The sequence below is a fragment of the Varroa jacobsoni genome, unplaced genomic scaffold (genome assembly GCF_002532875.2).
Source record: "Varroa jacobsoni isolate VJ856 unplaced genomic scaffold, vjacob_1.0 contig01016, whole genome shotgun sequence".
NCBI lineage: Eukaryota > Metazoa > Arthropoda > Arachnida > Mesostigmata > Varroidae > Varroa > Varroa jacobsoni.
The window spans coordinates 1-103,927 of record NW_019214569.1 but is presented as its reverse complement, the minus strand read 5'-3'; the positions used below and the strand labels follow the sequence as shown (position 1 = coordinate 103,927).

The window sequence follows — 103,927 nt, the reverse complement described above, 5'->3', positions numbered from 1 at the left end:
TATATATAAAGCGAGTCATTATTTATTATTTACTATTATCTATTCCATTTAGCGCTCCACAGATTTATCTACGGCCTTACGTTTGCGTTGCTTGCGGACCATCATCAATAACTTAATCTTTTCAAAGATAACAAAGGTGAACCGCATGTTCCGCTTCAAGATCTTACCGTTGGGCCTCACTAATGTACTCCTACGTGTACTAAATATAGTGTAAGAAATTAACAGCTTCGTTGAGGAAGCCATCGAGTGTTGAAGTTAAGTGAAAAGTTGTAATAAAAGCAAAGCATAGTCCATTTAAATATCTTGTTTCGATCTAATATTTCACCTGTGTAACAGAAGGAGAAGACTACAGAAATTAAAATGGACACCAGAAGTCACTGTTCGACGGCCTTAGTGGTCTGAAAATGGTTCAGAGAGTTCCGCACGAGAGCATTGTCATAAACAGGCAAATGTTATCGCTTTGAATAAATATATATGTATCTGAGTACCACATGCGCATGGCTTGTTTGCAGGGCAAAACTGACTAAATCCCGTGAGTAAATTGAAAAGATATATAATATCATCCACTTCCTCATAGATATGAGTAACAGATATGACATCGTAGGAATGACCCGATTGCAGGTGCGTATCGCCAATCGGAAAAATAAAGTCGTCGCGCTTTGTAGCGCGACAACTCTACCCAGATACATTCCTGAATGGCGCGTAGTAGAAGACTTCCAATGCGAAAAAGAAAGCCAGTTATACACTCATCTAGAAAAAAGAAAAAAAAGAAAAGGAATATTTTATATAATGCACTCGACATAATTCATTAAGACTGTTTACTACCGCGCTATCACCGAAGTGTATACTTATATTTCTTTTTTGAAATCAATATTCATCATCAAGCATTGCTTTTATGTTAATGTTATGGTTCAACTTTTATTTTTGAATTCGGATTAACGAAAAATTCGTTTTCTCATTAGAGTGAACTTTATGGTATGCTCTTCTTTACATTAATTTTTTAGGCATTCATACAGGAAATTCAATAACGATCAAACATGACTGCTGATATATATGAGCAACAATATCGAAATGCAAAGTTTCTTTATTTTGCATGTAACATGTTAGCCGATGTTGAAATCCATGGGCGTTGTAAACATACTGGGTAACATGACCGATACTACGCTATTTCATTATTTATCTTTGTTAGTAATAGTCAAACACTTTAGATAAATTGTACGTAGGTCTACAACACAATATCCCAGGATCATAGTGAGTATATAGGACCATTAAAAACCCTACAGTGAATCTATAAAACTAATTAAGAGATTTCCCAAATATCCTAAAACTGATAACAGGGGGCAGCAAGCAGCATGACATTTATCGCAAGCTCCCCCGCACCTTTCAGGATCATAAAAACCCGATTTCTGCAGAGTCTATGGTGACACTTATGTACGGCAAAGCTAGTGACGACATGTCAGCTTAGCCGGTGCGCCACTTCCCACTCATTGTTCCTGACCGCACCCAAATTAAAGAAATACCCATCTATCTCTACTAGATTTTGCTACTCGTCTGTGACACTGGTCCTAAAGGTCTCCATTGCTTAAATTTTGAGGTTTTCGAACAAAAGTGGCGAGTCGGCTATGAGACATATGAAGTGGTTTGAGTCGTCATGAGTGCTTTCAGTGCCCTTTGAACAAGAAGGCTTTGATGCAATTTAAGTGTTGAAGATTCTTCGTTGAAAGTCCTTTCCAAGTTATGCATATTTCATACGCTGCGATCGTAGCTACTTTGAGGTCGAACTGGCTGAGAGAGATAAGGCGATTTGATCTCCCATGTAGCTTCATGTATCTTTCGGTAACGTGCACAAAAACATCCCCATGTATGGAATCCAATTAACATAGGTGAAAGACAATTTGGCGGCGTACATGGTGTTAGTGGCCGCCGTCCTCTTTTTTCTTTTAAACCTCATCACCTCCGTTTATGCCAGGTTAAGAACAATCTCAAACCTGTGACGCAGCCATCCGTATGCAGCCGAGTTAGATCTTATTCCACTTGAGACCTGTTTGGCCTGTAGATCACTAGGTCGTCTGTATGGAAGATGTCTTCGTCCTTCTTATTTGGTTAGAAAAACCCTTCAGGAAGACAAGGAATAAGAGAGGGCTTAGCTTGTACTTCTGACTTAGGACAGTTATCTGCGTGAAAGGCGGTGGTACAGTCGCTCTGTTGACTGTGGTTATTGTGTTGTCCTGCAGAATCGCAACCAGAAGCTTGAGCACGTTTATAAGGAGATTTACCTCAGCCAGAGTGAGAATAACCCATTCCCTGGGCGCCGAGTGGAAGGCTGCCCTGAAATAGATACTAACTGAAGTCACTGGCGACCTAAAATTGCACACTCCACAAAAATTATTAGCACTATCTAAAATCTAAGAAAAAAACTTGGCAGCTAATACAGGTTTTGTAATCAGCTTTTACTTTGAATGAATTGAAATGATTTTAATGTATACGGTTGAGCCTAAATTTCAGGTTTAGCATGTAAAAGATGATAGAACCGTAACGTTTACTAACATAACTTGTCTCTGATATTTTCATTAAAGTACCGAAGATCCATCATGAAGCATGGAAGTCACAGGTGTTTAGTAGAATTTAAACCAATCTAGCACATGTCTATAATCAATAGGTATTTTGTGACATCTTCAGTTTACGATGATACTGGGGTATCATAAAGCTAAAGGAATCTAGTTAATAATGACGCCTTTATGAACGCAGGGTGTGTACTGGAAGGTATTCGATTAGTGGAAACTATTAACTGTAGGACAGATAGACTGATGGCTTAGAAACAAACAAAAATGGAGAAGTGTTTTTAATGAAGCCTCTGCTTCCGCCAGCTTTTGTTCTTTAAGGTGACAAAAGCTGCGGACGTTTTGGTGAATTGCCTTTATATACAGCGTATACGATGACCGAGATTTGCTAAATATCTCTAAAGCACTAAATATCCCAATAATAATTCGATAAGTATACGTATTAATACATTTTGATCCTGGCAAATTTAAAAAACACTCAACTCGTTTATTTCAAATAATAACCCAAACGAAACAAAATATATCGCCTGAACCGTCTTCATTATAGACCAGACTAGCCAACCCCGTGAAGTCTAACAGGTGCGCGGAAGTGTCTATTGTGCTTGCTTGTATTTCAAAAAAAAAAAAGCATCAGTATTTGCGTTTTATTAACCTGAATGCATCATGATATTGTCAAAGCCAGCCTTTTAAAAGCAACACTGGTGGCAATTAGAAACATTAAAACCGATTTGTCTTCGATTCCAGGAATCTTTAAGATCCTTTGTGATGCTGAGCAGTATGGTGGTAGTGTTTATGATCTCACCGATTCTGGAGTTAGTACGCCGGTGCTGGGAACTCTTTAGTTACTTCAAAAAGAGAGGATCCTTAGGATAAAGCCGCACCTTCTTTGGGGCCGCTGCCACCTTATTCAATCAGATTATGTGTTCTGGTTTGATAAATGAACCAAAGAATATGGGGACACATCTGGCATATTTTGAGTGATAAACCCAGGCTAATCACGACTGACTTCGATCTCCACTGCATAGTACTGATTAAGAAGTTCTCGAACCATACTCCAATAATAGTTTTTGAGATGGCGCAGTCAATGATGCGTGCCATAGCAACACTGGGGAGAAGTGCATTAAAAAGGAATGTTCGCAACGTGTTTACGCCATAATTTTCATCAGCACAAATGACATCGCTCGTTGTAAAAAGCATTAAAGATTTCAAGCCGAATTTGTGAAAATGGAAATCCAAACAGTTCGACATTTACCCTTTTCTAAAAAGGTTCACAACGAGTGACAGTGGGTATTCAGCGTTCGGAACTGATACGAACACTCAAGATGATGCATCTCCACTGGTTGGAGATGCTGTTGTAGGATCCTCTTTAAGTTCATCGATGCAATAATTAGTTATAAGGTGGACTTAACTACCGATAGTTAACGATCTTTCCCTTCCTTGTTTAGTTTTAATAGAATTTCTCGTGTATTTCTCAGTTTGTGTGTAGAAGCAACGAAGGTTGTTGAAGTTCGACGGCATGAACAGCAAAAGAACAATTCGTTGCAAGCCTTCATTGACAAAAATGGTAAGCACTCTTTCTACTCATAGGAAATAAAAATAGTTCTTGGTATCTACAAGACCCACTAATACACAATGAGAACCAAACAATTCAATTTACTGTTAATGAAAATTGCTATTATTTTATACAATCTATCCACTACAGTGGTGAACACAGATTTGCAACTGCTGGCAACGTCTGGTGCAGATGACGATAAACACGAGAAAGGCGAAACGATGGCAGGACTCATTGATGAACAAATTGTAAGAAATGCAGCACTAATGTTTCTCGCTGATTAGCAGCCATCCTGAAATTCAGAGTTGGCTTTGCCACGAGATTATAGACACAATCGGCGAAGAAGGCACCCAGATAAGGGACACTGACAAGTTACATTCGAGAATGGTAGGTATCAAGTATTTCGATGGCTACGTTCACGAAGCTTCACATCTACTCCCACCAATGACAAATTAGGCTATTTTTTTGTCTCTTTATTAAATGACAACGTCATTTTGTTTAATAATTTAGAATATACAATGTTCCACAATAAAAGCGGACGTAAGAAGGTCTGCAAAATAATCTACAAAATATTAAGTTCATTCCCATTTCTTGTTTCTCTTAGAACATAATTATCCCTAGCCCAACGATCCACTATTCCTTTCAATATTATTGGCTCTTTATAATTACCTTTTAACTGCCCTTCTTGAAAACCTATAATCGTTTTCCTTCTTCGAGATACAAACAGACGTTGATAAAAGAAAAAACGTTATTATAATGTTTTATATTATCTTTTCATTATATTTCATTTTCGCCATAAACTAATAATCTAGATCCGATTCGGGCATTTTGCCGCAAACCGACACGTAATCGAAACTAATTAAAAGGGTATTCTCACGAATTAAATACTTAAATTAAAAGCTCCCGTTGTGATTCTCATGTGTATGCAGCTGCGGGTACGATCTGTTATGGAATAGCTATGTTATCTAATTAACATATTCCATGCAATGGATTAAGTTAAAGTCGGACGGTAGCATATCACGAAATTCTACTGTAGAAAGAAAGTAGGGTCAAATGGAATAGGAGCTCCGTAGAGAAACGCTTATTGTTTACAGAGGACTGTTTTTTTTAGAAATCGATCTTATTGAGGCGAAAGCTTTATCGAGGCAGGTGTTTGTCTGAAACATTGTGCCAAGAAGTTTGTCTATAATCTTTTAATATACGAAGAATCATGAGACTAGGAAGTATGTTATACTTGCTTGAACGATATTAGAAGAACAGGAAGGGAAGTAATTACTTGTTTTTTTCTCCTGGTCTTATCTTTTCCTGCATATACTCCAAGACAAAATTTTGCAAAACAAAATTAGGGTAAACATGGCGTTTATGAACGTCACAACGCTGAGGTAAACTATGTTAATAAATATAGGACACAAGGCATGAGGCAGGAGTTCTGATACTACTGTCAGCAAGAGTTGTTCATGAAACATCAACTGCTCGAATCGATATCACAGTTGCGTTTTGAATAAAAATTCTCAGTTTTCCTCATTGAACCCGATTCTCGAAACAAAACGGTTTTTTGTCAGAAAAAATCCTGTATTATTATAAATCGTATCAAGAAGATATTATTTTATGTAGCTTAGTGAGTCTAGTACGCAGTCTAATATTAATTAACAACAACGCTCACTCTTATCCTCTACCTTTTGTCTAGATTTAAGTATCATTAATTGTAATAACTTCTCTCTCTCTCTCTCTCTCTCTCTCTCTCTCTATATATATATATATATATATATATATATATATATATATATATATATGGTTTGTGTTAAGCGATCTCAACCGATGGCGTTAGGTTTACAATAAAGTTTGTGCTCAAGCAGCTGACTGTCTAGCAGATAAACACCCGCAAAGACTACCTTAGGGAAGGCTTTTGGCACCTCTAGAAGTGCTAAACCTGCTTGAAAACGTCATTAGGTGAATGTGGACAGGAGTAACAATGCGCAACGTTCGGTTTAAAAACGAACCTCGAAATCCATCCAAAAAGCCGGATGGCTCAAGTCCAATGTCAAGACGCTCCTCACGGTTTTCTTCAATCGTCCGAGAATCGTTCAATAGGGGGTTCGTTCGACACAAGAGATTAAAACCCTGGCACAACAAGTCCTGCATCTTCCATCATGACAGTATGTCGACCCACATTTCACTATTCATACAACACCTTTTTCAAAAAAAATTGATGCCTGCGTCCCCCCAACACCTGTATTTACAAGACCTAGTCTCTTCAACTGAAGCAAATAACTCATTCATGTTGTATAAATGCATGTTGCAAGATTTTTTCTTTCAGAATTTCTCTCGTTTAATTTGAACAGCTACTTCACTTTTTAGTAACCTGGTAATTTGCATTATTAACGATATTTATATAAGAATTATCGTTGAATCTCAATATTATCACGTCCTGTATTTTTAATAGCATCAAAGCCGAGAACAGCTATTTCGTAAAATTGTGTTTTTGTTTTCACGGCTCCCATCATCTACCATAAATGGTAAAAAATATTTTATCTTTAGATATTTATAGAGCATGATTCATTCGAGTCAATAGTTGCCCCAGCGTATACGATTTTATTGATTTTCTACGTGCATAAGGTAAACAATTTAAATATTGAAAGATATCTAATTAAATACATGGTGCGTTTGCTGTCTACGTGAGACAAGTATGTTTATTTGGATTCAGCCGCATTATTAGAAAGCGCTGAGCAAGTAGAGAGAGCATTTACGTTACAGTAATTGAAAACGTAAACAAGTACAGGGACAACTATTACACGTGTGTTTAGCGATTGCTGAAGCTGAAATGACACTATAAGCCATTTGGGCATATGTCGCGCCTTCGCATCTACAAGTCCGTCGTCATCAATCACTCGTCTATTACAATTTTTAGGCAATAGGCGAAATTATATGAACGCACCTGGATATAAATGCACACTGGTTTCACCAAGTATCGACCTCCAGCGATAGCTAAATAATAAAATAAAGTTTTCGAACTGTTTAGTCAAGTCTTTTTATTCGTGCTGGAGCGTATAGTACTCCATAAAAAATGTATGCCTGAAAGCGACAATCGTACTGCCTTCCTTTTTTGATTGCAAATGAAATCTATGAAACTTATGGTCTTGTATCTAGTAACTGGAATTTGTTGAATGGTTCTCTTAGAAGAATCGTAGAAAAGCTCGTGAAAATATTTGCTGTTCGACGTTAGAAAACCAGCACGAACAATTCGCAACTTCCAAGGCTCGGATGCGAAAGTGCGGAATAAGAACAAAGATTGCTGGAGTTATCCATTATAGAAGCGCTACGATGCATAATAGAGATTAGCTCTCTACGGAGAATATTGGCTATATTGATCAACACGCTCACAGAGCTTTCCAGCTGACTGTTCTCGCCAATGACAATGTAAGCCTTCAACTCGAATCGTCGGTCTCTCTGTTGAAAGTCTTCGATAGTCATAAGCTGTTTGCTAACGGGAATACTAATGTTACCTTAGTATCATACCAGTTTAGTATTTGGCAGACCTAGTTCTCAGAAACTAATCCAGTGTTCAATAAATAATTTAAAAGACAGGTTTATGATACTTCTTGTGTATATTCGTGATAGCTATAATAATAATATACGTTGCTTAAGATACGTTGTTCTCTGTAGAATAATAGCGCTTGAGGTTTGGAGTCCTCCTGAGCCGGATGTAGCTTCCCTAGCCTTATATTTCTAACCTACAAATTAACCAATTATCGTACAAGCTGGTCAGTTTTTGCATATTGATTTTTTATGATGTTGAGTTACAATTATGTAGAACTGAATTTAGCGTAAAGCTTTTACTCGCATTCGATACCTTTTGCAAAAATCAGTGGTAGTGCATGTTTAAAGGTGCACCTGTTTTTGGTTTTCTAATAGCTTTCTTTTTAATTTCTATCCACATACTAAACATTCCAAAAAACCGAAGCTTCAAAAGGAACTACTCTTCTATCTATCTATCTCGCACATCACGATTCGCGCTACTGGCAGACCCCATGGCTGGATCGTTTTGCAGTAGGTGCTGAGACGTTTCGAGATCAATCGTGAGGAACGCGCTTATCATCTGGGTCAATCAAACGTGCCTACTTAAGATATTTGTCCTTTATGAAAATCGCCGTACAAAAGAAACGTTTTGTGCAAAAACGTCCTTCACCCTAATGACAAGGATTTAGCGAAATTGAAAAATGGTCAAACGATTCATGGTCACCAAATCAATAACAACAATTAGGCAGGTAAATACACATGACCGAACCGAACTAGTTTCCGGCATCATTTTTAGGAAACATGTAGGAGAGTGCAGGAGCGTGCGGACCGCAATAAGTGGATAGCTGAACTGTGCATTACTGGACATGCAATCATGCTTAATTTGTAGCATTCGTGCTTTCTCCATCTGAAAACGTAAATACAGCGCTAAAAATCGAGTACTATACGTAAAATAGAAGTTCTACATCGCCTGATGTTCTAACATGTGTATTCGGTATAAATGGGTATACGCGCATAAACAAGTAGTGGAGCCGCTACCCAATATGAACGTCCTTGTTTGCTGGCGACTAAGCAGGCACGCCTATAGAGATACAGTATATAGTCGTCATCTCTATTTGGGTAGAGGTAAAAACATAGACTTCTGCCTAAAAATAGTACAATCAAACAGGACAATGTTAGGTATTAGTTGGGTTTAGCAAATCTGATAAGCGACGCTGAACATCAATATAGAAACTTTTCTCGAAAGATTGGTAGTATGAACATTTGCCTGGATCAACCAATAAAGACTTTATTAGACATAAGGGCATGTGCAACGCTTTATTAATAGCATTATTTTTATTATTACGTTGTTTTTTTATCATTATCGTTACGGTTATCATTATGACTCACCTGCATTGTATACTTCATGCCATTCGGTAGCCACATATGTAATGCCACGTTTGTCAGCTTGCGGTATTCTAATAGCTCTTATCATTTTTATTTCATCCGGAATGATATTAATGTATTATGTGTATGCAATGCCATCGGGTAATGAGGTTGTACGAACGTCCCTCTTTTCGTTTCGCTAATCTTCCTTTGTTGGGGGCTTTTTCCTTTGCGACATTGGGATATGGTGTGGCCCGGATGTTTCTTTACTCTCTGTGTCGAACCTGCCGAAGAAAAGGAAATTATAATGCTACGAGCAACTGGAGTATCTTTAAACTGATAATGGAGAGAATAAGAAATAATAATATAATAACGAGAATCGCTCTCGTTTGAAGATTCCCTTTGTTTCGCCGCTTTTATTCGAGGTCATAGGTACAATAATTAGTAGTTCTTATCGCTTTCCTGTCTTCCTCCTCGTCAATCAATATGCGTCGCTGTCCTGTTTATGACTGGCCTATGTTTGTTAGTTTTTGTGATCTCATTTTTCGATATCCACCGCTTTTTTCGATAAGGTTAGCGTTACTACTTGGTTATCGCCAATCTAACAATATTCACGGTTAACAATACTACTATTATTTGTTTTCACCATTATGAGTACGACTATGATGGAATCATCACTAATAAAGCATAGAGTGGTAATGCTAATTACGTGTGGTTGGACATTTTTTCTTTTATAATAAGCCTTCATAGCTATTGCTATGATAGTCGTTCTCCCTTACTGGTTCCTGTGTCTCCCGTGCCACCATTGAGGTCTGTTTTAGCACGCGTGTCTAGAATTGGTGAAGGCATACATTTTGGAATAGTTTTTTTTTCTTTTTTTTGCTAATGTCAGGGACGATAGCTTCGGCAACATTTCATAAATTGGTAAGTGTACAAAAAGAGCTACGCTGCCAATGTGGCTAACAAACGCCAGTGTTTTTATGTTGCATGACTACGCGATGCTTCTAGTTGGAATACAAAATTAACTATACGCAACAAATCGGATAGATTCCGTTTCCATTTTGTTTGCTGTGAACACATACAGAGCTTGCTCTGGCCATTATACCTTGTAGCTCGCTGTGTATTTTATGGATGCGCTGTGTTATCACCGGACGAAGCAAACAAGCAGGGGCGCGTAACATCAACGGAAAGCACGCAGAATAACCTATACATAGCACATAGTATATACAGAATACGAAACCCAATACGGAAACTGTTTCTATCGTCAGCAGCTTGCCAAATACCTAATGGTACACAGGACTCTTGTCATTCATTCTTCGAACCATATCCTTTCTTCCTTTCGACCTAGTTATATAGCTCTATCATGCCTTCGCGAAGCCGTTACCGAAGAAAGGCATGTTCTTCTCACAGCATATATAATCTTACTTTTAGTCATCGTTGCTATTATGCTCACTATCGTCATCTTCTTTTAATCGTTGGTTATTTATTATTTCCTTCTGTCTCCCATTCTATGGCTGGCTCACCGAATAGTTCAGGCAGCCAGTCACAAGTATCATAGATTTACTGTCATTTCGCTGTCAGCCTTTACATGTAATCACTACCCAATGTCCTAGCGGAAATAATCAAAGCAGCCATCGATCCTCAAATGACCCGATTGTATCGATTAAATAATCAATCGGTCATATTTTCATGTCCAGTCAATAAAAAATCGATAACGCAACAATGATAGTTCATGATTAGCATCGTCAGGTTCGTCATTGTTTCGGCAGGCGAGAGCAACTTCGACCCATGAAGCACATTTTCCTGGCCGCATTAAGTGGTAGAAGTTAGTGACTGCTAACAGCATTGAAATTATGAAGATTCGTGGATTCGCTGTTATTTTCTCTGGCAAAGCTGAACTTTCCGTCTACGTATTTTCATCTAATCATCAGCGGCTCTGCTTACCGATGTATTTCTGTGTTAGTTACGTTTCATTGTGAGTCTATTAGGTTCCTTTACTTGTATGTCTAAGAACTCCCATGCTGCCTTGTTTTCTATACAAAGGCTTCTGTGTGTCTATATGATAAGTTATACGTTTGAAAATCCTCATCGAACCGTAATTGAAATGAGATGGCTACTAGGGGACAGAGCGGCGCTATATTGTCCTGTTTCATTCTAAACAACAAACAAGATCCTAGAAGCAAGTTGGTAATAAAGTATCTGTCTTTGGGTATACGTTCCAAAGGAATAGCTGATGACAGGAGACCATAGTGGGCTTTGCTTTTAAAGGACACTATTCTATCAGCCGTGCTTCTCTTGATAATTCTGGTCGTATTGTATTGTGGTTCTCTGTCTTTCCTTGTATATATCCTGTGGTTTCGCTTAGTCGCAGTAGCCGCATTCTCGTCCATTTATCATTATTATTGAATAAGTATACAATCTACCGAAAGAACTGTTAAATACACATACACGACTGTCTCTTTTTCAACTTTCATATGATTTTGGGTTGTAAGAATCCCGCCGGAAAAATGTTTCGGCGAGAAATAGACTTGGCTAGATTGAGGTTTAAACAAAGCGTGTTCCACGCCATTCATAAGCCTTTTAATCCTCATTGGAAAGCAGTAGCTGAAGCATTCAACAATAGGTGGATAATCTATTGAAGTCATAACATTATCATCATAGTCGTTTGCATTGGAGCAGACGGAGGCGAGTGGGTCACTCGTCCCAGCTACCATTTTGACCGTCATTGTACAATCCACGAAGTTTTTAGTATGAATTCTGCATTAGGCACATGAACTAGATCAGTCAGATGTACCATATACAGTCAGCGGTATCGTGATACAATTAGCAGAAAAATGAGGAAAGTTTTTCTGTTTTCGTACTTTTCGTGTAACAGTAGCTGATGGTGTTGTTTGCGAGCCATATTTGAAACAGGCAACTAACTAGGCCGTTGCACCTGATGAATGAATAGTCCTCATATGTATATATATAATACGGTATGTGTAGATTAATCTGCGTGTAGTAATGATATATTTTCATCAGCATCATTGTCGGCACTGCAGTCATCATTATTGCGTCATCCTAATTGTATCATCCATTATATGACAGGAACAATCATTCTATTGTTCATATCATTACGGTCAGCTTGTCTAGCTCGTAGACATATTGGTAATATTAATAGTGACGTTCCAATCTCGTTAACCATTTACACACTATTCGAATCCGGAAAAAAAATGCTGTTTGTCCCTATTTTACCATTCTTTTTTCTCTACCGCTGTCGACACTCGATACTTCGCTTTGTAAAAATCCGCTGGACCTCCGCTGCCCACAGCAGACAGCTTCTGTGGTGACTGATTCATCACTTAAAACCTTCGCATCCTTCTGTGATGCGTATAATTGCTGCGTCGCCTTCAGTCTGATCAAATGTTCATTTATTATATGGTCCTCCATCGTGCCTAGTGTAAGATAAATAGAGCGCTTCGTGTTACCATCATTTTCAGTCTTCGTTATTCTTCTGTACGGCTTTCTCAGTGTATACTGTGCCTGTCACGTCTATATGCATGCACGAGCCTGCCACAAGTGCTTGGTTCACCTTTTTTTAATCTATATATATATATATATATATATAAACCTAGGCCGGCACCTAAAGAGATAATAGAACAATTATTCTGTAATATCATTAATGTAACGACCACTTTATCTCGTGTTGTCCATAGTTAGTAACGTAGAGACTTATCATGACTATAATCCGTGCGAAACTTTTTTTTACCCTAAGCCTCATTGTTACAACATACCTTTGTTATTGTCTGTCTTTGCGCGATAAACTATAGCTAAACATTGTTACTTAATATTGGTATTACTAGCATTTTATTGTTCACAACGCTGCTGCATTGATATCTCTTTATCAATTCTGCTGTTGTCATGATCAATTGTATTGTTATGTTTTAGTCACCATCGTCGTCGTTAGCAGATGGGCGCCGTTACTCAGATCCGCGCCATCGAATTTACAAAGTTAGAAAGCAACTAACTAGTTAGTATAGGCTCGTTTGTAGCTCTTGAAGGACTCGTTAGTTCTGAAGCAGAGTAGAGGGTCTCCAGAGGTGCTGGTTTCCAAAAAGTGGTAGAGAACGCCACACCGCTTCCCATTTTGCATTTAAAAGCATTGATTTCTACAGACATTAGAATGATTGAACAGGGACGGCCCGTGGTCTTCGTATCAATTACATACTTATTGATGCATCGTTGTGTCCGTTGGCGTGTTCCTTTTCTCGCTGCAGGCTTCTCCTTAACAGTTAGCCTTCACTCGCAATGAATTTCCGCGGAAAGTTTCATAATAATGACGAGTTGATCAAACTAGAGATAGTTGTTATTGTTGAAGATCTGCGCGCTTCGCGAGGGCACAAGGGACATGATTGGATGTTCGAGATCGAATAGGAGCGATGCAGCTTGCCAATTCGGTTCTAAGAGCTGTCGTTGTCGTTGCTGCTCATCTACAGAGATACACAGACGTCAGTCCTGGCCGAGAAAGCGATTGTAACCATGCGCTCCTGAGAAAATCACGTCGACCCATACGCGCATGGCTTCCGGAGAGGTTGACGATAAGTGATAGATTCGATCGAGAGTCTTGACACAGAAAGCGGCCATCTTCTTATTTCCATGATCAACATAGACATCGTCGATGGACTCGAAATGGATCACTCCTGTGTAATGAAAGCACAAAATTATACCAAAAACGTTTTTGTTACATGCTTTTAGCATTCTAATGAATACTACTCTTCAAACAGAAAACAAGTAGTATCTTAGATAACATGTGATGCACGTTTTGATAGCTAAACTAGACAAAATGACAGTTACGACATATCAACGAAACTCATCTGTTGCCTCCCCGGGACCCCTAACGCTATTGATGGTCAAAAAAAAACAATAAGAAATCGATCCAAACCTATATTCTTCTACTGATGCATAACACGTACCTTTCAACTTTCTCTCGCTCTTATCCATAAAATACATTAGCGCACGGCTTGCTCGGTCAAAGACGAACCATCTTTTTTTCCACCATCTACTGGCGCTGCCTAATTTGTAGAGGTATCCACGGCAGCTGTTACTGTCGACGGTTACGTCTTGCGCGCAAATCTCTAGCTGATGTCCGCAGCTGATGATATGGGCACGCAGATCAAAGTGTCCCTGATCGGGAAACACGGGTAGGTAACATGTTAGCGGCCTTTGACTTAACCGGCGGTTGTTATTCCGTAGCGAGACAGAAACGGTGCCCATCTGACCGAGCGCGGCGGTGGTTTTGGGTGAGAAAAGCTCCTCGGATTCCGTTGATGAGGACACCATCTCTGACCCGCAGTTAGACTGCAATATGCCCAGTGGAACAGCAGACACCGATGTGGACGCACACGTTAGGATCCAGCAGGCGTTTCTATTGTCTTGATCTTTTTAACAGTGTTTTTACTATGAAGTTTAATTGGCACTTACTACTGATAGGTAACCTGCTTCTACTACCAACGGCTTACTTGTGACTATTAGCTGATACATCCGAAGGATTCACTTTTGTTGGTAATTTATATCACACATGATGACCTACAGTAGCCACATTCAGCCTTCATAGAATTGAATTTGTTCATCCCTCATCTGATCATTGATGGCAAGCAGAACGATATTTTCTACTCTATCTTTATTTGGTCTTCTCGACGCCTAAACTCCTTGAGGAATACTAGCATTATATTACTACTACGGTTGTCCTTGTCAAGGGTTAGTCTGTTCACTATGTGACGCCTTACTCGTGGAGTTTGGTTCTTGTATCTGATATGGGTCGTGTTTCTGGCACTCACATGCTGGTACTCGGATTCAGTGTCGGATTCGCTGCCTGAAAGGCTCTCGGAGTCAAGACTGGACTGTTGCTGTGCCTGTTGAACTATACGCAGACTATTTTGATGGCTACGCTGCTGTTCGGCCCACTCACGCTTCTTAGCTTCGAGTTCGTCTGCAATCGTTCGCTGCTGCATTTGTAGCTCCTGGATACGAGCTTCTTTTTGCTCGATCAAACGGCTCATCATTAAGATGCGTTGATTTACCTAAACATCATTATAGTGACGGTTCAAGCATTTGCGCCGCAAAGACGATCCGCTAATAAAAGTTTTACCGATCGAGGAGGGAATACGTTTACCTAAAATTGCTTAATTTTCAGCTAAAACAATAACTTCATACATAATGATATTTCCCAGATTGACACGCTCCTACACGTTATGGGCAATAACGAAGGTTACGAATCAACAGGCCTTCTAAGGTACTTGTGAGACGATATACCAGCTTCCATCGAGCACGGACTCGTGGCTGCAAAGCGCGCTACGTACCTCTTCAATGCGTTCATCTCTACGGGCCGTACTTTCCATAATCTGGAACTCGAGATCTTCGTAGGCACGCTTCTCAGCTTCTAGGCACTCGACCTCGTTCTCTAGTCTCTCCGAGATCTCCCGTTCAAGTGCGGGTGACACTGGGTCATCGAGTGTTTCGGCCATTTTTACTGTTAATTCCTGACGACAATTGTGGAGAATGCGAAATAGGTCGGTCTTAGCAAAGCGAAAACCCCAGTGGCTTAATATTCCAAATTATTTGCATCACTGTACACATTGTTACTAAATACAGGAGGCCGTCAAGGATTGATTTGATAATAGTCTTTCCTATTGATTATAGGCGTCAATAAAAAGCTCTTAATGCACGCATATATCTGTATACAGCCCACATTAGGCCAGTATCTTTGACCAGTACATATCCAATTGCCAGCATCGCTACCGTAACTTATTCACACGATTTCTCTGCATCACATAGCAGTCAGCAAAACGCGAAGTGCCGTTTTTAGCTTGCCTTCGTTTATCTCTCTCTATATTTATTTCGTTCCCTTTTACTTCGTTCTCCCTCATGCCACCTATTCCCTTTTCTTTTGTAAGAACATGCAGCGAGAGCGTACAACGCTCAGATACGTACGGCTATAATTGTGACCGGCACCAGCGGTCGTCTTTTCACATATCCTCATGGTTACGCTAGTGAGAAACTCCTGTTTAAGGTGAGACTTTTATCAGAACGAGGCAACTAAGCGAGGGCTGACCGACAGTACACTTCTTTTTGTGGCGATTGCCACACCCCCAGCACCTGTTCCCTAATTATCGATGGTCTTGCTTGTTTGACTCAACAACGTAAAATCATCATCTACTTATCTTTATTATAAATGTAAAAGGTATGCAAGAATTAGCCGCATGGAGCAGTGTCAGCAAATGGTTCTAGCAAAAACCACATACACAGTGGACACATTTAGACTAAATGTTCGCAAAAAATACGACATTTTTTGTTGAAATTCGTGTTTTACTCTGAGCAGCCTGCATTTATGGTCTGCTGTCCTCTGTTTATGACTACTGATATGTACCGGATATTGATCGACATACATTTTACAGGTTCAAATTAATGAATTACTTATAGAACGGGCTCGCTTATTGTCGGCAGCAGTTCGGGAAAATTCTCGTCCTTTAAACAACGACAGAGCTATTTGTCTGTTTTTGACAGTTCGCTCTCGATCTACACAAGCGTATGTCCTTGTTCGGTAACGTATTTTTCAATACTGGCTGCGAACGCCGTCATAGTACCAACTCCAATATACTCTGACTAACCTGCCACTTGAGTATTCGTTCGCCAGCGAGGTGAAGTCTTCGTTCCTCATCCTCTTTCTCGCGCAGGGTTTCTCCTACGAGAATTTCCTGTTCGGCCTCGATCTTACCGTATTGGATGAGGTCTTCTTTGAGTGAGAACTGCTCATCGCACAGCTCGCCTGTGACAAGTGCCAACTCCATTTGCAGCTCGTCCAACTGCTCCTTGAATGCGGCCTCCAGCTGCACAAACTGTGATCGCAGAAGCGACGCCTGTGCGGCATGAATATGAGCGGCCATTTTCTGTAATGACGAAGATCGCGCCGGCACTTTATCACTAATGCTTGCGGCGGCGCCGGCAGCAGCAGTAGTAACTCCGGCGACAGTAGTGGTCAATTTATCCTTGCCTTTCCCTCCGCCGCATGTAACAACCGTTGTTATCGATGTGGTAGCGCCCGATGACGTCGAGATGCCATTCGTCAGCGGTCGATAGTTAGGCGACGGTGCTCCCAATGTATCCTATCAAAGTAGAACTCATCGTATGTTAACAGGAGTAGCAATGCAATTGGTTTGGTCACTTTTTTTAGTTTTTGATTAATTATTGCTTGGTCCGATATGGCTGGAAGTTCGGACCAAGACGTATCGACTCAAGTATTATAACGCTAAACGGAGTTGGTCGATCAAAACAACACTGCATCACGGCTCGGAGCCTACGATTCCTGTGTAGTAAGTATCAGACTAAATGTTGCAAATCAATGATATTTTTGGCTGTTTCCATTATAAGAAGTTCAAAGGGCCAATTTAATAATGTTACTATAGCAGGGATTGAGTATTGTATTTATTTTTTGGCGGCCACCAAGGTCATAGGAAGATTCTTATTTCAATGTCCGCTAGTTTATTCCTATACTCGTTCGTCGCTATCGAGGACGTAGTCAACTTAAGCTTTTTGCAGGTGAAACAGTTCTACACGTATATTGAATCAAATCGTGAACAACCCTTTTTATGGTTAACGAGTCGTCGTTATGTTACACAGAGTTGTGGCGGGTAGGAATACTGCAAGGTTCGTCTGCAAACTCTACCTCAGGGAATACATTTGAGAGAACGAAAGGAAAGCGATTCTATAGAAAAGTATCGTTTACGCAAACCCCATTGCTTGAAGTAGTTCAGTACTCTGTTCTTTATATATAATGGTAAAGAAGGGAGAGCTCGAGCGATGCCTGACAACGAATTGTACTTCACTAAGTAATAGAAGCTCAGATAGAATGAATTGCGGTGTCGGTCTGTTGTGATCAGATCTGTTAGAACAACAGTATAATATGTCTCGTTAAAATCTCCGCACTATAATAAATAGTGTAGCTGCCCTAATAGTACTAGTCGCAGAACGATAATTACGCGACGGCAGTCACATTACAGACGTCTGACTCATACCTGATAACGGCACAGAGCTGCTCACTCTATTAAAATGACAAGGGAACGACAGGCAACCAATATTGGCAAATTATGATTGCAACTAGCTTACGGCAGGACAAGGCTTTGGCGTGAAACGACTTGCGATACGTGGGGCGCAAATTTTAATCGGCCATCGCAGAAACCAATTCTTGCCCTAAAATAGAACTAGCCTTGAAAGCAGTGTCCGTCCCTATTGTTCCCTCCCGCTGTATGGAAGAATCGGCTGCAGTTTACAGATATGTTCGGTCCAACACATTTCATTCGAATGATTCATCAAGATTCTCACAGACCTTGGGTGAAGGTATTCCCGGAACTGTTTTGATGCGATTGCGTGGACTCTGCGGGGGACTGGTCGGCGAAGCTGGGGTTCGCGCAGCTGAGTCAGCAACGTTATTGATTGCCGCAAGCTCATCTTCGGACGAGGGCGTTGTCGCCTTTAGTGATCCGTTGGTTTTAATGCCAATTGTTGACGGAGGCGACTTTCGACTACCAGGTGGCGATTTTAGCTGGGACGATCGATTAGATGGGGAGTGACCGTTGGTCGTTGCAGGTGTCGCCACGGAGCCAGAGACAAAATTGGCGCACATATTTATAATGTCTTCGAGTCGCTGTCGAGCATCGCGCTCTTCTTCTTGTTCCGCCAGTCGCTCTTGAACCACCTGCAGAGTAAATGAAACGGCATCATATACTTAGTTCTATGCAGCCTAACTGCGTCAATGCTCCGCAACAGTGGATAGCATTACTGGTAACACGGTGGAACATGACTTCTAATGCATAAACGTATATTGTGCATATTTACGGATGAACTTAAATGTTCAGCTAGAATAATGTTTTGTCCGCGCACTTCTGACGCTGGCTCAATGGTTCACTACCGGCGATGACGGAAGCTTCAAAAAGCCTCCAAACCGAATTAGTATTTGATATTCACACGCAAACTGCGTAATCACACATTATCAGCAATTACACAGATCCTAGTTTTTCCAACTTCATTTTAACTTGCTTAACATGAGCTACACAAAGAACTAACTTGTCGACATTTGCTAAGCTGTTTGCTGTAAGTGTTGTGATGACCTAGGTCTGATCTGTTCACCGTCCATGTTTTTTAACTGTTGGCAATACGTGCTATAGCAATTAGTCAACCAAAACCATAAGAGGCCACGTTCCTGCTGCGCCATTGCCGAAAACAAACATCAAGCTCGAATCATAGGAATACTTGCAGCACAACCCGAATTTCACCAAGCAGAAACGGAAAATTAGAGTAGTTCGCTTTTGATCGCATGCGACACTCGAAGTCGACCTGTTTAGAAGGCGAGGGTGAAATTTATGTTCCACCCAACAATTCTCTCTGTCCTGTTCCTTCGGTTTCCACAAAATATTTGAAAATAGAGGCCGCAATAGCGTGTACGAGTACACCTGCGACTTATCGTCATGACCGATCCATCGAGCACAGTCGAGCGTAAGCCTAGCCACATACTTCACAAACCCCAGCTGATTTCACAGTTATGTAATAGACCCTCGAAACGGCCTTTCGATCGAAGCCAGAGGCAACCCTTGACGTCAGCTGGCAGAACAGTGAACAGCCGTACGAGCGACATTCATCTGTCAAAATTCATCAGATGTGAATAGGTTCGTTCCATTGTGCATGTTTCAGAGATGCGTCACAAATTTCTAAATAGCTGGCGTTTCAATGAACTACATAAAACTGTAGAATGGCAGTATAAGTTACACTGAGCAATTAGAACGAATCTGTGTTCGGACAGAGTTGCAATGGAGGCGGCTAGACGGAACCCGTCGAGCTAGCCAGTAGCTTACCAGCTTAAAGAATCGGAGAGTTTTAACTTGGTGCTGATTTAAAAACAAAACAGAAAGACATTTTCAGTTAAGCTTGAACCTCGATTACTGACTATGCGGTATATACTAACAGATAAAAGAATTTAACCACTCCTAATTAAAAGTTTCTGAACGAAATATTGCCGTATAGTGAACATTACTCAGATTTTAAGCTTTTTACATATATTATGTATATTTATAATCTATATAGGAAAACTTTTGCAACCCTAAATAACGATAAAGGGCATCAATAGGTGCCTCGTATCATCTCAGTGCGTTGCGTGGTCGCCGTTTATATCTTCACATTTGAAGATATCTTCAAATGTAAGATCAGTTTAAGGCAATTTGAAACACTAGTACCGATAACGATGGCATCAGTTATTCCATGCTAGCCGAGGTATTTATATTAACTAAATAACAAACCCCATCTATTCTAGGAAGACCACAGAACATCAGACAACAGTTCCACTAGCCTGCCGGTAGGCTAGGGCAACAAAACACCGCCTAAGACCAGCCATGGATAGTTCGGATTATTTTCCAGAAGATAGTTGTTGATGATATCATGCGAGTCTGGTATGGACTCGTCGATTTTTATAGGCAACAACTGAAATCCCGCTGGGAACCTATCCAGTGGTATTATTATTTAATCCTCTTCATATTCGATTTCGGAAACAAACAACAGAAACTAAATATTTCTGTGTTTCCTCAATTCTCTGAAGACAAACGACGAACATCCGTGAGTCGTCGGCCTCGTCCATTCGCTAACCACGTTTGCTGCTATCAGCTAATACTTCATACATTTCCTGTCTTCGTTCGAAATACGTCAGACACGGCGATTTCGTGATGGTACGCTGCTCCATTGCAATGGTATGCTGCTTACTCTCGTACGCGATTTTTGACCAGCAGAAACTGGTTGTTTCTCGTTTACAACCACGGACCGAATCCACAAACGGCCAATGCACGACGCCGTAGGTGATACCGCAACAGTATTTTGTGCGCAGTGACGTTGGCCGGCGACAACGGCTCCCTTCACAGCAACCCCGATCGCACACAAACACACAGGCGCTTAATCATGGCGAGATGTAGTGACCCGCGTCATAATGTCTTTCTCGTCATTTCCACCTTTTCAGTTCAACTAGAACTATTATAGGATCTAGAGTATCCGTTTGCTTTCCGTCGTTCAGGGACATCACGTATCCAGAGAAGAACTGTTCATCCACGAGCTACAATATATAAGGCCTGCGGCAGAATAGGAATAAGACGATTAATCGTATCACACTGTTACTTAAATAACAACCAACATGAGAACAGCAATTACGTTATTGCCGCACAATATTATTATAGTAGCGGCAGTGGTAGCAAGCTCGCTGTGTTTGTTCGAGGATTGTGGCTGAATCGCTTGCTAGCATAGAGAGGCTGTTCGAGACTGCTGGTGCCACAGTAAGGGAGAAGGTGTGGGAGTAGACACAGCCGTCGCCGTCATCGAACGAACGAGCAAGCGTGCCTTACAGCTCCTTTGCCCAGTAGCATTAGTAGGGCCCCTTGCCGATCGGCCTGCTTGGGACCAATGGCGACAAGAAGGATCTTGTTGAAATTGGCCAATGGCTTGCTAGGAGCGTTTGCTTCCAAGACGAGGGCGTCAGGTATGCAAGCAGCACTCACGTGCTCGCTTGTTACAGCGAGGTCGTACATCAACTACCCAGCCAGAGAGCAGATAGTCGTTCAAACAAGGAAGCCAGTTAGGCAAAGAGGCGCCGCCATCGCGGATGTCAGCATGTCACCATTCGTGCTGATACTGGTCTATTCGACAATCTATCGCTAGGTCGAGTGTCTGTGACAGGGTGGGGGGTGCGGGTGCGCGAACGGGCGAACAAAAGGCTTATAGTGATGATAATAGTAGTGGCACTAAGGAAACTGTAAAGGCTCAGAAGCAGAGAGAGAATTCAACCTGGCATTTTTAACTGAGCCTTTTTATCTTGAGTTGCGAGCGGTAAATAACCAGTGCTGGCGTGTCCACTTCTTCCACCGAGAACGCTCGCTGCTACCGCCGAAACTATTGCAGCAGGGAAAAAGAGTTGGCGAGCGGCCGGCGCACGGTATAACTCGCAAAGTATCTACCTGTCAGCTTATCACATAGATATGAGCATGTATAACGAACTAGAGTAGCTATAACGCGTGGAAGGAACTAGAGCATTCAAATCATCATGTGATACACGGTGGAATCACGGTTTGAACGTATTTGGGACTGCGTCTGTTCAAAAATATGTCTGTGATAGATATCATACGCCACAATGCCCTATAGGGTGACGGAGATTCGTTGTGAGATCGTTTGCAAAAAATCAACACAGTCTTACGAACTCTATGTACTCTACACTTACAGATTACATAATCTACAAGTATGCATATAATATACTCGTAGTTGTTCTACGTGTATTTGTACGTTGTAGAGGACTGCCTAACAAAAATTAGCAAAGTTCATATGTATTTGTACATTATTTATTATGTACTGTGCTGTTTAGCTAAATCAAGATCTAGACTAAAACGCTCACGGCCGCAATTTTGTCTCGGTATACGATATACGATATTATACGAGTATGACTGTTTGCATGCTATTAGAGAATTGTGGTCTCCGTTCGTTCGTTCGTTTTTTCGTTGAAAAATACATTAACATACGTATTCTGTTGGATACAACGAGTGATGGGCATCAGCTAGCATCATATATATGTGGATCTATAAATACCTTCCGATGCTGCTCCGTGAGCTCCTCCTCCCTCTGTCGGAGATGCTCGCTGGATGCGCTGCCGACGAGCCCCATAAGATCATGTGCTGATAGCGAGCTCAGTGGCGCGGGTTCCGGAATGGGCAACTTGTCAAAGCGCGGAAGCGAGAAGCACCTGTGTACGTTTATACGGTATCAACAAAAAACACACACATTATTTAGCGCATACATACATAACAAGTGCTCGCCTTTGCTCTTCTCAAGACTACTACTAGCAAGTAACCAAATATCGCTCCATTCTGGCACCTGGAGACAGCAAAGTTCATTAATATACTAAGTTACCTAAATTTAATTCCTGCGCGTTTGAGCTTCATTGTCAACGATTTAGCTGCTGCGATACAACCTGCTTCTTAAGCATTACACTGCTGCTACTAGAATCTCATGTTGCGTGCTTGGGAACAAATAGACAAATGTACGTATGACTAGACGTATATTCTGATCGCAACATTTTTTCACTCAACAATGTGTTCCCTGAAAGTGAGAGCAATTTAGTTCTCGTTCACAGTGCCGACACGGAACACAACGAGGGAAAGCACGAGAAAATCAAAAATGTTTTTTGCCACTGAACGAATCGAGTAGAAGACCTTCAGGCGTTACTATTCATTCAATATAAAGTTCATGATTTTCCATGACACCGCCGTGAAGATTATTCGTCTACCATTGCTAGTTTTAATCTCTATAACTACAACACCACTTAGAAAGGCACTGTATACGTGGATGGGTACTTGGGTCTAGTTTTCTTTCTGAGCTTTCTAAGTACGGCTTTACCTCTAAAGGAGCCAAACATTAAATGGGAATAGACGGTCACTTTCAGTCTGCTTCGTTAGCCTCAATAGTATATCATCGCAACAATATTGCCTTTCTTGAAATCACTAATTTCTCGAGGGTAGGATATATTCAGTGAGCGATAGAAGCTACAGAAATCATTTGAACCAGGAACACGAGCTCAACAAGGTTTACAAGGCTACTCGTTCGGAGGTCCTACTCTTAGAGTAAAGTGCGTGCAAGAACGCTTGAGCGATGGAAAGGTTAGTGAGAATACTTTCAATCTACCCAATTTAATTGAGCTGCCTTTTATCGGTAAAGGGTACAATTTCCTCATTGAGTTAACTTCCCATTCCCTTAATCAAAACTCTATCTTACTCATTAACTGACCAATCATCTTCTTCTGTCCTAGTTTGCCACCGGCGTGGCAGCAGACGGGATAGGGAAAAAGCAACCAACTATCAGATACCAGTAGCGACATCTTTGATCGATTTCTGAAGACCGTCCTCAATAAGAAGGAAACGTTCAAGGTGATGCGGACCAAGTGGACAGCGGGTATCGTACGTTAGTCGATAGATGAATAATCGAAAACATGTAGTAAAATTAAAAACTAGGTAAGACGAATCAATGTTCTTATATAATTAATCGCAGGGACAAAAATACGAAAGAATCTGAAAGGTAAAATTAAACGCTTATACCTCACGCGTATTAGGACAGTCCGATATGCATCGTAATCGTCGTAGTTTCGTATTTGCCATCTACGCCTGCAGCGTCTGACCATCAGGCACGGCATCATTTATGCCGTTAATGGACTTTTAAAAAAGTAACAAAGACATGCCCTCACGGAGTTGGCGCCACACCAGCGTTTCCAAAGATAGACTGAGGGGATTTCCGATTCTTCTAGTGTTATACAACATCAGCCTTATAAATTGCACAACGACTAACAGCAAAAGAAACAGGAAAAGAAGAATGGTCCTATTCTTTTTTTGTCTAGTTTTATATACTTTCCACTTTTGTGGGCAGTCGCCAAACGCGTTCAGAGGCTGTTGGCCTCGTTCTCAATGACCTTAATCTTTCGACAGTCTCCCCGGTTTCAACCTAACATCAAGCCTCTCACGTTCCAACGTTCTGTCACGCACCATTCAATGTGCACTTCAAAGATAGAATAGTTCGCTTATTTGCTATGGCGATAGACACTGTGGCCATACTGCCTCAGATATGCCACTGCTAGGTGCGTAAATACTTTTATGATACCACTTGTGCGTCGTATCACGTACAGGCGCACAGGCATACGGGCACAGGTTTACATTTGACAGAAAATCAGCAGATAAAGTCATCGTCCGACGCTTCCTGAATACGAAAGCAATGAAGAGAGCGGTAAAAGTTGCCCTTATTCGTTAGTATTATTCTATTCATACGTGCACTTACCTTAAGATATAACTTTGAGTCTAGATCATCCTGTACAATAGGCGCATAAGAGATCCCAACATATATTGACTGAATGTATTAAATGCATTAATGCTTACTATATCCAGATACCTTTAATTCTCGGCTCCAACTAATCGCTCCTTAGCTTCAACCAAGCAGTCCGGCTACCTTGAGGCCTCTCATCACCTTTCGTCGTTTCTTTTTCAAAACCACACTAAGGTATACGAATCCAAATATAGAAAATCGATACTACAAATGTATAATATATTGAATTTAATTGATAATAACCTTACCGACCTTGCACTACTTTAGGCCGCCTAAAGCATTACCGAAGATGCGCCACGTCAAACACGTGCCGTATAGACTGCCGATTTATGGTTAGAGGCCGCGTGTATATCCTGCTCTTCTAAATTGCCAAGCGGTTGTCCGAACCGAATAGTCAAGATGGTACGAACTTGCAGGTACCGCGCTGACAGCGGCCGACTTGCGTTTCAGGTTATCAACTATGGTAAACCAAGATCAAAGCAGTTACTCCCGATTTCTCTTTCATGGTGTCTTTTTTCTCTTATCCTTTCTCCCTAACCCATTGTATCTAATAAACATTTTTTTTCATTCCGTACGAAAGCCAAAAACCGACCACTTATTTAAACACACACCAGCGAAGAAACGTACACATGACCCTTGTGACAATTCCTACTATAGCCGTATTTGGCACCATCGACCTGTTTCCGAATAATGTAGACACGTCTCCTCTACGCCTTATTTTATTTCTATGCCTACGTAGTTTCAACTTTAGGCATAAACATACACACTTCAAAGGCGGTTGCTACAGACTAAAAAAAAATGGTCGATATTATTCTTGGACGCGTGCTGCTCATCCGAGGACAGAGAGGAAAAAATAAGCAGGAAGATAATGATTGTTCGAAAAAAAAACCAGTTGTTTCCAGGCATTTATACAGATAATGGTAGGGATCTACGTGAAATGAATTTATGACTAACAAGCTTCTATGTTTCGAGTTTTACGTCCGGTATCGTGGTTAAGCATTCCATCAGAAGGTCTAAGATGCTCACCTTTAGCGACAGCTTCTGCTCCTGGGACGGGATCAACAATTGCTTTTATCTTTCTGGGCTTCCACCTTATAAAACGTGTTCTACAGTCGGTTGAATAGCCGGGAATACCTGCATTCTTTCACAAACCTATCTTATCATATATGTGCCCTCTGCGATGCCGTTTGAATCCCCAAGGATTACTTTGAGCATCATTCCATATTCGGCCTGCTGTTCTGTTGGCTTCCAATCGTTGCATCTACTCCACATGAGTTCCATATCCCATATCCCTCATCAAACATCTCTTTGCAGGAATATTTGGATTGCAAGAATCGGAGCGATACATGCGTAGCTCTTTTCGGCTTGAGCCGCATGATTGTACTTCTAGACCTTTTCAAGTGTCTTTCCAATACATCTTGTACGCATGGCGTATGCAAACATATAGTAGCTATTAGGCAATTGGTAGGTGAGTCGTTCTAACAGCAAGACCCCAAAAAGTAAAACAGAGTGCCCATTAAGCCCAACCACGCAGAAATAGGGAAGACCCCATTATAAGCGTTAAAGCCATGCTGTAGAAAGTCAGGAGTACGATAGATTTTTTGGCGGCTATGGGGAAGAAGGGCGATGAAATGTGACGAGATAACGTGGCCGACGATTAACTCGTTGTAATCACGTGTTCCCTATGCCAGTAAAACATATGCACTTAATAAGAGGGGTCTGAATGCATAAGTGTACGCTACATAGTTCCGTTATTTAGTCCCTTTTACGTGTTCTAAATACCGCTTTGCGTACAGTCCAGCTTGGGCCAAGTTAGCTAAGTACAAATGACTCGGCTGTCGCCTCTACTGACTAGGTTTGCATTAAATCGGCAGTTGACTGTGACACGCTATTACTTGATGACATTTACCTAGCAAAATACTAAGCCAGCCAGGTGGTAACGAAGCACATCTGCCTAATGTGTTCGTTAGTTCCCTCTCATTTTGATATGGTTCATCTTCCAATGATTTTCATTCAAGTCCTTAGCTTCCACAGTTCCCACTTACGAAGAAGCCCCTTTCGTACGGTTGCTGGAAGCCTCCTACGAATCTTAATGATTCTAGCCCAGAACGAATTTCGAACCAAATTTTTCTCAAGACGTTGTGACATTAGCATTGCTGTATACAAGTCCAGCCAAAATCGGTCGTTGCTTCTGTGTTCATACGCGGATAACGTTGCGGGGCCGTGTGACAATCAGGGAGCAGTCTCATGCAACGAGGGCTTGGGTTTACACTAACACGAATTTTGGTATCCTTTAATGATTTGTATGTTCCTTTACTCTAACACGTGTCAATAAAGTAGAGGAAGACTAATAGCGAAGTGATGATCGACAACAAGTAAGCTATAAACAGCTTGTGTTGGTCTAGAAGCCACTAAAACTGTAGGGCGATTCCAATGAGGGCCGACCTTTGCCGCGTGCTCGAGGACACCATGCAGCAGCACACAGGTGCAGCGGTAAAGGCTAGCACAGGGGGGTGAAATACCTCCATATCTGTCGCTGTTGCACGTAGATGCCGACAGTCCGCCATCACTAAACCGAATTATTTTGCAGGAGCATCAGCACCAGCAATACTCGAATAGGAACCCGGCCGCAAGACGGGGATGTTTTGCTCTCCAAATGTTGTTTGAAATCAAGAATAGGGACAAAAATAGGCGAAGCCACAGCAGTCATGTCTCTGACATATTGGTCTCTTGTTTAACAAAGTGACGAGACACTCAACAAGATGCAAGTTTCGACAAAATGGTCTTGAGAGAGGCGGATTATACGCGTAGGGAGCGAAAAATTCAGAAGGATGTGGCTAGTTACCCATAGTGCGACCCATTCATTCTTGCACAGTCTTGCATTTACCAACACCAAGTAGCACGTTTCATCAAGAGGTAATCATTTGGGGGTGATGCTCCTGCAGCCAGCCCAACCATGGAAAGATGGACTGGTCAGATGCTTTGGAATCGTCAAAGGTAAAGGACGGCTGGCTTCATTTAGAGCGCGACTACCAATCAACCTTAGTCCCCTAAATTAAATATTAGAATCCGCGTCGAATTAAGACACGATACTAGCAACGGGATTAAAAGCTCCCTTGTTGTGTTATAACTTCATTTGTCCTTCATTGACCCGGTGGATTTATTCATATTTTGCTGTATTCCATAGAAAATAAGTGGTGGCCAGTCATACCTTTTGTTTTTACTTTTCCTTTAACTTTGTTTCAAAATTATATTCTTATTATAGGTCAACGTTACACATGGTGGAAAAAATTACTTTTAAATTAGGCCAATTTACATTCTGAAGAACAAACTCCTTATTGCCCCCGTATATTTCATATAGCACTACTAATCCATGCTTCGCCTTGTCTCGTTGACAAGGGTTACTAAAGTTAGCGTATTTTGCTTTTGGCATCTCCGGAAAATATGTTGATGGTATTCGCAGACTCTTGAGACTATGCCTGTAAATACGTAGTTTGTGTACAAATAATGGCGACTTCAGCCAGATATCGAATTCTGTTAGGTAGTACATAGGTTTGTTATTTTCAGAGAAGTTCATCAATATCAAATAATCGTATCCAGCGGATGAAACAAAGTGTGCAATCGTCCGTGAGCATTGGGTGTCCATTTTCATTCTGTCTTAGCAGAGTACCCTCAGCTTCCGCATTACCAACTTCGGTAATGCGGAAGCTGAGGGTACTCTGAACGGTAGCATAACACAGAGAGTCTGGAACGAACTGGAAGCCGGAATGAACTGGGTTGGTGAAGTAAATGAGGAGATAACGTAACAATATACAAACGCATACGGACGAAGTCGAGGTCCGCCGCCGTTGCCTGAGTTAAACTCTGATCAGATTGAGATCAGGGAATAGAAAACAACGAGGGGAGACAAGTCGAAAAAGGAATGAGGCAAGCGACAGAAAAGAATAAGGAACAGGCGGACTAGGAAATAAACAGGAAAAAAGTCCACAGCCCAGAAGCTGCGTGAAAGAAACGACAGAAAATAGCTTTTTTTTTCATTCTTTTTTTGCTACTTTAGCTCAACTATTTTGAGTAAAAGGCAATGCCAGAGATCAAGCACTCTTCATTCCCTAGGTTTTTCTCTTCCTCCGAAAACTACCCATAGTTATATATCTCTAGAAGTGCGTGCAGTTGTACGTGAAACAGTACAAAGAAGAACCAAGTATGACTAAAATCGCTTCGAGTCCTCGACGGTTTTTCTTTTTTACCCCCCTGTATTTGAAGGACGATAGTGTAGCTCAATAATTCGAAACTGGAATATATAAGCATAGATAGGCCCTGATTAATGTTTTCTCATTGGACTCTTCGCAATGTTAGCGTTCAACCAAGACGAAGACGTGACCTATGATTGACATAACAAATGGCTCAGTAATTTCGTATTTACTATAGCCGAATTAGATCAGCTGAGAACAAAAGCTCGTTTTATGATCGACAGGCCCGATGATTTCCGTTCTTTAGCTTCATTTTTATGTGCTTGTCAAGAACCTTTCCCACCCAGCTTTGCGCGCTAGTGTTAGAAACTAAACGTTATAGAACTATCCGCTTTAAATAGTTGTCGGGAAATCAATGATACAGTTCGCGAATATCGGGGAAGAGCACGGAAAGTAAAACCGAAAGACGGAACTGAAGTATCGTAACTTCGCGCCTCTGTAATGCCTTCGGCGAAATCTATTTCTTAAGGGAAAAACAAAGATTTATACGGATACAATAGATACCCAAAAATAGGCATAGTGACACTATATTATAACACGCTTTGTCTAAACAATGACATAGGAACTATGGAAACAGCCAGCTGTGTCAAAATATAGAACCTTTATTTAATTACCTACAGGAAAATATTACCATCAACAATTTGTTGGTTGTGCGTGTTCAGAAAACGCTGAAATCTTTCTATGGCGATATTCATAACAGAACGTGCCGGTCTATGCAGTCAACAGAAACGGACCACGATTCAAAATGTTGAAATGTTATTGATTGAACTTACGCTATGCGATACTACACTAGTACGTTGTTATACGGTTCCTTTAGCCGTGGTAATTTCTAGTAATAATATGCAAACAATAGGATTGGCTAATAACGAAATCGAATGTTTCTTGCGAATATTATATTGGAGACGTAACAACATCAAACCTGCTGTCCTGTCTCTAAATACGAACAACTCCGCCGGTAAGCAGCAACCCATCTTACCTTTAGTCCAACTAAGGTCACAATGTACGCGCAAACGTGGCCGCCCGTACTACGTCTCATTAGCAATAAATCTGTTTATATAGTTATACAAAGCAAGGAAACACAAACTGCCTTTTATCGTAATGCTCCCAGAGACCCTACTGCCAGTTGATCCTAGCTTGAACGTGGTTTCCAATACCTGCGTGGCATGTTGAAGTGCGGAAGTTATTTTTGAAATTTGAAAACTTCAACATATTACAGTTATTCAAAAACAATATTAACAATACAGGCTACAATAGCTGCGTTCCATAGATAGATAACCGGGTTCTCAATAAAATTATTAAAGTGCATTTTGAATGGGTGCAATGCGACTCAGGTCGAATATTGGAAACAATCAAGCCATAACACCTGCTAAAGGTTAACATCATAAAGAATTCACCACATAAAATCTAAGTTTTATCTTTTTTTTTCTTTATCAAATTCAAGTACAAGGTTTAATTTACATTATTTCGATCTCTGTTCGTAAAGGAAAATATATCTGTGAAGGATGGCACCTTGGCTAGGATGGCACCTGGCCTTGGCTAGACACTTGACAAAACCTCAGGGGGATGAAATTTGAAGTGAGTTCCCTTCTGCACATGCAGGCATAATTGATACCGAAGGAAAAAGCTTGTTTACATGTTTATAGCAACAAATGGCTCCAGCTTCTATAAAACCATATAGACTTCACAAAAATCTCGTAGGATAGCAATTTGTGATTGCACGGTTTCAGAGTTCCGTCGGGCATTCAAGAGGGAGCATCAGGCCGGAAACGATTCGATTATGGCTAGACAATGGGTATTTCGTTTAGTGCTTGGCACCGGCCGTCTGATGGAACGCCTGATAGCGGTACGGAACATAACATCCGAAGCATTAGTTTGAAAAATACATGAAAACGATGTTTCAATTCCATACTACTCTCCAATACCCACCTTTGTTGACAATAAATAAATATGAACGGAATCGATGCAGCAGCGGTTAACAACTAAAATGAAAAAACAAAGCAAGGCTATTTCCTCATGATTATCAAAAACAAGATAAAAAGGCTCCGAGATTCTAGCGCTATATTTACATAAATCCTTTAGAAATACCATCGAAAAACAATAGGACGGGCCATGCTCGACGGACCCTATTTCCCAGCCGTTTACAGTGATGAGGACACAAGATACTACCGTCAATCGGGTAACCGGCGAAGCAGTAGGAACTGTTTTAGAAAACAATGGGTACTCCAAAAGTAAAATGTTGAATTCATCGAAGAAGCCAATAAATACGTCCATCGAATCAGTCTCTTTTTCCAGCCTTAGTAAAAAGTGTTTCTTGATTGTAAGAAACAATATTTCGGTTTAGACGAAGGGACAAAGATGAAGAAATATGCAAGAGGCTAGCACTAACTGATAAAATCGAACTGCTTGAAGTTCAACTTGAATATCATTGACGCTACCGGAGTTAGAAGCAAAGAGACTTTATCTTTGCAGCTTTTGATTCTTTTGTTGAGAGCATCGATGAACAACTAGTTAATATAGTCAATACGTGCAAGCTAGAACGTTTCATCTCACTAGACAACTCCCGCCTCTGATATGTATAACATTCAAATTCAAAAAATGGTGCTTACTTGATATAAAAAGTCCATTATTGTCCATATAAATATCTGATAGATTTAGTTGTTAAAATAATAATTATTATTATCTGTATATCAATATCGGATAGAAGCACATGTGGTGAGTTTTATATGATAACTACAACGTCTAATTATTTGGCGAACTTCATGTTGGCAGAGAACTATGTTAATGGTAACCTTCAAGTTATTTTGCTGTTGCAACATAGCACTCATTTTAACTATACACTGAAGCATTAGCCGTTTGAAGCTGACCGGGACGATATTTAAGACCATAAAGCCCTAATCGAAACTCTGTTCCAACCTGTGTCTATAAATGATTCAAAAGAAACAGGCATTCAGCAACCGCTATCCGCTTTGCTGTACAGCTATTTAGAGATCGAGCTGCTTATTTCACCATGAATATATAAAGACCGCAAAAAGATATAGATTCATCCACAATGCTCACGTGAACTTCTTCGTTAATTGAAACCACTCTCCATATCGGCAGCAGTCCCATATTTTCTCATATATGTCACAACTCTTACATTGCTTCTGCTGCTGCTGCTTCTATCTCAGATTGTGCAGTCATAAAAGCATAGGATTTGCCACTGGATCACAGCCCCTGCACAGTTCATTTTTCTTACTATATTTTTACTGTACATGTGTACTATAGGAACTCAAGGAAATTTCCTTTATGTTTGCCCTATACTGTGATATATGCTATACAGACACCATTTTAGGTTCGATCCAAATACTTCCATAGAGACGCTTCGTCGGTGCCAGAAGGATGCAGGTACACAATGAGCGAAGGAGCTAGGCTGCACCACATAATACGAAGTTGAGATTGTTTGCTGGTATTGCTGATAGCGCAAGTGACGAAGGTTATTGCTGGTCCGTACCATACAGGTCAAACTCCAGCTACGATAGTCCGAGTAGTTCAAGGAAAAGGCTACGCGTGGCGTGACTTTCGGCATTGTATAGGATCTAGCTAAACAGGATAACGATTCGAGTACACAGTTATTTAACTATTGTTCTTTTTTACTTTTCATGACAACGGTAAATTCGCATGCCTGGTCAAACACCACAGACGCATTATGTTTAAACCCAGAAACGCACACGAAGCGCACGTCAGGTCCTGCCCAGCAGTGGGCCGTGCTCTCCTCCCCCAGAGGGACAAAGTCTACGAACATGGTCAGTCACCAGCGCTGCCGCTAATACCATCACCGGAGCTTTGAGCAAAGGACAATGCCTACAAGAACGCTGGCAGGTAGGAGAAGCGAACATGATTACTGCTCCTCACTCGGAAACGAAAAAACAAAGGCGACAAGAAAAAATCGGCTGTCTTATTCTTATGTCCACTTTCACATGACCATAAGCCTAAGACCATAGCCGGATATAAACACTATATATATAAATACATATATGTTTGATCAACGATTCAATATTCGATGCATATGCAGTGCAACAGACAACTATGGAGCGGAAGCAATCGTCCAAGTATCACACAGTGCAAACCTTGCTTCTGGCAGTTTGTGTGCGATTGTAACCGCGACAGGTATACGCTGCTGTAGAAAGTGAACTCCATTTTTTAAGGCTCACACGTATTGTTGTTGGAAGCCGTCGTTCTTTGTGATGCTTTGACAACTTTTCCAGCTAATAATATTACACAGATCATCATATTCATTTTGTATGTAGTACGTTAACGTAGCTGAAATAAGTCAGGTCTTCAGTCATTGCGATCCAAGCAGCTTTATTTTCATTCATGGAAATACATTCATTCATAAGGAATTACGTAAGCAAATGTATCGAATAATAGTATACATACCTGTATTCTTCTTCATTGGGATCGGGGATGGCCTGCAGTGGTGAGAGGATACTCTTGGGCAGCAGTTGCTGCGGAGAAGGGTAGCTCTGCAAGCGACCTCTTTGCGGGGTGACCTCATAAGCGCTGGGATTCATCAGGAAGTCGACAACTGGCGACTCACATGCGCTCATTTTGTCGTTCAATGCCGTACAGCAACCTATCACAACACCGTACGCTCAGACGCGCTAAAATAATGACATCGAAAAAGAATAAGGAAGATTTATGTAACAATGTCTTGCATTCCGTACGTTTACAGATATAACGATAAACCACATGCAACATATCGAAACTCCCACGACAAGCTTGCCCAGTCTTTCTAGCTGATAACCTTCAGATGGATCTTTTCACATTGAATCGGATGGCACAAGACTTGCTTTTTGCCGCTCGGGTCTCTGATGTGGGCCCGGTTTTTGCAGGATCGTGATGCTGCGGAAGTGCCTCTCTGTCTGTCTGTCTGTCTGTGTGTGTGTTTAGGCCTGCGATGATCCGTAAACTCAGACTACAATGATATTAATTCTATCAAAGATGAACGCGAAAAAGGGAATAATAGGAACATTAGCGCACTGGCTAGCACAAAAAGACTTGTAATCCATATGGTAGTCGTTAGCCTCGAAAAGCGGATCGACGCAGATGGTGGCAGCTCGAAACGAGAACTCAAAATAAACAACGATTCCGGCGCTGTGGAGAGCAGCAATAATGGCGTTCTATATAGCGTTGTTCAACGAACTAAGTAAGGACCAAACATTCGCATAGAGTTGATGTTGTCAGCAATGGACAGTAAAAAGAAGGCAGAGATTTACCGCACGATCATCTTTTCGTTGTCGGCTCGTTCTTTGGCTAGCTAGAGCATTTTACCCGCCCCCCAACGCTAACACTTTTGGCCGCACATTCGCTCGTTATTGAACGCGGCGGCCATCACAGTGAATAGCCAGCGATTAGCATGGTGCTAAGCGCCTGACAGCTAGGTTAAGGTAAACCCATCAATAGGCCAGCTATTGCATTCACCGACATCGAATCGGCGGCGAACGAAACGGTAGAAAATGAGAATCGACCTCGTATTACAAAAAGCGCGTGCGAAGAGAGCAGGCCTAGCTGCTGTCCTCGTTCGATTGTTTTCGCGCCTCGCCCTGGCTGGGCGATCAAGATGTAATGAAACGGTCGCCGGTGTTTACCTGGCGGTACACCACTGCACCCATCAACTTTTAGGTCAGAATGTAATTTCCAACTTCTGACCTATAGTGACAATTTCTGACAGACAGTGTGGCGGATCCACTTACACATGTATAGATAGAACAATCTGAAGGTAGGCGACGACGTGGACCGTGACAAATCGTTTTTACTTGTGATAGCAGACTATAGAAATTCAGAGATTCGACAGCTTAAACTTTTGCCTCATGCGCTAGTCCATTGATGCCGTCAAAATGTCGCAATAGTGCGTTGAGAAAAAATGGTAAGTTGCACGAGGAATATGGACGGGCATTGTTGCATCCAGTACCTACAGGCCTTAAAGCAATTATTCGCTATGGATGTAGTGACTATAGCGATCCTCATACCATGTTCATTTCGGCACTGGTTCAATCTACGGTGGAAACCGAAGAGCAGCCGCGATACTGTAGTAGAATCTTACGGAATGATCTGTTTCAGTACATCCGCAGAATATACAGAGGCCTGAGTAGAAGTAATGGGTTGCCCTTCCAACGTAAATTTCCATATCTGGCCTTATTTCAGTGATGGTTATCAGAACAGTCATGATGATTGTAACAGTCATCATTCCAATGGCGTTAGGCAGACGTGTACGTAGAGAACTACTTTCTAACGATTACAAACCACAGTACGGTGCTTTTAGCTTGGCAAGCAAAGCAGTCTGCTTGGACAGCATTTTTATTGTTCGCTCCGCACCGTTCGCGCGGATGCCGCCTTAACGCTTTAAGCACCCACACATCGTAAAACACCAATCCGAAAGCGTGGAAGTGGTAAAATGACTCGTCTGAGATCAGCCGCTACCATGAGAGAGTACGCGCTATCGTTTCAGAGAACGAACCCCGTAGCGTATACTTGCTTTGATCAGTGTGTGATATGTGTGACTGAAACATATGCATATAACAATTAACAACGATCGTGACAAACAGGAACAAACTTCTAGCAAAAGTAAAAATAACGGTAATCACAAAAGGTACAAATATAAGGTTAATAACAACATGCATTGCTAACAGAATGTGATTATAAATACAGTGAATTTTAGCATGTTGGGTTACCTTTGTACGAACACAAAAAACGTATTGTACGCTAGAGACCAACTAATTAAAAAGAGATCAGTACCTATCTCCTCTATTTGATTCAATGATGGTGACAGTCTTTGCACTCTCATGCACCGCATTTAGCTTCGGGAAAGAGCATACACTAAGCTCTCGGTTTAACGTACCGATTTGCTAAGACACACACATATACGCTCTTTATTCTGCTTACTAACGATTAGTCGGATCGGCTGCTAACCTACCGCCCTACTATGAGTTAGGTCGAGAGCGATTTCAAGCAGGCCGAGCGCTTTTTGTCTGCTTTACCCACTTACAGGAACCAGTTATTGTTCGCTTATTATCTAGAATGAATGTGCCACTTCCACGTGAACATCAGCTCAAGACCTATACAGTACTTTTACGTACTAGCGCAAGAATGAGACAGGGCTGGAAGCACAGCTACACCTTCAGCAATAGTTACTAAGGATGTTGACTGTTACAATGACAGTGAGTGAATAGGGCAAGGTTCATCAGCCCACCCGGTTGGGTCTCGCACAGCTGAGCTGGAGACCGCCATCACCGTCACCATCATAAAGTCCGTTCAGCCTAGCGTCGTTAAGCCCGGTTAACGTCAATCCGTGCAAACCATCAACAAGATGACCACCAGAGCTAGTCCGTTGTCAGTCGCTCTATATAGCCTATAGCATCCTATCATATGTTCTTGTAACTAGCAGTATCAGATGGCACTGCGGTCGTCGCTTAACGGCCTTTGTATAGACTCCTGATGCAACGGTAGCCAAAAGTTTTCTAGCCATGCGCGTACCATAAGACCTTGACCGTCAAATAGCAGGCGCACACACTACATCAAAGTTAGCGAGAACAGAAGAGTGGCACTTCGTTGACGTCCATATATTACATACATTCGTGCGAGCATACTCGTTTATGTTCAGCGCGAAAACGATTGTACGACAATGATACATCGGTAGACGGCTGCTCGAGATACTACCGCACACTAAAAAAAGAGGCCGTACGCTCACTCGAGTACAGGCTCTGGTACGAAGCTGTGCCTAGCTGCCGATGGGCTTGCTCTACTATTATTTTCTCGTCGTCTAATGACAGAGGCCAATGAAATAGCTATCGATACACTGACTGCATCAGCAGGCCGTTAGCAAACCAGCCAGGTAATTCGCTCTCAACCAGGACTAGCAAACTGAGTGGGGAGAGAACGAAACTCTGAAAACTCTGGCTACCGGCATTGGCGTTGTAGACCTACTATCAGCTAATTCTTAAGAGAATCGATAAACTAAATGCTAGACGATGAAAAAAAATTATAAAAACTTACTGATACAGCACCACCAAATGTGAAACGCTTACTCCAGTTAAAGAATAGAATTGTCTGAGAGTCGCGCGTGCGACCGATGCGCGCAACAAGCAAATTAGTTCACTTTTAAGGAACGCGCACCTCTTGGTCTAAAGCGAGCACTTCGCTGAAAGCGATGCATGTTAATAGATACGTCGGCACCGCATTCTGAGACGTTACACGGAAGCGTACTTTTTCGTGGACCTACGGCAGGTATGGGCTCATAAACTTCACGACCATTAACGCATCCTCTGACGGGAAATTTTGCTAATTGTTTTTTACTCAATTGATGAAACTGACGCAATGAACATGACAATACAACAATGGAGAGTATTTGCTGCCAGTAGAAAGTAAGAAAATGCTAAAAAGAAATGAAAATACTCGATAAGCACTTGTTTTCATAAGGTTTTTTAGATATATCGATCAAACAAACTGGCATCATACTCTTCACGCTTTTCACCAAATAGCAAATCACTTACATTTTATGCGGACATACACAGTAAACACGGTAATAAACACACGCAGTAAAGCTCAAAACAAACAGTTGACTTAGATGCAGAGCTAAATGTGGGCATTCGTCCTCCTTCCGGTCTCAATACGGCAGCGTCCGAAGTCGCATGAACTAAATTTGGGTTATATAGGTTGTTCAACGGAAATAATTATATAATAATAATAATAACACAGAATGCTGAGTGCAAGAATAGCTGGTGATCCACGATAACAGAATATAACGAGACGCACAGTTCCCTCATTAAACTTACATACCGTTACAGCTGAACCAGTTGCTCACGTTGTTGTCCATGACTGCTTCTTTCCAACAAGTTCTGAGTACTTGTTAGAAATGAGTTCATATATTCCGCCGATTAGCTGTGAACTTAATAATAGATAACAGGCATCATTAATAGAACAGCCAGCATATCTTTTAAAAAAAAATCGCTTAATGAAAGCGTGGCAGTGATCCTCTTCATCGAAGACTTTCAATATCTTGTCATTACACTATTTACTCAGACTTCGTAAGAGTTCCCTCTTGTGCGGTTGGATCATTTGTAGTGAAAGAGTCTAATGTAATAGATCTATTGAATGAACCGGACGACCGGGCGGACGCGCAAACAGAAGGTCACCGTGAATGAATTTGCCACACGAATGGCGTACAAATAGAGTGGCGTTCCACCGTAGTCACTGCTGCTGCTGTTGCCGCCACTGCAGGCTCGACACCAATGCTGTCTCCTTTCTTCTGCCAAATGCTCCTCTCAGACATATTCTGTACTATAGAGAGGGAATTGCATCGAAGAACGAATGTTTGTTAGTCCATGAAAGAAAACGCGAGCGCCGGAGAGAACACAAGACCCATTTGGCGACGAAGCGCTCTAGAACAGTGCTTTTTGCATGTATCGGTCTGGATGTGCATGCATCTATCAATGTACGAGGGCCCATCGAGAAGTGGCGAGCCTACCATACGAGAAGCCTCTGCTCACCGTGCTTTCTGCGCGGCGCGGTCAGCCAGACAGCAAATAACAGCCAGCAAAAAGCAAGGGAAACTCGGCCACGCGTCTATATTGTTGGTGCGCGACCGCGCCACTACATGTGTGTATGTTTATATGTAAGCGTGATGCCCGGTGTAACGGTTTTACCGAGGGCGACGTTTAACATACACTTTGTCAAGCGAACAAGCGGGACAAATGAGCGTACAGCGATAACACCACAGCTACCAGCACCATGGCGAGGAGCTAGTAAATAGAAGAGCAAGTGATCGGCGGACCACGGATTGCCAGACGTAGGGATCCGGAATAGAACGCTTTGTCACATCGTCATCAGTAGCGGCACCTACAGAAATAACAATGCTGGTGGTAAAACGTTGCAGCAGCAGCAGCAGCAGCACGCGCGGTGCAGTGATAGAGGAAGCGCGGCGTAAAGCAGCAACAGAATGCTCACCCGCTGCAGAACAGGGCTTCAGTTCAGTCTGACAACGCCGATAAAACGGCGAAAGGGTCAACATTTGGCGGTGCCACCCATTGCTGTTGCTTAGCCCCGCTGATGTCGCAGCTTCTAAGCGGAACACTATACACCGTATGTATGAGCTCGTTCCGAAGCGACCCGCCGTCGAGTACCCACCGTAATGAGGGTAAGCAGTTCAAGTAAAGCCCCAGGGGAGCAAGTGGGCTCGTTAATTGCTTATTCTTGTCCATGCGGTTGTTGTCCCTGACGAACTTCTTGCTTTAGTTCGTTCGCGTCTGTGTGTGTGTGTCTGTCTTCGTAATTGTAAACTTACTGCATATTATTCAGAAGCAGGATCACATGCCCTACATAATAAGGAGCAATACAACGCCTTTTGCACTGCAAATATCATAAGACAGAAAAAAGCAGCGCGAACTGCATGGCATGCCCACTTACGCACACACTCATGTACAATACAAAGGTGGTCATAACGCCGAAAGGTACGTGCACGTAGGCATTTTTTTTTCTTATAAAAAAAAACGCACCCACTTATTTTAATGGTAACGCATAGTGTGGTGTTCTGTTTTGGTTCGTACGAACTACATAGGTTATGCTCGTAGGCCTCAATAATAGCAGTTATAATATAGCCAGAAATAGACAACCGTCGGGTTTCCAGTAAGCTGAAGAACGTTTGCTATTGCTGTTCGCGGGAGCGGTGAACAATTACAACGTCTCTTCAGTGATTGTTTCATTATGAGATCAATACGTGGGCAGAGTGTTATTGTACTCTGACAGTTACTGTTGTAGCTCGTTTAGCGTCACAGTTGAAAGTAACGATAGGCCCATCATTAAAGCAAAGTACTAATAGAGATGGTTTAATATCGTTATGCTCAAGAACGGCTAGGGTAAAAGAAGACATTTAAAAAACAAAGTCTGACTCTTTGGTTGCACCGGTATAGCTACTTGTTGCTATCACAGATATGAAATAGTTGGATCGGTCTATTCTGTCAGCGTTAGTACGTACGGTATACTTAATGCAACATGGAACTGCACATCATGCCACAACCGAACGTCTGCTCCAAATGTAACATGTACTCAACGACCATAATAGTTAGTGCAACTAGTCCTTCGATTGTTGCTTATCATATTGTTCTGGCTGTCGTTATCGCCTTCATCGTCCGATCAGATGCTTCTGGTCGGATCCAATCGCTGTACAAGTATGTTTGTGTCGCTCTAATAAGCTCATATAAGACCCTATGATGGAATGATGTCGATGCGCTTGTCAGCTTGCTTCATTGCGACGCGTCAGTTTCGTCTATCAGACGGCACGCCATGATGATACCCCACGTATGAGTATTGCTCGATGTTTGCAAGGGAAAGCGAAATTGTTTGACTCTGGTATAATCAGTCGTTTCTGATATTGTCACCAAGGCTCAGCAGTACTGGCTTCTACGTTAGGGGGTATGCTGTTACTACCACGGCCACGCCTACTTGCAATATAGAGGTTTTTTTCACATAGAACCACCGATCTCGCCCTCTGTTTTTCTTCCCCTAAGGCTGACGGCCTGTTGGGTTAATCCCCTAACACTCGCTAGAAATTCTATAAATTAGAGGTGTAGTTCGAGTTTGGCTTCGACGCCCACGTACGTGCAAATGAATTTTTCGTAGCTGTCACAACCCTCAGCTATTGCAAAAGGGGAACAGAAAAATCACTCATGGTTCAGACTCGTTCCTGGTTCTTATCAAATAGATATTTTCCTTTTTTAGGTATCTGTTGAAGATCATATAGATCATTTTTATGATCGAAACATGAACCTAGATGAACAAGTTCACGAAAACGTAAAAGCTCTTGAGCAGCACTCTTCTTAATACGATGCATAGCTATAGCATTAGAAAACAATAATAATTAATGACAACTGTAATGACTATGAAAATTATTATAAATGATAGTAAAAATGATATACTTGAGCATAATAGCTTTGAGGAACACAACATAAAGCCTTCTTTTTTACATGGGCAGCTAATCGTCTGCTTGGGACTTACATTGCCAGAGCAACTAGTCTCCGAGGTTTATCGCAGCGAGCTTCACCATCTGCGCTAAAATTACATGGCGCTCGCTTCGCTGTCGTACGGAAAAAACAGCCACTCGGCGGGGTACTTTAAATTTTAAAGAGTCAACAACAATAATAAGGTGAATTATAATCAAACTTGATGACGAAATGCTTATATAATCGCACGTACCGTCAAAAATAGCTGTCCATTTTTAAACAGAAAACTGTAATGGGCAGATGTCAATAGTCCTGCATTTAATCACAAGAAAACGCACTTTCTAAGTTTTGATTATTCCGTATTTTCTGCTCTTATCGGATTGACTTTCACGTAATTAATAACTGCTCACAATTTCATATGTGTATTACTGAACGAAGCTTCACTCACGCCTGAACGTCTCCTTTACTTCCATTGCCAACTTCCATTGTTAACAGTCTTAAGTGCAGGTTCTATTTGCGCACGTCAATACCGTAATATCTAGGATGCTTTGATCGAAGCAGCGTTCTCCGTTTCTAGCGTACCGCATGCTACAAAATGCCACATTACATATATAATGCTTCTTTTAAGTAATGTCCAAACCTTTCATGTTTTTAAGCGTCTCATCGGATGGCTGGCTCGCAGTACGAAACGAACCATGTGTTGAAAGTAGTGCTTAATTCCATATCTATTGTCATCTTCGTATATCTTTTCCACCTTTATGAGACATGTATTCTCTGTTAGAAAAGATAGCTACACATTAGAACAACAACGTTTATATTCATACGGATATGGAAGGTGTTTATTTCATCAAATAGTAACGAAGAGTGAGCTTTGACATCGAATATTTTATTGTCCTAGTTGTAACTTCGTAACACGATGTTATCACTATGCACCGTATGGCACTGTGTGCCTGCCATAAGACCGTGACCGCATCGGGGTCGTGGTCACGCCATGGCTCTATGTATAGCTTTTAGCACGAATAGCAAAGTTGCTGCTATTATCGCAAATTGTAGAGAATGATATGGTGAGTGGCTGGTCAGCGAAGAACCGCTGCATCACCACCTCTCGACCCCGATCGCTCGACAGCCACTGTCTCTTGCACGCGCTCCTCCCACGCCATTCTGCCGCTATACTGTCCCGTAACGCCATGAAACGATTTCTCAGTGAATCTCGAATTTGTTGCCTTATTCGCTAATGTTTATCGGGAGTGTTTACGGCTAAAGTGGCTGTGCCAGTGGCACTGCTGTTGTCGTTGTTGTTCGCGACAATAGTGATTATAACGATACGGATGAAATTTGGAAACAGCACCGCCGTCGCTGTGGAAATAACGATGAAGACACGCTGTTTAAGTGTGTCGTGATGTTGGTGACGGCTACAGTGGCTAAACATCGCGGCCTACAGTATACCATGCTACCATGAACGTTATAATAATGCTAATAATATAACATATGGGTTGCAGCACTCTATAATATTGGCGTTATTTTTGTTGTTATCATCGGAAGTGTCGCATCCGTCACTGTTATCAAATGAAGCAAAGATGCGCCTCTGGCCTAATATAAATCCAGCATCCTTTATAGGAGACGGTGTTTCCTATACCAAGAACAAAGGGCAACTTGCGGCCACTGTCGGGATTGTACTAACGCTCGATTCAATCACGCAGCATTTGTAGAAACTGGATTGAACACCATATACATTTTACGTGTACAGACACAGGCACATGATTTCGTTCTCCCCACGGACGTTATCAAACGGATTAAGTAGAACAGTGCCGGTTTTAGTGAGACATTAACATAGAAGTATGCGCGTTTTGCCATATTGTCCAGGGCATGACTAACATTTATGTGCAGCAGTTATGTTGCGTACCGCACGACGTTTTCGCTTCGTGTATGTTCGCATACACTTCACATACTCCGACCGTTAATTCATCGAATATGTAAAATATTCACTTCACTGTTTACTAGCACTAACTGTAATTGAGTTGTTATGCTGTTATTATTAGCGCCTCGAAGTATCGAACAACTTGTTTCTTTTTTACAAGACTAAAGGCGGAGCCATAATGAAAGGTACATTCGTTATTTCGCACACGTAGTAATTCGTCGACTGGCGAAAGCGAAATACTGACACATTAGGGTTACTTCCCATCTAATTTTCATTGAATTTTTCTAATTATTAAGTGTGCAAAATGTCCAAGCTCGACATTTTGCACACATCTAATAAAACGTGATCATTTTCTATGCAGTATGGATTAACGAATTCGTTTATTTACATTTAACATTTGCGCAAGATGTCTTTAATATTGATATTAATTTAATGCTTATAAATGATGCTTCCATTTTTTTGGGGCAAAAAGGTCATCAATTCGATAATTATACAGCAAACGCCATGCACTAGCTTCATTGTCTCGTAAAGATGCAAAACTGGAAATGCGAAGAATCATTTGGATTTTTCTACATTCATATACATATCAGTAACCTTTTATAAATGAACAACCCTAGCGTTATTTTGATCCTGCATCTTGAACGTCTTCATCATTCAAACATTGCGTATGGCGTACAATTAGCGGGTATAGGACGCGTAACGTTGCTATAGTCACATTGAATCAGACATGAACGTCATTACGCACTGTAGACAAATCAGATTACTTTATATTCTCATACATATATGTATATATTTTCCGATGACAAATCGTACCACGTTCAGAAACAGACAATGAAAACTAACCACCTAAGGTCATACCCTTTTCCGCAGGCCTCTTCCCCGCTATCGTATTTTGAATTAGACTTCGCATGTCAATATTATTGGCTATATTACTGTACTAATTATTAACAATTGTTGTTGTTTTACATTGTATCGAGCCCCTTCACGAACGAACCCGTGTACGGGCTAAAAAAAAAATTATGGAAATAAGGGATCGCCATTATTCCAGTGCATTAATACCACGAATGTCGAAAACAAGAACGTGTAAATGGCATAGTACTGCGTATGCTTGTCAGTGTGTCTGTGTGAATGAAGAATAGGCAACGCATAGCAGATAAACACATAATAGATCATTCCAAGCGATCGATTGAGCAATAAAGCAGCATAAAAACACCAAGAGATTGTTTACAGGTACCACTGTATACAGCCAGCATCACCATTGCTAGCTGCGCTTCTTTATCTTTCCAGCTGATAGCGACAATATGAGATAATTACAGTAATGGTAATGATAACAACACCCCAGATTAAGGCGAGTTATCTATGTTAGTGCTGTCCGTTTGTTCCTGCTACTACCGTTGACACCTACCCGAGGTAACCGGTACGGCATGTACTTGTTGATGCTAACTTACGCACAGGCTATGTATGTATAATGCTAGTTAATAACAACAGTAGTCAAATATAATAACAGAAAGATAAATCTACCCACATACAGACCGCGGTCACAGATATTATGGATGAGTATAATACTTATAACCCGTTTGTAGTAACCAGTTTCAATTGTATATTTGATTCATAAGAGATTTATATGTGCATCCCAGCTTATTTATTATGAGTCTCTTGGACAAATGCATCTATTTTTTGTGGCTTGTGTATGATTTTGGAGGTTAAAAACACAAAAAGAGAAAATATAGCTAGCATATTAACAGATACACAAATCCAGTTTATTATTATCCTTACCTTTAATACATATAGTGATTTAAACTGTGCATTGTTTATTAGTACCGCTATTAGCAATGCGTTTCGCGACACATTAATCGTAATATGATAAATAAAAACACAAACAATTTCATCTCGTTTGTAGCATGAGCTCGCGCATAGGTATTTAAAACGGTTGTTGCTGACTGATTTTTGCTATCTGATCTATGAACGCCAGATACGCAATACAGAACTGACGCAGTTTGGCGCCAGGTGATCGATTACAGTCACGTGCAGATCGCGCACGCACCACTTGCATATGGCGGGTTATCAGTGTTATGCTAAATAGATCAAATTAAAGAATGATATTATTCTTACACATGGTGCGATATGAACATCATTTTTGTATGAACGCTGTCATCCTAGTATCAGTTAACATGCTAAATGGTGATCTTCGGCGTCCATTCCATCAGTGCCGCCAAGTCTATAACGGAGCTATAATAGACGCTTCAGTATACCTTTACAAGAAACAATAATAGTAAATAACTAAAATGCCTCGTATGGAGGTACCTGTATGTCCAGGTGCTGCATTAAGCGTTCATATGGTACTACAGGTTTGCAAGCGTACGAGACAATTTGTTTCCCAGTTAGCAAGAATCAACGCGCTGGTATTTCAAAATCAGGGAAGTGTACCAGCTACTTGTAATCTATTATATATCGCAGACTATCGGAAAGTCTCGCAGTGTTTCAGTTCTCTTCGTTGGTATAGTTTTATACCTTTAAATATCCGAACGTCCAAAAGGTAGTGGCCGTGCTCAACATGTTTGATTTAGAAAAAATATCATTCATTAGCAGCTGATTGGCCGTTTCGGTTTGTTCACAAACATCAGAGTAGGTCAGGCTGGTACTTTGTTTGCATTCGAGTTGTAGTTATTGCAAGTTTGGCACGCCTCATCGGGTAACTTTTCACCGTTGGATAACAGTAGCAGAGGTAAGAGCACACTTATTATTACACGACGATCTCCGTCGATTTGAAAACTGTTGATCGATGAATGTCGGCGCACGATGCAAATGACGATTGGAGTCCAATTGAGTGCAGATTGTTGACTGCTTGGTTGCTGCAGATTTATGTATCCTTGGTTCCTGTCAGAGTTTTACCGGTGAGCTTTGAAAAGTAAGATGCTATGAGCACGCTCTTTCTTTCATCTATTTGCCAGGTAGCCGAGATTTCAGCCGAGAAATCGCTGTCAATCGTTTGCGCACGTCTTTGGTGTTCTACGGCTAGCGGTGACGACTGATTGCAACCACAGGATAATTTTTTTGCCCCTATAAACTCCTTAGACGATATCGACGCAGCCTTGAAGCTCTCTCCTCTATGAATGAAGTAAGTTCGGTACGAAGGTTTCCATGCACGTTATTTATACTTTGCTTAAACTCCCGTGAAAAACAATAGTAAACTGAATGACGCACATGCTGAAATTTTGAATTTCACTAGGATGGCTGACTAGACGGAAGCCCAAAGCTTGTTTCTAATAATAGCCACAGATTTGGCTTAAACACAGAAGAGAAAAAGAGACAAAATTGAATATCGGTCAACAACATATAACCAGTACTTATTGAGGTTATAGCACTGCGAAACTTTTTTGGAAAATAACACCAGCGTACCAAGCGCCAGATCCGATAAGGAGAATGTATTACTACTTATGAAAAAACCTCCAATTTGTTGTCTGTTATTTGTATTATTATTTGCGCTCTGATGTAGAATGCTTCTATTGATCGCATAGAGCACAAACTTTTAAACGAATGTGTTTGTACATAGAGTTCACATAGTACGTACAGTAATAAGTAGTTATTGAACCTTTGTAACAAACTGTTTAGGAACTATTTAGGATGATGCTGAAAACTACCAAAATCTACATACTGCATACATTTTGTTTTAAGAGCTAGACAACGGCTTATTGAGGAAGTGCGTCAAATACGACGAGCTCATGGCACCTATAATCGAGCAAGTGATGAACGATCTGAGAAATTATTTAGGGTGTTTGTCGTTATACACGTATGTTTTAGGCACCACTCTAGCACGTTTTACAACGAGTCCATCTTTATGTCAAACTAGCGATGCCGATGTTCAAACATTTATGCCGACAATTTATGTACTTAGTACTGCCGCACGTCGTATTCGGGTATAAACCGCAAACGCTAATAGCATAGTTCACTTAGAGAAAACACGCGTTTGCCCATTTAAAAGTCCAGAACGACTGCCTTTTAAGGACACGATCCTCCTCCGGGCGTCCTTTCTTCCTTTTTGCGATTTTCTCCGTTTTTTTTTTATCATCAGTGTTAAATTGCCTGAACTTAAATTTGGTCAAAAAAATCTTGTGAGGAGATATAGCTGGATTATCCATTTAGCTTATTTGGTTGAATTGTATGGATTCGCCAGATATGGTGAATCCAGGGTTTTCACCTCTTGAATACACATATGTTGCTGTGACAATTTGATTTACGACAGGCTAACCAAGATTTTTTTGGAACGATTGTCAATTTCTTATAAAACCATTTTCCAAACCCATCTGGTTAACTTTAAGGTCTGAATATCTTACAGTCATTGATTGCATATATCGCCTTTCAAAACTAGCAAGACAAGTAATATTCTCTGCCTGTCAAAAGCACAATGAAACTTTAAACCGCATTGATATATTATAAAGATGTTTTCTAGCATATGATTCCAGTACGATGGCGTGACAAACCTTTGTTACTACAGGAAAAGTAAGCGACTTTGAGGTTAATTTCAGTTTCTTTGTTGTTTCACAGACACATTCCCAATTTGACGTCGTGCCTATTTGTTCCTCTTCTACTTTAGTCCGCTAGCTCCCTATGCTATATGCGTCTCGTACCTTGTCTACAAACAGCTATAAGCAGCTTTCGATTCTTCTTGCTTACCTAACAGCATCCATTTATTAAGCTTCTTCCCCATGGACAAGTGATTCACATTTATTGGGTATAGATACACCAGTTATTGCTCCTTCTTAGTGCTACAAGAATTATACCTAATAGTAAATATTCATACAAATCATCATCAATCGTCCTATCATTATGGTATGCGCGAATCGCGACGTTTCTGAGCGTTCCAAGCTACAACAACAGCCGCAGAGCTCGTAGGCACAAATAAAGCGTAAATGGAGAAAGGATTCTTACGCTGATGCAATCTCGTAGTTTAAGCAGACTCAAAAGAGAGACATATGCTTCTCACCTATCAAAATCGGCATGCAATTCTCAAAACAGCATCAGTTACCCTCTTCAAAGCTGCGGGTAGTCGCAGTCAAGAGGTTTTTAGAATGAATACAGAAAGCGTAAGACGCGTGTGTTTTTCCCGGCCAATTCGCCTGAGCGGGTAGTACAAATTCATGAATGGAGAGAATGGCGACAACGCACATCTCATGTTTTGCATATACGTCACAACAATCGTTCTATTCAGCCGCCTGAGCGGCGTTGAGAAATATTGTTGGCATCTCTCGTTCTTCATTATTCGTAATTCTTTATCATAAAGTTTCTGCATATGTGCGTCGGTATTGAAAATGCCAAGCCATGCTAACCCTTTGGTTGAGACGTACATAAGTATTTGTTTGAAGTGGTTGCTTGACAAGGAGGAAATGTTTGACACTGACGCCACGCACTATGCAGGTGTCGGGAGACATGAAGGTAAAACTGGTGGAGACGAATCAAAGCCAAGTCAAGTAAATATCGATGGAGTGACAAGATCAAGTAACAGATTATATATTGCATAGCTCTGTCGGCGGAGTCTGATGGCTTCCGAAAACAGAAGATGGCAGGTGATACGCAACTGCAAATGACATGCTGAACACATTTGACAGTTGTCAGAGTCGAGAAACTTTGGTAAACCACTGCGGCCGCTAATGTAATCTCGTTCTTCTTTCAAGTTCGATTCAATTTCGTCACCTATTTTTTTTTTTTTTTAAATAAAATACAGCTAACGGAAAAACAGGAAAAATTATATGAACAAATAATTATCACCAGGTTAAATATGAGGTTCGCATCAACAATCCATTATGTAGATCAGATGTGTGTCCATGTGCAGTTAGTGTGGCCGTCTGTCATCGTCGTTCAATTATGGGACCTACAACTGTCATCTACAACTGGACGAAATAAAGTGCAGAAGGTTCACCGTAGTATTCATAAACTAGATACGTCATAAATTTACGGAGTATATTTTGTTAGATTATGTAATAAACGCACCAGAATAATACAAAAGAGTTGAACAGTTCGACGACTGACATGTAAGTTATACATATTCGTGTAAATAAAACGCCATCAGAAGTAGGTTGAACGTGATCTCCAGATAAATAGATAGTAGTTTTAGCTTAATTTCTTTACAAAATGTGTATAATGAAAAATTTCGTTCGATTTAAGGCATCACATGTAGTCGAAAAGTTTATCATTACATGTTCAGAAGTTTTGAGATTGTATGGTATCGCTAATTTTGTCGTATATTCACTGAAGCCCCATTACAAAGAGGTAACTATTATAGTTGATTAAAAACCGAAGGTAAAAAGAGCTATTGGCCCAAGAGCGTCGAACATTCTGTCCAGAAACAAACAACAGCGAAGACAACTCTAGCTACGTGATGCCGTAACAACCACCGACTAATAACGATAAATATCGATGAAAAGAAATAATTTTGTTCGACGGATGCTGCCACTTCGTTGGTGTGCTCTAAATTGATATTTATTTCAAATGCGCCACGGCAGTATTCACGCATTAAATAAAGGAAATTAATAGTTCGATGCAAAAAAGTATACTGTATATTCTCGTACATACAAATACAATATATAGATGAATCAGACAACGCGCACCTCATTTTATTGTATACTCGTGCTGTTCCCGTACGTGTGTGACAATAATTTTAGCGGCGATTAAAGAACGAGTCAGGGTAGCAGTTGCCACAGAAATGACCGCGACCACCTCGTCTATATTCTTACATAACCTCACTCTAAACTGGCCTACCTAGGGGCCTATTCGCCTTTCACTAGGTTAGCCTACTTGGTCCATATCATTGTGGCTGGGCTCATATCACGCGGATCCAGAATTCAGCCCGATCGAGACCCATCTGCCTACAATGATAAATAATACAACGCCCTTTTAGTACGGTTGGTGTCCGTGCAGCTACCGGTTGTTGACTGACCGCACTGCGGCGACCTTGGGAAGAGTAGTTAAAAGGAGGCTGTAACGGGAGGCAGCAACGACGTGTAGTACACGCTATCGTCGTCTGTTTCTTTTGCTTTCGTTTGAGCTCGTCTCCCCTTTCCCCGTCCTCGCCTTTTTTTCCTTCGATCTGCTTCAATAATCGTTGCGACGGTCACTAAAAGTGAACAGCAAAGAACTTTAATGTTAGACAAGAGAGAGGGAATCCAGTGAAGAATATGAGGTCGAACACCCAAGTCTTTAGCGAAAATCTGTTACAAAAAACCACGCATAGTCCATAGACAAGAGTGGATCAGTGGGGCTGGGAAGGTACAGTGATAAGGGGGTAACCGGCATGGCATTACAATTGTTGATCAAGCCTCTACAGAAGAAAAGGGATAATAAGAAAAACGGCGGCAAAAGGAAGTGAAAAATGTTGGGGAGAACAGACGGGTAGCCGAACGTGACAGGCTAGAACAGAAAAGCTCATTAAAAGGTGCCAGCTGGTCCAATTGGCTTTCTTGAAAACGGAAGAGCAGTGCCGAATCCAGTGTAGTACTAATAGCCTCCCCCAGCGCAGTATAAGCTAAAAGACGCAGAAAGCATATTCGTTATTCCACTGAACTACACCCAGTTATGCACATTTACAACAACAAGCCCCCATAAACAAAACGTTACTATCCCCACACAAAGATGCCTGACCGGTGGTGACCATGCATACACTTTCGCTGCAACCGATATGAAGGAAGGCAAATCGTTGCGGTTTAACGTGTGTATGAGTGCAGCATAAATGTACACCGCTACTGATGACATTTCCATATTACATTACTCTACACTAGTATCGTAATGAAGCAATCTTGATTAATGGTTCTAGACAGTAAGGTAACTTGCTGCATGAAAGCAAGTAAGACGTCTACGCCTTTCATTTTCCGAGATATTTCTATCTTATAGTAGTACCAGTAGAATATTAGGTGGCTGAACTATGATTCGCTAATCGTAGCAATTTGACTTTGATGCAGGTTAATTATTTAAAACGAAGTATTGTTCAAGAAACCAATAAATAACAGACTAAAAAATTTTCTGTTTGGTGCTGTGAAACGCACCCATATATGATAATTCGAACATATTCCTAGTCGCGGTGAATTGAGTTGATCGCTTAACTATCTGCGATACACTATTGATATCTACGATATTGCTGCTTAAATTGGCAAATATTGCATTGTAGTAATCCTACAAATATTTGTTACACTCCGTCAATACTGATGACACAACAAATAAATTGTTGACAGGTCAAGCAGTAACGGGCTTTAATGAGTAAAGATCAAATTAATGCTCCGCGCCTCGTAGCAGAAGGAAAGGTTCATTTGTTGGCATAGATGTTTCGCTACAGATATTCTCCCAGACAAAGGACACTTATTTCCGAATGCTTTCTAATATCATACTTTTACTTGTTGTCTGTTTTCAACGTGCCTTGTCTTCTGTTAAGTGTTAATACCTATTCTTCATGGAATCATTCATATACTAGGTACACTATATTTCTATTGAACTATGTTATAATTACAGATTTAGCACGAATCAATGATAATTTATCTCAATCCAACTAGGTTCAATTAATACATTACGGCTGTAGGGACATAGGGACAGATCAAATGACTTCTAACGGTAAATGGTTCAGTAGACACACAGGTATTTTCGTTGCTAGAAGAATTTTCCTTTTTCTTCATTTAAAATTTCGGTGCCGATTCTGTAAATTCGATTACATATTTCCGATGCGATGTATTCTTCAACTTCACAATATATAAACGAAAGCAGTACATAAATTATATGCTTCAGTAAGACAGGAAACTCCTGCAGTTATATTGCGGAATATTATATAACTTTAAACTTTATGTCGGTCTGCTTGTTTTTTATTTAAGTTCGCCGAAAGCAGTAGATGGAGAGGCATCGTGGGGACTGCAAAAGCAAGCCCTTAATCAATTAGACCGTACTTAAGAGTAGCCATGTCGTTGCTCGGTTCCCTTTTTTCATCCATCTCTCTCTTTCTTGTTTCTATCCTCCTCCCCACTAGTATAAGAACACTTCGTAAGTTGTTTCCATGCAGTGAAGTAGAAGGTTGGGACATGGAGTAGAACTGACAACGAAGTCCAGAACGATGATTCACGCAGCTGCAATAGTGCCGGTTGCCATTAATTAGAAATTGGCCATGGGACTTGGGACGATTCAAGGGCTCTACGATTCAGCTATCCTGGGACCAGACTTGCGGGAAACGAAGAGCATGCAGAATCTGTCATATGATTATCGCATATTCGCCGTTGTCTGGCTGGCAGTCGCCATGACCGTGATCGCTAAAACAGCCTCCCCATAGATGCTGAAATCGTGACCATCACATCGCCGTTACAGCCAGTGTTTTATTAATCACCGTCAGTGCAATGTCGCGAGTAGCCAGACAAAATGAGTGTGGAAAAGAGAGATAGACAGAAGTGAGCTTCAGCAAAGGGCTGTAGTGGCAGCTACATGGCAGCAAGTTCTTTTGCTGTGGAGCTGTCCCGGACAACTGGGTCGCTCGAGTTTTGAATCAAATGATTTTACTTAGGACGATTCGGCCTGTGCAGCGAGCTATTGTGCTTGCCTAACCGACAGATACTCCCTCCGAGAACAGGGAAAAATGGCCTCACTCTATTACCTTAAGAATACTGCCACAGCCGTTGCGTCACAACAGCCTTAGCTTCAGTCACAACTGACAACCACAACCCTACTCCTTCAAGAAATGGCATGTTCAAGCCGACGTCACTAAGCTTCACCAGTTTAGCTTAGTGGGGTGAAGCTTTCTTGCTTAACGGTGGGGACAGCAACTACTGCAGCGCAGACGACAGCAGCGATAGGGTAGCGGTTAGCTGTGTTCCAGCTGCTAAATTAGAAGGATACTCCTCAGGCCTTTTTGCCCCTCTGTTGTGACTGAAGACAAATCTCACCACCGCTGTTTTTGCTACTCGCCTGTAGCTAGATATAACATAATAGATAACATAATAAAAATGTAGTATCCGTATATATAAGGCGTGCCAGCAAACCCCTGACAGAATGAATTATTCCACTTCTTGTCTCATCTCTGCAACGAGATTACAACTTATAACGACTGTGAGCAAACGAAATCCAATGGATATCCAATGTGATTAGAGAAAACGCAGTGTATTCGGCTACCATTGAATTATAACGCCCCTTACTTCAGCTTCCTGATGATGTTCTTCTGCTAAAGCTATTCAGCCAACGACCAGAAATCTGCGTCGTTACTACTTTAGAACTAGAATCGCGTCCATGGTTCTCCTTCGTTTGACAATTGATTATAGACAAGAGCACACACCCTGTTTATGTACACAGCTTTTCTTCTGGTTTACAGAGCTAACATAACGAATGATAGCGTATTTCTATTTTTCTCGGGTCGTAATTTAGTAATATATTTAATATAACGTAGTAACTAGACTCCTAAACCTCAACTCGACGCCTTGGCTATCAGAGTAATTACGATCTCGCTACTATAATAGGTTGTGATGGGTAATGGCCAAATTGAAAAGAATTAGATTTTTCTTCTATGCGTAGGAAATCTTAAGTTCGCTGCCGATGACAGTTGCTGTTAGCAGGTTGTTTTGCAGTGTCATCATATAAGCGTTAGCTTACAGCTAAAGTCGTTGATACGATATCTGTTATTGTCAATGCTGCTGTTAAATTTTTTTAATTGTTTTTTTTTTTGATGATGTTCGAACTACACCGCAGAAGTATCGAATTTTCTTTCAAATATCATCTTCACCCCATATTGACAGTAATAATTACAACCAAATTACGTCCTATAATCATCTAAGCGTCTGGCCTTGCACGAAATGCGTACCGGATCTTGCCATTTTCATGGCCTCATAGAGCATTATGCTACCCGTCAGTTAGGTCGACTTGAAATATCGTCCAATTCATAATCTGATTAGACCCACCGAGGCCGATGTTCTGGTCCTGTAGAAAAAGTTTTTTGACTTTGTTCTTGTGCGCTTTACAACTACAGAATGCTGCAACCCGTTCCTGCTTGCATATAATTTCATACCTTTCCCAAGCACAAATATGACAAAGAAAGGAATTAGTTCGCAAACATCACTTCTCCTGGAAATCAGACAAAGGGGCAATCAAAATGGTAAGCGAATAAAAAAAATTGCCATATCTAGCCCGGATATAAAAGTTCACTGTAACATCATAGACCAACCAGATTTTTCGCGCAAACGATTTCACGATTGTTCACATGCCTTGCACGTTACGGATAGAATAAAGATAACCGTTCTATTTATCGCTGGGGTCGAACGGTGAATAACACATCGTGCTCAACATAGCAACGTTGTGCCACAATCAATAGTGGAAGGAAATTCCCCCAATAAATATAATAATAGCGCAACCGTTTTCTCTACTACACAAAAATTCATACAAAGACATACAAAACCTGTGGATAAAGTGAACACGTATTCGTTTGGGGTGTCTGCACGCACGTGAACATGTAAATTTCACGCTGTATTGTACCGTAGAACAGAACTCGCCTGTCCTCTGCCCCCTTCCGTTTTGGGGGAAACATATGCACTGTGAGGTAAATGAACACGAAAAAAGGATTTCAAATATCGGCATTACACGCGATTATTATTAATATTTAGTGAACCTTACGAATGCATACTTATGTATGCGGTATACAGTGTAATATAAAGTCAGGTTATTTCATAAGGTAGTCGGTGCTGCTCCATCGACTGTCAATTCTTCTATAAATGTGATATATAATGGAATTTATTATAGATGTCAGTAACACACGAATCGCTAATTGTCATTATATCATACTCATGTTAAAGATAATGGTATTAATTAATATAATTATTATTAAATATTCCGCTACAAAACGTGTACCCCAGCACTTTTGTTGCGTTGTGTAGAATCAGAAAGTGGCAAATAACAAAGGCAGCTAATGCAGCCAGCTGCACTAGGCCATATACGATGCAATCAGAGGTACAATCAAACAATACATAAGGCCCCTAAACAGGACTATCAAGAACATCACGGTCAGCAATATAAATGACACCCCGGGTTTTCATCTTGACGGCTAACATCACATAAATAATAACCAGGAATGGACGTCCAACAAGAGCAGCTAATTAACAATTTCGTTTATGTTGTCTACTCACCTTCATGGATAAAACTATCCGCTAAAATGTCATTAATTTTAATGGAACCACCCGAAGGTTTCAAGGGGACGTTTGCGGTACCGGACAGGTCTCTAGTCACTCTGAATCATCGCAAGATTGCTGCCACAGTCACAGTTTGCCAGAACGTTTGACAGTGTTTCAGGATATAGATACTAATATTATACATATACAGGCAGTCCATTTGTCTGGAAATACTGACCTCTTGGCCAGCGGAGGCTCCCCTGGTAACGTGCCTTCTTACAGCATATCTATCATATTACCACATTCATCAGGTTCATTAGTCTTACGATCTTACTTCTTTGTTATCTCACAGGTCAGTAATGTATCGTGGGAAAAAAATCCCTTCTCCTTTTTACTAACTTGCTTCTCTAACGACTGAGGTTATTCACTCGGATACAGCTTGTTAATAAAGCACAATCCGATTTGACATCATAGTTCCTTGTCTCACATACACAAATTCACGAACGCCGTACTTGCCGCCGGACTTCTGGTTACACGCGACTTGCAATTTATGTGATCACTACCAGAAGCACCAGTACTACCGCCACGAAACGTACAATCTCACGTTACTCCAATGCAGATGGGTTGCGAAAACACTGCTTCGTTCTAGACTAGACAGACGCCTTTCACCACCTACTCGATCTATCTCTCTCCCCCGATTTCTGCTCACATCAGGCACAACAACGTTTGGACGCCAGAACTGACTGGATCTCGGTCTTCAAGTGAACTGTTTTGTTGTTCCGTCTTTTGATGCAAACACCAGCACGCGTCTACAGCAATCGCTGCCACCCGCCGCTGTCGCCAGTAGTAGAAAAATCAGCAACCAACAGGCATCCGAGTAGAAACTAGCGACATCGACCACTTCACTCACTCACTCTCGCTCGCATTCACGACAAACCAGCCGAACTTCACCCTGCTCTTACAATCAGCAACCGAAGGAGGAGGAACGACTACGAAATTCCGCCAGGTTCGTTTATTCATTCTTGGCCGTTGTCGTTGTCTAGCTGGCTGGCCCGCCCGCCCGCTCAGTAGCTTGCTCACTGACCAGCGCTTCGTGGTTCTTCGTGGCTCGATAGCAGCGCAGCTGTTCTCGGCTACGAGTCACCTCTTGACTCGATGCTCGCCTGCGATGGCGACTCTTTTGCAAACAGCAGCAGCTCACAGAGTAGCAGCCGCAGCAGCGGAAGAACAGGGCTCTAGCGGCGGTAGCGCGAGCGTCTCTTCTCGCTCATGAGCGGTGAAGAAAGGGAGAGAGGAAGGGGAGTTGGTTGTGAGCACCAATCCTTCATCGGGGGGTTAGTGGCAGGGAAGCGACTGCACCAGCGGGAAGTAGCGCGCTAATACAAGGTTGGCTTTTACGCCATCGACAATATACACGCAAGGGTCGCTAGACCGTCGTCATGCAGACCAACCCTCAGCCGCTAAAGAAGAGGGAAAGAGTGAAAGAGACTAGACGTTAAATTCCAACTGCCTAGATGAATCGACTGCTCGCCTATGCTCTGACGACTTCCAGACGAACCGATCGGCCAGCCCTAGTCCAGCGCCACCGACATAGCAGACAGCAGCAGGATGCGTAGCATCGATTATGAGTTTGGCTATGGCGCACAGTCGTAGGCAGGCCCGTATGGTACGGTGATAGCGGTTGCAGCACTCGCCATCACCTAACGGACCAGTCAGTGGGCATCGCCCTAAAAAAACAGCGTTCAGACAGAGGCTGTTAGCACGAGTTTTTTGAGGGGTTACTCATTTTCGTTACAGATTTTCTCAACACAAAGCTTACTTAGATTGAGAAGTTTCTATGTATTAGAACACCATAGAAGTTTCCATTTGTCGGAAAAGTTGGGAAAGCCGCACGTAAGAAGTGTCGTTTAGAAGAGCTACAATATTCGATAACTAACATGCTGCTAACGGTGAACTATGGCGAGTGGTCGATCAGTTCCTTGCTTTCCGAGAGCAAACTGCCGTGCATCAGCTGGTCGCTGTATCCTGCCTTGTATGCTGCTTCGCCACGGCTGTATAGCAGCAGCAACAGAGTGCATTGCCTTGAGGTATAGATTGTAGTGACGGTAAAGAAGATCCAGCGGCGGGCATCTAGTCACAAGAGCTACTGCTCCTGACGAAGAGTGCTCCATAGCGCTTCTTACAGTGGTCAACAAAAAAGAGTGTAGTGCGGCTGACAGCAGAGGGTCGAAGTCGATGGTGCGTGGTAGCTAGCTGACTCGTTCAGCGAATAAGCGCCGGAACGACGTCGGCGACAGCAGTCAACAGCAAAAACCATAGGAGTGAGAACAGCAGTAACGTCTCGTGTGTTCTGTCTAAGAGAGCGCACAGCAACTGTAGAAACAGAAAGACATAGATGTAAACACACTCGTTGAGGTACACGGACATAGAACACAGAAAGCCATTTGTACAGAGAATCTAGTTGATACAGGGACTTCTGCACGGATTCACACGTACGGACGTAGGCATAGTCTCCCAGGCAAGCAAGCATATAGGTAGACTGCACCTACCCAGAGCGAGTGACCGTAACCAAAGCCTGTACTAGCAACAGCGCAAGTAGCATCTGAAACAGTGTTAAGAAATAGATTTCTATTGCCGCTTCATCTGATTGAGAGTGAACGAGTGAATGTATCCCAGCAAGCGAGATGAAGTGCTGGCCACGGTTCGCGCACCTTCATAATTCTATCAGACGTCTTCAACTCGTGGTTGTCGTCGTGCCCGGGGCTTGTGTCAGTTCAGTGAGATCTGAAGGTTGATGTTTATTGGTGTTTATGTGTTGAGTATGTGAGAGTGCCGCCCGTAGAAGGCGGAGGCCAAACGGCCGGTTTCGCCATGCCCAAAAAACAGCAACAAGCAGCACAGCAACATCAGCACCTCAGTACGAGTAACCACCAACTACCTCAGGTGGACACACCTAGCGCCAAACTCACAGGTAAGAAACTGCAGTGCACAGTAAAACAAACCTAACCTGCAGCTGATTCAGATAATCTTATTTTGCTATTCGCTCTATTTAAATATTGTCGTAAAATAAAGAACACCATCTTTCTTTTCTTTTGTTGCATTTCGTTAACAACCATGCGGCAGTATCGTAACAGGGATACCGTTGTGACGACCCTGTTTCGATTTTTCTTGCGTTTTAGTTTTGGCAATATCCGACCTCATTGTTTGGGCCTGTATATGTCTTGATACGATGGTGCTTAATGAGTGTGCTTACGGATTAGTGCCCATTTAGTGCAGGACGTTTGTGGATTTCGAATCAAGTGAGGGCAAATAGCCGCGTGTTTCGAACTATGGTCAGCCACACACTGAGCCCGCCCAACAGACTTACACTGCAAAAACCCAAATCGCCACACCTTGTTTCTCCGATTCCCGTTGTTGCTTATGGCGACCTGACTCGTTATTGCGGCCGTGGTAAGGTTCTACTCTGTTCCCCATAGGAGTGTAGTCTGCTTCCTATGCACACAATAAGCAGCGCCGGCTGCGGTTGTATTTTTTCTGCTGCTACTTCTACTGCTTCTATTAGAATGACTGGCAACGCATCTTTCAAAGCCGGATGTCGTCACTCCCAAGTGGAAAGAGAAACAGTGCTGTTTTCGAGTTATACTAACGCGGGCATACACAGCCAGGAATACTAGAGATCATCGTCGGGCCCATAGATTGTTGTTCGTAGTCCCTCCGAGACAAACGATCATCGCGGTAGTCGGCTTCGTGTGGTTGCCTCAATTCCCCTCGTGATAATATTGCATTAGCGCCAGTCTGGCCAACTAGACGATTCACGGCAAGATACGCTCACGCTCTTAGGAGCAAAACCACGAGAACGTCACCAAATGTTGTTACTTTTGTGGTTACCTTCTGGTGACTTTGGCGGTTAGAAACAAATAACCGTTTTCAAGTAATCTGACTAGCTAATATGCATTAATCAGACGATTGGATAACGAGCTGGAACTGATGTACAGCACATGTCCTGACAGTGGCAGTCCAATAAAATGGTGGCGACCGCTATTCTAGGTAAGTGCCAAACAATCGAAATACAGTTTTTAGCCATATACAAGTGTACTCCGTCGATTTACGCGCATGTTCGATATGATGTAATAGAATGCTCTTCCTAGCTTTGATCTACCGACCATGCGACGGAAGACAATATGATGGCGCAGTAACGTTCATAAAACACTTGTCCCAATAACACGGTCATGCGCAGCCTTCGTTAACATTATTATAATAGTAGTGATCGTATACATGACGAGAAAGGCAGCGTTCGTCAGCAATGATAGCTGTTGTACATGAAGCTTTTCAGAGGCAATGCTCCCTGTGTGGATCCTTGCCAATACATGCGGCCTGATGGCTACACTGAGCGCCGTTGGCTGGGTCGCAGTCTGTAAAAATACGAACATAGAAACAACAAGGAAGCCAAAGCGGATAGTTTCTGTGTGTAATGGAAAAACAAGAAAAAGAAGGGTTTACATGGAAGAGAAATCGGGTAGTAAGTGACGGTGATGCTGCCGTAGTGCGACGCTGTGCAATCTCTGCTTCGTTACTACTGTGGAATTTCTGTACCTGTTCTACGAAAACAGAGCCATGACGATGAGACGAACGAAGAAGCCACAGAGGCAGATCGACTTCGTGATCATGCTTTTACATCTATATATCACAAAAATATCTGTGGTGCTGATGCTGCTCCTAGTGGCACTAGAAGCCAGAGAGCAACTATAGTTACGATTACTGCGAAAAGAAAAAAATTCAAAAGTGGATGGTGTCAACCCAAAATCGAGTTCGCAGTAACGGAATCTTCAAAGTATCGGGCAGAGCAAGTTGTCACCGTTCGGACCACATCTGGCCGACGAATATCGATGGGCAGTGAGTTACAAGAATTCGTCGAATCAAGTGGGGTGATGAAATATGTATCGATTTTTCAATTAGTCTATTTTATTTTATTAATCCTTTTTTACCTGTCACTGTATGTGTGTGAGAGAGTGTATGCGTATGTGCAAATATGCTTCTTTAATATGAAATATTGTGTGTCAGTGCGTGAATCGATCATAGGTTAGGTAGATGTAGGAAACCAACGTAAGCAAAACAGCTATTTAATAGAACAGCGTCGTTACTGTTCATCTTGCGCTGAGTTGGTAATTAACCTACCGAGAATACGCAACGTGCGTGAGCAGTCTGAAATTCGAACGACTCCCGTTGTGAAAGCTCAACTCTGTTAGAGGACTTGTCGTATCCTCAAAAGCCTAGGAGTTTAGTGGCCGAGAGATATGCATATTGCTGAAAAGATTATCGGATAGTAGCTAGCATGAGTGTCAAAGCAGAAGTTCTGACATTTGATCTTAGGAATTTCAAAACAGGTGTTCAGTTTTTTAAAAAAAGATGTAAAACGTTAAAAATAATTTTGAGTTCAGATAGCCTGCTGACCGATAATTGCAAGTGATTTTTGTCATGTAGACTAAAATCAGTTTTACCATTTTGGAGATGGTTATATGTGCATGTAGTCTTTCTGCTGCTAGTGCTATGCACATAAAACTATTTTTTGAATGAGCCGAACGAAGTTATATAGTTTCTGCTTAGCTTGGTAGTATTACTTTTGTATTAACGCTATATTATTTGCATCTCTATTAATAAGACTGACTTTGTACTTCGTTTCTATGTGACATCTAGCAACGCTTAGGAATCGCCTAGGCTTTATTGGTTGGTCCGACAGACGAGGTGTAAGTCTCTTGATCGTCACGACAGGGATTCTCAGTTCGGTTAAATGGGGTACGTGGTTATGGCTTCATGACCCTAGATGAATCAGACAAATGTATTATGAGATATCATTACGATGTGATGCAAGTTATGCTTATGCCAATGATTTCGTTCGAATTTACGGAAGAACACGCACCACCGTTACCGTGTGTTTGTATTGTCTTGACAGGGTAACATTGTGACGACTTGTAACGAAATAAACAGAATACCTGGCGGGTTATTACATGGATGTAAAAATGTCATACGCTTTTGGTAAACTAAATAAAAATAGGTGCGAAAAAATGACATGCTTACGTCTCAGCGCATGACCTGTTAATTGCGCCATGTATGTGTACGCAGCATTACGGTTTACTAGCGGCAAAACTGACCTTCACCATATGCACTTGTATGCACCATTAATTGATAAGCGATATCAAAATATGGCAAAATATCTGGCAGAGTTGTACTATTGGCTCGTGGCCGGATGAGGGCCATGATAAGGTTTTGTGGTTCAATGGATTTTGCCCGCTTTCTAACGGATGGTGTTATTTACTTATGCTGATTATCTACCCCTTCATATCCACCTAAAGTGATACTTGCGACAATGTTTGCTTGAACCGATACAACGTTAGGAAATGTGTCGAGAAAAGGCTGCTACGTATCTTAGGCCTGCAAAACGGTACTAATGGCCATGTGGACGTGTGAAAATAACAAGCTAATTAATTTCCAATAGTAACTAGTGTACAAAATTGTGGGTCAACTCAGTCCAAGCATTCAGGTCCATATGTTTATGATGCCAATTCTAGAACAGAACACAATATGAACTTCTAAATAATATAGCACAAGATACGCTCTACATGCTAATAAGGACGCGCCCTAAAAGCAGCTACGTGTAGTGAATAACTGATGCAATGGAACAAACGTGATCTCAGACTAATGCTGTGTACCCAACGGAAAGGCATTGCAATAAGTAAAATACAAAAAGTACAAATATTACCTCTCAACCGTTAAGTAAACTGTTTCTTCTGGCCTTAAACATATTAAAAGAATTTATTAGCAGGAGAAATAGAACAAAGCCCATGCTGTTGTTGGAATCATGGTGATTCGCTGGCGTGTCCATCGCGCGAAGTACAATATTATGACGTAACCTTTTTCTGTTCGTCGGCTGGCCGATCGATGATATCCGCGCAAGGAGTTGGCGGAACGAAATATACATACGTATTACCAGAGCATTATTCTGTGGAGATTAACAGCCAGTGAGTTCATGCATGTAAGAAATACAGGGGGTAGTGACTCACGGAGTTATCAGCCGCAACGCCATAGAATGCAAACGAACATTCACGCAATTACATCGGTACACCAAAAATGGTAGTTTTCTAAGATGTGTTCCACTGACACATTGTAATCATGTTTTCTGCTCAAAGTCACCTTGTCGCCGGCGTCACGACGTTTGAGACAAAATAAGTAATAGAGAAGATCAGGGTCGTGATAATCATGATGCTAATGTATAAGGCAACGCTAAAAGCTGTAGAACTTTCCATGTTTGGTTTTTATATATTCATTTATGTACATTTATATATTGATATCCATGTTATATAGGCAGTGTTGGTTATGTTTCAGTGTGCTGCAATATTATGCATAAATGAGCAGAAAATGGCAAGGTATCGGTGTAATAACATTCCTCGATTAGATCATTTTTCTACTAATCTACTAGCAAATTGGCTTGCTTTGTGATGTTTGTTAACACCACCGCTAGCTCGTGGTAGGCTTGCAGACGCATAGACAGACGTGGTCGCACAAACGGCAATGCAGATTTCTCCTGATTCCGTAGTGGAGTTATTGGTCCAACGAAGTACCTGTCTGCCGGGTAGGCAAACATGCAAATTTTGCAAGAAAACTTAGGGTATTTTCACTATGACGAATGACATGTAATTGGGCATTGCAGGTGATCTACTAATTCTATGAGTTTAGGTGAAACGCATGTGTACCCGTGTGTTCTGGAAATAATTATGTGTGGGTATCACATACTTCTTCAGAAGGAAATGGGCCTCAGTGCGCATAGACTACAACAACAAATAGTCGATGGTGCACGTTAAATGATCATATCCCTTAGGAAATGAAAATTACATTTATGTCTGTGATATTAATTTTGTGGCGAAACTGACTTGATTTTAACAGAACGTAGATGGTGCTAAAAATCAGTAGTCATAACGACGAGATAAATAAACGAGAACCTTCTTAGACAAGATAAGCATGATTAGCATGATGAGAGGTTGATAATTAGCGGAAAGAGTTTGAGATCCACTTTTCACTTATATATTTATCACACACAGTCTGTCGCATTATTACTACGAGAAAACAGCAATACTCTTTCCAGTAGGAGAAAAATGCATTATTATTTAGATATTTGCAAGACAACTAGGCGTTCCGTAAATATGTATTTTTAGCATGGAAGTACACCGGTGAAAATACATTTTTATAAAAAAAAAACTGGATTTTACATTTTTATAAGAGTAAATTACATCAAATCTGAAGTGTTTTTTTTTTGTCTTGGCAAAGATAGTTGTACTCCTGCTTAAAGGCTGGGTAGGAATCCTCGTTATCCTCTATTTTTATTAATATTTGTTATGAATTCGCTGCTCTCCTTCACGCTTAGCAAATCTGACACATGCGGCCCTAAAGCAAGTATCGAAAAATACCATTATCTTTTGCATAGATCCAATAATCTGATTATACTACTCCAAATTTTATTAAAAAACTAAATAGAAGAGAAATTATTTTACGATACAGAGGGTATATAGGGGTACAATGATCTTTGACAGTATTTCGTTTAACATTGATCTTATCTCAGTCGTCAGCTCGTTATGCATTGCGAACATTCAATTATAATCGTTTAAAAAAATGGTTCGATAACCTGTTAAACCGATATCAGCGACCGAAGGTTGAAGGTTATAATAGTTCCTTTGCCTTTGAATTGGTTCAATGAATAGAACTTGGCTGTTTCGAAATGGGAAAGATTATACTGAAATAGCTACACAGAGCGAACGGTATTAGACCTCACTTTAGTAACAAATGATGCGTTTAGAATACAACATCATACTCTAATATTGAATCGAGGACAAAATTCCTAATTCACACTTGGTACACTACGCTAGTGGAATCTTATTGTTCAGGCGTGCATAAACGAGAACTATTACATCTCCTCGAACCACTTGCAGCTTAATAAAGAAATGACATTTCAACTTAACGAACAAGCAGACGCTCGCAAGGCGTGAATCTTGGCACGAGCAGAAAGCGCCTGATATTGCTTGGGCAGGAAAGCCAAAAAGGCATAACACGAGAACGTAATTCTGGGCTCCGAAGAAAAGATTACCAGTCGCGCTAGAGTAAAGAAGTATCAAAGAAAGCTTTAGCGCTGTAACAAGGAGATCTGGTTCGCCTGCAGGGCGCTTTCCAGGCCTAAACAAAGCCTGACGAGGGCAAGTAGCTGATAATGATTAATCAAGGCCCTCTGAGGAAGTACCTAGGTTCCACAAAAAGGTTATTAAACGTAGTGACCGATTCTCTAATAAAGTTTTCTGAGCGGTGTTGACTGCTTGCTGTGGTCTGGGGTAACAGAATTTAATTGGTCAGATTCTTACGCATACATAATTAGCGTTCCGTTAAGATCTAGAACTACTGTGAATGCTACTTCACAGATGTATATACAACATAGATGTATATTATGAGGTGGTTCTTTACTATCCGCCTATCAGCTGATTAAATGCACTTCGGCTTAATGGTTACCGACACGTTTACGAAAGCATTTGAGATTAGATTCTTTGTAGTTGATTTTGTCTGTGACTAAGTATGTGTGGTCAATAATGCCTATGGTGAAATAACATTTAGATCTAATAGAAAATGTAAAAAATTAAAAATCAGTTTAAGCAAATAAAAATGTTCGAATGTGGAACACAAGTTTGCGGTTAGTTGGAGACATGGAACTTCCTGAAAGGAGACAAACACGGCTTGCATATTTCGCATACAACCATAGATACGATACGTATGTATGACACGAGAAAAAAATATCAACGCATAATAGTTGCGTATCACATCATTGCCTGCCATGGTACAAATTTGTCTTGCGATCACAGGAAATAAAACATGACTTTATTTATGGCCGCTTAGTATTATGATTACGTATTAACGTTGTAATGGATTATTTGCGTGTAAGCAAGCAGGTTTTGTTGAAACGGCATGTCAGAACCATATTTGCCATGATGCGAAAAGCTTTCTTCAATCTGCTCTTGTTCACGTCTCCTTGTCGTCATCTGCCAGGCGGCTTGTTGTTTCTTATAAGGGATGTCACATACATGTGGATCTGTTAACCTGGTACAGTCAATCAACGACCATTTGTCGCGCTGGTTATCTTGGTGCAATGGATTCGTTGGGCCCCAATAAAGGATAGTAGGAGCGACCACGACATTGCAGATGCAGTCAATAGGATCGCTGCTGCTGTTGTTGTGGCTATAACCATATGACAGTCAGGATCTGTCTGCGTAACTGAGCGAACACGGAAGGTAACACTGGAATATTCAGGCACAATATCCGTAGATACTGAAGGGTCAAACTTACAGCTGCTGTCAGTAGCGAAACGATGTCTTGAATGTCATCTATTTACATTTAGTGACACGCAGATACGCAAGAACTCGTATACAAGACGGATTTTCATTGCTAACGAAGCTCACCAAATTCACGGCGGCCATGAGATAGCGGCACCCAGTACTATTACAACCAGCGGACAGACACAATCAGCAGACCAATGGCAACACAAAAAACCACTTTCAAAAAAACCATCAGTTTCCGGCGATTCAGAACCGGCCGGCTTTTGGTCGTCCATTCGCATAGCCAAACGCTCGACAGCTTAGCCCATGTATACTGGTCTGTGCTCATCTGAGTGACCGAAGCAGTCGAGATACGATCGACAGCGACGATCAGGATGAGTGGCATCAGTTGTGCGATTGTGCGATAGAAGAAGCGAAAGCAGCAGAGCTTTGTTAATTGTGTCATTCAATTTGTCGTTACTATTACGGTACTAATACAAATGTGTATACTAATATGCTAGACGAATGTTTACAACAAATATACGATAGCTGTAACAAGGCTGTTATCTATTGCGTTGTAGACTTTAGCTGCATAGTGATATGGGTCTCCGTAACGTGGTCGTGCGATGATAGCTAATTTAAAAGTGGACGGCGCATGTCTTAGATGTCTTAGGTGCATGCACTCTAACCCAGCTTCTAAGCCTACATTCTCACATGGCGATGAAGTAAGGATTTATGCAATACGCTATAAGCCGTCGCACCTATTTGATTAGTTTTGCAACCACTGTGTTGTATGTAAAGTTCACAGATAGTTTTTTTGGATCCTTATTTTTTTCGAAAGAGAGTACTTACATGGTTGCTGATATAGGCCGTAACATTCATTGGATTAGACGATCTTTAATAATAGTATAATATGTCCTGTACATTGTGGTTGGTAGTTCTCAGTCTAAGTTCACTAGCGAAAATATCTCTGAATTCTCAGCTGAGCTCGACGAAAGAGCTCTTTTTCAATATCCTGCCATTATTCAAAAGGTTCAAAACTTGACTGCGCCTATTGCTATCGCTAACAGAATAACTTGACCCTTCGTGCTAACTTTCCTTTTAGAGCGAGCGTGGAAAGGCGGAGGCCGGCTTGCGCGGCGAGCCCGGTCCTTCAAACAGGAACTTGTCGGGAGGATCAACCAGCTGCGCAGTCCAGGTAACCTCCGACACCAGCCTCCAGCATTAGGCCACAATTCTAGTAAGGACGGTTCGGGACACCATTTAGGCGACGGCGCATACGCTGGAGATTCTGGACACTTGCATCGTCTCACCGACTCTTCTATCGAAGAACAACCTCATTACGATGCTGCACAAAAGGTAAAAAAACTATATATCTGATTTTTTGTCCCTTATTTTACCGTAGCTTTTTTTGCGTCTAATAAGCACATGCGTTTAGATACGAGCAACAACGGATTTACTCATTTATAGACAATACAGTATGACGATTAGTATCTAGTATGTATCCGATGCTGCTAAAGCTAACAAATGACGAAAAAAAATAATGTAAATCTTATATTGAGACACAAAGATTTTTACATTTTTGCTGGAACAGGTCTGCAGTCTCGCGTATCCGTTTATATCGTAAACCTATCTAATCGTTAAAACAGTATTATTACTGCGTTTAATAATTGCTATTATAAATATAATAATAAATTTGCTATTGCATTTTTTTGCTTTTAACGGGTAGAAAAAGCCATGAAGGGAGTTTTAGTTCGTACCGAGTTGATATATAATTTGGTTATAAACAAGGGCAAGGGTAAGTTTGTGGTTCATAGGAGGGCCTAGCTAGGCTTCGAAAAAGGGAAACCAGTAACATGTATATAGCTGAAACAGCGTTTCTTTAACTACAGAGATATTTGTCTCGCAACTGTAAACTTGCTGTTCCTCAACTACAGTTGCAAGCTTACCCTTACCCTCCACTCCGTATATTATACATATATGAACATATTCGCTTCTACATGGAAAGAAGATCCGTCAATCTAAATTGAGCCATAAAAAATGTTTGAACTAAATATGCCAGGTGAGACCTGTGATCTCAGTTTCTTTGGTAAGATAGTTTTGTTGTTTGTAAAGTATGCAATTTGTCACTTAGAGCTTGCTTAAAGATATGTTGAACAACGACATTTGTAATGTGCCAGTGAGAGAAAACCGACGCCTTATCTTTTTAAAGTCTTTTGACTCGGTTTCTCCGTATCTCTAGCCTGATGACGAAACTAAACATGTCACCAAAATTGTGACAAAAATATGTACTATCGATGCAGATTTATCCATGATATCGTCGATCGCGTTTGTTCTGGTGCTGTTGAACTTGTCGTTATTATCATTTTTTAAGATAAGTCATTCCCATGTGTCCCATATATTGACCATAGATATCTAATCGTAGGCAGGTTAACCAAGTTATAAAATCGTGATGCTTTTTCACGATTAGTTAATAACCACTTCTATTTTCTTTTGACACGTGGCTGGTTTTAGTAGCTCTTAATACCTACAGTCGTTTCAATTTAGTCATAGCCTCTAAGTCAAAGAGCAGTTTAGTCTGCAGAATAATTCGTCAGTGCTATCGTGATAAGCACCTTCTTTTCTCTTTTCTCTCTTTTTTTTTTTTTTTTTTACAAAGCTAAAGGGTAAAAGCTTAATTAGAAAACCTTGCGTCTAGTTTATGTAATTGGTACTATAGAACTCACGCGCACTAAAACTCTTAATTTTGGTAACTAGGGTTACCTGGAACTATTAGACTGGTATTACCTCGAGCCATTTCTAGTAGCCCAACAGTATTAAAGGACCTGTGAAGATTTAAAGGGATTCCCTTTTCGACTGAAGGGATAGTGATAGATTAGTAGTGAACTTCTCAACGTCGTTTTTTCCCTAGCTGGTGGTCATAGTACACATCACGAGTTACTGATGTGACGTGGAGCTCACTATTACTACTACTTTCCCCCTTCTCAGGACCTTCGAGTACCAATTTTGATATCAATAGGAAAATTTATATTAGGGTCTTAATGACATTCACATATACTTCTTCTGCTAGAAAACGTTTGGTTAGGTGATGTCCCAAGTATAAATTACACCTAACCTTTCTAAATTCTCCATAGCCGAGGTTCAACGGTTCCCCCCAGGCAGGCGTCAATACCGCTATAAAACAGCCTAACTAAGAAGCGAGACTAACTATGTCCGTTCGCTGCGGGTCTAATTGCGCCGGTTTACTTCACTTCCTTCATCAAGCAGTTGAAGTAGTTTAATGGAGAAACCGGATGCTAAATAGAGTCCGTCACTAGTGTTATGGTATAATATTAAAACTCACTATGTTCTTCGTGTGGTTATCTTTAAATCAGCCTCGAGAGGAGTGTTGTTCCTTCGAGTAGAACGGGGTTGCACGGAAGAGAAAGGTGTCGAATCGGTAACCTCTTTCATTGTTTTCGTCATATCTTTGAAACAGTGAATTAGGCAAAGCGGGCACGGGGCAAAGTCCATGGCATATAACTACTATTTCTTTTCGTATATATCCAAAAGAAGAAAGCTTGCACATATGCAAGTGAATTGTAATCAGCAGGACAAATTATATTCACTGCCGCTGACCAAATAAATATCAAAAAGAAAGTATTGAGACGTGTTAATTGTAAAGTGGTAACGCTACTTGCAGGTAAGGATCCTGTGATAGAAGCGCAGCCCAACATAGTAGGGCTATTATACTGGATGCTGTTCAACAACACATCTCATGCCCACCTCGATAAATTGTCGTAAATGTCGTAAACCTAAATGGAGCCAAGCTGGCCGAACATATGAACGAGAATGGGCAATGTAACCTACACCTATGCTACAGGGACTTTCTAAGAACCCAGCAAACGAAGCTGTTACTAAGCCTAGAATGATAAAGTAATGCAAAATGGTCAAATGAATCTACTGATGCACCATGGCGGTTTTCTTTTTTACTGTGATTATTATGCCTTCACTTTGTGACGTTTATTACAAATTTAAGGCAAAGTAGAGCAATGTAGTGTTATTAAGACTATAACATTATGTATTTCCTAATCATGACCTAATTCGACGTTGGATTGTTAAGATATATAAATAAGTGTATAAACATTACGTTCTTAACATTACATTTATCAGATGCTGCGTCATACTGGTTATTGCGTTGAGCTCAAGTGTGACTCGTTAATTTAAGTTAATATAATATGTATTGTCAGCCTTGAGATACGTCGTTTCGGTTGCAGCAGATAGCGGAGTGGCACACTCCAGTACTCTCTCGCGAAGGTTCGTTGACATTATTATTATTTATTAGGACTAGGTAGAGTGCAATTAAACTCCCATTTGGTTTACTTAATTCAGTCTGTCTAAAAACCTACAGTCTTTATTCCATTAATTAAAGTTAATATTACTCTCAATAATTATGTGACTCTTACAACAAGATGGCACCTTTGAATACTTTGTTTGAACCTAATATGTTTGTGGCTGTCCTGATGGATGATGTGGCTGATGGAGAAGCTAGTTGTTTTCTAGACAATAAATCAGTTTTGTAGACAATAAAATAAAGTGATTTTACTTTAGTGTGCTTTACCATAAGCATCAGCATCCATAGATTATAATTATGATTCTATGCTGACGTAGGATGATGGTGAGGGAATCTTTTGGTGATAGATAATACATTAAAACTGACTTGTCGTTTTGATTGATGAAAGATTTGTCGTTTGCCATTTTTAAGGGGCTGAGTTAATGAATATCTACTTAACCTCTTAGGATGGCCAATAACTTTGCCTAATGATAATATGTTTGCCTAAAGTGAAAAAACGTAAGCGTATTATATAATTGCGTAGTTTTTTTTTCTATAAAGTGAATTAAACCCATTTAACGGCTGTTATGATATTTCCTCAGTGTCAATAGTGTGTCAGACTATATGATTAGATCGCTGAAAGGGATGGTAGCCTAAAAAAAAAATGAGAGTGCAACGTCATAATTAGTACAATGAGCGTAATCATTATTATTAAGCTGTTTGACCTGTGACGATTTCATAATGCAAATGAATATTTGCTGATAGAGCTCTGTATCGTTGTTGCGCATCTGTGTACTTGTGATGATCCCAACGTGCGTAATAAGGCCGCAGTAATCAACACTGATTCACCGTCTAATACGAGCTGTACCTTATCCATACCTATTGGCAGTGATGCATTTAATAAGATGATTAATTCCCATAATCACGTCTTTTCTAAGAGAAAAATCAATCCGTATGGTGTATACTAGGGGTTTATGACGAGCGGTACAATAACGTAGTGCTCGTCACTACTTCTCTTCACACATGGCGGTAATGACTATCCTGTAATCGTGCTTTACTGTTATTTTCGTTTGCTACAATTTCGTTATGATGATTGTGTGCTTCGCGTCCAGTCAGTAGTCTCTTGGTACCTTGTCACATTATATTTTTTTGTCCAACGTATTGAAAAGAATTTAACTTAACCTTTGGACGGCGAGGTCTGAGTGGCTAATAGACATCGTTCTAGGTGCGGTTCTGACCATGAACAACATACATACTGGCGATTACTTACTCAAATTTTAGTGTTGGCGCATGAAAACAAAGGACCCATGAAAAAAAGTTGAAAAATTAGTAACTATGGGAATTTTTGATATGGTGACCCTACTATTTCGTAAGTCCGCTGGAAAAAAATCCCGATAAAGCAGGATCTCTGGCCATCTTCGAGTAGCTCTGAGACATAGTAGTGTTTATACCAGAACTTATAACACAATTGTGTGTCTGCCGCCATGCGCAAGGGTAGATGGTCTTCGAATAACTTTGGCATTCGAAACACGGTACCGCTCGTCGGCCACAAGAAAGTTTATCATACAAATATAGTGCACTTCTCTACGCTAAAGTATGCCAAGTAATTAATACGTAGTAAAATTATATTGTAGTCCCTCCACAATAAGACAGCATCTTTCAGTAGCACGAATTGTTGGCGTAAGTAAGCGCGAGTAAGTGGCGAACGCCATGCGGCGAAACCAACGATCTGCTGCGATACGAATACAAAATTTAAATGCGTCGATGCAATAACATATGTATCTTCAGGAAAATCGACGAAGTAGAACGCAATGTAATGAAGTGTTATTCATTCGGTATCGTTTAGGAGGCAGCATCGATATCTCGTGATCTTCGGGATGTCCAAAATGCTTGCGGCTACTTCAAGGATTGTGTGGCCAAAGGTATACTGGACATGGTACCGGGAAGTGCATCAGTAGTACTCGAAACCGTAATACACTTACTAACGTTACTCAAAAAAAAGAACTTTGCAAGCGATGACAGGTCAGTACCACTAACTTTGAGCATGTTAGTCTTTTATCAACTCGATTCCAATTTCTCTATATCAATAGGGTTGCGCATTACGGTATGACCACACGTTCAGTTTAGTAAATATAAATGGAGCAGTAAGAACAACTTAGATCTGCATTAAATTAATGTCGAACTCAATGTTCTGTGGTATACGATAGAAGTATTGCATAAAGACTCTGTGTAGCACATTAGAAAGCAACGCGGAATATAATGTTAGTTGACAATAAACTTACAGGAATTAATTTCCAGTACCGTTTTAAAAGTACTCTAATTGAAATCGAAGTTTTTTTGCTCCGCTTAAAAGGTTTACTATGTTTGCAGAATGCTTTAATACGATCCATTATAGCTGACCTCATGAGTGTTTGCTATAGCAAGCTCTGACCTACTACGAACCTCTTATAATTTTCGATGACGGTAAAGGAAATTATTGAAGGTATCGCTACCCAATAACCCATAGCTCGAACAGCTCCGGATACTCTTAAATTTTCCGTATATTGAAAATAAATTGCTTTTTGAATTTGAAAGTATTGCGCACAAGAAATTGACCTGGCAAGATGTTCCTTACAGTTCGGTGTTACAATCACGCACGAATCGAGTGCACGGTTGCTTGTCTGAGCTGCTTGAATGGGCCGACAATGTGATGCTGCGCAGGGAGGAAGCCTCTCTTTTAGCAGCCCAAAAGATCATTCTTTCTCTTCAGGGGGCGTTATCAGCTCTTGTAGAGTATTATGGCGCTAAAGACTGCAACAATGGGAGAGCTTCTGGCGCTGGTGCAGTTGGTACTGCGCGTAAGCTCACTTCGAGACCCGCAACGGCCAACGGGCTCTGTCACAGCAAAAGTGAATGGTGCGTGTCCCTCAGGTAGAGCTTTAGTATAATATTTTGAAACAGCTTGATCATGGGCTATTTTCGGACGATGCATTACAAAAACCTGGCTTAATTAAGCTGCTTGTCACAGTCTTTGATAATTGGCCTTTGATGGGGTGCTGAGAACATTTTTATAAGTTTTTTTTTTTAAACTAAGAAAGATAAAAGAACAACAAGTGAAGTTGACAATTCGATAGATATATCTAAAAACAAATATTTCTGATGCCGTTGTTGCAGTACTACGTCTGGTAAATGGAGATATTTTTTCTTGCTAACCAGTGAAAACGGGAATGCAGTTAATATGTCAAAAAAAAAAACAACAAACAGTGGTCAACCAATTTATTCATAAATATTTTGACCTATCTGAGTTTATTTATATGAAGCGCCATAATTACGCTGGTAGCACGAATAGCGTAAATGATAGAGCGGGATAGTGGATGACGTTGGACGTTTACGTAACGCAATTTGTACTTTAAGGATAATTTCCTAAGTAGCGGCATCGATCACGAAATGAACTTCAGTCATTTATTTATTTCAATCATTCTTTCAATATAGTTCCTTTTCAAACTGCTTTTATTGTTACATTTATAGATCATTCTTGTAATAGGATATCAGTTAATTTCCTATGTAATCTTGCTAGTAGCTCTATACGGTCTATAAGCTCAAGATATTAAATTGTTTCTAAAAATTGCAATTCGTTTTATTAAGTGTATTTTAATTAAAGTATACAATGCAGAATTTTAGAAATAATATGTCGATGTGACATGTTGTGTTTATCATTAAATTAATATTATTAACAGTTCTATCCAGTAAATCATAACGACTACAAATATATTTAATAGGCATTTCTATTTTGTTGTCTCAGTGCTAACATTTCAGTAAACTCCCTCCCGGATATCCCATTGACCCCCCGTGAACGCGAAATTCTCTCTTCAACCCCTGGTGCCGGTCCTCACGGAATGTCTTCCTCAACGGACGATATTCTAACCCCACCACCGAAACCACCATTGCCATTTGCATCGTAAGTTGAACTAAACATTATAGTATCAAAGCTATGCAAGAAAGCTATTTTGTAGTACGTTTGTTTTAAACTGAGGCATATGGTTAAGAGACCCTTCGAAATATTTGACTGCGGAAATAGCGACTAATTCCATCATTATAAATGATTCGGAGTTATTCACTTACAACACTTTGCGTCCTTTCTTTAACAGGCTGGACTCGATCGACTCAACTGTTCCACCACTTCCGCCAAAAAAGCGATCCACTTCAAAGGCGTTTCTTGAAGCGCCATCATTTTCCTCATCATTTAACGATTGGCTTTCACCACTTTCATCACCATTGTCGCAATCACGAGCATCTAGCGTCGATTGCATAGACCGCTCGGAAGATGACCTTTGGAGTAGCCTACCAAACAGTTTTGGCGAGATGGGATCGCACAATCCAAATTTGAGCTTTACATTTAGCTCTGTTCAGACGACGATGGTGAAAAAGTCTTCGACGACGACTAAGATGTGTAGAAGCGATTCGATTGAACATCTGATCTCTCAAGAACTCAACGAAAGTGGTGCCTCGTTCTCAACGGTCACTACTTTGCAGAATGGTCAGACACAAACTAAAAACTCACTTACAACTTATAACAGGTAAGCGTACAAAGCAGCAGCGCAATAGCAGCAAAGTAGCGTACGTAACATTTCGAAACGATCGTCGAACGAAACGATCGATGAACTCCCTGAGCGTTTTGCACAAGTAGTTCTTAACGGGTTTCTCTTAACTATATCCCGCTCGCTTTTAATTTCCCAGTGATGCTTCTTTACGCCGGTCTGTAATTGATAATCGTGTAATAGTAGAATGGTGCTTAGGCTGGACCTATTTAAAATCGGAGACAATATTTTGGGACAGATGATGGAACCTAAAAGTTACTGGTGATTGAATTAGACTAATTGTCATTCTTAATTTGTCAGGACGGACCAATTGGAGGACATTCCTCCCGCACTACCGGCGAAACAGAGACGTACGCCGGGCGAAAGTCCAGCCGCGGTCGGTGGTCGGCTCCCACGAGTACCCTCGCAGTATGACAATGTCTTACCGCCACTAACGAACGAAGTAGCCGATGAAATCACTAGAAAACTAGAACGAGTGCAACTCAGAAATAATCCCCGTCAAACATCGTCGATGTCCCAACCATTAAGTGAAGTGCCACCTCCACTGCCACCGAAACGGCGAACCAGTAAGTCTGACGGGCAGGCCCGTTCCCGGCTAAGCAACTAGCTCATAATTAACGGAGACCTTTCGCCAACCAGTGGATTTACGTTAGCTGTCGGGAAACTTCTTTAGGGACACTTTGTAGTACAAATGTTGTTTATTGCCCATCTTTAGTAATCGTATCTTGGTAAAATAACAGATTCATACCAAACGGCACTAACGTTCGACCTTCCCGCATCTTCCTACTTTTTTCACGTTTGTTTTTGCCTTGCGGTTCATTTCAACCCTTTATTATGATGTTGTTCCATTATACAGTTCAGGCATATATGCAGACATTTGGGCCGATACCAGTTCCATCGGAAGGAACGCTCAATGTCGTGATACCAGCTGGCAAACAAATGATGTCGCGGGTCGAGCGTATGGAAATATTCTGGGATGGATCACTTGCTGGTCAACGGCCAAAAGAGGAACAATTTGAGCAGGGATCACCGCCAGCACTTCCACCGAAACGGCGGCTAGATAAGGAAAACCCATCCGGTACATCAACACCATTACCATCTGTCATTTGTACATCAACTAACAGTTTATCTCCACTGTCGTCTAGTACTGCAGGCCTAATCATCGAAGAGACTGCAAGCATACCGAACACGACAGCTACGCCACTTGATAGTCACGTCAGTATTTGCCGCTTAACTTAAACGCATATAAAAAACTACATTCAAGTTTCCATAAGTGTAACTGCCGTCAGATTAGCTTCCTAACTAGACTAACATATTCTTGACTAAGCGAGGTAGCAAAAGAAGCACTTCTTTTTTATATTTATCGATCTTGCAAATATATCTTATAGATAACATTTACACATGTAGATACGCAAATGTGTCCAAAAACCAAGTTAACCTATTGTCCCCAGTATCTTAAAAACCTGAAATAAAAAGCTGGTTCATTGTTGTTAATGAAATGATGCGCAAAAGTGCACCCAAGTTAATATTTAAATAGCAAAGAAAAAGCGCAATAGGAAATTTTTGCTTGCGTGTCAACAAGACTTAAATGTAAGCTATACGGATGAGTTTGGCAGTGATTTTCACTGATTTCATTTTCTTCATGAGGTACATACAAGCTTCTTTCAACAATACGGCAGCATTCCAGCAATGCGGTTAGCCTTAGCATTAATGACCGGATTGTCGTCAAATATAAACAGAAAGCTTTTTAATATTGCGTTCCCAGACGATACCAAATGATTATCAGAAACTTTCTGAGTTTGGTTTGATACTAATTGTCGGTGCCTTTAACTGCTAAAGTATGATGCTTAACCCATGTGCTTACTTGTGCTGCCCTGTTGAAAAGTCAGCAAAATTTTTATGTATAATTAGCAATGGTTCTAGAGCTAAAAAAACAGCCGAATCTCAATCTTGGCCCATGCAGGACGGATCGCAGCGAGATACTTGCGGTAAGTTTATTAGCAGTCACGGGACTGGATTTTCAAGGACGAGCCATAAGTCTCCAAATATTCGATATCTGTGTTATCTATCAAACTATTGCGCTTAAAGCCTTCAGTTAAAAAGGCGGAGTTGAGTTACGTAATGGACACACAAACACGCATATACGAAAGGACGTATTTTAATAAGACGCTGTCGCTTTTAGAGATGTAATCGAAAGAGGTAGCGGAATTGTAAGCCGTCGTCGCTAACTGTTGAGCTGTCATTTTTATCAGTTTGTTTAGAGTACCGGCGCTATACTTTGCCAGCGACTGGAGTCTTTGATGAGCGTTACTGCCAAATCGACCTAGGCACTGAGCACTGCACTTTCACTTTGGTTAACCTGTTTGGTGTCGCTGAACGATGTATACAGCATATGTAGGGTGATTCTAGTCAGAGACTAAAATAAGCATGTTGGTTCTATTTTTTGATCCTGCATGTTCTATAAAATTGCTCTCTTATATTGTGCGTATAGATTAGTTGCTCACGTCGCTACTGCTCATTGTATCGTTTTCAGGTGAACGACTCAGAGAATTGCGGGAGTGTCAGTGGGGTCCCTGTTGTCGTCGAGGTCGAGTGTCCCCACAAAGAAGAGGATAGCGGCGTTGTGGATAACAGTGCGCCTAACTCTAAGGAAAATACTCCTCCGTCGAGCCTTGCTACAACTCTCCAGGAATCGTCTTTGTTAGGCTCGACGGTGTCAGGTCCTGTGGCTAGTGGCGGCAGCGGCTCTGGCGTTAGCGGGCCAGTAAGTGTTGACATTATGGAATGCATTGAAGTTGAGCCATTCCTTGTGTTTTCCGACTCCAAGGATGACGTCCTTCGTGGCCTCAAAGGGGGCCCGCCGGACGCATTACTTGTCTATGCCACCAAGACTACTGATGACAAAGGCCGGGACTTTGTAGTGCAAGAGACTTTCCTCACGACCTATCGTTCGTTCATCCCTGCCCAGACTTTGGTCGAAAAACTCATCTCGAGGTTAGTTATATAAGATATCAAACCCACTCGTTATTATTATGCGGTTAAACGAAATGTCTGAACTATCTGTATCTTTTAACCATGTCTTTAAATAGGTCTCTGAAGCCTGAAATGTATTTTAATCACTTCAATTTACATAACTACATAATTTACTAGGGCATATTTCTTAGGTCTTTCTCTTGAGAAATATAAAAATCAGTTTTTTTTTGCAAACTGTGTCTTAAACTGCTTTTTCAGCTTCTGTCTTGCTGTCAGCTAGAATTGTTATTTTCAATGACTGACATATCTAGTTATTAGAACTTTAGCCTTTAACTTTATCGACTTTAACTCTATTGATTTCTATGTTTTTTGTCGTTTTTTTTTGTTATAATTTGAACCTGTGTCTCTATCGACGACACCAAATTTTTTTTTTCATTTCACTATGATACTAGGTACGACTGCCTCATCCAGTTCAGTAGCGATCCGGTGCGTTTGAAGTACGCGCGCAACTCGTTTAGTCTCCTGGTCCGTGTAGTGGATGACCTCTGTTTGAGTGATGCTACTGACGAGCTGCTTATCGCGCTCACACACTTTACGCACACGTTACTGCTGCGTGGAGATCTTAGTCTGGCAAGGTAAGATGAAATGTACAGGGCATCGTTTACAGTAATTTTATCGATTGGTCGTATTGTCGTAAAGTCGCTAAGTTCGGTTAAATGCCGTTGAGCAGTTGTCTTTTTTGTATAATCGATACGACAAACACAGGAGAAAATTTACTCTTTTATGACTACTTGTTTATATATATATATATATATATATATAATTGCTTATTGATAAGAACTTGACACATACATGAAAAGGATGGACTATTCTTTCTAAAAAATGTTAACTTTTTTTACAGATTAGGTATTTTGCATATACACACGTGTGCTTTTATATTTTTCTAATGCATCTGTTGCAGAATATTGTAAGTATCTATCAACGAGTACAAATATTCAACTTGAATGATACAAGTTATTTTATGAAACTATCGATTATCTTGCTTAAAATACCTATTGAAATGTTCCAAATTTTTGTTGTGACCATCTTGGTAGCTTTCCGATTCTGATTTACTCTTTTATATGTAAGAAACAATGTCAAGCGTCGTTTTCTATCTTATGTACACGTAGCCTCAATAGCTGTACCACATATTCAGCTATGAAATCTAACGTGCGATATCAATTGTGGCGTTCAATGTATGACTTGCAAATCCCGCGTCGTAACGTAAACTCTCCATAAAGGGCGTTACGTCAGAAAGTCGTGGAGAAGCATAGTGCTCGACAACGTGCGCAGGAGTGCGTCCTTTACGCGAATCTAAAGGGTGTAGTCCTCTCTCGAGGTAACACACTACTTTCGTTCAAATCGGAGGCCCTGGCGCAGCAGATGACCTTACTCGACAACGAGCTGTTCCAGAAGATCGACATCCCCGAGGTACTTATCTGGGCAAAACAGCAAAATGAAGAGCGCAGCCCAAACCTGACCCGTTTCACCGAACACTTCAATAATATGAGCTATTGGGCTCGTAGTTGCGTTCTTCAGCAGACCGATCAGCGAGAACGTGAGAGGTACATTTTCGCAATGAATACTCGTTGAATGATTGTTAATTGAGGCAATTCATTATTGTATTATAGCATTGTGTTGTTATTAACATCAACATGAAATGTGTCAAATTATAGTGTGTTTAGTAACAACTCTTGTGTTCATTTTGCGTGTTCCACAGGTGTGTAATAAAGTTCCTGAAGATGATGAAGGCGCTCCGACGGTTGAACAACTTTAACTCCTACTTGGCGTTGCTGTCAGCTCTGGACTCCGCACCTTTGAGACGTCTGGACTGGCAGAGGGCCATAGTCGAGGGGCTGAGAGAGTTCTCCGTGCTCATCGACTCTAGCTCGTCTTTCCGAGCCTACCGACAGGCTGTTGCTGAAACACAGCCTCCCTGTATACCCTATATGTAAGTCCAAGTAAACCACTGGTATTGCCCAGAAAGCAAATCGTGTGATTTATTATCGCAATTTGACCGGGTAGTTCTTAGCTGTAGCCTTGACTGCATTGACTTGTTCTCTATTTAAATAGTATTATTTAGACGATTTTTGTCAGATTACAGCAGATATTACTTAATCGCCGTTTCTTATATATTTTAGTGGCCTGATTCTTCAAGACCTTACATTTGTCCATGTGGGCAACACCGACTACATCGAATCGAACGGAACGCAGATCATAAACTTCTTCAAGTGCTGGCAACAATACAATATTCTCGAACCTATGAGGAAGTTCAAGAAGAAGTAAGTTGTATTGCATAGAAAGATTACAAGTACTCACTTGTACAACGAGCAGAGCTTTTTTTAGCTCTACTTTAAATGGATAGAAGGACCTGTAGGTATTTTTTATCCCAAATTGGCTTCTGGGAACGAAGCAGCTACATTTAAAAGTGACAAAGGAATTATAGTCTGAGGGTCGAATGTAATGCAGATGGAATTATAAAATAGTCATGTTTAATTTATTCCATTTAACTAATAATGAATCTCCGTTAGATATAATCATTCGCTCTTGTATTTTTCTCCTTAGGCCGTATAATATTCGGCGTAACGACGAAATTATTGATTTCTTTAATAACTTCGAAGACTATCTGTCCGAGGAAGCTATGTGGCAAATTTCGGAGACAATCAAACCTCGAGGCAAGAAGTAACCGATCATTGAAACCCGTCCACCTCTGAAAACCCGTGCGTCGTCTGGACAAAGTGACAAGTATGTGTGATTAAGTTTCAGCGAAACGCATCGCGTGACTCATATCTACATGTATACCCGATATCTACATGTATACCCGTATGGCTAGTTGTCCTACTGCAAAGTTCGATATACGTCGACAAGAAACTGCCGAACTGAGAAAACGGCTTTGAGATGATGATCACGGAAAAGTATACGATTCAGAACAGTCAGATCTGATACGCGTACGTTTGTGCGGTGCAAGACCTTCTCTCGAGAAGAACGAGGTGCGAAAGTTGTCGGAACAAGTGATAACGAGGGCCGCCACCACCATACTGTCAAAACATAATGTAATACAACAAAAAAAAACAAGTATTATTACTACTACAAACAAACAAAACCAGAATATAACGCGAATCAGAGACAAAACGAGAAAATCTAAGGGAAACGACCTACATACATACACCGACACCTATTTATATAGGCAATATAATCTAAACATATGAGGCTCAGCCCACGCCTACAATACGCATTATATATATATATATATATATATATATATTTCAGTACAGAATAATCTAGACAAAAAGGGGAGTTGAAAGAGGGAAAAGAAAAGAGAGAAGGAAAAGAAGAATATAGGGGGCTGGAGGTGGCCAGAGCTACTCTATATATTTTGTTAGCAGCAGGCCGGTAAGGTGCGGTGCTAGAGGCCACATAAGCTAATTATATATACACACGTAAGACTATATATATAGTGTACGAGGATAACAGAGAGAGAGCGTTATTGCTATTAATACTACTAAACCGATCGCACTATCCGTACTACTAAAGACCGTAACATACTAAGGCACGTGGTCGCATGCGGCACTCACATTGAAATGGTGAAAATATGCTGCTGATAGTGACGAACAGAAATAGATAATGATAGAGACAAGGGGACGTGCATGTAAGTGATTATATTTAGCCTAATTAAAAGGCGATAAAGTCGAATAGGTCGGTTGTTTGGGCGTTGTCCCTAAGTTTGTTTAGCAGCTTTGCTAGCACGGATCGCCTCGTCAATGATGATATGTGTATCCTTGTGGTGATAGTTGGCGCTGCAGCTTTACTGTGCTTCATTTCTGCTGCTGCTGTTTTCTGTTGACTGCGTGGCCCTTGAAAGAGGCTCGCTTAATTGGTAGTGTGAATTGACAAAGAATATTGCGGCGTTGCATTTCGACGGTAATAGAAAAATAGTACAGCGTCGCATCGGTGAACTAAGCCTACGCAGCAAAGGTCAGCTGGAGTAGGTCAATTTGTTCAGATTTTAGCGTTATTTTGTAAAACGACAAAAATCATTTTATTTGGCATAGCACAAGCATTGTATTTGGCGGAATTCGTATCTGTTCCCACGTTTAAGTTAATCAAGTTTCATGATCTCGTGCAATAAGATAAACTAATGAATGCCCATATTATTAACGTCATCAGTATCATACATCTTGCAGAAAATTGCATAAAAGGCCAAAAGATAATTGTCACCTCAGTAATGACAGAATTGACATTATTATGTAAAACAATTTAACTCCACCTGTCTATTGAGCAAACTTAGTTTAGATTCATTTTTAGAGATTAAAAATGTAACATGTGCGTGTTATTTTACCAACAAGCTTGTCTACTACACAAACGACTGAATGCATGTAAGTTTTTATCACGTTCCCTTTTTAGTTTAGTTAGTTTATTACTACCACTAATGATCAAACCTGACGTGAGCTTTGTTTTTCGCGAACGTTTTTACCGTCTTTAATTGACTGCTATACAGTCGAGGCGAGGACTAGACGAGGCCCTTTCGGCGTCGTAGGTGGGTCCTGCCAAAACCGTCGCCCCTGTTCTAAGGGGACGAAGCTTTAGCGTGTAATTAATAGGCAAAGCACTTATTGGCTGAGTCTTTGAGTAGACAGATTATGACGAATGAGGCGTTTCGTCGGAATCTACTGGCGGACCTGACAGAGTCGCGGATTGGAATAAGAACAAAAAAAGCCGGCCTATTGCAAAAACATGTATCATTGTTGCCCAACAATGCCGCCGACACAGTCAGGTACACTCATATGGTCCGGTAGCCGGAGGTATCGCTGTGCCTGTTTGCAGTGCAATCTGTGCTTATTTTCGATGATAATGTACTGCTATAGTAACACTAATCAACACAATACAAGACTAATTTAGTAATGTACAAAAGCACAGACGCCACGTACACGTACATGTACGCACACATGACTCCTCAGAACATTACGTTCACAGTACGACTAACGCAGGTGATGAATTAGAGGAAGGGACAGCGCGGAAGCGATCTACGAACGATGTTCACTGGCCAAATTTTGCTACTTGTACATCGTTCTAGGAGAGGCCTCGAGGCACCGGCTAGCGAATGAAGAACTATTACGGTAGCATTATATTATTGTTATTAGCATGATTCTTATTGAGCGTAGGCCGTTTTCGTTATGCGCAGCGCAGTGTATGCATGCGTATGATCTATGAGCGGCAATTTAGTCAGAGGCGAAATGGCGAACTAAATTGTGCGTCAATCTGTTGTGAAAACGAGACAGGTAGGGTCGTTCGTATGTTAGAGCGCTTCCGCATGCTCAAGTATGCTGGAAAGCGTCTGCATAACGTATGTATGGGCTTGTGAACGTGTGCTGTTCTCGGTGCGAATACGCAGGTGTCATACGTGACAGCCCCGGATGCTTGCCCGTGTCTCTTCTTAACATTTTCCGAGTATTGTTATTGAAATACGGTTCTAATTGTGGCTTTGTTTTGGTTGTTGTTGTTGCAATAAAAACTGTTGTCCTTTGTAATTATTATCACATGTTTAAAGCTACCCACAAGTGTTAGACTCACCAAAGAAAGAGGCTTCAGTGTAACTGTGTTAACAATTTCCAGTAGAACAACTTTAGACCGTCGTCACCCTCTCTGCCTTTACCATTCTAGGATCCACTACGTCAACTCAGGCAATCGTGTGATTACTACTATTAGAACACCGACAATGGCAACAACAGGTATTTTTCCCGTAGCTTTCTGAAACTGGAGTTGTAATCTAGCGCGTCGAATGTAATTTGTTTTCAACAATATTTAGAGACTAATTACATAACACAAGAGCTGCAGAAAGGACACGGAAACTCCGGGCGAAAGCAACGATCTTATACTTGCATCGTACCATATGAATATATATTCGAATACATACCGCAAGATCAAATACCCATACACACATATTACACGTATATCTACTCTAACCATACATACAGTGCATACTATATAGATACTAATAGTTATATGATCACATGCTGGTCTATCATTGAGGTATTTATATTCTACACATTTAGGGCAGAAGTTTCGTACAACGAGATGTTTATCCTGTTCTTTTCTTCGGAAGGTATTTGGTGGTACAGACGCCTCACGGTACATGGCATTTTGTTTTTGCCCCGTGTTGTGTTGTCAGCAGACGAAAAGTCACACGGCAAACTCAATTCGAGTGCAATGCCTCAACATAACGGCTACACTTAGGAAGAATAGAAAAACAGTAGTAGTGATTACTATTATTACAGATTACGCGAATGGTGGTGATAGAAAAAGATTAGTTTCATGCGCAATGAGTTTGTAGCTTATTGGGCCATTATGAATGGCCCACAAGCCTTTGTAGGCGATAAAAGCGCATCAGACTTTAATATATTTAATGCTAATTATTACAACTGTGAATGTAATATATAAACACACAGAGAATCATATACGATGCGAATAAAGCTATTCTATTTTGGAATGATAGGCGGCCATTCAAAATAATTAGTTTCTTATTGTTTGGAAAAAAATCGAGGAAATTTATTTCGACAATTTGACGAGCCTTGACAAGATGACTGAGCGTTAAAAAGAAAAATTTAACGTTGCTTTTATATTTTACCAATTGCATGTATTCTTGCCGGCGATTCACAAATAGATTTGAATTTTTTTCTACTCCGTGTGGTACGTTTTTCATGAAGTTGGATTTTTCGAAATAATTCGGGTGTTTCGAAATTGTTGCTTACTAAATGTTCGTTTCGTTAGCAGATGAATTAAGCGTGAATTTTAGAGTGACAAATCTACACGAAGTTGTTTACTGCACATTTATACAATCAATACGTTGCTGCCGATAATGGAAGAGATTTTGTCCGACAGACAATTATAACAGGGAGGAATTATTAGTCAAAGGAATAACAAATCGCTCTTTTCTACTGCGTGAGAACCAAAATGCAACAAAAACGGCGAAATATGGCAAATACATGAATCATATGCGATACATGACAGCCAGGATGCAACAACTGAGGGTGAGACATGACAATGAGACACAACACAGAAAGTGACGTAAGTGCTAATGAATGAATGTACTTAAAGGAAAATCTCTATGTATCAAAGTAGGCTACCATTGTACTTGTACCTTTGTGTATATAAATATATAACTGAAGAACCGATGAAATAAAATGCTAAAATAAGAATACTCCTACCGCGTCTGTGTTTTTCCATATCGGAGATATTCATACCATACAACTTTATCCGCGCGTATATACAAATTGAAATGTGATTGCGTTCGTTGTGTAGGTAAAACAAGATTTGTATTGCCCCCAAGTTGTCTGTTACAGAACGTTTAATAATTGGCACAAAGCGTGAACTTTGCTATTGAGGTTTGGTTAGCTTAACCTGAGCTGACTGAGGCACCGTCCATATCTGTTATCACGCGTAGAAGCGAGCGGATTAAACCTTAGGCCTGAGCGATGTACTCGTATGATATATAGCCCTGATGTAGCTTCGAATACAACACCATCTCCCATGAGTTTTGATTATCTTCACCTTTTTACAACTATCTGTTTATCTTATTAAACCCAAACTACATTTCGATATATAATGCCATCGATGCGGAACATGTTCTTGTTAGACGATTGACAGTTTTAAGGTGTGCACAAATTTCGGGGGCTCATAGTTTTGCTATCGAAGTGTTTGCACATGCGTAAGGCTACAATTAGTGCTGTGACCATTGTTTAAGCTGATATATGAGGGGGCAGCGGCGCATAAAAATAAACGATAGTCCCAGGGGCGTGGATAGAGGAGGTGAAAGCAACGATATATGCGTGGCTAAAGTAATTTGGCTCTTTTTGATATCAGGTAGATTAAGATGAAGTATATATGAATTATCTGTTGCTGCTGGGAAAGTCGACGAATGATATCGGTGATAGCGGCTGCTGCTGAGTGTCGATTTTTTACAGTCATAAACGCGCTAGTCTTTAGCGTGACGCTGCATCATATAACAAGCTCGGTCACAGGATTTTTTGTTCGCTTTTTGCGCCGTATCAGCTACATGTTACTGGGTCCTTCATTGACAGTTTCACTGTTATCCACTTTTGCATCATAGGGGGCACGGCTTTGGACGCCGGCGACGTCATCACCCTCTGCTTTTGAGTGGTTCAGTCCATTTCTATTCCTGTCGAACTTGTTTCGCAACCTGCCAAATTTCAAGAGACGGTCGGTCGTGGCCTTTTTCTAGGGATATAATTTCGCGCTAACTTCAGACGGTCGACAACAGTATAGCCAGCCTCTTACTATATTTTCTCAATACAAAGGTACATATGTTTGCCGCCTTGCTGAGCGTCGCCCGGTACGAAAATTGTGAATTATATGACTCTATTGATCAGAACTACAGTATTCAGAGTATAATAAATCCTATACTTCAATAAAAAAGGAGTAAATTGCTTAAATAAATGTAAACCTGCATTTCTGAGTAATAGTAGTGATAAATGTAAAGCATTATTAATTTCACAATCGCACACGTTGTCGCACACCAGTGAGATAAGGAAAAACGTCTTCAACGACACATTAAAAATATCTGTCGCAATAAATGCCTTCAATATTTTTGAAAGTTTCTTCAATATTTTAAGATGATTTTCTCTAACGATTGTAATTAAAAAGCGGTCTATTAAATTAAAAAGCGGAGTTTTCTTGGAATAAACCGTTTCCAAGCATTTTACACAATACGATCTATACGGATATTTATTTCTAATGATTAGTTTTAATAATCAGTGAACGGACTGAGCAAAATCTCTAGAAATCTTCGTTGGGTTACATCGCGTAGCTAATACTGTACTTAAGTTACACTCGAGGTTATAATAAATTCTAATACCGATCGAATTAACTAATTGCATTGATGATCGGAAACCTATACAAGACTAGATATAACGTTCCTTTAACGGACCCAAGACTCCTTCCATCAGTTGGAAAAGGCTTTTTTAGGATGCGAGCGTAAATTTAAGCTGCAGAAGCTATGCTTCGACACGCCTTGCTTGTGCCCCGTGCCTCTCGATTCATGACGGCGATCATTACCTACGAAGGGCATCAGATACTTGTTCACCCAGTACACAATTTCGTCCGCATCTGCATATCTGAAATTTGCATATACACTACAAACGTCTTATATCAGTCAGGCGGGTCGCATTCATGTTCTTGTTATTTAAGACGACGCACTCAAAAAAACCTACTGATACAGCAAAGCAGTCTATAATATTTTAAGGTATCAGACGTCAGGATCTAAAATGTTTTTTCATCCTTTTTCTACGCTGTGATTTGCCTTCTTAACCACAGCATTTATAACTTTGCCGCAATCATACCGTGGGTCGTACGCTTATAACAAATATCTACTTCTGATACTGTCATTAAACACCGCGTTATATGAATGACAACTCCATGTAACAAGAAATATTCCTCGGGTTAGTGTATAGAGCAGTTCGACGGTTTGTCTCCTTCAGCGATCCTTGCCAAGACATTATCCTGTTCCGGACAACCGGAAATATTTTAAATATACGAAGATCATTGTCATCAGGCCATCACTAAAAATATATCTTGAGACCGCCTCAATCTGTACTTGCGTATCATTTTGTTTAGTATATAGGATAGTATTGTAAACTTAACGAATATTAACGATTTGACCATCAGCTGATAGACTGCAGCCTCCGCGCATTTGCCCACATTGGTATGCTAACTGACCTAATACATAAGAACGTGCATAGTTTATGCAGCAGTTAGAAAATACATACCTAAAAAGCGGGTATCCTTCTTGGTATACGAACCTATGAAGCCTGCGCCTATGCAGCACGTCATTAGCTTGAGTTCTCCCGTTTTATAATCACATTAGAGGACTACTTCGTTTCAGAGCGATGAATTAGAAACCAGCTTGGCGGTGTGCCCTTGTCTATTACGTAAACTAGTTTCTATTAGTGAAGGTAGGCACTTGTTCATTGGCTAGCTCGCATTCATTGCAGACACTGTTTTTATACCCCAATACATACCCGTGTTGGGTGTAGGATAGGATTGTGGGGAAGACAATAAAAAAAAACGAAGCAATGTTCTGTGTTACAATTTGAAACGCTAGCTATAAACATAAATTTCTTAAATTAAGCAGATTTCTCCACAAGTCTTTAATGATCGGTGTTTTTCCTGAACTAAAAATAACTTCGAATGCTCATTTGGTATAGTTAATTTCTTCATGATTTTTCCTATTAATGTTATTTTAGTCTTTTACATGTTTAACGACCAAATGATCTAAATTACTTCGACGCCTTTTTTACCATAACCATCATTACTACTAGCGCTATGTCATATTGAAGCGCGGGTTATGCGTTACTCCGGTCAATTCACAGAGGCAGTACTCACCTGAAGGCCTTAACGTTTTACAACTACATCAAGTGAGTTATAAAACCTAGAAAGGAAAAAAGCGATGAAAAATACGATTATAACGATAGGTGAATCTACTTCCTCCGCGTAGCATACCAACGACGTTGTCGTATAAAGGCGCACTTTAAATGTAGGGGAGCGGTGTTGGGCGGTAAACATAGAATAGTTTGATGCAGTGAAGAAATTGTTTAAAACTGCCTTTTACTCGGGGTCGACGTATCACAAAGGAACTATGCCAGTACTCTAAGGGAGGAGAGTAAAGGGGCCTATGAGGACATTGCTGCTGCCGCTGGCTGTATTGATCTAGGTTGAGCTAAAGCAGTGGACTTGCTAATAGTATAGAACCTCCAACGGCGACACTGTTCGACGTACTTTATTAGTTCTTTAGCGTCTTTGCACCTCTTTTCCGTTCTTGGTAAGCGTATCTGGTTTAAATGTTGATCCAATTTTAAGAGCATCGTTCATCAAAGAAAAAAGCTGCTTAGTGAAGGTCACGACCTGTCACTATGTGCCATCATTCGCTGACAGATCTGTCTTAACATTGTTCCAACAATACAAGCTGTTACATACGCCTCACAACAGGCTTTCCTAATATATACGATTGCAATGTATTACGATTGTGTTCTGTCAAACCCAAAAAGATCGTTCAGGGCTGTCAGATCGTCCGGTCTGGCTAGGCCAGTGTAAATGTTCTAATCCTATTCCTTTACTACTAGGCCTCTTCTCGGTTCCTCATCCATGTAATAAATACGCAGTGCGAAAAGCTGTACATATACACACTTTTCGAGCACTTGAATTGAACAAATCGCTTGCATACTTAAGCCACAAATCTACGGATGGTAATGGTTGTATGTAAAATACAAAAACGAGATACGATAGATCGCAGAATGCGGTCTAATCCCTGGACCTTGACTAAGCAAGTATTACAAAGCAGCTTGATGGTGCGTTAGTAGCTGCTGCGTCGGATTTCTTAGCTAGCGAAAATTCCTCGTCGCTTAGTATTTTGGGCAGCAGAGTTGAAACTTCAGCACGGAGATGATCTTACTTTGATTGCTGCAGCCCAGGCTGGAAAGCTCGTCTACTGGAATCCAGTTTGGCCGTATATTGCCGGTATGCCCATCGTGTGTGTACTGGGCATGCGAATTGGTACATAAAGGCGTTTCTTCTATCGCAGATATAAACGACAAGGTAACAAAACAAGCTAGCCATTCGATAAATTGCCTGAAGTGGTCACGCTTCTTTTTAACTTCGGATGGCAGAGGAAAATAGAGACCAAGAGAAACTAAAAGAATGCTCTTGCTCGAACATAAAGATGTATCAATTCGTATCGGTCGAGTGGTTTGGCAACGTTTTTATGAAATTGAAGGTACGGCACTTTCGTTTGCAGACAGAAGTTATAATAGTACCGTCCTATTATAACGACTGCCATTTCGTATATATGAGGTGCGTCTGTGGGTGCACTGGCCCGTGTAGAGCCATAGCGGGAGAGCATCCTTTCGAACGTTTTCAAACGCAGCTGCGTCGAAACCGTGCGGCAACGGGAGTCTGGATCTGTGACTGTTAAGTACGTCGGGCATGGGAAAGGGTTAGAAAGAGGCACGCAGTCAATGTTGGTAATGATATGAACATCGAACGAAAAACGAAGGGTACGACGAGGAAATTGTTAGAACACGTGCTGGAAAAGCGCAGCCAGCAGCGGTCTAGCTGACGAACAGAACGAGAAGCTACAGTGTCATTCGCACGTTTACGACGGCCTGACCGTTCCTCCGTTCCTTCGATTTTCATTGCAAGAACGCCCGCAAAAGCAACCATTTTGTTGACGGTGACGTAGGCTGTGCGATTGCACGCTATACGAATTCCATGTATGGTCAGGATCTACCCTAAGTGCCTTACAGGGATACCCCACAGAAGCAGGCGAATGTGGCTTTATAACATGAAGGGCAGTGGTAGAGGGAAAAGGGTCTAGAAAATGAAAAGAAGGGTATGTGATTGTTATCGTAGTCATGATATGGTGAAGACGACCAGCTGCGTTCGACCGACCAACGGACCTAGCAGACTAACATCAGCATCAACAGCAGGACCGCCATTTGTAAGCGCCGAAAAAACGGGGCAGCTGTGGAGGCAAAAACCACAACGGACGAACTTGCACCATTTTCTAAGTCCTCGTAGAAGTGATAAGAAGCTGAGAAACATGGCGAAGCAAAAGCAAAACAGCACATCCCACATCGTCACGTGCGATTACGGCTCGTTGGCACATTTTCAACTCAAATATTCTGGCAATAACAACTATGAACAGCGACTGTGCAGTGTATTTTGACCGCCTGCGTAAAAAAAACCTGATTCATCTTTTGGAAAAAATTAACTGTTAGAGGGCAAAAAGGAACGAATTTCTGCAATCTACAAGTTTAATATGGAGATCTATATTGATCAATGACATTGGATGGACAGCTCTGTACTGTTCATTCATTTATCATACCTGTATAAAAATTTATATACAGTCACTGTGCTAGCGACTAGTATGAAAGATATTTATAATTGCTATAGAACTAATAAACATGTCCGTAATATTGATTTGATTGAAATATGATTGAAACAACTGCAAAGCATAACACCCTTCGCAATTTCGAATTTTTGCTGTTTGGTCATAGAACTAAAGAAAGAACTCACTGATTTCAGCTTGCACTTTCCTCGGTTTGGATACCTGCAGGGTGATCTTACGCGGACGCAATTTGGAAATGGACCATATGCATATAGATGTTCACCGTGTATTCTGTAAACACGTATAAAGATAGTGAAGCTTATTTTAAAACAAAAATGCAAGATTAATAATTAAAAAAACCGCATTTCTATCTAACACCACAAATGGTTGATCAGATTTCAGGTAAACTTTGGTGCGGGTGCGTTAGGTGATCTCCCATAAGTCTTACGTGCTTTTTAGGCGCCCTGTACATTTTCTTGTGCTGAGTCGGTTCAGTCAAAATCAAAAGCTCCGTTACGAGTTGGGATGTAAGCATTGTTAGTAAGCTGTTGCACCAGCCAAAGATTTATAGATATGCAAATGTTTTGTACACAAGGAAACGGTCATCTGGAGGATGATTGTTCCTAGTACACCCAGGCTTTGGTTGTCTGACCAAAGGTTCTATATTGACCGATGATTCAATGATTGATGACATGTAAGTAACAGCACCGTAAATATTATTGCTGACTGCGACATCAAAGTGACTCCCAAGCGCTCGCGTTCATGGTCTTAAAGTGTGTGACAACGAGCCGCATGAATCCATCAAGAATAAAGCACTCTTATGTGCGTACTTTAATTCATAGTCAGATAGATTTACTAGTCAAAGGTATATTATACTATATAACAATTTCTTTTAGATTTTTTTTCAGTTTATCAGTTTTAGGTTGCATGTAAGCGTTTGCTCAGTGAGCTCCGCAAGAAGCTTAATTATGTCGAGTACTTTATGTAATTTTGCTATATCTTTTTTACAACCTTTACCTTAGCTTCCTAATGAACAAAGAATTCCTGTTACTGCAGTGATACAGTATCTGCATTACAGAAAGCATTAGAGAAAAATGTGTGTTCAAATCAATAATCTCGCTTTTTACTTTCAGTTCTACAAGGTGATACAAAGCAGTTAATTTTCGCTTAGAATGGACAAATCTTTTTTTCCAGGACCAAAACAGCTATACATCAGACCCACTTTACGGTTATTAAGAAATCAATTGTAGGTCAGGTACATCAACTGAAAAGCTTACCAATAATTTACCTCAAAAGAACATGCGTTAATGATGATAATTCAGTTACAAAAAGACAGCGAATATGTGATTTTTCGATCACTGGGACCGAACGTGTTTAGGCGGACCGCCAAATTTAATGTCCTGTTGTTTTTTTTTTTGTTATTCAGAAGCCGGAAGGTTTAAACTGGGAAGTTGAAACGATGCTGTAAGCATATGTGCGCGCGTTTGGTATATTCCTTATATATTAAATAGATCCTATTCATGTTTAGTATCTATGTAGCCGGATTTGGCGCATCTCAAAACCAAAATGCACACGTTAAAACATCCGATTCTGCCGTTAAAAGACGCTGGTTCTTACTACCAAATGTAGGTGCATTTGAAGTTGCGTCTCGCCTAATTGCTACTAGTATCAGTTCACGTACCAAATCAACTGAGTAACGAGACTTTGTCCGACTACGGCAGCAAACGCGATTTTGATCGCGGAGGTGATGAACTCACGCGGAAATACACAAAGCATTCGCTGTTTACATTCATCTTTTTGTTTGTGTCTCTCAAACCACTGAGGGCTGTCATTACCTACACGTAACGTAACATGGCGGCAGGTCCGATAATCGAAAATGCTCCGGCGATCGTCGCGATCTTTCCGGACCAACTTTCCGGGTTTACCGTTGACCCTATAAGAGTCTGCGCCATTATAAGACAAAGCTTTATACTTTGTTTTTTGCTGTGCTTGCTAATGTGTATTAAGGTGGCGATTTGTAGATTTTCGTCTGTATCTTGCAAAGCATTACGCCGCGTCGTGTTGGGATGGTTTGGTCAAAAAATGACTGCTCATTTTCGATAAACAAAGGCCCAGAACTTTGTCTGTACTGAACTGACGTATTGCGGTGTGAGCTCGCTTGAAGATTGAATAGATGTATCTACAAAAAAAAGACGCATGTCAGCTATTCGGTTGTTTGAGCCAAACGGTTTTTATGAAAAATTAAGCTTTCCTTCAGTGGAATGTCAGGCATTGCTGTTGCCGTCGTGGAGCCTGTGGGAATAGTTCCTGCCTATGAAAAAACGGAATCTTATTAAAATTTGGATGACCCCTTCTAAAGTAATCAAAAAAGGCAACGCTAATTACGAGAGAGGTAGCTAAAATAAAACTTGAGCCAATCTTGGCTCTAGTTGAGGGACACGACTCTTTCAAAAAGACTGTAATAATTGGCGCAAAGTTTGTTCTAAAAGTGATCGAAGTTGAGTGTCACCCACTTTTGAACATTTATAAAATGAGCCTAACTGTCCCCAGGTAAATAAATGCTTCGAGTTTTAGATTCGAGACCAGCCTTCGACATAAGACTACTGATATGGAAAGCTGCCGTCTTTGTAGGTCACCCAAAACCTTTGCTTAAAAATTAGACGATTCATAAAATATCCCGGATGAATAACAACACGCCCAATCTCCGGTTTACTAGATACAGTAAATTATATTAATTTTATATATACATAATAGAACCTGAGTTATATCCCAGAAATATGCATTTCGTTGTAGTTAGCGTGCTTGCCTGCTAAGTTTGAGGTATATGTGATGGTCTGGGCTCGAATGCGCAAACATATTTTTCTCTGTTATGAGCCAACCGTCTGATAAAACGCCTAACGCCCGTACGGAACTTAAAAATCTAAATAATTAGCAATAATGTCTATTTTGTCACTCAGGTTTTCTCTTCTACAACTGAAATTATCCAAATGCTCCGACTGTCTTAAGGACACGCAAACGGGTAAGGCCGTTTATTCATTGCATCTCATTTATAGAAAAACCGAGGTCATATTCTCAAAAGGTAGGCCAGAAATAGTACCCTCTAGACATAGTTACTTTGTTATTTGTTCTAACAGAATTTTTTAAAAATGCCTATCTTGTAGCGAACTAATATATTCTCTCAAAGCTTAATAAATTAGGAAGATCTAGTGAATAAAATAGCATCACCTTCGAGGATTAAGGCTTATTAAGAACAACTAACTCAGAAGCGCTTCTTCGAAAAACCCTGAACGTGTGGAATTGCGTATGCCGGGTGTTTAGCGGAAATTGATTCCGCTTGTAAATTGGCAGCGCACAACTCCCGGGCTAGTGCGATCCGAGTGGTTCGCGAGTGATCTAAACATTTGGCCGAGCAAAAAATATACAGCCCTTAGTAACCAGTATCATCTTAACGATACTCGCCGTATAGCCGCTTTATGACGGCGTACAACTGCAGTTGACGGAGCAGCTGATGGGTAGAATTAGTTTTTTTTTTACATGATGTTACAATTTATCGCTAATTCCCACTCATCAACAAGCACCTAAACCCACATTTATTAGAATTCAAGCCACAATTTTGCATAGCGAAAATTCTGTTGGATTCGATAGTCTCCTAAGAGCCGCAACTGAAGTGAAGCTGTCTTTTTTGTGCGTCATCCTATTCTATTTTAAATAATGATACGCGATTCTCGAAGTAAAGATATTTATATACTGCACTGCTTCATTTTATTATTACCGGAAATCTTACTAGAGTAATGTAAGTCCTGAATTCGAGGTAACGATAACCATCCGCGATTCAGCTTACTGCTCGCCACCATTCATTCCTAAACTCTTTACGATTGACGACACGATTACGGCTACTGGAAACACTACTAAGACTTATTTCTGGCACTATAAACTCAGGATCTCACCACTTTTCAGCTGTGAACAGACTTTCCATTTATCTGTCAAAGTGTTGTCCCATAATCCTCTGTATATAGCCTGCGAGCCTTTTTAATTTGTGCCACCTCTACCCAACTTTTTATCCAGTTTCTGTTACGTATTCTCCGTTCCGAACGGTCGACTTCTATATACGCGGTCAATGTATTCCCTTCCCGCAACTTTTTCATCCCGTTCAGCTTATACTTGTTTTGCACTAGTTTGAGCTCTCCATTAAAGAACTTTTCAAACCCGTATACACGGCTACCTCCCTGACCTTATAGCATATACTAACGATCTCAAGGTCATTTTACAGGCGGACATTTCACAGACAAGTGAGGGCCCAACTAGGCATTGCTCGAAATCATTCTGTGAACGCAGAAGAGTGAACTTAAAATTGCCCGTATTAAATCAAAGGCTGGACACATAATGAGAGGAATGTTTGGCCTGAATGTCTCCTTCATGCTGGATAGTGAGTAGTTTGAGTAGTGAAATTAGCCACGTCTTTACTTGGATCAGGCCATGAATCGCAAACGCCTGCCCCACAGGGGACGATCTCATTGTCTTCCGCGCGGACTCCGTCAAACAAAACCCATCTCCGCAGAGCTCTACCTCTATTTTTCAAAGCAGCGTAAGCATACATAACTGTCAACACGAAGTAATCTTGGTATAAAGAAGCTCCATCCCCTGGGAACACCAAATGGACGGTGGAGGCTAAGCTAAATGAGGCTAATCCAGGAGAAGAAGCTGATCACGAATATTCGAAAAGCGGAGTAGGACGCTATCGCTCGAAGCTCAAGGCGCTATGTTTCCAGAAAACAGCCCTGTTACCAGCCTGGATTGAACGAGCGAAAGGTGAACTCACCTACCACCCTACCCAGTTCCTCACAAAACGCAGAATCTCCAATCCTATCTGTACCGGATAGGTAAAGCACTTTAAGACTTGTATGTCCATTAAGGTTAGGGTTGGTCCAATGACGAGATGCGCACCCTAAAACAGCTCGCTGCTTACAACATGGCCACAAAAGAGGCCCTTACTTCAAATACTTATTAGGAGCAGGAATTAAGGACTTCGTATATGTCGCTCCAAAGAGCAATGAAAACAAGGCAAGATTCTGGCCGAGTACATCATGAACGAAAAAAAATCGACTCAGGAAAGATAGTTTCGCTGGACTCAACGACAAAGAACAAAAAACTAACAGGTTGAGCTTATCGCGGGAGCGAAAGGGTAATTCTGCCCTCCGCCAAGGACCTGACCTGTTTAGCGCGGTGGTAACCCCGGTTTGTCGAACAAGGTCTGCCACTTCTCTCTCCTTTCAGCTTGTACTACTATTGAAAGAAGATCCGGACTGACATAGCATCAGAGGGTAACTGAGAATTAGTGGGTAGTGGTCTCGACGAAAGCAGATTAAGTCGGCAGGGCCGAGTCCCGAACAAAGAAGACAAGTTTAATTCTAGTCGTGCGTGGTCGTGCATGAACAGCATTAGTTAAGCCCTTGAAGAAAAATTAGGGACCGACTATATGAATAGAATGCAGCTCGCTTTGAAAAAAGAGAGTACCAGCTTTAGAGAAAGCTGGAGGATCAAGTAAGTGGATATTTCCGTAAACTTTGATTCGAAGCGCTTAGAAACTACGATGCATTTGTTGCATAGCTTTCGTCACTGACGCGAGAATTCAATATAGCCATCGACCGACTGGAGCTAGCTGGCAATCGAATTAATACCAGACCTCGTTTTCAGACAGCGAGCCTAAACCCGAAGCTTTTCACTGGCGTTTTCCACCAGCCTAGCTAGATCATATTACATTATTTGGATACCAAGTTTTTCAATAAGTATTCTATTTGCTTTGACACAACACGCGTAAGACAAAACTTCGACATATATCATACATACACATGATCTCATCCGATTTGTAACTTTTTCCTGAATGCCCATCTAGCTGGCCTTCTTAATCGAAAATTGGGTTAACTACGTTTAGATAAAATTCCTATTTGGTGAAGGTATATCTCGGCATGTTAAATATTCTTGAAGTTTCACCTTGTGCCACATAGAAATTACATTTCTCATGTGTAATTGTGAACCCTTTTTTTATTTTTATAATCTTCTATGCAGCGCACTTTCTCCTTTTCTAACTAGTGCTTCAGACTAACGCTTTCGAAGCAGCGTTTTTTCAACATTGCCTATTATTTTCAGTAATTCAATCAAGTTAGGATTCGTTTTAGGCGAAAAAATCTTTCTAGAGCCTACGTCGTATTGCAGTCTGGCGGATTGGGATCATAGTAGCGTATTGTCCGAACGATAATTTTCTTACAAGCTAGAAGAAGACGTATTTGCCAGATGTTGTCGTTAGTATAAAAACTATGCGTTTACTTTTTATTACATGGGCCCAAACTGAATTCAGAGGGATCATTCGATTTTTCCGCTAGTTTAGCGTTAAATACATTTTTTTTGTGACAAAAATCAAATTTCAAGCCTTTGAAAACAATCGAGAGTGAGGTGCCGGTTATAATATGCTAGTAAATACTCTTCCGTCACTACAAGAAATCGTATCTGAACTCACGCCGAAACGTAAGTGGCAATAATTAAGGAAGATTATTAAATGCTGAACAAAATAATTCCAATAGAGTCTCAAAAATAGAATTACTTAAGTGAAAGTAAAATTACGTGATAGATAATCATAATGCGCATTGAGGGTGCTTTCACAGTGTCGCCTTCGTTCGAGAGCAAAGCTCCGCTTTTGACCCAACCGTTCCTAATGGATAACTGGTTTGATTAACAAATAGTTAAAGCGTTCCCTCTTGCTTCCTATTATTAATGAATGTTCATATCTATTCCATTCTTAGAATCACTGTGTTATGCCCATATCTTGTTCAAGACACGTCCGACCCAACTCAATAGCCCCCTCGTTATACTCGAGACAGCACACTTTCGGTTTTCCGTTCTGCTCGTCATTCCAAGGAGTGGGTCGAAGCGGTGAGATAGAAGACGGCGGGGGACGGGGGGGGACAAGCAGAAATAGCTCGACCGGAAGAGCGCCTAAAGGCCATCTACCCACCACCCGCCTCTGATGTAATGAATTTCTAAAACTAAATTCCATCAGAACCGAAACGAATAATTGAGCCTTTCGTTAAATGACTGCAATGCACTTTGTTCGTCGATAGTACAAACGTAGTCAGTTTCTCAAGGACTTCCAGCGTTTCATCGTTTCTAAAATGCGATGCCGTGCAGTCTCTGGCGCACAGCTCAGGCTACTTTAGCGGGGTTGGGGGTCAACGGGCCCTCCATATCGTTCATACGCTCCACTACTACACTGAGATCGTTTTGAACACGAGCTCCGCTTTTGTCTCGAAATGTCCTGCCGCTCATTTATGCTTCTTATTTCGTATCATGCTAGCCTCCGTGTCTCTCAAAGTCAGGCACATCAAGCCAGCTAACCGTTTCGGGCAAAGCGCTGTGTGCCATCAGCGTGTTGCAGAGACGACCGAATGAAAATTTTTCTAAAAGCCCTCAATGAATATTTACTCAGCCAGCTGGGTTATACATTATTTGAAGGAAGTCAAAAGAATAGCAGGAAAAAGGAACTAGCTGGGTCGATGCTTGCGGGTCGCCAGCTAGACTAGAACACCTCAAGTGAAGGTTCACTTGTGCGAACGTAAGATAAGAGAGTAGCATAAGATGATGTGTATGGAACGATTTGACTGATTTTATCCATAGAGGCAAAATTAGCATAAAAAATTTACCCGTGGAAGTTTCATAAATATTAACGTCAGACAAGTACCGTATGGGAAATAATGTAACATTGCAATGAAATGAAAATCTTCAGCCTTATCTTCTCAGGGTTTTTTGAACAGAAGAGATTCTATTATCCGATTCGAGGTAGTTATGAGCTTTACGAAAGGATCTATATACATACATGTATATATAGAACAAGAAAAGTAACGTCTCCGTAGCTAATTGAACCTAGTAGAACAGTATTGCAGACGATAATGCAAAGCATAATAAAGGTACACATTGAAAACTAAGGTTTACTAGGATATTAGTGCGCGTCCACAAAATTCGAAATGTATACTCGCTAACTAATTAGGCTTATTCCAGAGGACGCAAGACTGTACTGGCAGCAGACTATTCTTCGCGTAACCTGAATCTTGGTAATTCCCCCACTTCACCATTAAGATTCCCTGAACCAATAGGCACTTGACATCAAGGTAGCATTCATAAGCTCATTAGCGAAATTGATTTCTCTGTCCGAGTTTCTGATGTGACACAATTTTTGACGACAGCGAAGGATCATAACGGCAAAACGCAGACAAAACACGCTTTTGTGATGATGTGTTGAACTAAATAATTCTCAGGACTAGCTATGTCCGTTCCTGTAGCAATGACGTCCTTTTTAAGGTATTCTTATGTTAGGACGCACTACAAGGAGATCATACAATGCCCTATTCAGTTGTGTCCAGGAGACGGAGCAGAGATTTTCCTTTGCTCGATATTATCGTGCGAGGCTTAACATACTTCTTCCCTATCTACCCTAAGAAGTTATCGAAACAAGATCACTAGCTTGGCCTTTGTAAGGCACGCCTTCGACTGCGTGTCTGTCTACATAGCCTTCCGGATCTAGGTTGCATCGAAACGCTATATAGGCACTATATGGAGTTGGAACTCATGCTCATTATACCTCACAGATGTATGGTAGATCTTTATACAAACGCCTGTCCCGAGTTCAATACTCTATCGGGTATTGAAATGCAAATCGTAACACCTAAAGCTAAATACCGAAGAAAGAAATGAGTTTAAACTGTTTAAGTTAGCATACGTCGGGAAAGGGCACAACGAATTCGAAATCGCATTACTTGAGCTATAAATAGCAAATAAAAATTCATGTCGTCGAATTATCTAGTTGCTTTAAGGTACGTGACAAATAACCGAGGCCTTTGCGACTCGCCGCCTCTCTCAATGGTTCTAGACCTAGAAAACTAAAGATCCACTCCTTCCATTTATTTATTAGCTATACAGTCATCTCTTATTTTCACGCACATGCTTAAACCGAAAATAACACAATTTTCAGGCTAAATTATCATTTAAAAAAAAAGGCCAAAAGAACGCTGACGATGGCTCGACAATTACAGGCTTGGCTAAATAAAAAATAGGCCGTTTTTGTCTCTCTTCCGAATAGACATTATTACGGCAGCAAATCATGCTTAGTGTTTAAAGTTGATGGAAGAGAATTTAGACTAATATCAGTCATTTTCCCATGACTAGCCGTCAATGAGCACAGCTCAGCACATTGAATACTTTCATTAAATAAACAGAGCACGTCTCTCAATTAGCAGATTCAACCTTCCTGCGTTTGGCCATGTCTCAGTGAGGTCCGGTCGGACCTCGTTCTTGCTCATGAACGGTCCCATCTAAATCACAATAACAGTACCAGAAGCATACATTTTTCCTTGGTGTGACTTTGTCGCATGAAAGCATTATCCTCTTGTAGACCGTTACTCAATAAATCCTTGCACTCACGATCATAATAGAACATGATAGGTGGCATTTCTATTCATGCTTCACTCTGCAGTTCGCAACTTGGACCTGTGGAGTGTAGTGATGCATCTGTGATAAGAACTTAATGCAACATTTTAACAATTTAACAAATTCTGCACGTTTTTCATATAATCTACATAGCTTGCGAAAACTGACTAAATCCTTTTAGACTCAACTATATTAATAATAATAATAATCAATTATTTTGCTTGGGGCATTTAGTTTATTATTAGATTTTAACGCTTCGTTCTCATTTGATGGACAAAAGCTGTGCATGTTAGAAGCGAGATGCGTTCACAAAGCTTCATATGTTCGAGTTTAATGACCGCTATCGTAAAATGTCTGTCTCGGGAGATAAGCGACGAATTGGCCATAGAGACAGTTCACCCGAAGCACACTAGAAAAGTATTAGAGCTAATTGGGCTTCTTTTTATCTATACTTGTCATGCAAAAAACACCAAGCATCCGTTTTCCTAATTAGAGTCTTGTAACATATAAGTTGTAGCCCTGCTGACCTAAACAGTAACTTAACGTTGTCGGGGGCTTCTAGATATCTTGATAGATAGAACTTCTAGATAGAACGTTCACTGTCAAACCCAAGTTCATTGACATTAAAATAATGAACCTTACAGCAAAATTTCAAGTTCTCTCTTACGTGTTGCGTACGAAGATATTATATGGCCAGAAAGTAATACGATGAGTTTTTATACGGCGAGCTAATTTCCAAGACTCATATATTATCAGCTATTGAATAGAGAATTGAATAACTCTCGATTCAGTAGCTGATAATACCGATTTCTGTGAGATTATATATATATGAAGTAAAAAAATATCATAAAAGCGAGAGGACTTCGCTGCCCCAAAAAGGTATCGAACATAACAACGACAAGATGGTTAGTTTGCTCTGTAGCGCTCAGCGACGCTGTACCTAAAGCAGTTCTGTAATGACTACAAACGAGCGGTGATGCGAGTGATGGCGCAATGAAGTTTGTGCTCTTCTACCACCTCGCGTTAGCAAACGAAGAGTAGTTGTAATGTAAAGGCTCTGGTCGGCAGACAAACCAGTCACCATCCGGAGATTGCTATGAAAGCAGTAGCGTCTTCCTATGGACGGCATATAACTGTTGGCTGGCACTACGGAGAACAATCCAAAGCCTTATTTTGGTTTATTTGTTATGTGTGGGGAGCAGAAGCAAAGAGGTTTTCGTTTGTCGTTCATCTCCTTAGTTTGCTCTTGCAGCTACAACTGCTTCTATTGCTATAAGTGGTGGTAAAGATTTCTTACGAACGCAGGAGGCTATCTCGGATACATCTGAGGCTAGAGCAAGGAACTTGCGGCAACCCGAAGAAGACTGCTGCTCACGTTTGACGGGGGTAAGTCGAGGGTTGACAGTGAATCTGGGATTGTCCGGGTGCTGTGTTAAAAATATGGTTGCTTGCAAACACTAAAGAAGGATTCGTCCAGGGGGAGATATACCGGACTGTTGGCAGCTTCAGTCGTCTGCTTTTCTGATGGTTCTAGTTTGCGTTAGGGTCAGCTTCGTCAGTTCGTTAGGGTTGCGTCAGTTCGGCGCATCGGAGTCAATTACAGTTGCAGGCGATGCTTTTTCTAGGCCTAGCGGTGTAACTGGCGAGCGTGTTTCGTCCTTACATGACACTAGTTCGTTCCTCGGGTTGCTGTACTGGCAAGCCCAACTGACGCCTCCTCTTTTCTTTCGCAATCGGCGAAGCCCGCGTCCGCCCCCCGAGCCTCTTCCGCTTCTGCAAGCGAATTCGGTAAGTGTATTGGCTACACCAACATTCCGTTGAGTCTATGATAGAGTCCCTTCGGAATATCCGGTAACGAGAAGGCACTACTCGTAAGGGACCGAAAGCTCGAGTTGTGGGACGAACTAGTGCGTTATTCAACAGAACGCTATCGGACCTCTGGTCTTCGGTTAAAAGCCGGACAGAATGAGACTGATATAGGAACGGAAATATATAGGAATAAATGGCTCTTCTGATGCCTGCTAACGCAGATTAGAGGCAGTCACCTAGAGGGAAAGCAAATGGAGAGAATGGAATATCTTTCGAGTACTACAGCTCTATCACTACTATTACTAGCGGAAAATATAACTGAAAGTTCCATTCTTACTACTCATGCTCAGATGGCACGGTTCTGACAAAGCGAATTAACATTGATGAGCCACCGGCAGCGATCCGGAAAGGTCCCACTCAGACTACTTCTGCTTCTGATTCACTGGAATAAGAGTAAGAAATGTTATCGCGGCTAGGAGAAAAGAAATGCGTTGTTGGCTGCCAAGCGCATCTGCTGGTTACCAGAAGGCCAAGCGGAATAGAAACAGATAAAGAATGAAAAATAAGAACTGAACGTCAAACGTGCACACATTAAGCAATGGGGCCGATAAGCAGTTCAGACGAAAATTCAGCCCGTTGTTGGTATCTTGAGGTCAGATAATGTACACATACACTTTTTGTTATACTGTAGGCTACAAAGGAAAGTTGCGTAGTAAAAGAAGTCTCTTGAAGAAATTTCTCATGGGTAGACTGACTAGCTAAGTTGCCATTGCGTCAATAATTCAATGAAACCCTCTTGGAGCACTACAGGCAGTGTAGAGTTCTTAGAAAGCATTACGTGTTTTGAATTTTAAAATAAGGGTATACGTAAGGTCACAAAATTAACACTTAGCTTTATTAGTGTTTGGATGTTGAACCGAAGTTCCTATTACTCCAAGCCGTAGCGTTTTTCGCTAAGTCATCTCATTTGAATTTAGAACGCATATAATAGCCACAGCAGACGCAGTTAGCGTATCGCTACTATTAATTATGTTCCCGTGCTAGACAACTGGTAACATGTTTGTAACTCTGCGGCTAGATATCAGATTAAGGAGCTGATTACTGAAGGTCTTTACCAAGCACTAGACTTCAACGCTGCTTGAGGTTGCAGACATATCTATGTTTGTGACCTGTTTGATAGGAGGGCCTATGATTAGTGTCGATTACTTGGGGACTGAGGATACGCAGTAATCAAGCCTCCTTTGTACATACATCCGGTTGTAAGATCAGGCCTGCAACAAACTCAGGTAATAAAGCTCGCCTTTTCTGGCGCCCCAAGTGTAACAGTCTTCTTCATAAGTATATTGAGTTTGATTGAGGTTGAAGGAGATTGAGTTTGAATCGAATGTTTGATTAATCCTTTATTATTATTCTTGCTAAGCAAATCGACGTTTTTAGAAATGTGTCAGTGTTCATAGCTTTTGCGTCGTTCTAAACGTCGCCCTCAACTTTAGCTCAAAAGCTTCAAAAGCATGTTGTCTGTTTTCTTTCGATTTCTCTTGGTAGGACACTCTAAGCAAATGAATATTCCTGGCCGAAAGGTACAGCCGCAAACGCAGACCTGCCCGGTTTATTGTAGGTAATCCACTCACTGGCCGATTCGCAATTAAGATGTTCCTTAATCGTAATAACTAGTATCGCACAACATTCTGAAACGGCCAGAGAAAAATGCGGCCAGGCCTATTTTTCGGCAAGGCATATTTCATGAGAAGGGTCTTATCAAAAAACTTCGATGTACAACGGATTATGCCTGCACTGTTTACAAATCAGATTTGAACGTTTTGTCGAAATGGCCAGTCAAAAGTAACCAATTGCTGCGACCAAACCCGAATTTAAAAATCGCCATTTTGAGCACGCGAAGCTCGACATTGAAAAAAACTCAAGAAGAGGTCTTTTACAGCAGAATTAAGTTATTTTCTCATTTCCCATATATTTGATTGCATTTTTACCATCTTACCCTTCCGAGGCCTTTTCGTCTTTGCTCAGATTCAAAATGTTTTGTTATTATTCTTTACTACAGATACGGATATGAAGCAACGTATGCTTTAATTGAATAGAACTAAAAAGAATTTCGGTAATATTTTTACGTGTAACAAGTGGGCCATAAGCTTAAAAAACTATTATGTCCTGGTACTCGCCATTGGGATGGTAATGCTATCAAAAACGAAAACTAAGCTGTCTTTTTTCTTTCCTTCTATCTTTATTTATTTTGTCGTGCGAAATATATATATATATATATATATATATATATATATATATATATATATATATATACATATACCATGATCGTTTTTATTCGTC

At 41.0% G+C, this 103,927-nt stretch overlaps 2 protein-coding genes and 1 long non-coding RNA gene across 9 annotated transcripts; 1 reads left to right on the top strand and 2 right to left on the bottom strand.

Annotated features, from left to right (window-relative positions):
* Positions 1–8,927: 8,927 nt before the first annotated feature.
* Positions 8,928–56,200, bottom strand: LOC111271785 (uncharacterized). 5 transcript variants are annotated; one of them, XM_022852777.2, is made up of 10 exons: positions 55,181–56,200; positions 33,579–33,802; positions 22,636–22,789; positions 18,356–18,724; positions 16,641–17,135; positions 15,333–15,512; positions 14,811–15,053; positions 13,947–14,331; positions 13,202–13,673; positions 8,928–9,278 (listed from the first exon to the last, which is right to left on the bottom strand). In XM_022852777.2, the coding sequence occupies exons 2-9, from the start codon at positions 33,746–33,748 to the stop codon at positions 13,483–13,485; spliced, it is 2,187 nt and encodes a 728-aa protein (XP_022708512.1). In that variant the 5' UTR covers positions 33,749–33,802; positions 55,181–56,200; the 3' UTR covers positions 8,928–9,278; positions 13,202–13,482. The 5 variants fall into 5 exon arrangements, with proteins under 5 accessions (XP_022708512.1, XP_022708513.1, XP_022708514.1 ...); XM_022852778.2 differs by having other exon boundaries at positions 55,401–56,200; XM_022852779.2 differs by lacking the exon at positions 55,181–56,200 and adding an exon at positions 37,977–38,540.
* An 855-nt stretch (positions 56,201–57,055) lies between these two features.
* On the top strand, positions 57,056–84,611 carry C3G (C3G guanyl-nucleotide exchange factor). 3 transcript variants are annotated; one of them, XM_086973043.1, is made up of 15 exons: positions 57,056–58,133; positions 60,857–60,955; positions 66,611–66,864; positions 71,664–71,839; positions 72,434–72,712; positions 73,599–73,754; positions 73,945–74,373; positions 74,695–74,960; positions 75,251–75,609; positions 76,928–77,388; positions 77,820–78,002; positions 78,648–78,971; positions 79,127–79,357; positions 79,548–79,688; positions 79,972–84,611. In XM_086973043.1, the coding sequence occupies exons 1-15, from the start codon at positions 58,034–58,036 to the stop codon at positions 80,090–80,092; spliced, it is 3,579 nt and encodes a 1,192-aa protein (XP_086829169.1). In that variant the 5' UTR covers positions 57,056–58,033; the 3' UTR covers positions 80,093–84,611. The 3 variants fall into 3 exon arrangements, with proteins under 3 accessions (XP_086829169.1, XP_022708510.1, XP_022708511.1); XM_022852775.2 differs by lacking the exon at positions 60,857–60,955 and having other exon boundaries at positions 57,623–58,133; XM_022852776.2 differs by lacking the exons at positions 57,056–58,133; positions 60,857–60,955 and adding an exon at positions 58,704–59,209.
* On the bottom strand, positions 84,280–87,407 carry LOC111271786 (uncharacterized). Its single transcript, XR_002687090.2, has 2 exons — positions 87,222–87,407; positions 84,280–86,537 (listed from the first exon to the last, which is right to left on the bottom strand). It is a non-coding gene; the product is annotated as an uncharacterized LOC111271786 (long non-coding RNA).
* Positions 87,408–103,927: the final 16,520 nt, after the last annotated feature.

Coding starts and splice junctions, on each gene's coding strand:
- LOC111271785 (XM_022852777.2), bottom strand. CDS start 33,748: ATGAGCGCATGTGAGTCGCCAGTTGTCGACTTCCTGATGAATCCCAGC. Junction 18,725..22,635: donor TCACGGAGCAGCATCGGAAG/GTATTTATAGAT, acceptor TTTACTCTGCAG/GTGGTTCAAGAGCGACTGGC. Junction 15,513..16,640: donor AACGAATACTCAAGTGGCAG/GTTAGTCAGAGT, acceptor AATTGTCGTCAG/GAATTAACAGTAAAAATGGC.
- C3G (XM_086973043.1), top strand. CDS start 58,034: ATGCCCAAAAAACAGCAACAAGCAGCACAGCAACATCAGCACCTCAGT. Junction 58,134..60,856: donor ACCTAGCGCCAAACTCACAG/GTAAGAAACTGC, acceptor TGTGACATCTAG/CAACGCTTAGGAATCGCCTA. Junction 73,755..73,944: donor CCACCATTGCCATTTGCATC/GTAAGTTGAACT, acceptor TTTCTTTAACAG/GCTGGACTCGATCGACTCAA.